The sequence below is a fragment of the Lutjanus erythropterus genome, chromosome 20 (genome assembly GCF_056507025.1).
Source record: "Lutjanus erythropterus isolate fLutEry1 chromosome 20, fLutEry1.hap2, whole genome shotgun sequence".
Taxonomy (NCBI): domain Eukaryota; kingdom Metazoa; phylum Chordata; class Actinopteri; order Lutjaniformes; family Lutjanidae; genus Lutjanus; species Lutjanus erythropterus.
Window position 1 is genome coordinate 5529229 of NC_139336.1, and position 108371 is coordinate 5637599.

The window sequence follows — 108371 nt, forward strand, 5'->3', positions numbered from 1 at the left end:
TTAATTCTCCACATTTCACTTCATTTCCAAGATTTTGACTTTATTTTCGACATTTTGATTTAATTTCCGACGTTGTATTTCAACTTTTTTTCCTGAAAATTTCGATTTAATTCTCGACATTTGGACTTTATTGTCAACATTTGTACTTTATTCGAAAAATACAAATATAAAAATTGTCCCCAGTGCTGAGTCATATACCTAGTAATTTGTAATTATTGATTTCATATTTTCAGTTGTCATTGTTCAAGCTACTCCTCATATTCTAATTTTATGTCATTGTTATTATTATTATTATTATTATTATTATTATTATCATTATTATTATTATTATGTTTATTTTAAGTAATGTCATGAGTAAAAATTTAATTATAAAAAGAGGACTTTTGAAAAAAAAAAATCTAAAAAACAAATTTACAGAAAAAAATATATAACGAAACCCATTTTACATTTCCGTCTTGAATCTATGTGGATCCACAAAGAAAGCGTTCGGAAATGTGCGCACAAAAACACTTACTAAACCAAAATAGCAATTGGTACATATCTAATTAACTAGATAAGTATGCTTTTATTGTTTAGGCAACTGTGCCATATTTCCGGTCTGTAGCGTGCTCCCTCTGGTTCCTTGACGCAGAGCAGTTCTCTGAGCATGGCGTCACGTCTACGTTTGTCTAAATTACAAGTAAACCCCGCCTCCACTCGTGCCGCGGGTCACGCCCACACTAGAGACTGTGTGTGTGTGTGTGTGTGTGTGTGTGTGTGTGTGTGTGTGTGTGTGTGTGTGTGTGTGTGTGTGTGTGTGTGTGTAAAGATACAGTTTATCAGTTCTAACAGTCACTGTTTAACCCTGTGTTTAGTTCAGGACAAAAAGCAAGGAGGGAAAGAGAGAAGAGCGCGAGGGAGGAGGAAGAGTTAACGGCTTGTAAAATGAACAGAATGACAACACTTGTTTTATGTCTTTATGTTTTTCTTATCAAACCCAATACTGAACATTTCAGAAATGACGTCATTTTTCACATTTCCCTTCCTGGTACATTATGTGGCCAAAAGTATATGGACACCACTTTCCACATGCTGTACTTTTCTGGGGCTGTTTATCCACATACTTTTGGCAATGCAGTGTATCTTGTTCCCCTAAAATCTGGCTAATTTTTTTTTTTTTTTAACAAGTATATTCTCTTTTGCTAGAGACAGATGAAGTGAAGACAGGAAAGGTTGGAATTGAAGCCATGGCTGCTGTGGAAGACTTGTAGCCTTGGTGGATGGGACAGATGCTCTACTGCTGACTTCAAATATATTAATGGATGATGAGCAATCCTTGCCCTAAGATATTAGGGCAAGGCATTATGGGACAAAATGAGGGGAGGGGGAATCTTTTAAACCTTTTTCCAATTCGAGAATAAAGTCAAAATGGCAAGAAGAAAATTGAAATGTCAAGATTCATGTTGAAATGTCAAGAATGAAGTTGAAATAATGAGAATAAAGTGTAAGTTTCAAGAATAATGAGACATTGAGAATAAAGTTGAAATGTGTAGTGTTGAGGATAATGTTCGAATACCGGAAATAAATGTGGAGAACAATGTTGAAATGTGGAGAGCAAAGTCAAAATGATGAGAGCAAAGTCAAAATGTTGAGAATACAGCAGAAAGATCAAGACTAATGTTGAAATGTCAAGCATAATGTTAAAATGTTGAGAATAAAGTTGAAATGTAAACACTAACAGGATTTCAGACCGTCCCTGTGACTGTCTGACAGCCGAGGAGAGAAATCAAGAGAAGTCTTCCATGAGCACATTTCCTTGTGCAGGTTTTTTTTTTCCCAACAAAGGATGTTGCTCAGATTCCTTTTAAATGAGAGCAGTTTTTCTGGGACAGAGGTCTGAAGCCATGTTTCCTTCTTCCTTTCAAAATCACTTCGGAAGAATGCAGACAGAAAGCCTACGAGGAACCAAACTGCTGCAGGAAGTCCTCACATCCACAAGCATGTCTCTTTATATTTGTCTGTACCACAAAGACAGTGTTGCTCCAGTGTGTCAGCATGGGTTCTTTTACGTTGCTGGGCAATTTGAGAGTTTTCCTTTTTTCTGTTCTGTCATTTTCTCAGAGCAGCATCTAGTGGCTATTTCAGGAACTGCAGCTTGACTCAGTTCAACACTCAGCTCCTGACTGATCATCTGCTGCTCGTGTGGGATGCTAGTGATGCTAATACAGTCTGTCACTACAGCTAGCTTTGGAACATTGTTTCTACAAGTTAATGCTAATGTGGAAAAATTTAATAAAAAAAATAAAAGAACTTTTATTCATCTCCCTTTTATAACCCAGGTGATTTTTTTTCCATGATAGTTTACTTTTATGGAAGCACACTGCATTCAAGGAAAAAAAAGGATACCTCATCTCATAGTTATGACTTTAGTATCTCACAGTCAGTCCCTCCAGGAACTTGCAATGTTGCGATCACAACAGTTCACTCAAGTTCAACCAATAACTGTGTGGAACATTACAATTTTGTTCAAAATCCTCAATCAGGTTTTGCATCTTTTTTTATTTTGACATGGGTACTAAAAAGAACACATTGTCATTGTTATCAGTGTTCTGTGCACTTTTATCTTTTAGAATTCTGTGCTGAGTTTGAGCTCCAAAGAGATTTTGCTTCTTTGTGAAATACTCCCAAGGTGCACTTCTTCCTTTACAAGCAAAACATATTTGGTTAGAATTTTTGTAATTCTGAGCCTTTATGGTAACGTTAGTTAGAACACTCCGACCAGAGTGTGGTTTTGTTCTCCCTGGGACAAGTTTAATGAATTATACAAAAAAGACGCAACTTTCTTTTGCAGTTTTCCCTTGGTCTGCAATTTCATCGCAAAGAAATGCCTTAAAGCATCGCACCATGCATCAGAATATTTTTTAGAAAAGCTGCCGTGAAATCTGGCATTTTTGGCTGCAGCTATCCCAAAAAAAAAGGCCCACAAAATCCTGGAGGGAATGAATAAGTTTTCAATCTTTTCTCGTCATTATGAGATTAGTCAGAATTAAGAAACTATGCCTCCTATTTTTCTTTGCTGGATCCAGTGCACTTACATTAGGAGCAGAAAGAGCTGGAATGAGTTCACCGCTAACAAAGTAAAAGTGCTGTATATTCACAGTATACTTTTAATGCTACGTCAAAGTGCATTATTCCATAATAATAGACAACATCATTTAAGTCGTATTTTTGGATACTTAAAGTGCGCAATTTTTAAAAAATAATTCTAAGTACCTGTCTTTATGTGTGTACAGTACAAATGCATCAACTAGTCACAGTACACAAAAGTATATTTTAATGTATTTACTGCTTTGGCAGTAACTTTATGGGAAATTTACTTCAACATGCACTTAATTTAAGGTATTCTTCTGTTTACTAATTATATTATTGTATATTGTATAATGTTTCTTAGGTTTGTGGGAATAGATGTATTCTATTACATCCTTCATTAAACAAAAAATTTATTTAATGCTTTTAGCTTAAACTGTACTTTTGTATACTTTTTTTTAACAAGTCCAAAGTTTCTTTTTTCATGTGTATGATGCCGCTACTGGTGTAAAGTGTAACTAATTTATTACTCTGTAAAAGTATCTTTTTCTTTAGTGAATTTTATGTCGTGTGGTTTTATATTTTGTTTTTTACCAGGGTTAGGGTTTTACACTATAACTAGAATTTAATCCATTGTCTCTCCATTTTGTTCCACTTTATTGTTTGACATTGTATTTGAACGCATACATGCTTTATGTCTTTTAGGAAGTACTTTGAATACCTTACTATTACTTAGTTCAGTGTTTCTCAACCCTGGTCTTCAGAGCTTCACTGTCCTGCATGTTTTAGATGTTTCTCTGCTCCAACACACCTGATTCACATGATCAGGTTGTTGTCAGACTTCTGCAGAGGCTTGATGACGAGCTGATCATTTGAATGTGAGTGATATGTTTTGTCACTGCATTAGCCATCACTCAAAGTCAACAGGAACGTCTGGTACATAAGACAAACTCTCATACAAGCATCTGTTTAAATCCCATTTTATTTAAGTGCAGTTATTGAGTTGAGTAGTATTTAAATACGAAGAGGCAGAGCAGACAACATGATGAGACCTGGAGGCGTTTCTAAACCACCAATCACAATCATCTGATGGGCAAACTACTGCCCACGTTCCATTTCTACCCTTGATTTAGCCCTGTTCTTTCAGGCGAGATGTAAAATGTTCCCATGAAACACGTGAAAAGTGCACAAGAGCGGCGCTGTGGTTTCTGCGATTGAGGTTTGAGCCGGTGAGCGACGGTATAACTATCACTCAACTACAACGAGAGAATCAGGACGGTGATCTTCCAGTACATTGATGGGAGAAACAGTGTGTGAGAGTGTGTGTGTGGCAGCGCTGCATTAATCACAACTCGGATGTATTTGACTTTTTTTTTAACATCAAAACTAACCTACAGGAATGACAGCAGGATGTGAGTCCATGGACTGACCCACTGAGGAATTTTATTTCAGGACATCACAGGGATGCAAATGCACTGCTGCAAATTTAAGTAACTTTTCTGCAAGAGTGCACTGCATTCATCAAAGAATAAAAACATGGAGGTCTTCTAATTATGAGAAAGGTATCATAAATATGAGAAAGTGTCTTTGATGAATGTGGTTCCACCGTCAGAAGGAAAGACGCACTGATTCGTCCAGGTTTGTTCCAAGTCACTCTTGTTTTCAGTCCTGTGAATCTGACCTTAAGAGAGTTTGTCAAGTTTGCAGTTTCTGGCCTCAGATAGTTCAGATTTTTATCTGATAGGATTTTGTTTTTACATCTGAGGAAATCAACTTTCAAAGCAAATGTGGCATTAAATTTATTGACAAACTTTTTTTTTTCCTCCCCCAATTACGACAAGGCAGAAAACTGCGTCACTGTTTTGGTGCCACACCAGAAAAAGAGAAAAAAAAAAAACCCAAAAAAAGGATCAATATCACTTTTTAAAATGAAAAGTTTATTATAACAAGATGTTTTTCACATTATTATGACATCTAAACTTATCACGGTATAACCTGAAATGTTTCATGTTATAACGTGATAACTTATCGTTATAAGGTGACATGTTTATGACAAGTTTCTTGTTGTAACAGGATCACTTGTTGTTATAACACAATACATTCCACGTTGTAATGTGATAACTTGTCTTGTTATAACATATTATTCATCTTGTTAAAATGTGAAACGACATGATATAACATGACGTTATAACAAAGTAAATAGTATAATGTGACAAGAAAAGTTTGGTATAACGTGATAAGTTTGTATGTTGTAATAACATGAAAATATCTTGTTATAACGTGATAATGATCAGGTTTTCTTTTACTGGCGTGGCAGCAATACACTGCTCTAGAAAACAGGCAGGGTGGCCATCAGTTCCATCAATTTTTATTTAACACTTTAAAAGCTCTTTTTAATGCTGCTAACAGTGGAAGAAATAACTATTTACTGCTGACGTATCAGCACAGTTTGTAAGGCTGGTGGACAGTGGAAGAGAAATGTTTTAAACTTACTGTTTATTCTTTTGATCATTTGAATTTGCAAATATTGTATGATTATGTGTCAAAAGGTTTCATCCCTGGAACGACATTTGTATGCTTATTTAGCAACATTGAGCTTGAGACATTTTTCCTTTTTTTTTTTCCAGGATTTGCAGACAATCACAGGAATCTACAGTGTTTAATAGTGGTTAAATAATCAGCCAACATGATGAACTGAGGCAGAAATGATCACATTCAGGTTCCATGTCAGAACAAACACAGAGGAAGCAGTGGAGTTGGAGGCGGAGCACAGCAGGAGAGATTTCTAACTGTCTGTGCTGAGACATCATGCAGCTCACTGTGAAGATTTCTGAGGTTGATACAGAAAATAAAACCGCTACAGGGACAAAACACTGAAGTCTTTCTTATTTGATTTACAGTAATATTGAAGGGACGAATTTCATGGCTGGCAGAGCGCTGCCACATGCCAGGTCAGAATGTGTGTGTGCATGTGTGTGTGTGTGTGTGTGTGTGTGTACATGAGTGTAAGTGTTCAGGGTCGGCAGCGCTGGATGAACCGTGGGTACAGGCACACGTCTCGGATGTGATGTCTGTTCAGCAGCCAGGTGAGGAAACGCTCCAGACCCAGACCGTAACCACCGTGAGGGCATGTGCCATACTTTCTCTGAAACACACACACACAGAGCAGTCAATTATACACACCATTACTGAAACACACCTCACCGACAGTGACTCTATTTAGTGTTTTTTTTCCCTTTAAAAAAAAAAAAGAGGCTGCCTGTGTCAGTCTACCAAACTCCATTAACATTTTGCTCAATTAACAGTTAAAAACATCTACTCCTTCTACAAGATTATTAATAATTTCTTGTGATTCATAAACAGACACTTACTCATTCAGCTCTCACTGAGCTCTGATTAATGTGAAACAGACATGCAAAACAGTTATTCCAGGCTGAGGGACACCGCGGCTGCAGCATTTATGTGAAGTGAATGCTGACTATATTTATTACAGTCAATATATTTCAGATTTCTCCTTTAAACGATGAATCATTGATCAAAATCCTTTCCATTCTAATACAGTTGAACAAGAGGTTATTCCTTTCTGGGCCAGGTGGGCAAATTAAAGCCAAACAAACAGGAAAATAAAAAAAGTTTTGTGTTACCTGGTCAGTGTACCAGTAGTAGGGGGTCGGGTCGATTCCCTCCCTCTTGTATCCCTCCAGCAGCTCCTCAGCGTCCCAAATACGCATCGAGCCTCCGACGATCTCGCCCACGTTTGGCATCAACACGTCGACCTATGGCACAGACACACGCACGCCACACAAGTCGTTCAGCGTCAGTCAGAAAATAGCTTCAAGGCTTCCTGCATAGCTTTAATGAGATTCATTTAAAATGACTTCTTATTTAAGGACAGATGAGAATGAGAAAGTTTCTTTCTTCATTTCACCTTGTGTGATAATCATTTGTGTGCATCTTTATGCTTTCATTTATTAATCTGGATTTAACCGCTCGTTATTGTTTCATGGGCAATCATGTGTATATATTTATTATCTTTCAGTTCGTGATATTTCTACTTTTTTGTTGTCATTTCCCTTTTCTATTTAGCTATTTATCTGTGAGTGCCAGTGTTTTGTATGCTTTTGAACCATCCTAGGTCCACATATCGTTCGAAAGGGTTAACGTTCTGTTTAGGTTGGAGTGATATGTACTCCAGGTCCAGGTTTTGTGCCACAGTTAAATCAGATTCAAGTTGGAGCCCTGTGGTTCGTACCGACTCAGTGAGGCGTTTGTCTTCGGGGCAGCGCTGCATGTAGAAGGATTTGATCTCAGCAGGGAAACGACAGAGCAGGATGGTCTCGTTGATGCTGTCTGTCATCAACCTCTCTGGAGCCTCGGGGATGTCCTGAGAGAGACACAGACAGCAGACAAGTCAGAACAGAGACAATAAAAAGGGGGATTAACCAATAAAAAGTCATGACACAGAACCACGTTTATATAAGCTTGAGTAACAATTTATTCAGCCTTGTTTTTTCAAATCTTTATTTACAGCGCTGTTTGATACTTACAAAATATATGTAGGAAAAAAGATAAATTCAACCATGTATTGCTGTAATGGCTGTGGAGACTGTTGAGCTCTCAACACAGGTGCTGATCACATGTTTGTGACAGATATCAGAGAGGTGGCAGAAAGAACTGCCATGCCCCCTACAGGTGAGTCTGAAACTGCAGGGGAGATGAGCCCTCCAGTACTGACTGGGGCCCTGTCCACACCTACACAGGTATTTTTAAAACGTAGCTTTTTCTATGTGTTTGGGCCTTGTCTCCATGGTTACCCCGTTTGTATCCATGAGGGGTGATGAACGGAAGAAGAATGGAGAGAAAACTTTTGAATGGTCGGCCTGATTAACCTCAGTGAAAGACTCAGTCTGGGTGTGTGGGAGAAGAAGGAGCAACAACAAAAATAAGCTCTGTGGACGCCCGCTGTATCATCTCAACAGTTCAAAGCCTGATGGGAAGGATGTTGTTGTCAACTCTAACCAAACAGACGGTATTGTCAGCACAAGGAAGTAAAACAACCCTGAGCTAAATCTCCTGACTATATGGACACAAAGGGGAACTTTCTTTGACTGTGCAAGCACTGTGTGACCACAAGTTCTGTTTCATGGACAGTTTTGTCAGTAATGGATTCATTTTGATGCATCAGAGTTGGCTGATAAGAGAGCGCTTTGGACAGTCTGCTGTTAGTGTGTGCATTCTGCATGTGTTATTTATCAATGAACTCACCAGATAAATTACTGTCCTGTTAGCATTTAGCGATGCAGCTGGATAGAAATGTGTTGTAAATAAAGTACATGGCTATAAGCATGAACACGGAGCATGCGTTATGATTCCCAAGTTATTTGAATCTGTACTTTGGCTGAATGGATGTTATATTGTCTGTGTTGTGTTTGTAGAAAGACACAGACATTGAAAGTACAGTGATGAAAAAGACAAACAAATATTGTTGTACTAAAACTAGCATTGTCCGGGAGGATACTGTGAACAGCAGTCATGTTTCTCTGCCTCATCACTACAGTCTGCTTCTTGTTTAAAACAGCAAGCACACGTAGGTGAATTCACTTATGATTAGGTCGACCGATCAACCGGTCAGAGACCAGAACCAGCCGATTTTCAGCGTGACCGGCCAGTCAGCATCACATATCCAATTCTGTGACTTTCATTTTCACACATATGTAATGCACAATGGTCACGTCATGTGCGCAGCAGGCAAACTGACCATGATATCACACCCACCACAGCACTGATCACAGCTACACACACTCAGACACACACTTGCATGAAGCTGGTGTCCGCGACAGATTCAAAGAACAGGATAAAGAGAAGACAGACAGTCTGCAACGAGACAGAGCAGCTGACAATGTCGCAAAACAACCATAGACTTTGTAGCTCTTCATGCTAATGTTAGCCAGCAGCAGACTGCTGTTCACAGAGGGACAGTTTAAATCTCACCTCCTGTTCTGACTGAAGAATAAACAACCTGTGTTGATGTGTCTCCTCAAACATTTTCTCATCCAGACTCGTTTAACTTCTGCGTGTTTGTTTCACAGCAAAGTTTTACTGCAGCAAACTGTTGCAGTGTGTCTGTCTCTGGTTTGTTTACATCTGCTTCCAAAGAAGATCACGTGAAATTGTGTCCCGTGAAATCTTGTGAGATTCCATGAACTCCCAAGATTGCGTGATGGATAGAATTTGGCTGAAATGGTTCTAAAACGCCATTTTTAAAAACACCTGTGCACATGTTTACTAGGCATGGATTCTATCTATCCATCTATCTATCTGTCCACCTATACACAACATAAACAATAATTAATTTGGAGAGTGATGTGTGTGATAGATATTCTGTGTGTGTTGTGTTCAGTCGTCACCTCTCCAAACTCATAATAAGTGCCGTCGTCCTTCTTGATGTCGTGCTCTCGGAGCCACTCGATGGCATCAGAGTAGTTCATCCTCTTAAAAGGCCTCTTGGGGGGTTTGAAGTTCTGGAAAAGATGCAATCAAAGAAAATATCAACACTGTTTTCAAATTACCATAAAGTGTCAAATATCAACTCTGTCTGCTTATGAAGATCGTGTGACCAAAAACTGAACAGCTACAAACTGAACTCTGAAGTGAGACTGTGTGTCAGCTGCTGTTTCCAAAGTCAGACACGAACTCTGACGCTCAACATTACGACCACTGTTATACTTTTAGTGTTTATGGATCATCTTAAAGTATAATTGATGAACATCCCAGTAATCGTCACTTTGCTTCAGGGGTAAATGACTGTTAATAAGGATGCAATCTGTGTGAAAACACACATATTGAAAGAACAGGACGTACGGGGTTGATGTCGTACAGCAGCTGCCCCGCAGGAGATTTGAGCACTCGGTCCACCACGTCACACACCAGGTCCTCCAGTCTGTTCAGCAGATCCTCAAACGTCATGAAGGGACACTCGGCCTCGATGTGAGTATACCTGAACACAGAAAACACAAGAATCATCAGGATGCAGGAGGGCTTACAGGCTCAGTTTCAGAGGACAGAAAACAATTTCACTAACACAAAGGGATAAGATGGAGATAACATGATGATACCTGCAGTGCTATTTATCCATCTAGATTGTTTTTGTGTGAGTTGCAGAGTTCTGGAGATGTACGTCACCCTGTGCACACGTTTATGTCAACTGCTGTATGTTTCTGTGTAATACTGTATGCGTTTTTATGTTTTCCCATGTGTTTTTATATTTGCTGCAGCACAAATTGTCCTCTGAGACAAATAATAAATTGAACTGAATTGAACATTATTTGAGTACCACAAGCCAAGTGCCATCTAGCTGTATTCGAGAGAGGACAGACATTTCTACAGTCCATGTCGCTGCCTTTAAAATGATGAAAATCGCTCATGTTTTCTTCCAGGTGAGTTTTAATAGTGGTGTACTCAGCCTGTTGTGGCTGAAATGAGTATTACAACGAACACAGAGAAAAATTTTCCTGGAAAAAAAAACACATTTGCCAAAACATTTTTTCAACAGGTCTTAAGATACACACACCCTGAAACACAGTGATCCCCTCCACTCGCTCATTATTTAGTGTGGTATGTGAGTTAAAACCTGTCAGGGGCCTTTTAACATGTTAACTGGTCACTCTGGTTTAACCAGAACACCGCTGTCCTGATCGATAACTAAGCTGTAGATGAGTAGCTTTTCTAAGAGAAAACAAACAAGCTACTGGCATTAGCAAGACGATGACCCAGTGACAGAGGGAAGTAATGATTACAGTCCAGAGGTGCAGCCAGCTGTGACTGTCTTTGACTGACCAAAATTGAGTCAGTGACTGAGACAGTCGCTATCATGAATTTTAAAAATGTAGACGTCACTGTGGACAGGAGTTTGAAAGAATGAGAGTTGAACAATACGGGGGACATGTAATATATACGCTCATCTATGGCTCAAATATGTGATATCGTCCTGCTACATTTTGACAGTGTGTGTTTAAAGCACGCTGTAACAGATCAGAAAAAAAAGATGTTATACAAGATAAAGCTGTTCACATTGTGATCATTTCAGCTCAGACTACAACTGTTTTCTTGTCCCGAATGTCCAGTTTGTCATCACATCAGGGCCATACAGGAACCAGAAAACTGGAATAATTCACGGTTAATTCTTTTTTTCCTTCCATGTTTGTGTGTGTGAACATCACACTCACTCAGACAGGTGCCTGCGGGTGCGGGACTGCTCAGCCCGGTACGACTGGGCGATGCAGAAGGTGTCGCCTAGGGCAGGTATGCAGGTCTCCAGGTAGAGCTGGGAGGACTGCGTCAGGTATGCCTGCTCGCCAAAGTAGTTGAGGTTAAACAGTGTGGAGCCGCCCTCCACCTGAGTCTGCACCAGGGTCGGAGGAGTGATCTACAACCAGACAAAAACACAAACAGCGTACAGGTCAGTCTGAAACAGAAGGTGCGTGTATCTTATGTCAGACTCAACACATGTTCATTATGGTTGGGTTCTGGGGAGACCAACCTCTCATCAAATCTTTTGTCACATAAAAAACATTCATGTAAGAGGCTTCTCATTTTTAGTTGGCTACCGCTTTGTTCACAGACAGTAAAACTTTGTCACGGGATCTTATCAGCTGTCGATAATTAATGTTTTGCAGTATTTTTTTTTGCACAGCTAGAAGACAACAGAAATTCTAGGCTGTTACCTGGTTAACCCAGGTGTCGGCACCCTTCACTCTCAAAAGAGACATTTTTTGCCCAAAAGAGAAGATAAAATCTGTCTGGAGCTGCAACAACTAAAATCTGTTTTCCTCAGAGACTAGCTGCCAGCAGTGGAAAAGGCTATACATGTAAGCTACATTTTGACAAGGGAAAAACTTGCACGCCCATTTTCAAAGACGTCCGTTAGCCTCTCACCTCAAGATATCTGAATGAAAATGGGTTTATGGGTACCCAACTGCCTCCCCTTTACATACATGCCCACTTTATGCTAATTCCGTGCAATTTGGAGTTGAAACCATGCAGTCTTTTTGCATGCATGTTTTATTTTTGCCTATTCTATTTGAATATTCCTGCATACTGGGGCTCCTTTACAGCACTGGAACTGCATAAATTGGGTATGACAGAAAAAAAACCTGTGTGTCCAACTATATTCATGTGTGCTGACGTGCTCATAGTAGCAATTTCATTTTAGTGAGACCGTTTTTGAAACTTGACCTCATTTTAAAATTGTGACACAGCCTCATGAAACTTCCCAAACTAGAGACCTAGGACATTTGGATGGACGCCAAAAAATGTAATTCTTACAGAAAACTCCAAATCTCCAAAAGTTTTTGATACCAAATAGCGGCATGAATTTTTCTATAGTGTTCCCAAAGGTCTTGGTGTCCTAATGTGGTGTTTTTGGAGTGACCAAAAAAGGTTCAGTTGTGCACCAAATTAGTGAAATAAATGGTATCAACCAAAAAAATGGTGCAACGGCTTATCACAGCTGAAATTATCATTAACGGACTTCTTCATCAAGACAATGCGAGTTTGTTTGGCTGCACTGTAAACAGACGTGTCGGCCGCTCCTCTGTAGTATTTAGTGTAGTGTATCTGCTCAAAGAGTTTTTAATGTAGTGTAAAACTGCACTTGCATCTGCAAATCAAACACAACAGAAATCTTGAGGACTATAACATTAAGATAACTATGTAGAAAGTCAATGCAGGATTTGGATTTGATAAGCAGATTTGATACTGCATTCCTATTTGATAAAATGCTACTAAAGCCAAATCCTGCTGTTGACTCATTCACAAGGTATTAGATAAGACAATCAGTTTAAGACTCCAAACGTAGGCTACATGCAGACATTTGCAGATTAAATATGTTGCCAACTCAAACTAAGTAGCTGAACAAGGGAAAAAAAGGATTTAGTCTGCAGCCTGCAAATGGCTTCACTCTGGTATCGACCTGCACAGCTGCAGTAAGATTTTCAGATACATTTAGAATTCAGCAATAACCTCAAAAACTTTTTAAAGATCCAGTGAGTAAGATTAAGGGGAAATTATTGGCAGAGTATGGCAGAAATGGATTATAATATTATATATGTATTAATTAACTTATAACCAAGATAAGAAAATTGAAAATAAGAATCATTGTGTTTTCACTACCATAGAATGAGGCCCAGAACAGACCGACCAAACACTGGCTCTAAAGATGTTTTTTTGCATTCTGTGTGAGGTTTGCGGCCACTGTAGATTCTCCTACATTCTTGGAAGGGGAGAGTGAGTCGAGGTGTTTGCAATCTGCAAGCTCACCGCTAGATGCCACCCAATCCGTCACACCGGTCTTTAGAGATGTGTTTTTTTCAGCTGCACAGAACTCAAAGCAAAATGAAAAGAAAAAGCTGAACACCAAGAGTGTTGTTTGTTTCCAGAGGCAGAGCTTAAGACAACACCCTTGTGCCTTTTCTATTCTAATTTAAGCCCCAGTTGCAGCTGATAAAATCTGCCATCTGTGCAACATTAGTCATTTCAACCTGTGAAAGCAAGACTCGTAAACAGCCCTCTGACAAAATGTTCTGCGCACTGCTCACTGTTAGAAATAAAGAAATCAGAGCCCAACCCTGCCAAAGACTTCTGCTTCCTTTCAAAATTACTGAATGAAAACGACTTGACAGTTCAGTCTGCGTGTTTCACCTCGTAGTATCCGCGGCTGAAGAAGTGGTCCCTGAAGCACTGCGTGACGGTGGATCGGACCCTGAGGATCTTGGAGACGTTCTCTCCTCTGATCAGCATGTGTCGGTTGTTCAGCTGAACGTCCACGTCCGACTCTTCGTTCAGCAGGTTGTCGGCGCCGCCTGCTGGAGCCAGGCCGATCAGCTCCCAGAAGTCACAGTGCAGCTCGTGGCCTCCCGGCGCCTGAAAGAGGAAGACAAGAACGCACTGAAGACCTTCATGTTCTTACACTGCATCAGCTCCGAAGTATTACTGCATGAATGAATATTAGAGATGCAACGATTAACCCATTATTAAGCAATTATTGTATTAAGTGCCAACTTTTTGATTATTCAATTAATCAGTTTGAGTGATATTTTTAAGAAAAAGGTGAAGATTTCAGCTTCTTAAATGTGAATATATTTTTGGTTTCTTTATGCCTCTCTGACTGTAAACTGAATATATTTGGGATGTGAGTAAAACACATTTGAGAACATCATCATGGGTTTTGGGAAACACTGACATTTTCCACCATTTTCTGACATTTTAAAACAAACAACTAATTGATTAATGGTGACAATAATCGACTGATTAATTGACTATGAAAATAACCCTGAGTTGCAGCTCTAATGAATATGAATTTCATTATTTTACCATGCGACAGTGGCAGAAGATCTTTAGTTTAGTTTAGTGGTTTCTTTTCTTCAGTTGTGTTTCAATTTAGTTATTTTCATTATCCATTAATCTGTCTTTTCAATTAAATACTTAATTGTCTTTTTTTGTTTTTGACTTTCTTTGACACAAAATAGAGAAAAATGCCCATCAAAATTTCCAGGAGCACGGTAACATCTTCATTCATCTTCCGTCCAACCATCAGTCCAAATACCAAAGCTACTCAATTCACAATGATATACAACAGAGAAAAGCAGCAATAAAACTGGTAACCATAATCATGCAAGGGGATTGGACAAATCTCATTTTCCAACTAATTTTCTCCTGTACAATGCTGGTCTCTAATCAGCTTTTTGCATGTGAGTGTGTGCAGGACAAAGACTTCACTAAGGGAAAGCGTCTCTATAACAACAGAACATTGGGACGAAAAGAGAAATCAGAGAAATGCATTCTTGGATTCAGTACTTACATTAAAGCTTCTGGAAATTTGGCTTGAAAGAGCAAAAATGTAAATATGATATCAAAGTTGTCTTATTAAGCATCAACAAGAATCTGAGTGAAAATAAGTGCTCAAAAACAACTCATTTTGCTGTTTAGACCAGTTCTCAAGACTGTGTGGGTGTGGCAGATCACATTTGATTGACATCTCCCTCAGGAGCACCGCCACAGAAACTAAGCAATGTCCTGCAGTGGACAGGGTCAGCAGCAAAACCAAATAAGAGTAAAGGTAAAATTGTCAAATTTTTGTCAAAGGAGTCTGAAGCGATGTAACGGCTTGACTTCCCCGTTATTGAGTTGGCTCAGGCTCAAAGAAGAGGCGGATTAAACAGGAGCAGAGAGGTTTTGTTGCAGCCCTTTTGGGTTGAAAATGGATGCAAATGTTTTTATGATTAGTTTGCTGAATTAATCACGTAATATTTGGAATAAATGTCTAAGCATAAGTGCAACAAATCCAAAGCCAGTATGAAAAAAGTGTGCAAAAACGTAATTGAAAATGTTTGAATTTGAATTAAAACTAGTTTCTAGTACTTTTCGACACTATTATGTACATTACATAGTATTTATAGTATAGTATTGTGGACTTGGGTGTCCAGGTGCTTTAATTAATGACAATGTACGTCTAAAACTGCAGCTGCCACTAAGCAGATTCCAGAACCTTTCCAAAGCTGAACATGTAAATATTAATAAAATTCAGTTACATTCATGCTGTCAGGAAAACCTTTGAGCTGTATCACAACTTGTACCACTAAAATAAACTGTTCCCAAATAGGCTGAGGTAAGTACTCACTAAAATCAGATTTGCATGTATATGTGGATCTTACAGTGACCAGGTTACTACAGTACATTTAAATGTCTTGTCTGATTTCCTGCGTGACATGATCTCCCTGTGTAACCTGGTCTGGCTTCGTGTGCGTGAGCAGGCACTGCAGGTTTTGAAGTGTTGTGCAGCAGGTGCATTTACCTGTTTCCCCTCAGGAACTGGAGTGACTGTGCCGTACAGAGCTACAGTACTCTCTGTGGACAAAACCAAGCCGTTGTAGCACTGGCACTGCACACAAGAGCGAGAAAACAAGTCAGTGTTGGTTAGCTTCAGAAAAAATAATACAGTACGGCTGTTAACGTGTAGCTTTAGATCATAATCAACATCTTAGCTTGAAAAAATTAAGTGAAGCTTGTAAGATTATATAAGTGTGACCAGGGGTGGCAGTGACTTCCTATGCATTTATACATATATCCCAGTTTATTCATTTTTGGTTGAATTTTATCCTTTCTCATTTAAAAGTTACTTAAACTAAGTAGCTTTGTTAAGGGTTGATTTTAGTAAATTTTAAAAACTGACATGTTTTTGCCCCTCCACACGTACAAGCCAGAAGATGGAAAAATATGTCTTAGCTTGAATTGTTATAAATCATGAAAAAAGTTAACAAGTTGTACCAGTTTATCAGACAGGACACACTGGAGGAAACCAGTTCCATCCCTCAGCACAATGAACATCAGGTTCTTCCCTGTGAGAAACAAAAAATACTCAGTGATGGAAAATACGCGTCAGACCTTGTGTCAATTAAGTTCAAGGTAAGAGTCATTTGGAATTGCTGAATGTATAAGTGTTGCCTTTTCTCCTCTGAAGCCAGAGACAGAACTAATATCACAAACAAAAATCTTCAACGTCAGCAGGTTGTCTCATTTTTCAGATATTTATGAACAACTACAGGTAAAACACATGGACTTATTTTCAGTTTCATGCGTGGGGCTGCTCACCTTGTCTCCTGAGGCGATGAACCCATCCAAACACTTTGACCCTCTGACCTCTCTTGGCCTCCAGATGACCGATTTTAGCCTGCAAAACATAGTCAACACTTATCTTTAGGTCATTAACACAGTAAGCAGCTTGTGTTTAGAAAACGTTTAACATTAGTAAGATGAACACACCCTCGGTGTGAGCAAAACTCAGAGGGCCAGCTTGTCACTAAAATGAGAATAACTGGTCCACCCCAAAGGTCAGTCCAGCTTAAGTGAACCTGGGCCTAAGCAAACTTTGGTGCAAACACCTTTCATTTTAATCAGCAGGTGGAAAGCAAGATGCACGGACTTAGCTTGGATCTTGAGCAGTTATAGCATTTATTCACCAACAAATAGCCTTAACTGTAAACAAACTGCTGTATAACATTAGTGCTAATTTCACACTGAACGTCACACACATGCTCACTCGACAGCACACCTGTGAATGTTATGCACGCAACCACGCTGAGCTATTCCTTAAAGGAGTTTGCTATTTGCATGACATATTTTAGATTAAAAAAGTTTTTTAAAATGAATACATTTTCAAAAATCCCCAGATACACTGTCAGACTCCCAGCCAGAGGCAGGTTAGCTTAGCACAAAGACTGGAGACACTACTTCCAGCCAAGAAATAGTATGGCATAAAAAAAGCCAGTAAAAAGGCACATTGCTGTGTTTACACATTTTTGTACAGATTAAATTAGATGTATCATGTTAAATAGTGATCTTTAGGGGTGCTAGTACAACTTTTTCACAGCAGTCATTTTGTTATGACATAATAGGTTAAACACAGACAACATATACCAATGATACTAATTAAGGTCCTGTTCCATTCAGGTCAAACAGAGTCAGGGTGCTTTTATTGTGCATGTTATTATGCTCTGCTACACTAAATGGAACAGAACCTTAATGAGTATTAGCCAGGCTTACTGTTTCTGTCGAAACTACTCAGTCCATGATTAACACATTTTGGCACAGATTTTTCATAATGTGCTAAATGATAACATAATATAGTGTAGCCATGATCTTATACAATGATAATGTCTACATGAGTTATGAACACATTTATGAACTGTGAGCTACCACACACTCATTAGCTGTTCATACACCAGTTATAAATGACAAATATGTTAATAAACACTTAAAATGTTGAACAGTGTAATATGAACCATTTAAATATAAATCAAAGTGTTTATATATTGATTAGGAATGCCAAGGTTAAAATTCAGTGTTACCAAAACAAATACTGCATTAAAGGTTTTAGGAGTTATTTGCACCAACATCCAATGAGTGCATTAGGACTAATTTAACAGTAGAAATAATATGAAATATGAAAGACTGACTGTTTCAGGCTCAGGCAGGCTGGGGTCATTTTCAATGATGATTTTCTTGGCTTCTTCCAGGTTCTTCTCTCTCCTCTCGTTGTCCTCTGCCTGCCCAACAAAGATTTTGCAAAAATTTAAAGGCACTGCATCTGCTACTAGGTCATGAATGAATGGTATGAATTAATGCTAAACTACAATTAAACTGCACAGAGAGAAAAAACAGAAAAAAAAATTGAAACCATCCATTTTAAGCTACTCTTGCTGGAGCTGCTGTGAAGAGAAAGGTGGAACACACACCTCCTTCTTGTCTTTGGCATCGTTCTTCATCTGCTCACGGTTGAAGGCCTTCTTTGCGTTCTTCATCTGCGTCTTAGAGATCACTGCCCACCGCTGGGAAAGGGAAAGATGAAGAGATGAAGTCAAATCTGATGGATTTATATTAACCGACAGAAACATATAAAGTCTGTCAATTACAAATGAGAAAAAGAGGATTTTAATCCAACCTCTCCCTCCTTCTGTGATTCTACGTAGATGGTCGGGAACGGCTCCTTCCCAGCAAACAAAAGAGCCTGTGGATTCGTTCATAAACACAATGAGACCCTGACAGGTGTATCAGTGCGACTGGATCAATCAGTGGAGCAAATATCAATAACACCCTTGCTACTCTTTCTAATGCTAAAAATGAATCCTGTAGCATGAAACAATTTAAACAACATAATTATAATTTAAGTAAAACAACATGTCTCTTACCCTGAGAGGAGTTTTGAAGGGTTTTTGCTCCGTGCCGTCCCCATCCTGGTCACTGCCACATTTGTCCGACACATACAGCTCACCTGAGAGACAGAGGCAAAGTGAGACACAGAACTCCCTGCTAGTCACATAAAAAAGACCAGTGGGGAAATTGGATTTTAATCAGTAACTTATTTTTGGGTAATATTTGCTAAAACTAGAGTTTTGTTTTCAGGAATGATCACTGATATGCATGTTAGTTTTGCTCCTTGTGACTACTGTTTTTTAATACCCTTATTATTGGTTTGTTTCTCTTGTGAAGCTACATTCTATTTTATGAAAGGTGTTAATTAAATAAAGGGTATATTTTTCTCTTTTTTGTTATACCATTACATAATACAGTCAAAGTCAAAAAACAAACAGAACAATTACAGTAATGGAAATTTTTAGTTCATATTGCCCACTCTATTATGATTCTTACAAGCATTTTAGTGACCCAGCAATGGTTTTCTATTTTTAAGGAACGGATGCCCATCACACTTTAACGTTCTGCTTTGGACACAGACATTACAGACAGGTATCTCTGGATGGATCCTGACTATTGTCCCTGCATAAGGAGTCAAAAAAGAAACTGAAAGAACACATATTTTTTCTAGTGAATCGCAAATTTCTGAAATATGTTACAGGTCACGACTCTGCTGACTATTTTAAAGCGTCTGCTGATTGAAATACAGTACCATTACAAAGCCAGGTCTGTTTCATGTACTGGGTTATCTGACTGACGCAGCCCCCGAGCTGCTGCAATGCAAACTGACAGCTGTCATGGCTAACATGTATGTATCCCACAGTTCCCTCTGCCTGGCCACCAGTTTTTATCAATGACTGTCATTCATTCGACAGCCACACAGATGATCAGTGACTGTGTAAACCGGCTCCGTATGAATGGATTTCAAACCACACACCAACAGAAGGCGACAGTAGCGTTAGCTGGCTTGCTAACTGACGGCTAACATCACATCAACTGATGCAATCCGCTGGACACACATGTCTCTGGTAGCTAGCTCACCAGCTAGCTAGCTGGCTATGGCTAAGCTAATTTCTTCCTTACCCACTGAGACTTGTTCCACACCTGTAGTTATTTCCGTCGCCATGTCGGCCCAGATGCCACGACAGTCCTATGAGGTCAGGAAACTAAACGATTTTTATTCAGAAAATTGGGAATTAAACCCCAGAAGCGACAGCCGGTGGTGTGCTGCGGAGACGCAACTTTACATCAGCTCAACCGCAGCTCGGTATATTAGAGGAGGAGCAGGAAGTGGCCAGACCGGTTTTTCCTTTCGGTGCAGTCCACTAGCACTGATTGGCCAGCGTGGTAACGTCACTTATATTACAGCAAATCCGATTGGTGATTTTTCTTGTCAGTTAAGTGGTATGTCAATAAATAAAATTTTAAAAAAACGGACCAAGCAACACTTCATTATTATTATTATTATTATTATTATTATTATTATTATTATTATTATTATTATTATTATTATTATTATTGTTGTTGTTGTTGTTATTATTATTGTTGTTGTTGTTGTTGTTATCATTGTTATTATTATTAAAAGAAAGCAGTAGTATTGGTCACTCTTTTAGGATACTACTGCATTATTTATTTTGAGATTTATCTCAAATAATGATGATGATGATGATGATGATGATGATGATGATGATGATAATAATAATCTTGAATGTTGACTGTTGAATATGTAAATGAAGAGATAACAATACAAAAAAGATTGATTAAAAACAGGTTTTGATATTTATTTACTGTTTGATTTATTACAATCTAATATATATAAGCTATATAATGACAGAAAATCTATTTAACAGGTAATTTTTTTCAAAGAATAACACACATTTAAAACAAGAAATATCCAAAAAAAAAATAGTAATGTACATTCCTATTTCTTTTATTATTATCCCTCATGCAATTTTACAGGTTACCTATTTTTATTGTTTTACTTTTGGAGAGATTGTGATTTTTCCTCTCAGGATTTTTTGCAGCTGTTTAATTGGTATACAAATATACAAAAAACATTTTATAAAATAAAAAAAAAGCTGACAAACTCCTTAGTCATCATGAGCAGTAATAACCACCACGGCTGAAAAGAGAAAGAGCACTACATACAGGACCTCTAAATAAGCTGTCAAGTGTGAAGTGTCTCTGTTGGTTTCACTGTTTTGTGTTTAAAGCGTTACAGATTTCACCATGTGAGTAAGAAGAATAAATGCCGAGTCCAGGACAGAGTGGACGGCAAAATTTGGTCTGGACTCTGTGGAGGAGAGTCATGTTTTCTGAGACACTGTAGAAGGACAGAATACCTGCACTGTGATCCAGGTACACTCCTATTATGGGGGAGTGAGGGCCTGAGATGGAGGTCCTGATGTTGTTGTGCCTGAATTCATAACCATTGCAGAAACATTGCAAAGCCCATGACTTGTCATTGTTTCCAAATACACTTTCTCTTCCTTCTCTGCTAATATCCTTGTATGCCACTGCTACAAAAACATCAGATCCACTCCACTTCACCTCCCAGTAGCAACGTCCAGTCAGACTTTCTCTACACAAAACCTGAGACCAACTCACAAACTTGTCTGGGTGATGGCAAATCTCTACACTGTGACATTTTGTTTCCCATAAGTATAGTGTGTTACCATCACCTTCCAGACATTCATGAGCTGTTGTTCGATCCAGTGTGATTTGACAATAATATTGCAAAAATTCACTTCTTGTCTTGGGCTCTGCTTGTGGCACTAAAACATCTATTTCAGTCACTTTTTTGGACCATTCCTCAGTAAGAATGGCCTGTAGTGTATCTCTGACCTCTGACACAGTTGCAGTCAGATCCTCAGTGTACAACAGTGAACTGGTGCCGGGTAAGTCTGTGGCTTCATTAGGATGTGAAAGTGAGGTGTAATTGCGCAGAAACTGGGTGTGATCTTCTGTGTGTGAGAGTTGATCTAACTCTGCATCCCTCTTCCTCAGTTCAGCGATCTCCTGCTCCACCTTCTCCTGAAGCTCTTTGACATGAGTCACTTCAGATTTTTGACGAGATCTGATCTGTTCCTTCATGTCTGTGTAGATCTTTTCACAGTCTTTCACTGCTTTATCAGCAGAGTGATTGATAGCCTCCACCTCCTGCTGAAGCACCTTCACATCTTTCTCTCTGTCTTGGATTCTCTGCTGGATATTTTGCCGACTCACCCCAAGCTCTCTCTGCTTGTCTGCCATTTCTGCTGCAGCTGAAACTGTGTCATGGCCTTTATGTTCATCCATGGAGCAGAGATAACAGATACACTGCTGATCAGTGCGACAGAAAATCTTCATCACCTCATTGTGACGAGTACAGATGTTCTCCTGAAGCTTCTTGGAGGGGTCGACCAGCTTGTGTTTTTCAAAGGCAGGGGATTCATAGTGAGGCTGGAGGTGTTGCTCACAGTAAGAAACCAGACACTGCAGACACGACTTTGTTGCCTTTTGTTTTCTCCCAGTGCAGACATCACAGGACACATCTCCTGGTCCAGCATAGCAGTGATCAGCTGGAGCAGTTTGGAGCCATGTTTTCTTCAGCTCCTCCACTAAATCTGCTAACACTGTATTTCTCACCAGAGCAGGCCTCGGTCTGAAGGTCTGTCTGCACTGAGGACAGCAGTAGATTTCCTTCTGATCCTCTTCATCCCAGTGGCTTTTAATACAATTCATGCAGTAGCTGTGTCCACAGGGAATAGTCACTGGATCATTCAGTAGATCCAGACAGATCGAACAGCAGAGTTTTTCCTTGTCCAGCTCAATCCCTTGCTGTGCCATTTCACTTCAAAGTCCAGTAGTTTCACATGCAGATAACCACTCCCCTCTGAACCAAAAACTCAACTCATATACTGCGTATACAGTACGCTTGCTGGTCTGCAATGATTAGGGCTTGTCAGCTCTTCCCTTGACAACATGCTGGTTACTCCCATCTGGACACTTGCAGATCTGTGGTGGGGGCAGGCAGAAGGGAAACACGTGGGTTGAGGGGACTGGCTTTGTTTGAGAGCAGGAAGAAGAAGGGGTCACAAGAGTTTGATGCATTCCAGGAAGAGGAGTAGTTTCAGCGTGGCGGTGTGTGTTTCAGTGGTAGATAATAACAAAGCACATTTTCTTGAGTAGTGTACTTAAGTGCATTTTTTGAGTTATTATAATTAGAAAAAGAGAAATAATTCCAGATAGGCTTCTAATATTGGATTGTTTTTATCAGGGTGGAAAATACCACATAATTCATGATATACTGTCCCTGAAGACAGAAAGAAATCTCAGTTATTTAACAGACTTGGAGAACTTCTTACAGTCGGCTTCAATCTAATTTCATGCTGTGATTTTAATACAGTTACATCAGAAAATGACAACAGCTGTCCTTTTTGATTTTGATTGTATTTCTATGCTGAAGTTTTTATAGGTGTTTCTATAAGCTTTGTGTAGCAGAGTGGTTCTACATGCAGGTCAGTGCATCATCAGGTGGTTTCAGAGAGTTACAAGGTTCAGTAAATGCATCATGAAAACAACACAGCATGTACTGATATTAGAAAATGTACTTTGTAATTTGTACTTTTGAATACTTAGGTATTTTTAAAAATCAAGTACTCTAGTACTTGTAGTTGAATAATATTTGACCAAGAGTATCTATACTTTGACTCAAGTACTGGGGTTGAGTACTTTGTCCACCACTGGTGTGTTTATAGTCCCTGTTTACAACATACATATTATGCTGTCCTCCAGCAGAGCAAATGTTGACGTGACAGCCATATTGACCTGATGACAGTCTGAGGAAGCAGATGAGGATGAGTGTGAAGATGATAGTTCTGGTGAGGAAGAGGAAAGTGCTTAGTTTTCCCTATCGAACCCACATGTACATGTTGTAAAAGGCCGCTGTGTGGAAGCAGTACAACCCTGTATAACCTCATTGTCAGCACACGTGCTCATCACTCACTACTTTTATATAAGGTCAGTGTGTCCTGACAATGTCAATTAGTTTGTTTGTTTAGTTCGTTTCAGTTAGTTTGTGGTGTCCCTTTTATCATGCAAATGAATCCAAATCCTTATATAATAAAGGTGAATGACAGGTGTGACAATCCCACAGAGGCCAGAGATTCTTAGCTTTGATATAGTTTCTAAAAAGAAATTACAAGAAAAACTTTATTAATTCTCTGAAAATAAAGCTGCTTTATTGATTAATTTGTTCACACATATCAGTAAATCCTGCCAAAAGACCCTCTATTCAGTCTTTGATTCTTACACATTAATTTCATCACCCAGTCTGTAAAGCCATTATGTCAGTACTGTTGAAGAAAACAGTCAAGGCTACTTGTTGATGATTGAAGAAATTATTTGCTATATTTTTCTGAGCACATTTGCAAAGTGACAGGAACAAAATAAACATGATAAACTCTGACAAAAAGAGGATATCATTAAGGCCCATGCAGTGAAACAGAAACAGCAGAAAAGATTTTAGCAACAATAAGAATATACAAGAAGAACTATATAGACCACACCACAGGTTTCAGATTGCATGATAAAAATTAAATTGTCTCACCAATTTTTCTTGCAGAGGACTCTTGTTATTTCCCCACAAATACCCCATAACTCAACAAAATACATTTTGAAATGATGCTCTGTATTAATACTGGTCATCTATGTAAATACATGGGTTCGAGTGTCATGTATTTACAAAAGACACTTCATCAACAGCAATAAAAATCTCAAAAAACTCAATGGAATGTTCAATATTTTCACTTAAATGCCATGAAAGCACATTACGAGCACGCTCTGACTCCGAAACAGCTCATCACAGTCCTTGATAATGGAATGTGCTACAAGTGACGGGCATAAATAAAGTGGTTAACTTCAAAATGAAGCGGTTAAATTCTATGTAATGCTGTTAAATTCCAAATAAATCATTTACATTCAGCCTTTTCTCTCCTGGTGTATGTTAAAAATAGGTAAATACAAATTATCAATAATTATTGTTATCAGCTTTGTGATCAATTTTTCAGCTGTAGTAGCTGTAGTTTCACTTAAATGCATTAAATGCATCATTGATCATTATGTAAAATAGGTAATTAAAAATATCAATGATAATCAATATTGACTAAAATTAAACATATTTATTGTGATAAATATTTCAACAATATTGGTTTCACCTATTGCCTGTTTAATCATTTCTGTCTACTTGACCTCACAAAACTCAGCTGTAGATCTCGAACCAAGCCGAAGTCCAGCATAGAGTGGCTGAGTGAATGTGGTCTGGACTCTGTGGAGGAGAGTCATGGTTTCAGAGACGCTGTAGAAGGACAGAATACCTGCACTGTGATCCAGGTACACTCCTATTCTGGAGGACTGTGAGATAGAGGTTTTTCTTTTGTCATGTTTGAATTCATAACTTTTGTTGACACATTGTAATACCCAAGACTTGTCATTTTGTCCAAATTCACTTTCTTCATATCTTCTGCTAATGTTTTCATATGTGACTGCTATTGAAACTTCTGCTCCGCTCCACTCCACCTCCCAATAACAACGGCCAGTCAGGCTCTCTCTACTCAGGATTTGGTCGTGGTTAATGAATCTGAGTGTTTCCTTTTCAAGGGCATCTACTGCAATTGCAAATACCGTTGAAAATGTCGGTTCAATCACTGTTACTTTTCTGTTTCCTTCAGATACGAGCAACAACTTATTTGCAGTGTTTGGATCCAGAGTGATTTGACATGAATATTGTAAGAATTCAGCTCTGGTCTTTGGCTCTGTTTGTGGAAGTAAAGCGTCCACTTCAGTCGCTGTCTGTGAGATTTTGGTCCACACCTTGCTAAGAAGGTCCTTTAGCTTGTCTCTGATCTCTGACACAGCTGCTGTCAAATCTTGAAAATAGATCCGAGGATAAATATTGATATTAGGTGAGCCTGTAGATCCACTGATTTGAGACAGTGAGGTGTAATGTTGGAGAAACTGGATGTGATCTTCTGTATGTGACAGCTGCACCAGCTCAGCATCTTTCCTACACAGTTCAGTGATCTCCTGCTGCAGTTTCTTCTCAAGGTCTTTGATTCGACCTACATCAGTTTTCTGCTGTGATCTGATCTGCTGCTTCACATCAGAACTTCTCTTCTGAATAAGATGGACCAACTCAGTAAAGATCTTCTCACAGTCTTTCACTGCTTTATCAGCAGAGTGATTGATAGCCTCCACCTCCTGCTGAAGCACCTTCACATCTTTCTCTCTGTCCTGGATTCTCTGCTGGAGTTTTTGCTGACTCACCCCAAGCTCTCTCTGCTTGTCTGCCATTTCTGCTCCAGCTGAAACTGTGTCATGTCCTTTATGTTCATCCATGGAGCAGAGATAACAGATACACTGCTGATCAGTGCGACAGAAAATCTTCATCACCTCATTGTTCTCCTGAAGCTTCTTGGAGGGGTCGACCAGCTTGTGTTTTTCAAAGGCAGGGGATTCATAGTGAGGCTGGAGGTGTTGCTCACAGTAAGAAACCAGACACTGCAGACACGACTTTGTTGCCTTTTGTTTTCTCCCAGTGCAGACATCACAGGACACATCTCCTGGTCCAGCATAGCAGTGATCAGCTGGAGCAGCTTGGAGCCATGTTTTCTTCAGCTCCTCCACTAAATCTGCTAACACTGTATTTCTCACCAGAGCAGGCCTCGGTCTGAAGGTCTGTCTGCACTGAGGACAGCAGTAGATTTCCTTCTGATCCTCTTCATTCCAGTGGGTTTTAATACAATTCACGCAGTAGCTGTGTCCACAGGGAATAGTCACTGGATCATTCAGTAGATCCAAACAGATCGAACAGCAGAGTTTTTCCTGGTCCATCTGAATCCCTTGCTGCGCCATTTCGTCTCTCAGTGATGTCCAGTAGTTTCACATGCGGATAACCACTCCCCTCCAAACCAATAACGCAGTTCCTTTTCTTCAGGAGACTCACAGATCTGCAGTGATAAGGGTTTGTCAGCTCTTCATTTGACAGTATGCTTGTTACTCCCATCTGGACATTTGCAGATCTGTGGAGGGGGCAGGCAGAAGAAAAAACATGGGTTGAAGGGACTGGCTTTGTTTGAGGAAGTAGAAGGGGTCACAAGGGTTTGATTCATTCCAGGAAGAGGAGCAGTTTGATTATGGCAGTGTGTTTATAGCCCCTGTTTACAACATGATGAGAGAAAATGTTGATATGACAGCAGTGGTGGCTGTTGAAACTCAGGCAAACGTCTTGAAGTATTGCAACAGTTTATTTTAATACACGAAAAGGGCCTTTATTTGTATTAGCTGAATTAAATGAACAACATTTTTAGCCTAATGGAACTTGCTTGGTTAAGGTAAGTTAGTGTACTTCAGTAATACAAATGCTTTGTAATAATTATATTTTATTTTACAATTTATGCTGAAAGACAAAAGTAACCAAAAAGTACCTCAATAAGAAATAAATCTGATACATACCTTCAGACAATAGAAGAATTATGAACACATAACATAGCTAATAAAATAACCAAAAAAATAGGGTATTATGTTTGAAATTAAAAAAAAATGCTGTCTTGTGGCTTAAAATTTACTTTTAAGCCACAAGCTTTATACCTACTTTAAGGTGTGTTGCCCACTTTCCTGCACAAAACAGCAACTATTTAAAAGTTTGTAAAAGACCAACACCACACATTCAACTTCTGTGATCTCCAGTGGGGGACTGTAACTCAGTACCTTTACTCAAATACTACAGTAAAGTAATCTAGCAATGTAGCGCACAATGGTTACTGTTACTTTTCACATTGATAATAATACTTTCTTACTCAGGCAAGGTTTTGAGTGCAGGACTTTTACTTGTAGTGGAGTATTTTTACAGTGTGGTGTTAGTGTTTTTTACTGGAGTAAAGGATCTGAACACTTTATCCAGTACAGCTCACTCATCTGAAGATCACCAGGTCCCAGTGTGAGGTTGAGTCCCTCTGTAACCATCCTCTTCACAGAGAGTCTATCATCCCACTCTGATTGTTGGTAGTTTGTGATGTTGGACTGATCAGGTCCAAGTTCTTTAACCCTGAGCTTCTCTTGTAATGCTGTCCCTTCAAAACTGATTTCACTAAAGTTTTATGTCATTCTAGCTACCCAATGCACCTGACTTCTTCAAGTATCAACACTTCTCACTCTGCCTTATTGTCAGATGAAGATTGAACCACTTGCTCTCTGCTGCCACCCAGAGGTTGGCTGCATGTATGCCAACAGTATTCAGATGGCTGCTGAGGGTGCAGGTAATGTGTGCCGCACCCATGGACTTACTATAAAAAGTGATGAGATGGATACAACAAATACATTACAACAATTCACGCACATTATACAACCTGGAATGAAAAATGTTAAAAAATTAAAACACTGGACATCTGTAAAACACTGATTTTTTCCAGCTGCCACTGTTATCAGTTCCATGGTCACCAGGACAGCAGTTCCCACAGAAAGCAGACACGACGCACATGCCTTTGAAAAAGGATTGTGTTTTATTTACAGTGAATTTCATCAGAATTACAATACAAATGATTTATAGATCAACTCTCCACAGATGGAGAATTCATTCAGAGCTTGAGGAGGTCAGCTGGAGGCTGTGTGTGTGTGTGTGTGTGTGTGTGTGTATGTGTGTGTTATGTGTGACAACAGTGTGTGTGGCAGCTTTGGCAGAGGGAAAGTCCTTGGATGTATCTGCAACCTCCTCTTGCTCTTCTTCTCTTGGTTCTCCCGCTCAGTGACTCTCTCCTCTCTTCCCCGCAATCTATATGGCAACAAAAATAAAGTAACCATCTGTGAGTCTGACGCTCTTACAAACTTGAACATAAATGAATCGGCGTTGTTGCGACTGGTTCCGTACCCTTTTGAAGTCGTTCATGTTGGTGGCCTGTACTGGAGTGCCTATGAATGTCAGGTAGTTGATTTTTGTCGTCTCCTCATCTCCCTGGTTTGACTTGACAAACAACTGGTGAGAAAAAAAAACAAAGGAAAAATACCATCAATAAACATGATAAACCAGTTAAGCCTGTGGGTTTTTTTAAGCACAAGATGGCTCTGCTGGCACCATGTTAGCATAACAGACATTTAACATGATCAGTGCACATTTTGTTAAACCTATCAGAATCCCTGATGGGAGTTGACTTTGAAGTTAACCTAGGACCAAAAACACACTCAGATATCCTTTGTAAGCTTAGAAGCTTTAACAACAATTGTTCTTTGTTTTCTTTGCTGCAACCGTGACTGGGAGCTGTGTGACAAGATATTAAATCACATCATTTTACAATGCATCTAATTTGCATACACACACAGCAGCTGTGGACTCATCTCCACTGAAGTCCTGAAACTGATCATCTCTTCCACTGGTTTGTTTAACTACACCTCCACTTTACTAATATATTATTCAATTTTTTCTCTGTATTATACCATGGTCTGGGTGAATACTCAATTCTGATTGGCTGCAGTGTGTCAATGGACTCCTGATAATGGACACCTACTAAATAGCTCCACTGAAAATCTGTTTGCTGTACTAAATTAAGCATAGCAACAGGGACGCAGTCAAAGCCTGTCTTTAGTGTACAATATATTGCAACACATTAAAGGGATAGTTCACCCAAAAATTAAAGTTCAATCATTATCTAGGAAGGATAATCAGAGTATGCAGTCTCTTTTGCATTCTGCACAAGGTCATTTAAAGACCCCCTGCAGTGAAAATCAGGTTCATAACCTTGTTAACAGGAGAGAAATAAGCAATAAAATAAGCATGTCTTGCTTTGAAACTGTACTGAGTAAGGGCAGCCTCGAAAAAACACATTCAGTCAGCCTGGGTTTATGATGTCATAAACCTAATGAACCAATCCTGTTAATCAAGCAGGTGGTACTATACATATCATTAGTGGCGATGACCAGACCACAGGAGAAGCTAGTTAACCTATTTTGCAAAAAAACATATCAAACACAATTTATTATTTCTTGCAGGGCATTTTCTAATGTTTAAAATAATCCTTTGGCTTCAAATACATGAAGTCTGAGGGCAATCTGCTTTATTTTAATTTTTATAAAGTAGAAGTAAAGTCTCAGTTGCATATAATTTTCTGTCTCAAGTCTAACCATTATTATGTTTCAGCAGTAATGTTGGTGTGTGTTGGCGTTCTTACCGTAACACTCTGTACGTTCTGAAACTTGACGTAGCGCAGAGGAATCAAACCGTCGTCTTTGTAGTCTTCCTCTGACAGCTCCAGAGCCTGAGTGGGTTCACTCCGCTCAGCGTCGTCAAAACCCATCGACCGAGGGAGATTGATGAACACTTTCACCACCTTAGGGGCTTGGGCTGAAACGGAGGAGGACAGAAGCAAGGATGGAGCAATGTTATCAGGGAACTTAACATGATGTTCATTGCAATATCTCCGGATGACAAATTCGGATGAATGACTTAAGTGTAAAGAAGCAAAAAAACAAATCTCACCAAAGTCTGAGGACTGTAGCTTCATAGAGAAGAGCTTCACAGGCTGGTTGAAGGCAATAGTTATCAGCAACTGCACAAGATTAAAGGACAACGACATGCAAACAGATTAAAAGACAGCAAACTACCATCAAATTCCACATCTGACAGGTGACCTCATGTTTTTCATCTTCAAAAACGCGTTGATATTCCTCACAGCAGGGTAGCAAAAACTATCGTTTTGGTATCAAGAATACCAAGGTATTGTACTGGCAATTTACCACTTTCTAACCCCCTCCCCAAAACAGTGACTGTCCAATCCTATTGAACGCTTGGCCGCCACAAGCCAGTTATCCCTGTGGTAACTTTTCTGACACCTCCTGCTTAAAACCCAAAAAGTCAGAAGGATCGTGAGGCCCCGCTTTCAGCTTAGCTGCTGTTACTAGGAATGGCACACTTGTCAATCTTTGTGTTTCTCTACTTTGGAGTGTGGTATATTTTTCTAACCTTTTGAAAAACATGAGCAAACACGTAAGGAATTTATTAAACAATGAGGGTAACACTTTATATATAAGTGCCTGTAATAAGCATTAGTTAATAGTAATAAAGCCTTTATAAGATGCTACTTAACAGTAAGATAAGAGTATTTATAAGAAATGTTATGTTTATAGACTGCTTAAGAATGATAATAAAAACCTGACTTTCTTATAACAGCATTACAAACACATTTAATGAGTTTAACTAACTTAAGTATTATGCAATTTGTTGTTGTTTTATTAAGAGTTCTACATACTTTTATGCATTTATTAGCAGGGAACTATGCAATTATTACCAGTTAACTATTAATTTTGGAGGTAACCGGTCTAAGGTGTGGACAGTGCTTACTGAGGTTAATTAATCCTTTATAAAAGCACTTAATGATAAAAATCATGGTTATGAATGTCTTATAATCCAACAATATACATGTTTATTATGCAATTATTAACACTTAATCTTACTAACACATTTATGTCAATAAGCATCTAAGAAGATACATATTACATCATTATTATTATCACTGCTGTCAGTATCACTCTGCTCTTTGCACAGCAGAGTCCTGTGTACCTGCACCTTATTTATTTACAAAGTCACAGAGACCAAGTGACAGCTATCATTTCAGCTGGTAAAAGTCAATGGTCAATTACACAGAAAAAGATGATGTAAGATCACAGATTTCAGCGAGGACACATCAGGATTAACAGCTGGTACCTGTTCATCACAGTCGGACTCCAGGTAGGAGGAGTCTTTGATTAAGCAGTTATCGAAGCCGCAGTCGTCGCTCTCGTTGAGGCACTCGCAGCCGGCTTTGTTGACAAAAGGCATGAGGTCCATCTGAAAACCAAGCAAGCAAGACAAAATCAACTGCTTGGTCTATCACAGCCTTTAGTCAACATTCACATATAAACATGGCAACTCCCTAATTCACATTATCTCCAGTTTTCGCAGACACTGTCCTTCACACATACAACTGAAATCCTGTGACAGAGAAATATCAGGAACATTGTCCACTCACGTATCCCTTTGGAATGTCCGAGTCCTCGCTGTTTCCCGGGTCGTTCTCTGTGTGCTGTTTGATCTTCTCCTCCAGACCTGCAGCGTCCCCTCCTGGATACTGATCCACCCGGACCCGGTTCCTGAAGAACAAGAACGTTGGTGTGGCTGAGATGTTGTTGGCTGCTGCTGTCGCCTGTGAAAAGGAGAAAAATTAGCCTTGCATCGTCAAACTAGGGCAGGGTGATATGGCTTACAAATAATAAGTTGATATTTTGTGGCTAAACCACAATGTACAATTTATATCACAAAATACGTTTTTGAGTATTTATTTTTCTGATAACCTTTTACTTTTAGTCCCAACATTTGAGCACAAATATCTGTACTTCCTGCGCTTTAAATTTTCAAAATAGATGTTACTTTAGTTTTAATGCATTTGAGGGGAATTGTTTCTTTGTTTTACTTTGCAAAACTGAACACCACTTTCCAAACAACAAGACTGATTTTAGCCTAAATGGATGCAACAATAACACATAGCAAAAATGAATTCTCTGTGTATCCATCAGCACATATGACAAAGCAACAAGAAGAAAACGACGTAAAAGACAAAAAAAAAAAGAAGATTCAAATGACATAATAGGGCAAAAAAGATGTAACAAGACTTAAAAGACATAACAAGACAATCAGATATGCACAGATACAGCAGGTAGAAATGTCCTTTACATGACAACTATTTACTTTTATACTTTTCAGAGCTTTAACTTTTTCAACTTTATTTGAGTAAAGAAGTTGAATCAGTACTTCTACTTTTACCTTTTTTATACAAGTATCTGTACTTCTAGTTGAATAAAGAATGTGTATGAATGTGCTTTTGTCATCTCTGTCAAAAAATCTAAGATGATATCTAGACTCATATAGGGCTGGGTATCGTTCAAAAAATGTTGATACTGCTACAGGTACCGAGGCCTTGGCTTTGATTCCGGTTCCTGAAAGATTCATTTTTTTTGATACCAACTAAAAAGCTGTTCAAAGACTGGGAGCAACGAAAGAAATTGTTTTCATTTCTCTCAGTTAGTGATGTTTGCCAGGTACTTTTCTTTAATATCACTTCAACACTAGAGGAAAAAAAACATCATTGGTCTAAATGGGTCAACACAAGGTTTCCAGCCTGACTTTAGCTCTGGTCTGACACTGTTAAAATAATCAGAAAATCATGATAATTTTTGTCCTTGAGTCTCTTCTCCAGCTGTGTCGGGTTGGACTTACCTGACAGACATGGACATCTACTTCGAGGAAGACAACCTGTGGGTACTTGTTACTCAACATGTTGAAAGCTGGGGCTATTCTGACACAGGGCTGACACCTGAGGAGGCAGGAGAGAGAGAAGCAGTTTCAAGAAATAATTAGTCAATTAGTCAATGACTCTCTGAACTTGAGAGAAACCTATTTGTTATTAACCATGGATAGCTAAACTTAAGCTAAAGCTAAACTTAAGCTACTTTCCGCTTCTGAAGTGTGAGGATCTGTTGTAGATCCTGGTAAACTGAATAGTTTGAGGTTTCTGCACTGTTGGTGTGATTTACTGTATATCAGGTAAGAAAAAATGATAAACAAAACTTTAAATTCCAACTTTTAGTATCTAGTCTCCAACACTCTGTATTATTGACATAATGTAGTTATTGCACTATAGCCTGGCTGATACTGGATTTTTAAGGCATGGTTTAAATCCGATAACTCTTCTACACAAAAGATTAACAAAAGTTTTGATAAAGATTTCATGTTTTTTTTTATAACTGGACTGAGATTTGTACTAAGCAGGACATTGTTAAGTTGAAAATAAACTTGACAGTGCTCTCTGGTGGACAGTGTATGTAACTGAGACGTTGTTTCTCAGCCTATGGCGTTTCTGTAGTAACATTTCTTACTACCGTATTTTTCGGACTATAAGGCGCACTTAAAATCCTTTAATTTTCTCAAAAATCGACAGTGCGCCTTATAATCCGGTGCGCCTTATGTATTAATTCTGGTTGTGCTTACTGACCTCGAACCGATTTTATGTGGTACACGGCGCTCAAAAATCTGTCAAAATGTTTTAGTACGACTTTGGTAAACTACGAAGCCGCACCGCTTGATGGATTGTCGGAGCATTACGGCTACCATAGTCAGGAGCCTCGCGGAGTAATACGTACTGTGCTTTAGCATAATATTATGGTGTGTGTATAAGGACCCCAAAATGGCACCTGTTAAGAGACATGCTTACGAAGTGGATTTCAAACTCAAGGTTATCAGTCACGCAGTGGAACATGGGAATAGAGCAGCTGCGAGAGAATTCAACATTAATGAATCAATGGTGCACCTTATAATCCGGTGCGCCTTATAGTCCGAAAAATACGGTACTTATTGGGTGACATATAGCTTAACATATCCACACAAAGCTTATATGCTTGCTTGTTAGTTATGTAATTAATGTCATCAAAGAATTAATAATTAATATTTTAGAAAAGTTAGTGTATTTGCACAATGTGTAAAACCTTTTATTTGGACCAAGTATTAACTCAATCAATAAATAGTTCTACCTACCTACCTGTCTATCTGTCTATCTATCCATCCATCTACAGCACTAATTTAAAAATGATGACATGAAAACAAATCAAACAAACTGATTGCCAAACTCATGAAAATTTAGAATGACAGAATAAAGAACCTGCAAAATATGACAGAAAGTAGAGGCTTACCTCTAGTTAGGGCTGGGCAATATGGCTTATAAATAACATCCTATCAATATTTTGCCTTCTAGGTATCTTGACATAAACATTTTTTCTAAAATACTGTAAATTTGCAATGGGAGCAAACATATGATGATCTTATAATATAATACATTGCTGTTGATTAAATACCCAACAGATAGAGCTGGGCGATATGAACCAAATCAAATGCCACAATATTTCTGACCAAATACCTCGATAATGTTATTGCAACAGCATTGTAGGGATGACTGTTGGTGCTTTCACTAGATATCAACACAGTCAGATTTTTGATAAATAATCATCAGTAATGTGGATATAATGACTAAGTGGGTAAAAGAAAGTAACAGAGCAGCTAGAACAGTCTGGTAAATTCAAAAAATTACATAACCTTACTGTAATGCTGCATTTAAAACAAGGAAAAACACAAAATCCGAGACAATATCTGGTCTCACATCACAGTATGGATATAATATCGATATTTTGCCCAGATCTACCTCTGTGTGTACCCTAGTCAGTTGGATTATGGTTACCTTTTGCTCATACTTACACCAGCTACATATTCTAAGGTTTTTCTAGTATGATATGCGTAAAAATAATATTGTTTTGACAAATGCTTATGACTGCCTACCAGAGTTCACAATCATATTTTGAAATTGTTTAAAGGGACAGTCCCCCCCCCCCCCAAATCAAAAATGCATATTTTCCAACTGGCCCGCAGTGCTTTTTGTACATCTAGATAGTTTTGGTGTGAGATGCAGAGTTTTTGAGATATCGGCATTAGAGATGCCTGCCTTCTCTCCAACATCATGGAACAAAATGACACTTGGCTTGTGGGGCTGTTTTAAATTTCACAACCAGCAACTCCTTCCAAAAATCATGACCCGGTTACTCAAGATAATCCACAGACCTTATTGTGAGGAGTTTCATGAAGTTTTTTCTTCTTTCTATCAGAAAGGAAGTGGTTTTGGTAGATTCTCAAGTAGCTCCAGTAGATTCTACTACAAAGAGAAAGTAGTTTCTACATTAAACTGCCCACAGCAAGTTTAACGGATTATTTTGAGCAACCGGGTTATGATTTCCAGAAAGAAACGGTGCTGTCAAGTTTCCAATTTTGGGGGGTGGGGGGTGGGGGGTGGGGGGCACTTTCAGGACCACAGGACTAGTGCCAAATAGTTCCATGATATTGGCAAGTCAAACATCTCTCCAGCCAATATCTCCATAACAAGGAAACTCACAAAAACAGTTAAGATGTATAAAAAGTGCTACATGCCAAAGGAAAATATGTATTTTTAGTTTTGGGGTGAACTACACCTTTAATTTCTCTTATAGACCCCACATGGTATTAAGTCTATTGATATTCGCTGTCAAAGCTGTCATTGCTAACTCAACAGCCATACTGCAAATTGATCAAAGCCTCATACCAAATACAATCAAGGAGTAAAGACATAACGTTACATTGGCTGGCTGTTGTGGTGATATATATACTACTGTCTGCTTTTTTGTCTATCATTTATTCATAGTTAGCTACATTGGTGGTACTGCTATGGTTTTTGCTGATGCCCCACCCTCCATTTAATTACCCAGCACATCATTAGCTAGAGCTTAACGACACCTCACAGCCAAGTTACTGTAATACTGCTATGTCATTGTAAGCAACACAGCTAGCCTGCTAATGATAGCATGCTAACCTAGCAATGAAACCTATCTACTCCTGTCAAATACCGTAGATATTGAGCCCGTGTCAGCTGCCCAAAACACTTAAACGACGAGCTCTGACAGTTTTCAGTCTTGTGTTCAGAGGAAAGGACAGACTAAACGTGCTATTTACAGCTAGCAGCGCGGCCTCGCAGCCGGTTTAGGAATCTTACCCAGCCATTGTGAACTTCACCACAGCGAGCCTGGAGCCGGCGGCCGCTAGCTCCGGCTGGAAGTCTGGGTCTCTCCCGATCACTTTAACACCGACCATGGTACAGTCTGCGGCGTTGAAGCGAGCTGGTTACCCTGGTGATGTTCAGGACAGGAGACTGGGCAGCTTAACAAATATGAAGTGTTGTGTTTTTAGCTTTCTGTCAGTATGTTAGCTAACAAGTTAGCTGTCCCGTTTCTCTGAGCCGCACTACAGTGAACTGCTGCAGGATGTGACTCCTGATTGGTCAATAGACAACAGGAAAGGCGGGGTTGTTCTTCTTCTTCTGTAACTCGTAATATGTTATACGCTTCTAGGTGTTATGCTGCCCTCCACAGGAAAACAGAAAAAAGAAAAAGTTAAAAACTCTTTTCAAAATCACAATCAGTCAGTCAGTATCAGGGTTTTCAAATACAAGGAATATGCTGTGGTGTGTTGGTAAATAACAGCAAACAGAGTACAAAAAAAATATAAATAAAGATGAAAGCCATGAAGCAAAAAGCATAAACAGAATTATAGAAAACTGACAATAATGTAAAAAAAATATAAAAACTACAGATAGAAGAAATAGAAGAAAATATGTACAAAAAGATGGTCATTTAGATGAAGGAACTGTACAGTTTGTGCAAAGATGCCCAAAATCTGGTCCTGCAAATGTACAAAATATTGTCCAAAATGTGCAAAATATGATCCAGGGATTGTGCAAAATATTATCCAGGGAATGTTCAAAATATCATCCTGGGACAGAGCAAACTATTGTCTAGGGAATGTGCACAATATTGTCCCAGGTCATATCGATACTCCAGCCAGTTGTAGTTGTGAAAGATCTGTTCTTGTGGTGTGAAGTTTTGATTCTGACTAGGGCTGTTTTTTGGCAAGAATCTGGGAATACAATATGTATCACAATGCATTGATTATTATTCAATATACTGGTTATTTATTGAGATACTCTAAGAAAGGTGATACATACTAGTTTCTGGAAAACAGTCATAGTATAAAGAACACACCACCATAGGAGTGAAATCCAAGCAACACAAAATGAACGACACAAATCTTTGGATGTATCACAACATCACAATACAGTGTTTCTGAGAATCAGTACAATACCACAATACATAGGGGGTCTCAAAGACTTTGTGTGTGGAATGGGAAGGTCAGCCACTATCTTACCTGTAATACTCAGGATCATGGAAGCGTACAGGTCCTGCAGGGATGGCAGATTGAAGCTGATAACCCTGTCTGCTGACAGGATGACACTTTGCAGTCTGTCATTGTCCATAGCAGTGGCAACAGCGTGGCTCAGATGGTGATGGAGGAGATGAGGATGGACTCGATGGTGGCGTAGAAGTGCACCATCTTTGAACTTCTTCAGCTGCTACAGGACGCTGGGTTTTGTTGGTGAGGGAGTTCAGCTCCTACTTAACGTCCTGGGTGATGAAGGCGCCCAAGAGGCGGAACAACTCCACAATATTGACAGGTGAGTCACACAGGGTGATGGGGGTGGATGTGGCTGAGTTCTTCCTGAAGTCTGCACTGATTTTCACTGTCTTTTGAGTGTTGAGCTCCAAGTTGTTCGCACCAGATCACCGGAATGTGAATCTACAATCTGCCTCCTTTCAGGAGTTTCACAGTGGGACAGTTGAGCAGGTGTCTCTTTAGGTGGCACTGCTGGTCAACAAATGGAGTAGAGCAGACCTGGGCAAAATGTGGCCCAGGAGCTGGATGCCGGATGTGGCCCACTGAAAGGGCCCACTGAAAAGTCAATAGCATTTTGCTGACTATTAAACTGTTATCAGATCTTTATTTTGAAAGGGATCAGTGCCGTCTACATGGATAATGATTATGAACTGTATCATTTATATAAACTATAACTTTATTCAATAAATGCTGTGAACCATGTTGTCTGCTGCTGCTGTGGTTACAACCTGTGTGCAGCCTGCATGATACACTGTAAAACACCAAGTTTTAAACATTACCAACAAAACACAACTCATCACATGGCAATTCAGAAAGGGTGGCCAACAGTAGAAGTGCCATATGTAGAACACTTCTGACCATTTCATTTTTAGAGATTTGGCCATGATTAGGACCTTAGATCATTTGTGTCCAGCTCACGGCAGCCTGATCAACTTCTCATGTGGCCCCCCATGAAAAACAATTGCCCACCCCTGGAGTAGACTGACTGCGAATGATTTTCTGAAAAGAAAAAGAAAAGAGAGCAGAAAGCTGGAGAGGTTCCATCCAGACTGCATCAAATCAACATTTTCTCTGATAAAAAATAATCCTAACATTAAAGGCCTTAAAAATAATTCCTGTCTGTACCCTTGAACTGTCACATGCTTAACTCCAAATCCGAATTCAAGCCTCTACTAAAGCAACTTTAAGTTTTTATTGTTAATGTCAGAAATACAGAGAATACCTTGGAATGTATAATTCCTTTTTTTAAAAAATAAAGTTGGGACTATTTATCCATATTTCAGTGCACTGCAGCAGCCTACTTTTTCTTCTTTTGCATGTTTTATTCAATTTTAATCAGTTTTAGCTGCCCTTAGGATGACACTGTGGAGCTGCTGCTGAAAAGTTCTACATACCAAATAACTTTGTTAATACATCCTTCAGACTGGAACCATGTGTGTATGTTCTGTCATTTATCATGATGTGTTTTAAAACAAAAGTGTGGAAAATAAAGATTATTTTAATTAAAAACAACAATGATAATGGTATCACTACTACTACTACTAATAATAATAATAATAGAATAAGAATAAGAATAAGAATAATAAGAATAATCATAATCATAATGACTCTTCCATTTCGTTCAAATCATATTTATAAGTGGCTTTTCACAGAATTATGTCTATTTTAGATCTTGTTTCATCAATGAAATTTGCCTTGCAAATAAACTTGTCATGCCTGCTGTAAAAGCCCTGTGGAAGCCTGTTTCTGCCAATGTGATGAAAAAAAGATCTCGTATGAAATTATACTTAGAAATGACATAGTATCTCAAATAATTAGAAATAGAAATCATTATTTCAAGATAGTCCTTCTAACTCATTATTTTCAGAAGGTTTCTCATTATTATGAGATATAAGAGAAAGTTTTTCATTATTTTGAAATAATAAGCCATAATTTGTGAGATGCTATATGACATTATTTTGAGGAAGTTTCTCACTATTTGAGTGTGGTGGAAAATCTGAAAATGAAGACCAAGATTGTCTTTGTGGTGTTTTAATAGAGCTTTGCAAAGGATCAGTACACAGTCACACAGAGTGTAAAAGGAACTGATAATGAGTCAAGAATGTAAATCTGTCTTATAGGGTTAGGAGGAGGAGGTTGGGTCAGGATGGACCTGAAGTGCTTAATGGGAGGGTCAGGATGTGACTGTTATCAGAAGTTGTTGTTCCAAAGGGAGAACAGCTGTGTGTTCAAGGACGAGTAACCAATTAGTGTCTGACAAATCATGAGAACTGACTATGAGGAATAAAATATAGTTCAGCATATATTTTACCACTACCTGAGATATCCTATAATCATTATTATTTTGAGAAAGTGTTTGCTATTTTGAAATACAAAGTCAGAATTTTAAGAAAGTTCTTCTTATTGAGGTATTAATTCATTTTCAAATTCTAAGTCATCATTTTGAGACATTATGTTGAGATTCTTAGTCATAATTTTGGCATAATAAGTCATTATTTTGCTTTAGTATCTCATTATATTGAGATACTAAGTCATTAAGTAATTATTTTGATCACATTTCTCATTATTTTGAGATACTATGTTGTTATTTTGATAAGAATTTCTCATTATTTTGCAATAATAAGTCATTATTTTAATAAAAAATGTATTATTTTGCGATAGTAAATACTTTTAATCGAATTTCTCCTTTTTTTGTAATAATAAGTCATTATTTTGAAAAAAAAAAAAAGTCATTATTTTGTGATAGTAAGTAAATACTTTTGATACAATTTCTCATTATTTTGATAACATCTATTATTCTGGATTATAAGTAATTATATTGATAAAATTCCTCATTATTTTGAGATACTAAGTTACTATAATTAATTTTGAGATACTAAGTCTTTATTTTGACATTAAAATTCTTCTTTATTATTCTGAGATAATAGATCATTATTTGATAAAATTTCTCATTATTTTGAGATACTATACGTCATGATTTTGATAAAAATGTCTTATTACTTTAAGATACTAAGTCTTTATTTTGAGATAAGTATTCAATTATTTTAAGATACAGGCTACTAATTCTGAAATAGGCAGTACGTCATTATTTTGAGGACGTTTCTCGTCATTTTGAGATATTAAGTCATTATTTTAAGAAAGTGTCTCATTGATCCTTTTTCCTTGACTTTGGTGAGAATGAACCTCCCTGCCGTTGAAATGCCTTAAAAAGTACAAATATTGGAATAAAAATGACACTTTGAACTGCAGCAGCAGGCAGGCAGCGCTCACCCTTCAAATGACCACTTAATTAAGAATTCAATTACCACACCTTTACCTGTGCGTCACGTGACCAGATCCCCCACGCGCGCACTTCCGCGAGCTGCAGCTGCGCTTGGATGCCACGCGATGTTTTTTACCGAGCTAGCTTTTGTAGTTGTTAACGTTTGACGTGTCGGACCGGTCCTGCAGGTTTGTGCGGGACGGAGCAGGTGAGGCAGCGGGGGAAGAAGGGCGGGGAGCCGCCGCCGGAGCTCTCTACAAGCAGGAAGAAGAGGAAAACATGGTACGGTGACAAAACGACCCCGGACACCGACTGAGAACAGGATTCATCTATTTTATATCAAACTGCAAAGGGCACTGAGTAAGTCCAGTTTAATGTAGAAATGTACCTGTGTGTGTTTGTGAGTTTTGCTTTGAGTTTTTAAACTTAATGGTGTTTAAAATATTCGGAGAGCAGAGGAGCGTTTCACCTGGGCGGCTGCTGCTCACCTCTCCTCTCCAAAGACACTCCACGGTGTGGAGCTTCTCTGGGGGTAAAATATGAGGTCAAAATGTTCATTTTAGAGCTTGTGTTGTAATTCTAGTTGGCATTTGACCCTCGTTAAACGTGCCCGAACTCTGGCGTTGTTTTTATGGAGGCCCATTTTGTTACTGTAAATCATTACAATGTGAAACTTTCTCGAAATAATGGCTCCAATAAATTAACTCCAAAATTTAGAGATACTAAGTCATTATTTTGAGATAGTATGTCATTACTTTGACAAATCAAGTCATTTTGAGAACGTTTCTAATTGTTTTGAAATACTATTTCATTTATTTGATATAGTATGTCATTACTTTGAGAGTTCCCCATTGTTTTGAAATACTATGTCGTTATTTTGAGAAGTTTCTTATTTCTCTGAAGATACAAAATTACTGTTTTGAGATAGTTTGTCCTTATTTTGATTCAGAGCAATTCTGAGAAACTAAATCATAAGTTTTTAAATACTAAGTCATATTTTTTGTACTAACGAATTTTTTTTGAAAGTTTCTCCTTATTTAGAGACACAAAGTCATTATTTTGAGACAGGATGTCATTACTTTAGAATACAAATTAATTTTGAGCGAGTTGTCTCATTGTTCTGAAATAACATTTTATTAATTTAAGAGCTTCTCTCTGTTTTGAGATATGTCATTATTTTGAGAAAGTTTATCATTTTTTAAAGGTGCTAAGTCACTATTTTGAGACAGTATGTGATATTTTAGCGTACAAAAATTCTGAGAAACATTTCTCATTTATTTTTAGATACTAAGGCATATTGAGAAAGATGCTCATTAGTTTGAGACAGTCATTATTTTGAGATAGCATGTCATTATTTACAGGTTTCTCATTTTTTCTCATTACAAAGTCACTATTTAATGGATGTATGCCATTATTTTTGAATACAAAGTAATTTTGAGAAACATTTCTCATTGTTATTTTTAGATACTAAGTCATTTTGAGAAAGTTTCTCATTATTTTAGAAACTAAGAGATAGTTTACCTTTATTTTAGGATACTAAATAATTTTGCTAAAGTTTTTCATTATAATGACTAAGAGAATCTTATAATCTAAGAGAATATTTCACATCATGTGTGTGGAAGTGGGCGGCATGGTGGTGCAGTGATTAGCACTGCTGCCTCACAGCAAGAACGTCCTGAATTTGACTCCTCCAGCCAGTTTGGGGGTTGGGGAGTTTCTGGCTGTGAGGTGTTTGCATGTTCTCCTTGTGTCTGCGTTGGTTCTCTCTGGGAGCTCTGGCTTCCTCCCACAGTCCAAACACATGCATTAATTGGGTTAACTGATGAGTCTAAATTGTCCCTGATGTGAATGTCTCTGTATGTCAGTCCTGCGATGAATTGGCGACTTGTCCAGGGTGTGCCTCTCGCACAATGCCAGCTGGGATAGGCTCCAGCTCCTCGTGACCTGTCAAGGATAAGTGGCTACAGACAATGAATGAACATGAAATGTGTGGAAGTTTGCATTTTGTACCATTCCCCAGAAATGTTATAAACCACATCCTCCAAAAGGATCATACAGCTGACTCAACAACGATCTAAAACAACAAAGATGTAACATGAAGGCAGGATTCACAGCAGGACTGTTGTAGTTAGTTTGCTGGAGCTAATAACTGAGTGTATAAAAGAATCCATTGAAAATGTTAGTGATAAAACACTGCTAGTGAGTGATGTTTGTCTCCTCTTCCTCCTCTATTTCTCAATGGCCTCCCACTGCCCATGTTTCTTAACACTGTCTGAATCTTTCCATTGCATAATCAAGGATGACATGATGACTAAGGAAAAAAAACATATGTCAGAAATAATACAAAACATCAGCTTTTGTGTTTTGCACTTTGGGGTTATTCTGAAGTGGAGGCTTGGAAGGCTCATGGACTTTTAGATGGCAAGAAAAGAAAAGAAAAGAAAAGAAAAGACCTTTGTTGCTTTTTCTCCCAAACTTTTGCAGCGGTCTTTACTTTTTTTGTGATTTACTATTTACTCTGTGATTTAACATTTCCAGGACTGTAAAGATGACATGAACAAGAGGAAAGAAGTGGTAAAACTTAGGCCTGGGTAGTATATTGGATATTAGGTCAATGTCGTGATGTAAGACTTGATATCGTCTTAGGGTGCTTTCACACCCAAAATCTGGACTAAGGTCTGAGAACCAAGGTATATTTTTTTGAGATGCTGTTACATTTGGTCCAGTTAGTTTGGTCTCACGTTACAAGTGGACTAAAGAACTTAAACATACTTCCTGTCATCATCGCCTACATGTGGGCTGCATCTCCCTATACTTGACATTGATTGGTTTGTAGACTAATAATATTATGGTAACAGTGATGTGGGATCAGTTCATTCATGTCTTATCAACTTTTTCACCATTTTCTTACATTTTATAGACCAGACAACTAATTGAATAATTATATAAATAAACAACAGAAATAAGCATTAGTTGCAGCCTTATCTGTTTTATTTCGAGGAGTGTCCAGTCAAAAAGGATGATTGATACGATTCCTATTTGATTATTAATGCACAAATGTATATTTTCCTCCATCTACCCTCTGGAGCTCCATATATATGTGATTTTTGCTAAGCAGCACAACTTTCTTGAAGTCACCATTTTGCCCATACAATTAAATTAAAGTGACATTTCACCCAAACCCCCCCCCCCCCCCAAAAGTTAACTGATGTGAATCAACTGACCGCTGATTTCTGGCCAGTAGCAAACTGCAAACTTTGCTTGTCAAAAGAGAACTTTTGGGTGCAGTGTAAAATTTTGCAATGTAAAAATGTGACAGAAAACAGAAGGTTGTGAAACACGCCTACATACTCTCAGTTGCTGCTGGTGTTGTGTGTGAACACAGTGGCAGCTCCAGGGCTCATGTGTCCAACCAGCTGGGATGTTTTTCCATAAACAACCAATGAAACTCTTCTACTGCAAACAAAGTGAGTTTCAGTCCTTTTGATTAGGGAAATGCTTGGCTCCTTATGGAAATGGTCGCCCTTGAAAGCCGAGAATTTGAATTGTGACTTGAGAGGCAAATGGATCGAAGGTTAGTCTGAGGTGAAGGCATCATGGCAGCTGTTTGAAATCTTCTGTACGTTTTCCACACACTCAATTTGTCTTCATTCTACTTTATTTTTGTCTTTTTTCTTTTATATGCATGTTGTTAAAGGGGCAGTTCATCTCACAATTCCAAAATGTATATTTTTCTTGTGGTCTGTAGTGCTGTTTATCTTTCTAGTAGAAAAGAAAGTAGTTCTAAAGTAGTTCCGGCAGATTCTACTGCAGAAAGTCAGTTGTTCCTGCATGAAACTGCTCACAACAAGGTCTGTGGATTATCTTCATTGTCACAGTCACGATTTTTGGAAAGAGATGCTGGGTTTTTTCAAATGTATTTTTTGGTGCTTTGAGCACTAAAAGCCGAGTGCCATTTAGTCTCATTATAAGGAAGAGAAGGCAGACATCTTTAAGGCCAATATCTCCAAAACTCTGCAACTCACGCCAAAAAATCCAGATGGATAAATTGCACTAGAGGCCATGAGAAAAATATGTATTTTTGATTTTGGGGTGTAACTGGTAAAACTGGTATGGGTTCTTTCTTGGCCCATGCTACACCAATCCACCAAGTTTCATGAAAATCAGGCCAGTAGTTTTTCTGTAATCCTGCTGACAAACCCACAGACAAACAAATTGCACAGAAAACATAACTTCCTGTCATATGAAATTAATTCAAGTAAAAGGTGGCAGTCTTCTCTAACTGAAATTTAATCACATTTTTTTCTCAGTATCTGTAATAGATTAATTATATTTATTTCATAATTTAATTATTGAAGGAAAAATCTGTAATATATGTATTGTGATAAATCATGACATGACCCTGATGTAGCTTCAGAAATTTAGAAACATGTCACGTTAAGATACTCTAAGACATTGTGTCTCCCTTTTGAAATTTCCATTCTGGACCAGAATAACTCTTTTGTATGTCTGTTTCACATTAATCAGACTTGAAATTCATGCTGAATTTTCACAGAACTAGTTAGCGTCTGTTTGAGTTTTAAGAAATCATTAATAATCTAGTAAAAGGCATAGGTATTTGTAACTGTTAAATTGAGAAAAATGTTAATGCAGTTTGGCAGGCAGTGAGACAGGCAGACACTTAACCCATCATCATCAAGAGTGTGTATTTTCAGAGCAGTGGGCTTTTGTTTTCAGGATAATGGGCTTATCTTTACAGTGACAGACAACAGGACGGTTATAAATGGCTGAACAATTTACAGTGGAGGACTTGTCCTCACTTGTTGTCAGTTTACGAGGTTTTGTACATCCTGCACTCCTGCAGCGCTCCTGCAGCCTGCCTGTCTGTGCCATGTCTGGGGAGGAGTGGATGGGGAAAAAAATTCGCTTCAACCATAGATTGTGCTTAACAGGATTTCAACCTATTTAATATACAGTCTATGGCTCCAACTCTCCATATGGACAGGCACACTCATTTTTACATGTGTGATGGCTATATATTGCTCCTTCAGTTATTATTAATTATCTGGAACTAGTGAAAGTTTTAGGCTGATGGTTCCAGGAATGATCAGCTACAGATGAACTCCAGCCCTGTTAATCACTCACACTCGCACATGACCTATCACATGATCTCCTCCAGGCGTAATATCAAACACTGATCCAGAGCACCACCAGTGGTACCGTTTAATCCAGCCACAAACACTTCTGTCAGAAACGTTTTTTCGCCTGAGGCTTGAGCTCTGCTGAGGTTGCAGTCATCACTCATATGTACTTTAGAATGGTGCAGGCAAATCAGGAGTCAAATACAATTTGTCTACATGGGGAATGGTGTTAGATTGTGCGTGTTTGTTGTTGGAGGAGGACTGCAGGTTTTCACTTTATAAATGAGGTTGTCATTTATCATGATTTGTGAAACAGAGAACATCATCACCCACAGAGGAGTTGAACCTCTAACTGTGGCCTTACTCAGGGACTCTGGCAGCGTGGGTGGGATCATATGTTGCAGTAGCGGCTGGTGTCTCTGTGGACTGACTGACTGACTGACTGTCAGTTCATGGATTCACTCTCTGGACTCCAGCTGTGAGGAAAATACCATAGAATCTCAATTAAGACCCGACTCATTAACCCTCTTTAAGCTCCTTTAACAGCCAACACACAACTGCATGTCCACACAGACATACACACACGCTGTAAAAAAAACCCCCTTATAATTCAAACTCAAACTTGTAAGCTTTGAAACTAAAAAAAGTTCTGCTGAGCCATAATCTTGTGATGAAATAATTTACTTTTCGTCTTTCGTCTTCTTCTTCTTTTCCCTTATTTATAACAAAAAATTGTATTTCAAAAATTGTTGAGTGAGCTCATTAATGTGAAAGTGAATAATGGTATATAAGTTAACATTCAGTTACAGTCCTTTTATTTTTTAGCACCGGAACAATGACAGTCGTGTTGACAGCTAATTGTTTTTGAAATGCAATTTTTTTTTGTTTTTGGTTTCCAAAACTCAAACATTCCAATTCTACTGCCAAAAGTAAATTATCTCAACAAAAGATTATAGATCAGCAAAAATTGGATTATTTCGAAATTTACGAGTTTTACTTAAACGCAAAACTTTAGTGAAGAAATAGTTTTCTAACTTTTTTTTTTTTACAGTGCAGGGCAGCTGACTGCATGTGAAAATGCATTTATATTTACTAGTTCTGAATAGTTAAACACCATCAAGCACAGATCCAACCTCTGCAGTGAGGCTTTACTGCAGTTGCTTGTTTTATTTCTGTTACCAGCGTTGTGAATCAATGTTTCTGGCATTTTATAGACTAAACAATTAGCCTAATCAGTTATCAAAAAATAACCAATGGATTAATTGATGAAAACAGACTGTATTATATTTACAATATGTAGTAAATCAAAAGTAAGGTCAAGCTTAGCTGAAATACTCTCTTTTCAACAACAGTGCTATAGCTGCGGTGCCCTCCTTTGAAATACTGCTCTGTAACTTGTGTAATGGTTTGCCCTTTTAATTGTTACAGTTCAAATCAATGCCGAATGTTCACTGAATGATAAGTGTCATTTTTATGAGTTTTAAGAAATGATTAATAATCTTTCAGAATGAATAGATGTTCAGTGGTACAGGCTTTGACTAGTGATGATGGGATTATAGTTTCTAATACTGCAGGTCTGCTGTGTAATATCTCTCGTGCAGCAGTATTGATACACACACACAGATACCAGCTGTGAACACATAAGCCCCGCCTCTCACTATCATACGTCTCATTTACTCCTCTCAATAAAGATGACGAGTGCAGAGACTCCGTGACTGTTTTGGTTGACGGAGAAAACAGCAGGAGTGCTGTTTAGAAATACTTAACATTTGAGGCAAATGAACTAGGAAAGGCAAAAGATACTAGCAAGCCCATATGCAAGCTATGCTACAGAACGAAGGGTGATAGCACAACAACTCCCACTACTCCCATAGTCATTTTCAGCTGCTGAACATAGTGGAGTATTATGTAGCTTAAGAGCCAGATATTTCCCACATGATGTGGGAAATAAAACTAAATAAGGAGCTAAAAGAGAGTGGCTATTAGAAACACAACTCTATATGTAAACATCAACACCAACTGCAAGATTATTTATTAATTTCTTATAACTCATAAACCCACACTTGGTCATTTGGTGGACATTCAGCATTAATTTAAGCTCTATTTAATGTGAAAGAGGCAAAAAAAAAAAAAAAAAAAAAAAAAAGTTATTCCGGCCCAGAATGAATATTTCAGTGGCTGTAGCATTGATGTTAGAGAAGTGAGTATTCCTACCTAACATGTTTTCTTAATTTCTGACATATCATAGTCATTTTATGATTTATTACGGTAAATATATTACAAGTTTCTCCTTAGAATTTAACCATACTGCAACTGCCAAAATACAAAAAAATAAAACTGCAATATTATTTGAGAACCAGGGTCAACTTTTTCACCTGGACAGACTTGCTTTTACACTTATTTACTCTTACTTAAATATTAAATTATTATTTATTATTTCATGAGAGAAGAAAATCCCAAAGGCAGATAAAAGGGGAAGAATGGTGGATCAGCCTAGTTTGTGCTCTCTGTTTCTTTACATGCAGAGTCATGATTAAAAGGCAATTCAGCAGAGAACAGGCAGCAATTGTTCCTTGTTGGTTTACCAACAGACATCAGCTCAGGCAGATTCCCCTCAGGTGCTGCAGAAACCCGACTCTGCATTAATCTGACTGATAGCATCAGTTCTCGCCTGGCTAGGATGCTTGGTAGTGGACGCAAATGCTTGACATTCCCCTCAGCTGGAGCCCAGACCTCTGGCACACCAGGAACTCAACCCTGAAAAACAATAAATAAGTAAAATATATTTCACTTTCCTTTAATGTACCAACCTCTTGCATGATCACTTCAGGACCACATACATTTGCTTCGTCTGCCTCTGAGGTTTTCTTTTTCTGTTCCATTTCTCAGTTTGTTAGCAAGAGCTCTCTTATCTTTTATTAGATTTTGTTCTTCAGCAAATGTCATCTAGAGTTGTCACAATGCCAGACTTAAAAGATAAAAAGATATATTAAAATATTAAATGTGTGTGTGTGTGTGTATATATATATATATGTATATATATACATATATATATATATATATATATATATATATATATATATATATATATATATATATATATATATATATATATATATATATATATATATATAAATAAAAAATAGGATGTTTTTTCCTTTTTTAAGCAGCCCCATTACTTTCTATATTAGGGATGATAATGATTAATCAATGATCAAGTAATCGGTTGTTAAGAATTTGATTGATCATGTAAAATTTAATTGATTAATTCTCAGATGAAGGTCTAAAATATAACATTATTTTTATGAACATGCTACGCATGTTATCTTATATTTAAATATGTGTTTAATATGTAGGCCTGTGCGTCTTTTTAGGTTTCATAGGCCATGTAATGCTGTCAGAAAATAAGCAATATGATGCTGTCAAAATAAAGATTTGATTGAGAGGAAAAAAACACATTTGGTATTGTATGCTTGTAAAAGCAAAACTTATGTTTTTTAAAAATATAATAATTAATCAATCAATTAATTGTTAATGTTAACAATGATAGATTAAGGAAAGTGCTTAAAGTTTGCAACCATTTTCTTTACTATAATTAATGGACATTGTATAATTTCAAATGTGGTATCAAAATATAGGGATGGACCAATACTCAGCAGTGGTAGCTCGATGAAGAAAAAAGGAAAACAGCAGAGAGCAAGTTATGCAATTTATTTAGATTTCATTTTAAATTTTGTGGACCAATCAAACCGTGCTGCTAAAATTCTCTGTGTGAAAGGCTTTAAAGGAAAAAGAAACGGCAGATTTCCATAACTGATGTGTTTCTACCTTCATGGGAGCAGTATATTTGACTCTATTTTTTTAGATGGCTAGGTTAAGCAACGTATATACAAATGTATTTTTAACAGCTTAGTTGTTAAAGAAAGAGGAAAAGATGGATTGGTATCGGCAGATAGTCACGGTTGCTGTATCGATATCGGGCCAAGTATTGATGCTTTAATATTTTTGACAACTTTAATGTCATCTGATTTTAACCAAATTGGGTATGGAGCATATTTGTAGTTTAAAAAACACCTTCTTTTTCAATAGGTTTCCTGTTTAAAAAGGAATTTTCTTTATTCAGAGTTGAATGTAAGCATATTCTGCCAATAAATCCTTACATAGCGGACCTATAAGACAATACTATGTATTGAAAGAAAGACACGTCCTCCAAATCTCATATCATGCAACTGTGGGTAAATATTAAAAGCATAGTCAATAATTACACAACACAAATCCGAGGATATGATACTATTAAATAATAATTATTCAATGTATTTACATTCAGCAAATACCTCTCAACAGTAATTTTCATTGTTGGTGTTGGAGTCGCACTGAATATCCAGACATGCATGAAATGATGCATTCACTTTCACAAAAATTAGAGTAAATTTCATTTAGAAGTAGCATTAAAACATGATTAATTTAAAAGGCTGTAACTCAGTGGCCATGACTTTTTGTTATTAAACCAATGACTTGTCCTCATTGGTTACTTATGGACCGGAAAACAAATATATTTTCAATGAATTTTGAGTTGAACAGAATTGTGTAACTAGAGAAAAGATTCATTACATTTATATTTTGTGTTAGTAGTATTTTGTGTAGTATTAGCAGATAGGTTTGTACAAGGATGACTCCCTTCATAGACCACAGGAAAGATGAAATGTATTGAGTATGATCACAAATGTAAAATATTATTTAAAGAATTTATAGTCAACAGACTTCCTCTCTGTCTGGGATTCAGAGTGTTGGAACCGGAAACATTAATGGAGGAAAGTAAACCTACAGAGCCACACTGTTTTTTCATTGTTTTGGTCGCAAGCAGAGAAACAAAGTCTCTCTTTACGTTTAGTTTTGTTTTCTGAAGCCGCCTCCTTTCCTCAGTCAGAGCTGAGCCTCCTCCCTCCTCTCAGGTTTCACCATCGTTGCTCAGGTATGCTCTCCTCTGTCCCAGTCCGGGAATCCCTCACCCCCTCCCCCCTCTCTGCTCCTTGTTGCTGCCATAGCGACGGCCTGGGCCAGACACCAAAACCGGTTTTGCGACATGTACCGTCCTCGCAGCAGCCTCTGATTGGTTGTTTTTTTGTGAGGTGGGTGGAGCTGTGAGTGTGGAGCTCTCAGAGGGAAAACATGAATCTGTCTTTATTAATGAGGCTGTTCTCAGGCCTGCTGTCTCAGGCAGTGTTTGTTGTTAAACTAAATAAGACTGAATATTACTTACTGTTTTTCTCCTGAAACTTCCTCTTAGGGTTCTTTTCACTTCACTCAAGGCTGCAGCTTGTTTGTTTTCTTTGTTTCTTCAATGTTGACACTGATAATGACTGACTGGCTCTCAAAGCCAAAGCTGTAAAGAGAGTGAAAACCAGTTTAATTTTTATCATCCACAGTGATAAAGTGTGGGGATCTGTTTAAGGTGCTCCTGCTTCCAAAGTTCCCATTAATTTTCTCTTAGAAAATATGACAAGATATGATTGACATGGTTCTCAGCTGAAGCACTCTTATGGTTTGATTCAGCATGAAATTCTTCTGGTTGAATCCTCAGTATGAAATAGGGCTGCACAATTAATCGCAATATTATCAATCAAAATATGGTCAAGTGCAGTTTTTGAAAGGGGGAAAAAATGTGTAGTTGTAATGAAGTACTGTAGTACTATATGGATGCCTAAAGATCTTGTTCTCCAGATGAAAGAAAAAATGTTGGTTTGATACAGACCCTAACAAATGTCGTAATCATGATTTTACTATTTAAGTTTCTTTCTAGTAAAAATGAAAACTGTAATGCAAAAATGATCTTTCCCTCTAATTTTATCGTAGTTTCAGTCAAAATAATATACCATATTTACCATACTGCATCGTGCAGCTCTAGTACAAATGATTAATAATAATAACTGATGGGTATAATCTGACTCTTTGATAAAAGTTGAAGGTACAAGCCTGCATACATAAAAACTTTAGGGTGGAAGTTAACTGTGACGAACAAGTAAGGCTGAATGATATCCCATAGTTTCTGCTTGGTTTCTGCTGATGTGAGGGATATTCAATAGACAACATTGGACTGGTTCAGACAGCAAAGCCAAAAACAGCAAATCAGAAAATAGTGATGGTTCTCACTTTTACAGGCACAGTACATCCCAGAATAAAACAAAGCCTAAGATGACATCCTCAAATGTCTTGTTATGCCAACAACCCAAAGTTATTCCGTTTACTGTCATAGAGGAGCAAATAAACAAAAAATATTCACATTTAAGAAGCTGAAAAAAGAAAATTTGACTTTTTTCATAAAAATTACTCAAATTGATTAATCAATTTTCAAAATAATTTGTGATTAATTTAATAGTTAACGTTGCAGCTCTAGATTATATCCTGCGCTGTCACAAACACAAGCCTTTGGCAGACGGTAAAAGAGAAAATAGTTCTTACATGAAACTCTTCACAACAATGTCTCTGGATGATCTTGAGTAAGTAGGTCATGATTTCTGGAAATAGATGCTGCTGTAGAGTTTTCGAAATGTATTTTTTGCTGCTTTGAGCACCACAAGCCGAGCGCCGTCTGCTTCCATCATATTTGAATAAAGGCAGACATCTCTACAGCTGATAACTCCAAAACTTGGCAACACACACAGAAACTATCTAGATGGATAAATAGCACTACAGCAAAGAGCCAAAACATGTATTTATGCTTTTTGGGTGAAGTGTTCTTTTAACTGAGGGTCTAAACAGAAATGTCAGACAGGACCTCCCAAACTACTTTTTGTCTCTAGACAACTGTGCTGCCTGACATTGTGAGCCAGTCATGTCTGTGAGCTGACTGAATCATTACACCTGAATTATTTAACACAAGGTATAGAAAACAGACAGGATATAGTGTGTTGCGCAGGTATCTCTCATTTGCACAGTCTAAGACAGTTCACTGCCATTAAAAAGACTAGTCTTGTCTCTTGGTGTTACAATCAAGGATTTTTTATTTTCAATACAGTGCATACCTTCGCTGTTGACAGGTTTCTAAAAGAGTTTGTGGATGAATGCAGGCGTGACACAGGGCTTTAGTTCAGGTTGTGTACTCCTGTGGTGTGGCACGTTGTTTGACAGGATACTGACAACAGTAAAAACACCTACTTTATCTTCACATAGAGATAGGGTGACTAGATTGGAATGGGGTAAATTCTGGATACGGGAATTGTATAGGGGAATTGTATAGTTGTGTGAGTAACATCGGACCATAACTGATCATTTATTAATATTATAAAGATCAGTTACAGACAGTAACAATTTAATGAGTGACAATTTAATGAAAGGGTTCTCTCATTAAGAATTTAGAGTTTTCTTTATTCTAGGGACAGCAGCAATTTGTTGTGCATATCCCCATTATGTTATTACTTATTCATGACTATTTGGCAGTGCTCCGATATGTTCAGTGCAGAATTTTGCAACCTTACTGTGTCACCAAGTTAGGTCTAATTAGCATTTTTGCCTTTAAGTTGAGTCTCAAAGCAACTCTCATTTTAGCTTGTTCATGTCATACATCAGGGTAATTTTCAGGACAGGTTGGATTTGGGACAATTACTCTTAATTTGGAACTGTCCAATTTTTCAGTACGTATGGTCACCATAGTATGTCTTATTTTTAGCTCATTTTTGAAAAGAAGGCCTGTGCTCAATTGCTGTTGGCGCGATCAAAAACTAAAGAGTAATTTCAGTCTGTAAACTGGTATAGAATTGTAATTTGAAGGGATGTTGTAGTACTTTTAATACCTGCTGGGAGTTTAGCTGTCATCGTATTTAGTCACCACTTCAGATTTCCCTCCTCTCATTCCCTCCCTCCTCTCATCGTCTTTACAACTCTTTGTTTTCCTCCCCCTCCTCACTCAGTTTTCATGTGCAGACTTGTGTGACCAGCCAGAAGTTATTCATTCAAACTGCAGTTTCTTTGAATGAGGAGCTTGTTACAGGAGTGTCCTCTGGCCTGGCTTCATTTGTTGGTCTGCTCACATTTGATTTGAACTTTAGGAGACTGTGACTGCAGAGCTCAGTTGGAACAGACAAGGCTGGTTCCTGATTTGTGATGAAATAGCTTGTGTTTTGCCACCCATCTTGTTTCTTGTGTTCTCTTTTCCTCGTTTTAAAAGCTGCATTATAGCAAAGTGATGTAATTTTCTGATCTTACCAGACAGTTGTAGCTTTTCTGATCTGTTCTTTACCCACTTGGTGGACATCATACTCTATAAGATCATCATAAGTTTGCACTATTAGAGTTATTTTATAGGAAATGTATATATCAAGATATGTATTGTATATCATGCAATAGTCCAAAAATATTGAGATATTATTTATAAGCCATGCTGTCCAGCCCTATCTGGACTATAAACCATCCCTTCTTTCCATTTAACTGATCACTAGTTCGAATCCTATCATTGTCCCTGTCTAGCCCCCACTGAGCGCTTTTTAGGTACGCTTGTTCCTGGAAACCGAACTAATGAACCTTATCAGCAGCACTAATGGATTTGTCCACATCATTAAACATTAAGCTGATGGGAAGTGCCAACCCAAACTTGGCACCTACTAACCAGGAACTTGTTAGTAGGATGTTGCTGGGATTTCCAAAAAGACATTGTCTTTCTGGACAGAGACGGGGTCAAAATTGATCATTTATTTATTTAAAGTTTATTTGTAAAGGGACAAGTGTGTAGCATAAATCATTGCCACATACTAACATTTATAGCCTAAGCTAATTTGCAATGTCTGTCTCTAGCTGGGCCATCCTACAGTCTGTCAGCCATTTGTAATTTTAATGGGACATATAACACCTTAATTTACTCTTTCTACCACTTTTGGTTTTTGATACACAGAATATCTGATAGAAATTAGGTGAGAGTGGTCCTCTCTGGGTCGATTTGTCTTGGTCAGTTGAAAAATGATGGTGATTTATTGGCAGTTAGTTTTTTTTGGCACAAACCTTGGCTTGAAGTCTGTTTTTATCATACCGCTAAATGAAACTTTGTATTCTGCACTCACAGCTTTTTTGGTCTGATAATAAGTAAAATACATATAAGATTCCTGCTTTGTATCTCACAGAGTTTTATCCTGCTTCCCTGCCCTGTCTGTTGCACCCAGCCTCAAACCCATTGGTTCCTACTGCAGGTGTAAATCTTTAAAAACAACAAATATACAGTGTAATTTAATTTTGAAGAAAGTCTCAGCAATTTCATTAAACAGCTGGGTGCTGTAGGTTTTATCAAACATTACTCAAACAAGAGAAAATGCAAAGTTTCTTTGTTAGGGACTATTTTAAATGGCAGATTAATACACATTCCAGTGCCCTGTTTCTGGCAGCAGGATGTTGTATGTGGGATTACTCTGTGTGTGTCTGTGTGTCTGCGTGCATGCTTTCATGGTAATGAAGGAACATGTCAGCCAGTACAACAGTTTAGCTCATTGATGTGTTTAATGGTTTTTGGACATAAACCAACAGTGGTTTCTAGATTTGTTGTTGTGTATGTGTCACAGGGCTGGACTTTTCCTTCCAATGAACTTATAAAAGGCCAGAATCTGCATTTGTGGCAGATTGTGTTTTGAGTGATAGGCTCATTGTAAAAAATCTTGATAATCAGCATCACCAGGTTCCTTGACCAGGTTACTGCTAAAAATAGACAGTAAATCAGCTGAATAGATCATGTAAATATACTGAACTGGAATGAGTCCTGACTGAAAGGTGACAATTACCAGGAGGGTGTGGTCACATTCCTGAGACTCACATGTGCATATTCAGCTACTACATAACACAAAAACACACATTGTAACGTCATCACATGCGTATTAAATTACATCAGGAGGTTTGGCAGAAACCCGCCTGTCAAATCTGACAGTAAAACCTGAACTGCACCTTTTCTTTGTGTCTGCTCACTGAATGGAATAACACATTAGATCAGTGTTGATGTTCAACTTTTATGACATGAACTGATCCATCAACTGTAGTCAGACATGCAGATTAACTTTGACTTAAATAAATCATAAATTAAAGAAATAGAAAAAAAAACAAAAACGTATGTCCTGATTGATCTGTATCATTTTCTGCCTCTGTTCTTCTTAGCTGTCTGATCTTTCAGGGTACTTTGTGTTTTACAAAGGCATAGTGTGTCATTTCTGAACATACTGGACATGATGCCACTGTTGTTGCAGCCACCATACTGAGGCAAAAACACTCTAACTCAAACTCTTAAATTTTGAAATAAACTTAAAAAGGTTTTGCCAACATATAGTCTTAAGTTTAGTTTAGTCTTTAGTTCACAGTTCACTGTGAACCTTACTTGTCATTAAGTGGGTACCTCAAATGGTTTAATTGAATATATTAAAATATTAACCATCATTTACTTTCACTTAAATGAGTTTACCCAATCACTTTTGAAATAGTAATTTTTTTTGGAGGGTGGTCTCTAACACTCAAATATTAAAGTTTATCTGAGGAAGAAAAGTAGATTGTCTCAGCAAAATATTAGTAGTAGGTAGAATTATTTAAACACTTAAGTTTTCTCAACATTTTCGTTATTACAGTGAAGCTGACTGTCTTACTCTTTTTCTCTTTTTTATATTATCATTTCTCTTAAATGAAGCAATAAAGCAAGCAAAATATCTGATTACTCGATCATTGCCAGAATAATTGATACTCAGTCACTAAAAGAACTGATAGTTGCAGCCCTGGATAGATTCTCTGATAATCGTTAGTCTGTTTCATATTTTGTGCCAGTCAAAAAAAAAAAAGTTGAGATATTACAGTCTGGACCAAATATCAATTGTTTTATGTTACATTTATTCATCGACTGAAATGCTTTTTCTTTCTCAGAGACACCTGAGGTGCTAAGATGAGTCGGCGGCGTGTAGACTCCCAGGGTTCCCTGGGGCCTGATGATGAGGTCATGCCATACAGTGACGATGAGACGGATGACGAATTGGACGTAAGCTCTGAGGGGGAACAAGAAGAGCCACCGGGAGCCCCACAGCCTCCTGTGGAGGCTAAACCCAGTGGTGAGTCATTGAGGAAATATTAATGACTTTCTTTACATTCATTTTAAATGAATTATTATTATTATTATTATTATTATTATTATTATTATTATTATTATTATTATTATTATTATTATTATTATTATTAATAATTATTTATTTATTTATTTATTTATTTTTATTAAAGATGGATTTTTGTGCACCCAGTAGAGAGATGGCTCCAGAAGGTGTTAAGTCTAGCTTAGTACAAATAGTAGACGTAGACAGGAACTGCTGGTTTAGCAGCATTGAATCCATTATTATATATTCTGTAGTTTACATATTACATTTATGTCAGGGAACCAGTTTTAATGAAAAACGTTCTTCTTTTTCAGAGTTGCCATGGAGGGTGAAAGCCAACGACCGACCTTACCACCACCTGCCAGAGTTTCAGAAAAAAGTCTTCCTGTGCATCAAGAAGAGCAGATACTCTGTAAGTTTAACTGTTTACATGAACATGCTGTTCAGTGACCTTGCGAGAAGGCGCCTGTATCCTCCTTCATTGTTGGTCCTGGTAGAAACTAAGCCTCAGCATATAGAGTGTAGCTGACACACCCTGGACAAAGAGCAGGATGTCTTGTGTGTTTTAAAAGCCAGATGAAATGGTATTTCCAGAGTATCGAGCCTCTGCATTGTGACAGATTTCTGAGAGTAACAGGGTAGACAGGCAGGACATTACATTAGAAGGAATTTGATATGAATATTGAAAAGCTGGTGTGTCATAATAAACGTACCATGCTATTGTTACCTAGCTAACTAATGAATCTTAGGTCTGTGCTGTTAAAAGTTGAAGATTGACTGATGATTTTTGAGTCATTAAACAGTCATTCGATTGTTTTTCTACCTTTACGGCTGTCATTGGTTTCAATCTGCAGAGAATTCAAATGTCAATATTTCCTGGTAGTTTTTGTCCATTTTACCTCGTGATTGTGAGTACTAACGTTTTGTTTGAGCCAGCTCTGAAGTCTGATGATGATGATGATGATAATAATAATAAATAGTGTAAGACTGGAGAGGAGCAACACACTGACAAGTCTTACTGAAACAACTTCAAACCTGCAAGACAGCCACAAAGTAAACAGGCCCACTAAGTCTCTGTTTGACCGTCTAATCCTCAACACTGGGTGCCAGGATTTCCAACAAGCTCTTGGATGTCCCAACAAGGAGTTTGAGAAACAGCTGGCTACATTAGCGCTTGAAGATAATACTGCTTTGATAAAAATGCAGCTTTAATTGAAAAACAGAAGGTTTCCTGTCATTCACTGTGATTGAGTTTGAGTTTCTATCTTCAGAGTTTCAAGATTTTCACAGAAACAAATCAAAACCAATGGCCTGGTGAGAGGGAAATTAACCAAACCTGGTCAGAACCTGACCCAAATTCTGATTTTGTGGGATTCTGTGGCAACAATAAAGGGACAGTTCAGTTCAACTGGTCTGTAATGCAGTTTATCCATTAAGATTGTTTTGGTATGATTTACAGTGTTTTGGAGATGTCGGCCATAAAGATGTCTGCCTTCTTTCTGATTTGATAGCACTAAATGGCCTGTGGTGCTTAAAGAACCAAAAAAATAAATTTGAAAAATTCAGAACCAGTGTCTCTTTCCAAAAATTATGACCCGGTTGCTCAAGTGAAGTTTAATGCAGGAACTACTTAATTTCTGCACTAGAATCTACTGGAACTACTTTTTTAGAAAGAAAGAAGATCCTACATGAAACTTCTCACAATAGGTTCTGTCAATTATCTTGTATGTATCAAACAAAAACATATCTAGATGGATAAATGGCAGGGCAGAGGGAAAATGTGTATTTTTGATTTTGGGATGATCTGTCCCTTTTAAGGTTTGGATAGGACAACAAAACTCTACAATGTTGTCTTTTGTCTTGTTAGATTGATCTAAAATGGAGAAAAATCCACCTGCACCTGAGGTCATTTGTCATTGTTGGTTATGTATGAACCCAACAAACAAAAACAGGGAATTGTTGACAATACACTGTACCTTAACCTTGACACTGTGGTTTTATATCTTCAATCCTAACTCCTAACTGGAAGAACGCTACTAAGCGGACCTTGAGCTGAGTTTTTAGGGACAATAGATGTACATTTAAGGGTCTATGTACCATTTGCTAAACGGCATAAACCATAAGTGTCAATTACAGGACAGTGATATATGCTAGCATGTAGCACAAATAGATAAGTCATAAAGTCAACAACATGACATAAGTATGGTGTTGGTTATATAAGGAGAGGTTAACAGAAATAAACAGAAATACTGTATTTATCTTAAACTGACAAAAATCACATTAGATGGCATTAGTAAGAACTAACTGACCTCTCCCTGTACATGTCTGTGAGGGATTTTAGCCAGGTTTAGTTGCCTACAATATTTGATATAATTCCCCAAAAAGGTAAGTATAAAACATTATCCCAGGTTAATGGTTGAAGGTGAACAACACCAACAAGGATGCCTGCTTTGTTTGATAACTCTCCTCGTCTCTTGTGACTTAGTCCTGATATCACCTGTCTGTTTCTGATGTAGATGTAGATGACGTGGAAGCATGTGAGCAAATGACAGCTTGTTGTTGTACATGATTAGAGGAAAGCTTTCATACCCATGTTACAACATGGCTTTTCTGAATTTGTCCGTGTTGGTTTTATCATTCAGCTCATTTGTTAGTAAAATAAAAACATGATTTAAAGTTCTAGACAATTAAAGCTGTAGCTGATTGGTCAAATGTGAAGACACGCTGATGTGACTTTGTTTTTTTTAGCAGCCAGTGAACAGAGAAGTGCTTTTGTGTCATCGGCTTTTGTCTCCACAAAGGCTGAAACCTGATCATCCAGCTGAGCCAACCTGTAGGTGACTGATTAGACACATTAGACACAGTGAGACTCAGTGAGACTGAAGCCATAACATGTTAGAAAAAACTTAAACAGTGATTGTCTGTACTTTGGAGTCCTAGAACTGACAGAAAGCTGGTGGAGAGAAGTTGGATAAGTTTATGAATGCTTTCATCAACCCTGTTTGAATGATTATAGCCTGATTCGTCTGCGGGACAACATTCAGATAGTTATCTCTAATGAAATGCAGCTCTGTCACATTACTGACACCCCCACAAACTGGGCCACTACCTGCACAGTAAACCAGGACACTGACTGCTAGGTTTGAAACCATTTATTCTCATCAGTCCTTTGGTTATAGACAACAATTCAGTAAAGCGATACTTGAACCCTAACTCCTCTCCACATATACAATCAGCCTAAACAATAAAACCGCCTCAACAAGATCTCTGAAGGTGTCCTGTGGTATCTGGCACCAAGATGTTAGTAGATGATTGCTTGTGTCCTATAAGTTGGATCAGATTCATTGTTCCAGCACATCGCACAAATGCTTGATCAGATTGAGATGTGGGGAGTTTGGAGGCCAAGTCAACAACAGGCCACCTTCTTCAACTGCTTGATGGTCTACTGCTGATACTCAATGTAGGTGCTTTTGATGATAGACAGTGGTCAGTATGAGCACCTTCTGTGGGATCACACCTGATGGGTTTAGCCTTCACTCCCTATGAGCATCAGTGAGCCTTGGACACTCGTTAACCTGTTGTCTGTTCATCAGTTGTCCTTCCATGGACCACTTTTGGAAGGTACTAACCAATGCATACTGGGAAAACCCCACAAGATGTGTCATTTTGGAGACTCTCTGACCCAGACGTCTAGCCATTACATTCTGGCCTTTGTCCAGTTCACTCAGATCTGTACGCTGCCCCTTCTTTTCTTGCTTTCCACACATAAACTTGAAGAACTGACTGTTCACTTGCTGCCTAATATATCACACCTCTTGACAGGTGCCATTGTAACAGATGATCAGTGTCATTCACTCAACTTGTAAGTGGTTGTAATGTTGTGACTAATCAGACCTTTGTTTTGGGGCTGTTTTTCTTGTTTTGGAGGAACTCTCTTAATTCAAAAGAAGGGAAATATTAATTTTATATCATCAAATGAAATTTTGGACAGTAGTGTGCCTCCCATGTTATGGCTACAGTTTGTGTTTGACCCTTTTATGTTTCACCATGACAGTGCCTTCATGCACAAAGCCAGATTCATAAATGATTTTCCCAGTTTGGTGTGGAATAACTTGACTGGCCTGCATGGAGCCTTGACCTCAACCCCATCCACCGTTAGGATCAAGTGGAAGGTGGAATGGCTTCCAGACAGTTAAGGTTATTCAGTGAAATCAAACTCTCAGAACAGACCTGGACTTGGTAGGGCTTCAGTGTCTTGCTCAAGGACTCAGTGGCAGGGAAAGGACTCTCCACTGAGTGGAAACCAGGCTGTAATGGACAGAGTTCAGATGGTTATCCTTTGGTGAAATGCAGCACTGCCTGGCAAGCAGTGACACCATGATGACTGAACTGATAGCTGCAGATTCAGGACAAGCTGCTGCCTCTCAGGCCAGATTGTCTCCTGAAGTTCAGAATCATTTCAACTTTATTTCATTCTGAGATGCTCTGCTTTTTGTTTGTGGGGCTTTACCACTGTCAAACCATGCCATGTTGATTTGTGCCTGCATTACCAGTTATAACGTGCTGAGTTGTGCAAATTTGTTGCTGATGCTAAAATAACATGGATGACATCACTATGACATCAACAGGGTCATTTTTTCAGAAACTCCTCCAGAGCTGGGGGTGATGCATGACCGTTTCCACAGGTTGAGTCCTAATGACCAGTGGAATGCTCTGAAGTTGGAGCAGGACAAAATACTGACTTTGTGTGTCCACCATTGTCTGCTCTGTCTGCCTGCAGGGAAACGCCATCAAGACGTACAAGTACAACGTCCTCACCTTCATCCCCCTGAACCTGTACGAGCAATTTAAAAGAGCTGCCAACCTCTATTTCCTGGCCCTTCTCATCCTACAGGTACCTCTTAAAAACCTGCTTGCCTTTTCATTCCTTTCACATAATATTCTTTACCTTTATTTGTTCAGCTTTGTTGCCTTGTTCTTACCCATTATGTCTGTTCCTGTGTGAGCACATTGAAAGCAGAGAAAATAATGGAGTCAGATTCCTTGTATATGTATGTAATGACCAGCAAGCACCATCAAATGTTTGTTTGTTTGTTAGATTATTCCAGATATTTCCACCCTGCCCTGGTACACCACACTGATCCCTCTGGTCGTGGTACTGGGAATCACTGCCATTAAAGACCTGGTGGACGACCTGGTAAGACACATGCACCCACACACACTGCTTGATTCCACCAAACACAGCACGTCTGGTGCGCAAAATAAAAAAAAATTCTTCCTTTTCTCTCAGTCTTTTTTTTTTTTTTTTTTTTAAGAACAGGTTCTGAAATCAAAAAAGGTCCTTAAATCATTTTGGTTGATGAAAAGAAGGCAGACATTTAAAACAAAGATTAATACATTTATTTGAAGGATTGATTAATAAATAAAATCACATTATCATTTGATCATGTATTATATGATCTGGTTTTCTCTGACCTAATTGTCTTTCTTCCAGGCACGGCACAGGATGGACAAGGAGATCAACAACAGGAAATGTGAAGTGCTGCTGGACGGCAGGTCAGAACAAAGTTCATTAGCTTTAATTCATTAAACAAGATATCCACCATTTTTAAAGAGTGGCACCATTTTTTGTTTTTTTGTTTTTAGAAATGCAGTAGATCAAGTCCTTGGTTGGCAGCATTTTAAGATAAACCAAGATATATTTTTAACATTTTATACAGCATTTTGAACTGTGGCTCAAAGGTTTGTTTCTGTAAAATGTGTGCCAGTAAGTGAGTGCTCCCCAGGTTTTTTGTCCTTGTCCTTTTCCATTATGAAAAAGCAATGACAACATACAGCTCTGGAAAAAATCAGAGACCACTCTCACAAATGTTTCTTTAAATCAGAATCTCTACATGTGTGGCAGCCAGTCCATTCCAGTGTTTGTTGGATTCCAACACAAGCCTCCTCAAACCATTGCTGTGATTAAAGATTGAGATTATCCCACCAATATTGATTTCTAAACCCCTCCTAAGTTAAAATATTAGTGTTGTGTTGTTTAAAAATGAATATGAATGTGTTTTCTTTGGATTATTCAAGGTCTGAAAACACTGCATCTTTTTTGTTATTTTGACCAGTTGTCATTTTCTGCCAATAAATGCACTAAATGGCAATATTTTAATTTCAAATTTGAGAGAAATGTTCTCAGCAGTTTATAGATTAAAACAAAAATGTTCATTTCACTCAAACACATACCTATAAATAGTAAAACCAGAGAAACTGATCATTTTGCAGTGGTCTCTCATTTTTTTCCAGAGCTGTATATGTATTAAAACTCTGATCGGTCCTCTCTGCTTCAGGTTTCAAGAGACAAAGTGGAGGGACATGCAGGTTGGAGATGTGGTTCGTCTGAAGAAGAATGACTTCATTCCGGTGGGTCGATTTAGCCTGTTTGTTAGACTCTGTGATGGTGACTTGGCTGACTGACTGACTGATAAACGCATGTACACAGATTGAAATGTTTAAAAATGCCATTTCAAGCTGACCGAATGGTGCTCAATTTTGATGTGTTAGAATTCCAAGTCAACATATCAATAATGTAAATTTCCAATACTAATTAATTCTATCTACAACCCACTTTTCATGAGTCAAAATGTTAATTAGTGATGTCATAAATATCAACAAATAAATTCTCACCATGAATGATCCAGTTATTCAGAAGCTGGGCAACACCAACATACTTAAAGCAAGACAGAAATACACCAGAATTAGATCTGTGACCAGATTTAAGAGTGAAATCCTTCAGAGTCCTTGATGGATTTCACATTTTTAATGTGTATATATATTTTTTTTTATTGTCTTCAGGCTGACATCCTGCTGTTATCCAGCTCCAACCCAAACAGTTTATGCTATGTGGAAACAGCTGAGCTCGACGGGTAAGACTTTTCACCATTTACATCAACTTTCTGCCACCAAAATAATAATAATAAAAAAACTTGATCTTTATCATAATTTAGTGTCATACTAACTGTAATATCTATACTGGTTGCTGTATTCAAGTTGAGTAATGAACTATATTTTGTATTGTGACTGCTGGATCAATGTTCTTTGCTCCAATAAGTTTTTGTTTGATCTGTCGTTTTCTCAAGAGTTCAGTCAACAAATTAATAACTGATAAGAGCAAAGTCTGTGACCACACATTCTGCCATTAAGTGAGAAACGCCTTTAAATCAAACATACAGGTCTGTGCTGGCGTCTCTAATGGAACTATTTTGCAGCAAATGGCTGCTCAAGTGAAACACCCATCATTGTCACCTTTCTTTGTTTTTCAGAGTTTTGTGGAATAAAACTTGCATCAGGAAATTCATAATAATTTTTTTTTTTTTCATAAATAAACTTTATGTATCCAGGGTGGCCAAGTTATCAGAGAAATCTTAATTTTAAAAAATCTTTTCCATCTTAAACAGATTCAACTTCATGCATTTTGGATTAACAGTGATTCCACTTTCCTCTATGATTGGTTTTCACTCTGTGTATGTTTTGTTTTCCCTGTGCAGAGAAACCAACCTGAAGTTTAAGATGGGTCTACGAGTGACTGATGAGAGGCTGCAGGAGGAACGTCAGCTGGCTGAGTTTGATGGTGAGTGTGGTTCACAGCTACAAGCCAAGTTTATTTGCATGAACCTGAATCACTTTTAATCACTCACTCACCTGAGAATAAAACCTTAGTTGTCATTTTTAAAATGGAACAATAAAATAGAAATATTCCTGATATAACATTAGTACTGCTAATATAATTTTAATATTTGTAGTTTTGGGGGGAATAATAATATTCAAAATTAATTGAAAAACTTCTTGAGATGTATCTACATTTTTTAAATCTATACCAACATGAAGATGTAATCACAGTACATGTTCAGTGCCAGAGAATAAATAAATAATTACTCAATCACTCTGATAATGGCTGTAGCCACAGATAAGAATTAAAATCAAGTGTTTGGGTTTGCATTATGCAATGTGTGAATGATATTATGCAAGAGATTCTCGTAAATATTGGTGTGCTTGTAACCTTCTTGATACTTGTGTTGAAATGTTTAACTTTCAAATTAATGAATTTGTTTTACTTTGATGTATTTGAGATAGCAGTACTTCAGTTAACTTCTAAATTTATCCTGTTTCTTTCCTTTCTGCTGTGCAATTAAACAAATAAAACAATCCTGAAAACTTGTCCACTCGCTGCACACAAAAGGAGGCAAAGACTGAATTCATTTAGTCTGATTGATCACTTCAATTTAGGATTATGTTCTTTTTTTTTTTTAGGATGATAACAACACAAAATGACAACAGACATTAGAAAATTCATTTGAAAATAGTCAGTAGATACAGTAGAACTAATTATTAAGAACTATGTCAGTCTTTACTTTTTGTTTGGAATGAAAGCCCTCATGTCTGTTTGTCTTTGCTGAAGCTCTGATCGAGTGCGAGGAGCCAAACAACCGTCTGGACAAGTTCACAGGGACGATGCTGTGGGAGAGGGAGCGCTACCCTCTGGACCTGGACAACATGCTGCTCCGAGGCTGCAAGATCAGGAACACAGAGGAGTGTCATGGCCTGGTCATCTTCGCAGGTGGGAAACCCTCGACCACGTCACAGCTTCACCCGAGATGACGTCACTCCAAATTTGAGAAAATAAAATATTAATCTTGATGACACGAACCAAAGATGTGGATAAATTACATAACATTTGTTGCACTGATATACAGCTCTAGTTTAGATTATAGCAAAGTAATCACTTTTAGTAAATGGTTACAAGTTGACTTTGTGTAGCCAATCATTTTCAGAGGTTATTTGAAGTTGGTCTGAAAAAAGGGTCTCATTTTTTTTCTTGCATATGGATAAGATGATGTCACCTAATGTAAGACAAGAGACAAATCCACATCAGAGCTGAAATGATTAGACAGTTAATGAATTGTTTATCAACAGAAAATAAAGCAAACAATCTTAACATTTGATAAATTATTTAAAGGGTATAGTTCAGATTGTTTGAAGTGGGGCCGTATGAGGTACTTACCTATAGTTACCTACAGAAGATGGCGGTCAGCACCTCCTCAGTTTAGAGAAGCAGCAGGAAGGCAGCTGTTGGAAACTAAGCAATGTACTGCTGTGGACAGGGTCAGCAGCAAAATTAATATCAGTTCAGTAAGTGTACACTATATTTAAAAATATTTTCACTGGCTTGCCGCGCTGTTAAGCAGCCTTTTCCAATAGGAAACTGCTATTCTGTAAGCCAAATATTGCTCTCTCCAATGCAACCAGTCTCCTTTACCTTACAGAACACTGTTGTTGGTTTATCGCTGTCTCAATCTGTTAGTTAGTGTTATTGTGTGACTTCAGTGTTTCAGAGCGTTAGTTCACATTCAAGAAGTCACAAAATAATACAAAGAAACTAAGTAATCGAGGCAGCGTTGGACCAGAAACTGCTGTATTCTGTGAGGTAAAATTACTGGTTTTGTAAGACTGGAGTTTGGTTGCTTTGGAGAGTAATATTTAGCTTATTTAATAGAAAAAAAAGTGTTTTTTTGGAGGCTAAAATGGTTACTGGTGACCCCTGTTCGCATCTACCATCTATCTACCATCTACTGTGGGTAATACACTGACTATCCCTTAATTTCTCATTGGTACCAAAAAAAAATCATGCCAGTAAATCAAATATATTACTGAAGAGTGTTTCATAATTACTGATAGCAATGTCTGGCATTCACCATTTTGATATATGTTGCTGTAGGAGCTGACACCAAAATCATGAGGAACGGTGGAAAAACGAGGTTCAAGAGGACCAAAATTGACGAGTTGATGAACTACATGGTTTACACAGTAAGTCTGAGTCACATGCATTTTTTCTTTTAAATGCATCTCCTTCCATTGTCTCATTATGAACATATCAGATAATTTTTCTTACTGTTCTGTCATGCAGAGGCCTCTCTGTCCAACTTTTTATTAACTTTTTTAAAATAACTGGTTTCATGATGTAAGTTGTTAACATCAGTGGGTCTTTTATTGGACTAACTGTGTTTCGGCCCCCCCATAGATCTTCGTGCTGTTGATCCTGGTGGCGGCCGGTCTGGCCATCGGTCACACCTTCTGGTACGAGGAGATCGGCGCTAAGGCCTGGTACCTGTACGATGGCAAAAACCAGGACGCCTCCTACAGAGGCTTCCTCAGCTTCTGGGGATACATCATCGTCCTCAACACCATGGTGCCCATTTCACTATATGTCAGGTCAGTAAAACCAAATGCACATATTCTGGGTTCTGTCACACTCAGTAGCCAAAAAGCAACTCTTCCTCTCAGAGGGAATTGTCAAATTGATCTTCTGTTTGTCTGCTTGGTGTTCAGTGTGGAGGTGATTCGTCTGGGCCAGAGTAAGTTCATCAACTGGGACCTGCAGATGTATTATGCAGAGAAAGACACACCAGCCAAGGTACATTGCTACTGCTTTTACTGTAATTCTCTTTGGCTTCCTGGCTTTCTACCAAACACACATCACATCCTGTACAAAGTTTCAGTCATCAAGAATTCTTGGTTGAAGAACAACTAGACAGCAGGTGTTAGATCAGGAAATGATTCATCTTCCTGAAACAGAAATAGGTTAATAGTTGTGCTGTACCACCATTTGTTGACAGGATTGAGCAGATAACTTTGAAATGTAGTCAGCTACTGAATACAAATTACATGGCATTTTTTTGCAGTTAATGAAAAAAAATCTAATCTGAATATTTGTGGATGATTTCAAAATCAAACATTGCAAATTCTGTACTTTACGATTGAAAAATGGATGCAGGTACAATCTGGGATGTTTATAGTTTTATTTTTGTAATCGGACTATGTAATCCTAATTACATATAATCCATTACCTCCCAAGCCTCTTTGTTGACAGTAAAAGCTCAAGACTTTAGAGACACATGCTGAATAGATTCAGCTGGTTATTGCACAGTACATTGAAGATGATTTTTTAAAATAAATTTTTAAATGTTGTAGGTCAGGACATGATAATTTGAAACGCAAAAGGACTTGGTATCTCAGGGGGAGGTGGGGAACCTCAAACAGTTTCAACACCAAGAAATAGGAAGTTGAAATTTTACAATTACAATGTATAGTGCCTAAAAGCTTCACATACATAACATATTATTGCAGATCTTTGATAATTTTATGTTGTATTTTCTTGCAACTGTACTAGTTAAAAAGTCAGAAGTTTGATTCAGAAGAAAAGGCATTTATCAGTTACATTACAAAAAATGCAAAAGAGTAACTTGGGTAATTAATGTTATAATACAACAATACAAGACAATAATATTTTTAATATTAATAATACCATAATATTCTTATATGTTAAAATAATACCATAATATTGCATTTTATAATTAAACAGTTTATTTCTTATGATATCTTCAGAGCTAAAAGAGGATAAAACCTTTTTTCCCTCTTTTGTCAATACAGTCACTTAAGGTTCACTTACTGGCTGCTTCCAGAGCTTTCAACTATATCTCATGGCCTTCAGCTGCTTGTAATTTTTGCAACTGGTGGAGTACTAAGATTATGTTATGACAGCTGAGCATTGTCAACTACATTTGTCATAGTTGAGATTATTTGGTCAAACTACACTCTTAACAGCACAGTTGCAGTAAAAAGTTGACATCTCCTCCCTGTGCATGTTTTTGCACTTTTCATTACATCACTTCTTCCCGTTGTGCAGGCTCGGACCACCACCCTGAACGAGCAGCTCGGTCAGATCGAGTACATCTTTTCGGACAAGACGGGAACTCTGACACAGAACATAATGCAGTTCAAGAAGTGCACCATCGCCGGACGCGTCTACGGTACTGATGTGCTTTATTTCACTAAAACCTGGAACTACTGTTTGATATTTTAGTGGTTTTGTTCATAAAGATCATAAAGGATCTGTGTGAACCTGTGACTCTAGCAGTATCAGTGCCTTAGTGTCTATGGTGTTGCTCAGGGGAATTCTGTCTCAGGCTCGTGAACTAACCTGTGAGGTGAAAGATAGAAGAAAGATACAAGGAGGAAACCAGTAAGAGGTAGCTGTGGAGGTGAAGGGGAAAAAGAAAGCAAGAGAGACACCTGCTGACTTTTTATTGCAATGACAACTGTCTTACTGACACCAAAAACATCTACAGCACACCTGAATCTGCAGGAACTATTGAGTTTGTTTATTATCTCTGCCTGTAGCTGTTGACAGGATTGTGTTATCAGTAAGATGAAAAATGAGCCTTTAATGATCCCTTTGGCGAAACTGGTTCACTGCAGCAGGAACATGGAATTTAGATAAGAGCAAAGCAAACACAAAGACGGATTTAAAGTTTGTAGATGACTTCACTGTATTACAGTCTGGGTAACAGATACAAAGGACTCTACAAAGAAAGAAAAAAATATACTAATGTAGAACCTAACAGGGAACCACTCTGTTTGCTGGGCATGTATGAAAAAACATGACCAACTTCAGCAGGAGACAAAAATAATCCAATAAAGATCCATGACGGCACAATAGACCTACATCAGAAATCACACAGATGTCCAGCATTCAGTTTAATATGGAAGCCCATTTCCACCAGTGAAACAAAAAAACATCCCTACTGTAAATCATAATTGTGAGATTAAAAATATTCCAAATTATGAGATAAAAAGTCATAATTATGAGATTAAAATTCCACATTGAGATTTTTAAAATCAATTTTATGATAAAAAGTCTAAATTATGATAAAGTCATAATTATGAGGTTTAAAAAAATCGTATAACAATAACTTTTTTCTCACAATCATGACTTACCATGGACATATTCTTTTCTAACGCTTCCATAACTTAATGCCAAGTACTCCAAATATTTCTTTGCCATAGTTCGTGTGCGTGTGTGTGTGTGTGTGTGTGTGTGTGTGTGTGTGTGTGCGCGTGTCTGCGCAACAAACAGTAAATGCAGGAATGTAATTGCAACATAACTGTTACATGTGACGTTGTAAGAACCTGCCAAGTGAAATTCCATCCATTGTCATCGCCAGCAAATTATTTTATAGTTCCTTGTTCCAGTGTTCCCATCACTTTTTTGAGATGTTGTGACAATTGATCAGTATTGCAACAACATCATGATATCATGCAGAGGACATTGAGCAGATACTGCAAAAATACCACAGAATATCTGTTACATTGGCATGTTTCAACAACGTAGCAGAAATATAAGTAATGGTAATGTAACTGTAACGTTGCAGTAACATCAATACAACACAATAAATCATACATTACAGTCACAGCATTGCAGGGACATACTGTCTTTTGTAGGGCATTTGCTCCTTTAGATAATGTTCTCATTTTCTCCTTCAAAAACACATTGGGAACCAGTGGTGGTTTGTCTGAAGGACAGGGGCTAAAAAAATAATAGAAAGGGCACCAAATATATATGGTGGGGCAGCAGCACTGCGAAAATAGTTCTGCATTTAAGGTGAAAGGGTTCTAATTCCTGGTTCAGATTCAGATTGCTCTATTGTGTAACAACTACTGCAACTCTGTAATAAAACACACAGGAAACCATTCAACTTTTTAAAGGTATATAGAGGTCAAATAATTTACTAGTATGTGGGGCAGCCAATAAGGCACTGAATTGTGTTTTCTCCATTGAAAGGGCACCCGAGATGCCAATTTACCACATTTTGTCCACCAGTAGGGCGCTCCAGGGGGGATTTTATCATTTTTGTCCAATGTAAGGACACTTGAGGACAGAGAACATGACAAAATGACCTCTAAGGTGCCAGTGGCCAAAATGTGGTTAAATGACCTCTAGAGTGCCCTTCCATTTAATCTCAATAAATAAATTAAATTAAATGGAAGAACACTCAAGATGGCACTTTATCACATTTTATCTACCAAAGGTGCATCTTAGAGGGTGTTTTTGTGGTTTCTCAAACATTGTGGCACCAGAAAGAATTCCGTTTTTTAAATAAGAATCCTTCAGTTGAGTGCATCATTATTTTTATTAACACCATCTTATGTTTTTCTCTCCTTTCTACAGGTGAACCAACCACTGCTGAGGGAGTATCATTGGACCGAGGAAGGGTAAAATATCTGATATACTTATGTCAGAAGAAATTCCAAAAAAGATGATTGAAATGTAAAATGTGATGAACTGTTATCTTAAGATTCATTGAATTCTTTGAAAATATGACACAGCCAGATTATATTTAATTCTAAACATATAGAAAATGACACCTACCTTGAATTATAAGTTGTTCTGTAATTTTTCTGAAGGCCTGCTGATGTGATAGTTTAGATGACAAATTTAGAACATCATCCATCATCTGCTTCAGTATAGTGTGGTTAATATTTTCAATCAATATCTGAAATATACTGATTATTTTCCTGTTTCCCCATTAGCCGGTGGACTGGAGCTGGAACCGGCTCGCTGACAGGAAGTTCCAGTTCATGGATCATTCACTGGTTGCCTGCATCCGATCCGGGAAGGACAAGGATGTCACAGAGTTCTTCAAACTGCTGTCCCTCTGCCACACCGTCATGGTGGAGCACAAAGATGGTAATCCTAAAGTCCTAGTTTTGGCAAAGGAGAAGAAACATGAGTAGAGCTTTGAGTAAATGGCAACCACCAAGGCTGACTGTGATAGGCTGCGGCAGCTGTCATTCAACCTCAGCCCAGTTCGAAGAAGATTTGTCCTTAAAGCTGCATCAGGCAGCATTTGAAGAAGTGTGTATAAGACCAGCCCAACACTGTCATAACTATGACATGACACCTGTCATGAACATGAAAGAGTCTGTATGAATGTTGTCATCAAGTGTCATTCAGTCAATTATTTCATTTAAATGCAAATGTTGAGTGGGCATAACAAAGACATTTAAAGCTTATGTCGTCTTAGTTTTATGTCAAGTTGTCATGACAAAGACTTTGACAGGTTATGTCTTGGTTAATGTCAAAGTGTTGTTGTCATAACAAAGACTCTTGGCATTACAAATTACACTATTGACCGGCTGACACAATGACAACAGTCATAAACATTCATAAAGACATGGAAACATGTTCATGACAGGTGTCATGTCATGGCTATGACAGTGTCAGGTCTTACACGCACCCCTTCAAATAAAGTGTTTATTTTTATATTGTCATTAAAGCAAATGATTCTGTGTGAAGCAATGAAAAATAAAACTGCACATAAAGGTGCCGTACTATAAAGCTACAGGCACTGCACTGGACATAACCTCCTCATGCATGGCTTCATATCGTTCTTTCAGGTGAACTGGTGTACCAGGCAGCGTCTCCTGATGAGGGTGCCCTGGTGACGGCGGCCAGGAACTTCGGCTTCGTGTTTCTGTCTCGAACACAGGACACCATCACTATCAAAGAGATGGCGCAGGAGACGACCTATGAAATGTTGGCGCTGCTCGACTTCAACTCCGACCGCAAGCGCATGTCTATCATCTGTGAGTGCACACGCATATGCACAAACACATGTCATTTCTGGTCATGTTGTTATGTTAACAGTCAATTCACACAAAAACACAAAGGTCAAAATGTTTAATAAAAGTAAATTAAAAAACACAATTGTAACAAAACAAGTGGATACATGATAAGTCTGGCAACACTTCTAATATTTTAAAATACCAAAACCAACGAGAAATTCCATGGTATTAACATCATATCCAAAGCCTTGTTTATTTTCCTCTGTTCCATTGAACTCCATTGTTGTGCAAAAACTATTTAAAGCACATCAGTGGGCCACACTATTGCACTGGATTACACTGAACTCATCCCACGTACAGCTACATGTTTGAGACCTGTTAAATTATACCTGTTATATCTTCAGAGGACGCAAGTGGGCGTGGTGCTGCTGAGAGCCATAGACGAGGGGTAGCAAAGTCAGACAGTATCAAGAGATGGATGAGCACGTGTTTTTTTTTTTTTTTTTTTGCTCTTTTTATGGGATTTGTTGTTAACAGTAAGACAATAAATCCAACCTTACCATTTTCAGTTTTTGAGAATGGTTTACAAATGCTTTTTTAGGAGCTACTCAAAAAACACTTTCCTGACTTTGTTGACCTGTTTAAACAGTCTTAAACATCAATAATTAGGCAATAAAAGATCTAAAGTAAAGCAACTAAAATTACAAACATTTCTAATATGTGCTCAGTTTTATTTTAGTTTTATCTATCTATATTGTCATCTTTAAGATACATCTTTATTTTGAAATTCCTAAGGCATGTCTATCGTAAATATCTGGAAGAGTTCAGTTAAAAAGTTTTCAAGCGTTGACATAAATGTAACTGATTGTGTTAAGCAGACATACATTGTCTAATATTGATTGCAGACCCCTTAAGTGAATCTAATTGAAATCCAATCGTGGCAGACTTTGTGATATCAGCAAATACAGTATTGTTCTCCAAAGAAGTTTCCACCCTCTAATCATCTATCCTGCTGTCTCTTCTCTGTTTCAGTGAAGTTTCCTGATGGTCGTATCCGTCTCTACTGTAAGGGAGCCGACACTGTCATCTATGAACGACTTTCCCCCAACTCCAGACACAAAGACACTACCCAGACAGCTCTAGATGTGAGTTTGTGCAGCTTTATCCTAACTTTCACTGTTGTATTTCACTGCTGTATGTCTTTTCTTGGCACAGCAGACATACTGCATGTAGAAACGATGATGTGTATGTAGCTGTTTCTCTTGTTTCAGTGAAAGGAAATCTAGTCTGTGTTTTGTGCTTCAGGAATTTGCCAATGCGACCCTGCGGACGCTGTGCTTGTGTTACAAAGACATCAGTGCAGACGAATATGCCGCCTGGTCCAGGAAACACAAAGACGCTCAGGTGGCCATGGTTGACAGAGAGGGTGCCCTCGACCGCGTATACGAGCAGATCGAGAACAACCTGTTGGTGAGTGGAAAACAAAAACTTTTTCATGCTTAACAACACTTGAGTTTCCATTGAGAAACGGGCATTTTTAAAATCCTTTTGGAGCTTTTTAAAAACCCTACTGAAACCCAGTTTGAAACCATTTACTCTTGACTGAAAGTCTGGGCTTTTCCACTGAAAATGTGTAAAAGTTAAAACGGTGATCATCATATTTTCATATTTAAGCTGCTGTGTCCCTCTGTCCAGCTTATTGGGGCGACTGCCATCGAGGACAAATTGCAGGACAAGGTGCCAGAGACCATCGCCACACTTGCCAAGGCTGACATCAAGATCTGGGTTCTGACTGGAGATAAGAAAGGTACCGTCAGATTACACAGAGGAGTCATATTATTGTTCAACATGTTCTAATGTATCAATAAACCAATAAAAACACAGATGTTTTGTACTGAACTAAAGTTAACAATCCTATCTTTCTGCTGAGATTAAAAGCTTTCCTTTTGGGTCACATTTAATTAGCTAAATCACCTGATCAGAACATCATCCTGCAGCTGCAACAGACGTAAATTTGTTCTATTTTTTCCCCAGAAACGGCAGAGAACATTGGCTACTCATGTTCACTTTTGACGGACGACATGACAATCCACTACGGAGAGGACGTCAAGTGAGTTGAATAAAATGTCAGACCTAACAGTAACATAATTAAAATTGTCTAAGGTCCAGTGTGCAAGATTTAGGGGATCTATTGGCAGAATATGGCAGGAATGGAATATGACATTCATAAGCATGTTTTCATATGTTTATAATTACCTGAAAAAAAAACAATTGAGGTGCTTCAAGCTAATGACCAGCCAATAAATTAATAAAAACATTAATAAAAGACACAATCATTTACATGTCTTTGTGGATTTTGTAGTGATGGGGAAAGGTGGATGTTGTGGTGGTCATGTCACTGATTTTTTTTTCAGCTGCAGACCTTGCTTTCTATCGTCATTGACAACATAATTCCTTAATCTAAGTTTTATTATTTTTGCACTGTGTTGTATCCCACTGGTCTGCTGTATCCTTTTAGTTTGCCAGGTTTGCACGTATTGCACTACAAATCAGCCAGTCACGTTTCATAAACAAATATAACTTCTATCAATATTTATAAAAATGCAAATATTGAATTTAAAAAAGGTTAGGTAATTTCAAGACGTCTGTCTCAAGTGTAAATCAAGTCTCAAGTCATGAATACCAAGTCAAACTCAAGCTGAGTCTTTGAATCTTGTAAACCAGCCAAGTCTCAAGTCCTCAAATTTGTGACTGAAGACATGTGATATGTGACATTGTCCACCTCTGAAGACAAGAGGTTTGTTGTTTTCTGCTCTGTAAAACAAAACTGAAGATACTTAATCATAAAACACAGTCGTATTCATCACTGGTCATATCAACCTGCACCTCTCTTCCTAACTTGTATGCCAGTCCCTCACGGTTTTGTGTCTGTCAGCATGTTAGTTTCAACATCACACGAGGCTCTGAGTCTGTCACGCTGTATTTTTTTAAGAGTTTGTCTCTTGTTTCTGTGTCTCCAGTGAGAAGCTGAGGATCCGTCAAGCCAACAGGAGAAACGAGCCTATGACTGCCCGTCGCAGAAAGAGACCTGTGCAGCCTTTCTTCCCTGAACCTGGCAAAAACGCTCTCATCATCACCGGAGGATGGCTGGTGGGTTCCATTCAAGTTTAACGCTGTTTTAAAATGATGACAAAATGATTAGTGTTTATAGTATTTAGAAAATTATTCAGGGGAAAAATCTTATCCTAAATTCTCTTCCCATCAGCCAACATCGTGGATTGTGTTGATTTACTTGTTTTTATTTTCTCAGAACGAGATTCTGTACGAAAAGAAGAAGAAACGCCGTCGCCTGCGTCTGCGTCGTCTGGGAAGGCGACCGCCTCCCAGCAACCCTCAGGATGGACAGCCCATGGATGACTGGGAGAAGGAGATGAGACAGGTACAATGAAATAAATTAAACATTTAAGATATAAGTAGGACATGCTTGAATTGACAGTGCACGGCTGGATGGTTTCCATGATAACTAACATGAGGAAATGTCTCCACAGATTGACTTTGTGGACATGGCCTGTGAGTGTGAGGCGGTCATCTGCTGTCGTGTCACACCCAAGCAGAAGGCCAACGTGGTGAGTCTGGTGAAGAAGTACAAGAAAGCTGTGACGCTGTCCATCGGAGACGGAGCCAATGATGTCAACATGATCAAGAGTAAGGACATGAGTGATCTCTGCTCATGTTTCATTTGCGTGACAAACATTCCAGTGGATCTCCTCTAATTTCTAACCCCGTCCTCTGTCCCTCCAGCTGCAGACATCGGTGTTGGTATCAGTGGTCAGGAGGGGATGCAGGCCGTCATGTCCAGCGACTACGCCTTTGCTCAGTTCCGTTACCTGGAGCGCCTCCTGCTGGTGCACGGACGCTGGTCCTACATCCGAATGTGCAAGTTCCTTCGTTTCTTCTTCTTCAAGAACTTCGCCTTCACACTGGTCCACTTCTGGTACTCCTTCTTCAGCGGATACTCCTCACAGGTCAGCACCATTTCACCAATGATTCATGTCACATTATCAAAGGCCAATCTAGTCCCAAATATTTAGATTTTCCTACATAATCCAGGTGTGTCAACAGATAGTGTGTCAAACTTTGTAAAATTATAATTTAAATGAATTCACTGACTGTGGTCAGTATATTTTGTGGCTGTTAAATAATGACTTTTCTTGTGTATAACTAGAATTGTACAGCGCTAAAGGAAAGGCCACAGGGTCATGAAAGTCATAGAATATGTCCTTGAGGAATATGCATATCCACAGCTAATTTCATGGCAATCTGGGCTTCAAGATAACAGAAAATAATTTTAATTCAACATCTACTTGCTTTTTCTGGTGCTTTAGACTGCCTTTCATGGCCTTTTTTTGAGACTTATTCTGCCATGCTGCTATTCATGAAGTCAAATCCTGAAAAAACAGATTTCATTCATACTTGAAACAAAATTAAATGTATGACATAAAAACAATGGAGAAAATGTTCCATGATTATGCTCCAATCATCACTCCTTGACTGCCTTTACATGTGCCATAAAATTCTGGATATGATCAGGTTTGCGCATGTGAACAGCTTATTCCAGTTTCACAAACCTGGATAAGACATTATCCCAGTTTTGAGAAACCTGGATATAATATCTGGACTACTCCAATGGAAACTATGATACTGTGGCATGTAAATACCTTATTCAGGTTTCTGAACCATCTGTCTGGTCAGGCCATTATTGAGCTCATATCATGCAACCTCATGCCATAGTCAATTTACTCACCATCAGACACTGAGTAACTCTTTTCCTGTCTGCAGGTCGCCTATGAGGACTGGTTCATCACTCTCTACAATCTATGTTACAGCAGCTTACCGGTTCTACTCGTTGGACTTCTTGACCAGGTAAATACAGGCTTTGTTTTGGACACAAAGAATGGTGCAGAAAAAGGTCAACAGTCACATTATTGGATTTTCAGTTAGATCTTTTGCATAAATCTCAATCCAAAATATTGATGTTAAGTTTTTTATTTTCTTCTGTCATAAAAATTAAAATTTTATTAGTACAGTTGAAATTGTCCAGGTTGATCTGAAAGTTAATATATAAATGTGACAAAAAGTGACCATTCTTTATATTTTCTAAAACTACAGTGTTGTTGAATAATATTACAGTATTCTCTGGCTATCATTAGGATCCAGCTTTTTCATAGTATGCCATGTATTATTGTGATAAATGCCAAGATCGGTTACAGAATTTCTGTCCTCTTTGTTTTTCTCTTATTGAGCATGGAAAAATGAAATTGATTTTTCATTTCTGAAAAAATATTGTAGCAAACAAACTCTGTTAACTGATCCTCCTCCTCCTTCTTCTCCCCCTGCAGGACGTTAATGACAAACTGAGCCTCAAATTTCCAAAGCTTTACCTGCCTGGCCAGCAGGGGACGCTATTCAACTACAAGAACTTCTTCATCAGCTTGTTCCACGGCATCTTCGTCTCACTTATCATCTTCTTCATCCCTTACGGAGCCTTCCTTCAGACCATGGGACAGGATGGAGAAGCCCCTTCTGACTACCAGTCCTTCGCCGTCGTCACCGCCTCGTCGCTCATTTTTACTGTCAATCTGCAGGTTAGTTAAAGCCACTCAAGGTGAAACAAAAAAGAAAATGTATTTGAAGAGGTTATGAAGATGTGCATGTATTGATTATTATGTGAATGGTCTGCTGATGTGTACTCTACCTCTTGTTGGTCAGATCTCTCTGGATACCTCCTACTGGACCTTCGTCAACTGCTTTGCAGTTTTAGGCAGCATAGCCATCTACTTTGGCATCATGTTTGACATCCACAGTGCTGGGATCCACGTCATCTTCCCCTCAGCGTTCACCTTCACCGGTCAGTCACCAACTTACACTTTAAGTGCTGATTTCATGGTTATGTCACAGAGTTAACTGGAGGCAAAACAAAGGAAAAACTGGAGGCAAGCACAAATCACCTCAGAGTAGTAGATAACATGACCAAGTGAAAATGTCTGGCTCAAAATTTAAGTTTAACTACATACCAGCTGCTTCTGCAAGTAAAAAAAAAATGAAGACAACTATGGTTAAACGCAATATGAAAATGTCAAGAAAGGAAATGTTCTCACCTGGTATTAAGCAGAAAATTACAGCTGATCACCTTCTGAATTCAAACTTCTCTCTTTTAGCAAACTAAGATGAGCTGTATTAACTCCATAAAACACACTTCCTTTAAACTCAACAGACAGAAACTAAATACAAATTAACCAGAGCATCGTGGTCAGTCTTTTCACTGTTATAACAATAACCCACTCTGGTTTGGTTTAAATAAATCCTTAATCCACTGTGTTAGATGTGAGAATAGTCTGGCTCTACAGGTTGTTTCCAGCCGGTGTAGGTACCAGCTGTGCTCAGCCTGTTCGATCTGCTCGGGGTCCCACGTTTACTGATCACAGATGTGGCAGACACATTATGACTTATGTAATTTAAGCCCTGTAGAGTCTATTTTAAAAAATGAGCATCTGCTTTAGTAAAGGACAATAACCATTTTAGTTGGATTAGTTAGCTGGTGAACATTCGCTAATGTTCGCTAACTAACATCTCAGAGAACTCTACTAATTTTGTAAACAACAACAAAAGGCGAAAATAACTGACATTATATCCTCTGGTTAAACATGACCATAGCCATAGCTCCTTTCTGACATCGAGCCAATCACAATGTGTACGTCACCTGTAAGCTTGGGACCCTGAGCAGATGTGGCAAGCTGAGCACATCTAGTACCTACACCAGTCGTCACTGCAGCTATTTCATAGTGTTGTTAATGATAGCAGCTGTCCTGCTCTTGCATGGATTAGGGAAGTTTATAGTACAATAAAGCATAATTCTAACTTCTTTCTTCCTTGTCCAAGTATGTAAGCTAATAATTTAGAAAAGAGTTATGTTAGAACAAAGTCAAACCTTGTCATGAGTCTCATTATTTATATTATATGTTTTCTAGGTGCAGCATCGAATGCGCTGCGTCAGCCCTACCTGTGGTTGACCATCATCCTGACTGTGGGCATCAGCCTGCTGCCTGTCATCTGCATCCAGTTCCTCCATAAAACCATCTGGCCCTCTGTAGGAGACAAGGTGAGACCTCCACAAGTCAACATACAGACCTGCTACTGGGCCTGATCACCAATATCAGGAAAAATGATCAGGAAAATGTAAATGTGGTTTCCAAGGATAGGACTTTACACAGGAGATGGGAACAGAAATCACCCAAAGTACATACTGTATGTCTAGTATTTTATGATGATGTGGTTTTAGCAGCGGACTCTGATAAATTCACATTCATCACAGTGGAAATGAGAGAAAGCGATGTATTGAGAATATATTGTACAACAAAGAGATTTTCTGCAAGGTTAAATATGTTTTATGGAAGCCAATTTTCAAATGCTTGCATGCAAGTTTTGTTGATTTTTTTTCTCCTAACATTATTCAGCTATTTATGTTAAAGAACCTGTGTAGAATTCTGTAGCATCTAGTGACAAGCTTGCACATTGCAGCCAACTCACCTCACCTCACCCTCCCCTTCCAAACAAGTAAGAGAACCTACGATGGCTATAGAACACATGAAAGAGCCTTTTTAGTACCAGTGTTTGTTTATTTTCCAAGATAATAAATGGCTCATGCTAAGGAAAATAATTATTTTCAGGTTATTATACACTAATGAAGACATGCTTATGAAAATTACATGCAATTTCTGCCATATTCTGTCAGTAAATCTCTGTAAATATTTAAATTAAACTATTAAAATTGAACAATCTATATATTTAGAACCTTAAAAAGTTCACATTATTAATATTTGTGGACCATATACATAGAGTAATACAACTTACCATTTTCTATCATCCATCATTAGGTTTAAAGTCCTAAATAAATATATTGTCAAAACCAGACATGGGTGAGAGTTATAAGTTAAACCAAAAGAATTTCTATTTAATATATATATATATATATATATGTATATATATTAAACATTTTATTGAATTAGAATTATGAAATTGAATCATGGACAGAATACAAGTGTAATGGTTTAATCCAACTGCAGTTTGATTAAATTACACAACTTTTAAATGAAATCATCGTGAAATCTAATTGGCACATAAGGTAATAATAATAAGGCAGTATTTCTCTAATGTTACCTGCTTATCTCCCATCATCACCCAGGTACAAAGAAACAGGAAGAAGTACGAGATGGAGATGCAAGAGGAGGAGAAGAAAAAGCCATCAGCCTTCCAGCGTGGACGACGTTCCCGCCGCTCCGCCTATGCCTTCTCTCACTCCCGCGGATACGCCGACCTCATTGCATCCGGGCGGAGCATCCGGCGGCGGCCACCGGCCCGCGGCGGACCCCAGGACAGCATCAGGGAGGTGCCCCAGAGAGAGGCAGAAAACATCTGACAGAGGCTGAGCAGGAGAAGGAGCAGAACTGTAGCCAGCGGGATTGTAAATATTTGGGAAAAGTGCAAAGAGCGCTCAGTTTATCTTCGTTGTCATCTGTGGAGTTGCGGCTGAGATGGTCAACATCAGGAGCTCTGCACAGAAGCAACAGCCTGGTCGGGATTTAAGGGGATCTCTTCCATGGGGAAGTGCCTGAAAAGGTGATTAAAAAAACAGAAGCACTCATTAAGTCACTTTTCTTTTAGAAATGACATGGAGGGCTGGGTTTTTCACCAGCGTTTTAACCTGATTTGCAGAAATGAAGCGCTAATGAATGTGTTTTGGCTCCAGTCTGTGATCCTGACTCTGACGCCTCCAGTTCCTCCTCTATGCACAGACTCTTAAAAAAAAGAAAAAGAAAAAAAAAAGCTCACCGAAGAGGCAACCGCCGTTACCGGGGTTTGAGGTCATACAGCAACTGTGTGACTGACAATGTTGTTTAACTCAGGATTTTTAAAATAAAAGCCTTATTTTTAGTCAGTTTGTTCCCTCTCACCACTACTGTGGCTGGATATGAATGTGTAATGTTCTTTAATATGATGCTTTTTGACATTTACAGTTTTAGCCTAGAGCACTTTATATGTTAAGTGTTTTATTAAAATTAAAAAATATATCTATTCCAGTTAATTTGACGGTTAACTACATGAAATCAGATCAGTTTAGTTTTATTTCCGTCCATTAAAATCCAGACATTTTCCTTCATGTTTAAAAAAGTGGGCTAAAACTACAAATGTCAAGGTATTATCTTTTAATGTTTCATTTTAAATGATGGTGGGATGATACATGCCAGGATATGCAAGGTGGTCGGATGTTAAAAAGTGTCTTAATTTAAAAATAAGTTGTGAATAGTGATCTTCTGTTGTATCAGTGTCTCAAGTGTCCTTACAAATGGGTGTTGCAGTCACTAATTTGTGGGACTACAACTTTGTTTCAGCCTTAAAAGCTTTTAAATGCCGCTTTCAAAGCTGGATCCTGATATTATTTGTTCTATACCTCACCTTTTGTTCTCTTTTATTTTCATAAGGTGCTGTTAACACTCTCTCAGTCTTCCTTTAGCAGCAGTGTCGCAATTTCTTAAGTGCTCTTTACTTGTCATGGGGAAGGAAACACAGCAGTGAGTTCTTGGTTTATCTTTATTTAATATCTTAGTGGTTTGTTCTTTTCTTTAAATTGTTGTAACTTCTCTGAAGTTAAATTGCACATTCCTCAAAGGTGTAATATTTAAGAATTCTATTTTCAAATGTTCAAAAATTAGCTAAAATTACCAACAATGTGAATAAATAACAGTTTTGACCTTATGTCAGAGACTTGTGGATTGTGTTGCAGTGATGTCTACAGAAGTTACCATGCTAACCAGCTAGCTCTGGTCCATCTCGTAATAGCGCTTTGTACCTGAAAAGGTGATAGTCCAATAGTATAGATCAGGTGTTTCTTTTTTTTTTTTTGGTTTGTGTTTTTGTCTAATAAATAAACCTAATAAACTCACAAAATGTGGAAACACACACAGTCCCCCACTGCTCCAAGCCCCAGACCGGGCCAATTAGATAGGACCAGTAGCTGCATGGCTAATTGAGCTAACTAGCTAAGGGCAGCTACAGTTATCAGCATTCATGTGATATGCTGCCCTCTGTGTGAAGTATAAATTTGACAAATTTGACCAATTCTTACATATTGCACCTTGTAGTGATTTTAAAAAATTAGGATTTTCTGTGTGTCACCGGTTGTTTACAGTGAACCCAAAAATTATGTTTGTGTGTTTCCAGTCCTTGAGTCAAATTTAGGATATATCCACTAAACAAAGCTAAGCCAAAACTGACACATTCCTGCTCTGACTGTTACTGTATCCCCTTCATGTTAGTGTTACTGTATGCTGATAATGTCTTTTTATTACTGAATGAATGGAGGCAGTAGATGAGGACTGTTGTTGATTGTAACAGCAGCAGTTTGATCTCTGTCATATGACGGTATTTTATCATGTGGTTGTTAATAAAAGCCAAGGGCACATTTAGCAATCTGAAATGAGTGTTTATTTTATTGTAGAGACTCGTCCATGCCATTTTATGTATGAATGTTGTGATGCTAATTTAACATTATAATACGGAATACTATAAAGCACTTGAATTTCATTTTGTATAGTTTTTTGATGTAATTTCCACATTATCTTTTAAACAAATAACCCAGACCTCTCAGCTATATCAGTATTTCATGTTTTCTGAACAGAAATGGCCAAACAGAATACATCTGTCCATCTACAATATGTGGTAAACAGCAGCAAAGACTTGGAAATGGTTCCTATGTAAACTCTTTTGTGGATTGTAGAGTGTAATGAGTACATTTTCTGGAAAAAGATGTTCACAACTGTAAAGTCTATGAACAGTGTATACACTGTTTTGTCAGTAGGAGACAATGTCCTTTTCGAAGTTAAATTAGTTTCACAAAAAGATTTATTTTTTTTTGTCCATTTAATGAGGCAGCAACCACAATACCTACAAAATGTTTTCATTATCACCATTTTATTATTTTGATATTTGGAAAGGTTGCATTCAGTATATGTGTCTTCTTTTGTGTGCATAGTAATGCCTGTACTGGAAATTGCCAGTAATAACCCCCTTAACATGTTTTTGCAAATCTTTAGAAGAAATGACAGAGCCCACCATGTGTCAGGAATAAAACAAGAGTCTACAGCCACGCTAGTGGATTTGTTAGACTGTACTTAAGAATAGTGTTCCTTTGAGCTAAATGCTAACATCAGCATGCTAACATGCATGTTTACCAGATCCAGCTCATTGTGACACTGGAAAAAAGTCAGATGCTCACCAATGTCAGTAAGATTCATCATCTGTGCTCTTTTAATCTCTGTACAAAATTCGATGGCAACCCATCCAGTAGTTGTTTAGATATTGAAGTCTGGACCAGAGACATTCAGAACAATGTCACTATCGTGGCTAAAATCAATCATTTGTAAATTACTGTATCAGATTAAAAATACTGTTAAAGATGACGTTTGTTTACAGGCCTTGAGTAGCACTACTGCACATGTGAAAAAAGTTGGAAAAAGACTTTTGTGTCTCCACAGGGTACTTTGTGAATTCTGACAAGCTGCCTCGAGTGATGTCACTTGAGTCAGTGTAAGACATCAAGTTTGAAAATTACAAAAATCTTGTGGTGTGGAGCTATAAAGAAATGACTTTACCAGACGTTTGAAGCACATTCCTCATCTCTGTTTAGTCACTGGCATACCACCTGAATCTCTAACTAAACTGTCTGTGGTTGAGTTGCATTGTGGGTAATGAAGGCACCAGGTTTTGACAATTTTATAGTACTGCAATCCTACTTTATAGGACAGCAATTGTGGGGACCTAGTTCACTAAACAATATGAAGTATAGTGCAGCAGCTTTTCCAAGCTGTGTGACCAACCTGCATTGCTGAGATGACTGGATATGGACATTATGGCAATATTCATCATTGCAGTTAAGTTTCAGCTTCAGTAAATGTTTTCTATGTTTTGTTTTCATGGCAAGTTTTATGGCCTTGGCTCTATTTTGTACATGGGGCTTATAAACATAACTCAACTCCAACCCATTTATCTTCCAGGAAATAATCAAAGCCTGATCTGATAAGCCCTCTATTTTATGCCCTTAAATGGACTGAATGCCTTTCAGTACAAATATTTCAGACTAGACATTCACTGTCTCTGAGAGGTGAAATGGCGCAGCAAGGAATTGAGGTGGACCGGGAAAAGCTCGGCTGTTCGATCTGTCTAGATCTTCTGAAGATTCCGGTTACTATTCCCTGTGGACACAACTACTGTGTGAACTGTATTAAAAGGCACTGGAATGAAGAGGGTCAGAGGCGAAACTATTATAGTTTTCCTCAGTGCGGACAGACCTTCATACCAAGGCCTGCTCTGGTGAAAAACACCATGTTAGCAGATTTGGTGGAGGAGCTGAAGAAGACAAGACTCCAAACTGCTCCAGCTGATCACTGCTATGCTGGACCAGGAGATGTGTCCTGTGATTTCTGCACTGGAAGAAAGCTGAAAGCCATCAAGTCGTGTCTGCAGTGTCTGGTTTCTTACTGTGAGCAACACCTCCAGCCTCACTATGAATCCCCTGCCTTTGAAAAACACAAGCTGGTCGACCCCTCCAAGAAGCTTCAGGAGAACATCTGTACTCATCACAATGAGGTACTGAAGATTTTCTGTCACACTGATCAGCAGTGTATCTGTTATCTCTGCTCCATGGATGAACATAAAGGACATGACACAGTTTCAGCTGCAGCAGAACGGACTGAGAGGCAGAGAGAGCTTGAGGTGAGTCAGCAAATAATCCAGCAGAGAATCCAGGACAGAGAGAAAGATGTGAAGGTGCTTCAGCAGGAGGTGGAAGCTATCAATCACTCTGCTGATAACGGAGTGAGGGACAGTGAGGAGATCTTTACTGAGTTGGTCCATCTCACTGAGAAAAGAAGCCCTGATGTGAAGCAGCAGATCAGATCACAGCAGAAAACTGAAGTGAGTCGAGTCAAAGAGCTTCAGGAGAAGCTGCAGCAGGAGATCACTGAACTGAGGAGGAAAGACGCTGAGCTGGTGCAGCTCTCACATACAAATGATCACATTCAGTTTCTTCACAATTACTCCTCTCTGTTATGTCTTGATGAATCTACAGACTCACTCAGCATCAATGTCCGTCCTCTGCAGTACTTTGAGGGTGTGGCAGCAGCTGTGTCAGAGGCCAGAGATAAACTACAGGATGTTCTGAGGGAGGAATGGACCAAGATCTCACTGCCATTGAGATCAGTGGATGTTTTACTGCCAAAACCAGAACCAAAGACCAGAGCTGAGTTCTTAGAATATTCATGTGAAATCACGCTGGATCCAAACACAGCTCACACACAGCTGTTATTATCTGAAGGGAACAGTAAAGCAAAAGTAATAAGAGAACATCAGTCATATCCTCGACATCCAGACAGATTCATGCATAACCAGCAGGTCATGAGTAGAGAGAGTCTGACTGGACGTTGTTACTGGGAGGTGGAGTGTAGTGGATGTCTAGATTCAGTAGCAGTCACATACAAGGATATCAGCAGATCAGGAAGTGAAAGTGAGTTTGGCAACAATGACAGGTCCTGGGCATTAAAGTGTTACAGCAACAGTTATGAATTCATACATAACAACATCAGCACTTCCATCTCAGGCCCTCAGTCCTCCAGAATAGGAGTGTACCTGGATCACAGTGCAGGTATTCTGTCCTTTTACAGCGTCTCTGAAACCATGACTCTCCTCCACAGAGTCCAGACCACATTCACTCAGCCGCTCTATGCTGTATTTAGTGTTTATAGTTTTGATAACCTTGATGGGCTGTGTGAGCCCAGTAAACATCATTAAGTCACAAAGGTCAGTGTCAGTGAAACAGTGAGGACTAATGAATGAACAGATTGTAATCATCACAGGGCTTTTCAAAATCTGTGAAATACGACTGAAGAACTTTAATAAGTTTTCAGGAAATGTTAGTATCGTAAGAAACTTCTTAATTCTAGAAAGAAAAGATTTGATTCATTGGAAGCAAAAATTATTATGTTGAAAATTTACAGACAAATCTTTGATGTTGAAAGTATGAGGACATAGAATCACATTAAAATGTGGGCAGTAAACTGTTGTTGGTAAATCATTTCATTGTGAATGAAAACAAAAATCAACTCAACTGTCAGTTTAATAAAAGAAACAGAACATAAATCTGCATCGTCCACATAAATACTAGTAAGTAAAGAAAGAGGATCAATTTAAAGGAATTTAAAATGGACATCTGGAGTTTGTCAGATTACAGTGTATTTGTAGGGAAATACTCAGAATATTTTATTCCTGATATTGCAACTTTAGATAAACTGTGCATATATATATTTTAAAATATAATTAATATAATCATTTAATTAAATTTAGTTATTTTGTTTGTTTCATGTATGTTTTGTTGCTGTAATATTTTGTGTTCCTTCTGTTCCACTGCATGAGCCTTAATGGAGCAGCAATACAATTTAATCAATACAAATCTTTAATCAATACAAGTCTTTAATTAATACAAGTCTTTAATCAACACAAGTCTTTAATTAATACAAGTCTTTAATCAACACAAGTCTTTTACTTATATCACAGCTGATCGTTGATCATAGCTGATATTTTTTATTTATTTATTTTTATTTTTAATTTTTTTTATTTATTCCTGTCACTCTGTGAATGTTTTCAATAATCTGGTAAAGATGTGTGTTTATTATCACTGTTCTAGTCATTTCAGATTACATTGTTTAATTTCCTCCACAGTGCCGACCTGCTGGTTTAACAGACTGATTGTGGACGAAATGATACAATAAAGTTGATTTTTGTTTCTCAAGAACTAATTATGTATTGCTCTCTTACGTTATGAGAGATGGTCTTCCATTTCATACTGCAAACAGTTTCATGCATACTATGATTTTTTTCACATTTGAGTTACTGTGTAACCTCTTGATCACAAGCAGCATCTACAATAACCAAACCTCTCATGATGATATACAATCGAGAAGTTAAAATGTTAGACAGGAAACCAATAAGATCACATCATTGCCATGTTCTTCAGAAACTAAATATGTTAAGTTCTGATAATTTCTTTAATCTCACTAATCTCAAACTCATCCATGAATGCCTACATAATCAGGCTCTTCAGGTGCTCAGTGACCTTGTGGTTCCACTTAGAGCTTCAGGCTCAGTAACACGTGGAACATCCAGTGGGAATTGTAAGGTTCCCTTGTGTAAATCCTCATTTGGACAAACATCTTTTTCTATCCGTGGAATTAACATGTGGAATTCTTTACCTGTAGAACTCAAACTGGATCCTGATTTAGATCACTTATATTCAAACTGAAACAGTTTTTGAAGAGGAATCAGTCATGTAGTCATGAATAATTTGGTGTTTCTTACTCTATGGTGCTAATTATGTTTTGTAATTTGTATCTTGTAGTGTCCTGTATTTCTCATTGTTTGTACTTTGTACTGTTACTTGTGTTTTGTTGCTGAGTCTTTTGTATCTTAAGGTCTAGCGACGGACAGGCATTGCAAATTAGCTTAGGCTATAAATGCTATGGTGTGTGGCACTAATGCTACATACTTGTCCCTTTACAAATAAACTTGAAATAAATAAATGGGACTGTGGTTAATTTGGTACATTTACACAGTGAAACAGTAAGAGTTGTAGAAGGAGAATTTAAACAGCTATGAGTCTGGCTCGTACCTCCTCACATTACTGGTTAAAGTGAGATGCATGCTGGTAGACTTGTCCACTACCAATTCACACACACTCAGGTTAGTTTCTGAAGGATCCTCGATTATCGGAGATGCAAAGACACTTGGACCATACTTGGCATGAGGAGTTTGAATTGGGATAGGAATTTGACCAGAACTGAAGATGTTTAATAAAATCAAATCTGGACTCAGATTATGGCAACAACAGATTGTTACTGGGACACTTGAATAGTACAGAGCAGTTGTTAATGTCATCAGTCACATCTGTGCTGTTTCTGCTGTGATAAATGCCTCAAACTGTCAGAGAGGGAAAACTAAACCAAGAGAGACACCTGGTGGTGAAGAGATGGTATGAAAAACCGATATAACAAAAAAAAGGTCCTCTCATTTGTTTCCTCCTAATATGACGTTGTGCTCTCTGATCGCTCACAGTACTGTGGAAAGAAACTCACCACAGAATAGTTGGAATGGACCTTTAAGAGTGACTTTTTAAACTCTGAAGAATTATTCAGTGTTTTATTATCTGACTGCACTCAATATGTTGTGCTGTAGGCCCTGTGTCAGACCACTTCTGACTGAAAAAAGACAGATTCTGTGTTTTACTCATAATTTCAGCAGACATTGTTTATAGACACCTTCATCTAAAATGGATTTAGGCCAACTCAAAGATATAGTTTTCTTTTCAAATCTGTAAAATAGTATTAAAGAACTTTCTCAGATAATGTCAGTACCATGCAGTAAGAAACCTCTTAATGCTGAAAGAGAAATGAGACAGGATTTGATTTATTAGAAAGAAAAGTTATCGTGTTCAAAATGTAGATCTATGTTGTTAAGGGTGACAGTATTGAGGACAGAGAATCAAGCAAACTAAAAATGAGGTTTTGTTGGAAAATCTTGTAATAACAAACCAGTTTATTCTGAACAGAATTAATATCTGCATTGTCCACATACTGTACACACAGTGTATCAGTAAATGAAGAAACAGGATAAAATCAATGGAACATTTTAAAATGAACCTCTGGAGTTTGTGAAATTACAGTGTATTTAAGAAATGAGCTGAATATTTTACTACTGATACTGAAACTTAAAATTTGCTTAATATTTTATATCTAATCATTAATAATTATATGATTATGATAATATGCTGATTTAGTTTGGACATGTCTCCAGTCAATAACAAGGCTATGGTTAATTTCTCACCTGAAAAAAATACCCAGTGACACAATAACAATTATGAGCCTGGTTCGTAACCCCTGTCATTGCCACTGGTTGCAGTGAAATGCATGCTGGGATACTTGTCTACCCCAAGTTCAGACACACAAGTCAGCCTCTGAAAAACCTGCAATTAAAAACACTTCCTATCATTTGGACCATACTCAGCCTGAGGACTTTGAATTGGGACAGTATGGAGCGTGACTGATGATGAAGACGTCCATAAGAACACAGACAAGATGTCTCAGCTCAGGTTTCTTAGGTTCTGTTTTTTTTATTTCATTCATTTATGATGTGTTTCCTGTTTTATTTTGAAACTCACATCTCCTTTTGTTTCAGATCACTTAACTTCCTGCCCCTGTGTGATTTCCCTCCCTTTTTGATTGGTTCCACCTGTGTCTGTCTGTCCCGTCCTGATTTACCTCAACTGAGTCTCATTATCCTTCTCCTCACTAGAGTATTTTGTGTCTTGTTTTTCTCTGTGTCACTTTGTCTTGGCTCCTTTTGTGTCCAGTGTTCCAGTCTTCTGTTTCCCTGTGTCCTTTTCCTGTTTTTTTTTTTTGTTTTTGGATTTTGTCTGTTGTTTGATTCTGTCTCTGCCTCTTCTCAGTTGGATTTTTTTCTGTCCTCTGACTGACCTTCTGGGCGGCATGGGGGTGCAGTGGTTAGCACTGCTGCCTCACAGCAAGAAGGTCCTGAGTTCGATCCCCCAGCTCCCCGGCTGGGGCAGGGCCTTTCTGTGTGGAGTTTGCATGTTCTCCCCATATCTGTGTGGGTTCTCTCTGGGCTCTCCAGCTTCCTCCCACAGTCCAAAGACATGCATGCTAAGTTAATTGGTGACTCTAAATTGCCCGTAGGTGTGAATGTGAATGTGAGTGGTTGTCTGTCTCTATGTGTCAGCCCTGCGATGAACTGGCGACTTGTCCAGGGTGAACCCCGCCTTTCACCCAGTGTCAGCTGGGATAGGCTCCAGCAGCCCGTGACCCTTACGGAATAAGCGGTTACAGAAAATGAATGAATGAATGACTGACCTTCTGTGTACTGAACCCACTTTTTGACCAGTAAAGACTCTAATTTAACCTGAACTTTCTCCAGAGTCGTGCATTAGAGTTCACTCTCACCTGGTTCACCAGTTGTAACACAAGGCCTACATTTGTTATACATACTTTCATGTCAAAGCCAATAAAAAAATATATATTATATATCATATTCCTAACTGATGATTTGTAAATCAAGTTACAGAGGAGGCCCAACACATCAGCTTTTGATAGCTGCTAAACAAATAGCAAGATATGGAGAATTATGAGATTTCAGCTCCACTCAACATGTGCTGCTGTTCTCTTATACAGTCAAACTGTAAAAAGGCTTTAACCTACACTTGATTTAAATAAAGATAAATAGCATTTAAAGGGATGAAGATGGTTTTGAAAAGTTTTCTTTCACATGACTTCAAAGTTGTTTTCAATCTATGAAATAAAATGATTCCATTGATTTAATGACATTTATTATCATTATTAATTTATTATTGTTAAAATAAGGTTTTCATAATGCCTGAGTAAAAGTATTTAACATCAACATTGTGTGAAACCTCTTTATTAAATGAAAGCTGTTTAGTTTAATTTGCTTTTGTCTGGAAGTTTAGTTCATATTTGAATTAAATGATATTCAATCAAATTATAGTAATTTAACTCCTAGACCTTTGCTATAATTTCAGAGCGCTGTTCATAATTAATGACACAGGAAAAAGATGTATAGAACAGAATTGTTGAGTTATATCATACAGCTACTCCAAACAGACCAAAGTGTAGTGAAGTGTGAGCATTATGAGCAGCACAGGTCTGAGTTTAGGTTGTGTATTGAGAGCAGGATGTATTTTATGGATATTTCTTTCAGTCAGGTGTCTCAGACTCTTGAACTCATGTTCTGAGGAGAGGCTTGAAAAACACGGTAACTTACTTGAACAAGTTCTCTTCCTGAAATATATCAAAGCCTGATAACTCCTCCTTCCTCCTATTCAGGTCATGTGTTTCCTGGTTTGTGACACATTCACAGATCTGTAAGTTGACAGATGGGTGTAACCAACATGCTGTGAAGTGTAAGTGCTGTTAAACCCCATTCCAGGCCTATCAGTGAGTGAACATGAAATCTTATCATGTGGATGAGTTCTTGTTTTTTTCCTGTATGAGAAAGTGAAACTATTTGACATTCAGTGTCTCTGAGACGTGACATGGCGCAGCAAAGAATTCAGATGGACCAGGAAAAATTCTGCTGTTCAATCTGTTTGGATCTACTGAGGGATCCGGTGACTATTCCCTGTGGACACAGCTACTGTATGAACTGTATTAAACACTACTGGGATGAAGAGGATCAGAAAGAAATCTACAGCTGTCCTCAGTGCAGACAGACCTTCATACCGAGGCCTGCTCTGGTGAAAAACACCATGTTAGCAGATGTAGTGGAGGAGCTGAGGAAGACAGGACTCCCAGCTGCTGCAGCTGATCACTGCTATGCTGGACCAGGAGATGTGGCCTGTGATGTCTGTTCTGGGAGAAAGAAAAAGGCAACAAAGTCATGTCTGCAGTGTCTGGTTTCTTACTGTGAGCAACACCTTCAGCCTCACTATGAATCCCCTGCCTTTGAAAAACACAAGCTGGTCGACCCCTCCAAGAAGCTTCAGGACAACATCTGCTCCAATCATGATGAGGTAATGAAGATTTTCTGTCGCACTGATCAGCAGTGTATCTGTTATCTCTGCTCCATGGATGAACATAAAGGACATGACACAGTTTCAGCTGCAGCAGAACGGACTGAGAGGCAGAGAGAGCTTGGGGTGAGTCAGCAAAAACTCCAGCAGAGAATCCAGGACAGAGAGAAAGATGTGAAGGTGCTTCAACAGGAGGTGGAGGCTATCAATCACTCTGCTGATAAAGCAGTGAGAGACAGTGAGAAGATCTTTACTGAGCTGGTCCATCTCATTCAGAAAAGAAGCTCTGATGTGAAGCAGCAGATCAGATCACAGCAGAAAACTGAAGTGAGTCGAGTCAAAGAGCTTCAGGAGAAGCTGCAGCAGGAGATCACTGAACTGAGGAGGAAAGATGCTGAGCTGAAGAAGCTCTCACACACAAATGATCACATCCAGTTTCTTCACAATTACTCCTCTCTGTTATGTCTTAATGAATCTACAGACTCACTCAGCATCAATGTCCGTCCTCTGCAGTACTTTGAGGGTGTGACAGCAGCTGTGTCAGAGGCCAGAGATAAACTACAGGATGTTCTTAATGATGTGTGGACCAATATCTCTCTGACAGTTACTGAAGTGGATGTTTTACTGTCAGAACCAGAACCAAAGACCAGAGCTGAATTCTTAGAATATTCATGTGAAATCACACTGGATCCAAACACAGCTCACACACAGCTGTTATTATCTGAAGGGAACAGAAAAGTAACAGTCATGGCAGAAAAACAGTCATATCTTCAACATCCAGACAGATTCACTTCTGTTCAGCAGGTCATGAGTAGAGAGAGTCTGACTGGACGTTGTTACTGGGACATGGAGTGGAGCAGATCTAAAGATTCAGTAGCAGTCACATACAAGGATATCAGCAGATCAGGAAGTGAAAGTGACTTTGGCATCAATGACAGGTCCTGGGCATTAAAGTGTTACAGCAACAGTTATGAATTCATACATAACAACATCAGCACTTCCATCTCAGGTCCTCAGTCCTCCAGAATAGGAGTGTACCTGGATCACAGTGCAGGTATTCTGTCCTTTTACAGCGTCTCTGAAACCATGACTCTCCTCCACAGAGTCCAGACCACATTCACTCAGCCGCTCTATGCTGGACTGAGGATATATGGTTATGATCAGTCTATTGAACTTTGTGAGTTGAAGAAGCCAGGTTTGTAAATTGATTCATTTTCCATCTTTGTTGTTCAGATTTCTTTGCTGTGATGTTTCTTTACTGCATCTCCCAAATATCACCTGTCAGTGAAACAGTGTGGGTGGGACTGGAACACTGATCAAGTACTTTGAGTAATTTTTGAGAATAATACCTCTACTTGAGTAGTGTTTTCAGTAGTCTTTCCAGTATTGGTAGTGATCTACAATATGGGTATAAAAAATCAAATAGATGACAAAAAAAATAGAAATAAAAAATAAAAAATCAGTGTGATTTTTTGAATCATCAGAGTGCAAGTTAAGAAAAAAAAAAGTTTTCACTTAAAATAGGTGAAATACTGTTAAAGAACTTTAATACTTTTTCAAATAATATTCATGAGTAACCTCTTAATTCCAGAGAGAAAAGAAACAGAATTTGATTTATTGGAGTGTACAGTAATATAGTATATCTGTAAATATATATATCTACATATATCTGATGGTGAAAAAGAATCAAAGTAAAAATGTGGGTAGTGAGCTATTTTTAGCAAATAAGAAAAGTCAAATCAACTGCTGTTTATTAAGCAAAAAAAATGAAAAAAACCAAAACAAAAAATGATCCACTGTTAAAAATGTAAACAAAAAAACAAACAAACAAACAAAAAACAAAAACTGCATTGTCCACATATATACCCAAAAGTGAATAACATGATAAATTTACTGATATTGCAACTGTAAATATACTGTATATAGTTGAAAAATATATAATTCATATAATCACATAATCATACATGGTATTCATGGTACACTGCATGAGCCTAAATGGAGCAGCAATACAAGTCTTTAATCAATATTCACTATCAAGTCACAGCTGATAGTTGATGTTCATTTTGTTTCTGTCTCTCTGTAAATGTTCTCAAAGAGTCTAGTAAAGATGTATGTGTGTTATTATTATTCATCACTTGCAGTATCATTGTTTAATTTCCTCCACAGTGCTGACAAACTTGTTTAACATGAAATGATACAATAAAGATGATTTTTCCCTCAAGAATGAATGAAGTATTTCTCATGATCTCATTCCAGAAACTGTTACGAACATAATGCACCTGAATCTTACAATGAACAGTCTGAAACAGAGCTGCATTGTGGGCGATACAGGTGCCAGGTTTTGAAAAGGAAGAAGAATACTTGACATAAAAACACAACATCTTTGGTTTCACTGCCCTGACTATAATCCTTTTTGTTTTTTAAACTGCACTGTGAGTCTGACCATGTTATAAAAGTGCAGTGCTAAAGGTTTAGCTTTTTCAGACCTCTAAACAGCTTTGACACTGAGATACAGACAACAGATACACTTGTTATCATCACTGTGATATATATTCACAAGATACAACATCTGATGTTATACATCGGTGTCATCACATGATCTTTACATGTACATGTTAACTTCAGTAACTTCAGACGAGCCGATCACTGCTGATATGGAGTGAGAGAGAGGATACAATCAGGACAGATCACCAGTCATTGACAGGGCTATGGTTCATTTCTTATCTGAATAAAAACCCTTTAAGTAATGACACAGTAATTATCATAGAATGATAATCATAACAGTTATGAGACTGATCATTTCCACTGGCTGAAGTGAAATGCATGCTGGTATAGTTGTCTACCTCAACGTCACACACACAAGTCAGCTTTTAAAGGAAAATTATTTAAATGGGCAATGAAAAAACACGTCCCATTATTTGGACGACATATGATGAGAACTGAACTTAATTGAGACAATAGTTGGACTTTGACTGATGATGTCCACAAGAACACAAGTACAGACAAGAACACAGATGATTAAATCCAGGCCTACAATTGTTACACATATTGTGGTGATGACTGTCATAAAAATAAAATTTAGAATCAAACTCTATCGTTAACATTCAGACTGTTAAGACACCATCAGAATATTACTGGGACACTTGAATGGAACAGAGCCTTTGTTCATGTCATCAGACACATCTGTGCTGTTTCTGCTGTGATGAAGGCCTCAAACTGTCAGAGAGGGAAAACTAAACCAAGAGGGACACCTGGTGGTGAAAAATAATAACATGACAAACTCAACCCAGTTAAACAATAAGGGGGTCAGGAGTCATGACAGATACTGAAAATAGTCCTTTCATTTGCTCCTTCCCCAACATGACAAGTTCATGTCAACTTGGCATGTCGGGGCTTTTGAGACTTGGATTTACACCAGACAAGCAGTATGGAGGCATTTTATGTTTGGATTGTTTCTTTTCTTTCTTTCTTTTTTCTTTTTTTTTTTTTTACATTTGAAAAGTGGTCTCCATTCACTTCAGATTGTGCAACACTGTTTTCCTGTGAAAATCCAGCAGTGTTTTGTGAACTAAAAAACTAAATCCAACCTTCAATCAGCATGAGGGTGAGAAGATAATGATGGAATTTTCTGTTTTGGGTGAACCATTCCTTTAATGACTGGCAGGAACATCTTTCCAGAAAAATTACTTATTACTCTGGATAATCCACAGAACAGTTAACATTTTTCAGAGGAACCACTTCTGACTGAAACAATTAAACAAAAACTCTTTGTTTTACTCATTATCTCATCAGACATTGATCGGCTATATCTGACATGTATTTAGGCCTGCTCAAAGATTTAGTTTGGCCATTTGTGTTTAAAAAAAAAGAAACACTGATACAGTTGAGATGTTTTGCCTATTTTGTGGAATGAAAAATGTTTTGTATAAAAACATATACCTGTATATACTGAAATAAATGAATTTGAAATCTGTCACAATCTGTATTCAGGTCCTCTGCTCTCTCACCTCACCACCTCACTCCACTCACCTGGTCTGACAGCTGCAGCTCCTCAGCAAACAGCCTGATATATCAGCTTCTCACTCACTCTTTCTTATCTCCATGCAAGACTCTCCAGCATTTTCCAGACTGATTCCCTGTTGCCTCTGACTCTCCTGTCACTCTGTAAATTACTTGATTTGTGCTCCCAGATTACAAGTGATTTCAAAGATAACACAATGTTGTTGAAAGGGGCACTCCACAGGTTTTATACATTACAGTTTGTTTACAGGTCTTGAGCAGCACCACTGCATATGTGAAAAAAGTTGTATTAAGCCCTTTGTGGCTCCAGAGGGTTTCATTTCATTTTCATTTATTGAACAGAATAAGATTCTGAAAAGTCATGGTAGTAGAATGTGAAAGTGCAGTGGTGAGTCTAAGAGGGAAGGTTCCTTATCTTATGAGCTCTATTGTATAGTCTCGCTATTGGTTTGGTAAGTTTCTTTGTGGCAAGGGACCAAATTGGGAGACAGAAGGATATTGTTGGAAGAATTACTGCATGCAGATATGTGTCAGAGACAGAATGAGTGAGATATGATCTGATCCTGTTATAAACATACAGTTAAATATAGTGATGTCACTTGAGTCAGTGTCAGTTGGGACTGAAGACCACAAGTTTGAAAATTAAAAGAATAGAAAACAAAAAACAAATCGGGGTGTGAAGCTGGCATCGTCCTGAATGACGCATACAGGGAATTTGGCACCAACAACTTCTGATAAGAACATTTACATCACACAAACAGTAAGGAAAGGAGCCTACATTTTACACACAGCTGTGGGAAACTAGTCCACCAAACAGAATATCAGTTTAATGAAATCATGATCATTAAGAGCACGATCAGTGTCTTGTACGGTAGAGATGACTGAGACTTGATTCACACAGCTTTTCCCAGCAGACTAACCTGCATGTCCTGAGAGGACTGGGTGTGGACATCATGTCAGTAATGATCATTGCAGTGTTTCTGCTTCCGTAAATGTTTGCCAGGTTTCATTTTGATATCAGGTTCTATGTACAATAGATCTTTGCTCTATGTTTAAAAATAAGGCAAAGCCTGATCTGATAAGCCCTCTATCTTACACTCTTAAATGCACTGTGCAAATATTTCAGACCAGGTGCTCATTGTCTCTAGGAGGTGAAACAGCACTGCAAGGAATTCAGATGGAGCGGGAGAAACTCTGTTGTTCGATCTGTCTGGATCTGCTGAAGGTTCCAGTGACAATTTCTTGTGGACACAACTACTGCATGAACTGTATTAAACGCCACTGGAATGAAGAGCGTCATAGGAAAATCTACAGCTGTCCTCAGTGCAGACAGACCTTCAGACCGAGGCCTGCTCTGGTGAAAAACACCATGTTAGCAGATTTGGTGGAGGAGCTGAAGAAGACAAGACTCCAAGCTGCTCCAGCTCATCACTACTATGCTGGACCAGGAGATGTGTCCTGTGATTTCTGCACTGGAAGAAAGCTGAAAGCCACCAAATCCTGTCTGCAGTGTCTGGTTTCTTACTGTGAGCAACACCTTCAGCCTCACTATGAATCCCCTGCCTTTGAAAAACACAAGCTGGTCGACCCCTCCAAGAAGCTTCAGGAGAACATCTGTACTCATCACAATGAGGTAATGAAGATTTTCTGTCGCACTGATCAGCAGTGTATCTGTTATCTCTGCTCCATGGATGAACATAAAGGACATGACACAGTTTCAGCTGCAGCAGAAATGACTGAGAAACAGAGAGAGCTCAGAGTGAGTCAGCAAATAATCCAGCAGAGAATCCAGGACAGAGAGAAAGATGTGAAGGTGCTTCAGCAGGAGGTAGAGTTTATTATTTGTTCTGCTGATAAAGCAGTGAGAGACATTGATAAGATGTCCACTGAGTTGGTCCATCTCATTCAGAAAAGAAGCCCTGATGTGAAGCAGCAGATCAGATCACAACAGAAAACTGAAGTGAGTCGAGTCAAAGAGCTTCAGGAGAAGCTGCAGCAGGAGATCACTGAACTGAGGAGGAAAGATGCTGAGCTGAAGAAGCTCTCACACACAAATGATCACATCCAGTTTCTTCACAATTACTCCTCTCTGTTATGTCTTAATGAATCTACAGACTCACTCAGCATCAATGTCCGTCCTCTGCAGTACTTTGAGGGTGTGGCAGCAGCTGTGTCAGAGGCCAGAGATAAACTACAGGATGTTCTGAGGGAGGAATGGACCAAGATCTCACTGGCATTGAGATCAGTGGATGTTTTACTGCCAAAACCAGAACCAAAGACCAGAGCTGAGTTCTTAGAATATTCATGTGAAATCACACTGGATCCAAACACAGCTCACACACAGCTGTTATTATCTGAAGGGAACAGAAAAGCAGCAGTGATGAGAAAAAATCAGTCATATCCTCAACACCCACACAAATTCACTGAAAGGCAACAGGTCATGGGTAGAGAGAGTCTGACTGGACGTTGTTACTGGGACGTGAAGTGGAGCAGATCTAAAGATTCAGTAGCAGTCACATACAAGGATATCAGCAGATCAGGAAGTGAAAGTGACTTTGGCAACAATGACAGGTCCTGGGCATTAAAGTGTTACAGCAGCTGGTATGAATTCAGACATAACAACATCAGCACTTCCATCTCAGGCCCTCAGTCCTCCAGAATAGGAGTGTACCTGGATCACAGTGCAGGTATTCTGTCCTTTTACAGCGTCTCTGAAACCATGACTCTCCTCCACAGAGTCCAGACCACATTCACTCAGCCGCTCTATGCTGGACTGAGTGTTTTTGGTTTTGGTAACTCTGTTGAGTTGTGTGAGCTTAAGTAAACAGGTTGTTGTCTTTGTTTAGGTCTCTCAGCGATGTCGCTCTAACATAATTTTCTTTAGTCGGTCTCCATTTTCTATGTTGCTGGAGGGCAGTTTACCTACTTGTAACTCCCAGCAGCTCAACGTTTTCCCTCCGGACCTCATCCTTAATGGGGACATTGCCACTGGCTGGTTACCATTCACTTCCATTGTTTGGGAGTTTCTGCAACACTGTTTTCCTGTGAAACTCCAGAAGTATTTTGTGGACAAAAAACTAAACCCAACCTTCAATCAGCACAAGATTGAGAAGATAACGACGAATGAATGAACATTCCCAAAAGTAAACTGCTACAAGCTGTTTTTGCTCATCAAGTTATTGCCATAAGAAAATCATGAATCAAATAGAAGAATAAAAATATATGTATTCTGTATCTCCTGGCATGCAATGTGTCCACTTTGTATTTGCCAGTTTTGACCCTTTGAGGCTGCTGTAGCTGGTCAGTGTGCAGTGTTGAATCCAGAGTAACAGGCTGAGTTTAAGTCAGCAGGTATTAGTTTGTTTCCAGAGAGATGATACAGTATATGGCTGAAAGTATGTGAAGTAAAACAGATTGTTTGTTAAGACAATATAACTGGTAATTCCCATTATGTGTTAACATCAAGCTAAACAATGATACACACTGAAAACAGAAGATGGCGCCAGTAGGATAATGTCAGATTTCATTCCATATTTTAAAGTTTCTTTCCATATATTCTTGACTTTCATTTAATATATTCAAGGTGTTTTTAATATATTCAGACTTTGTTCAATATATTCAAATTTCTGTTCATAGAGTCAGACATTACTTTTTCACATAGTTGATGTTTATTTAATTCCTGTCAGTCTTTGAATGTTTTCAATAATCTAAAGATGTATGTTTCTAAGCACTGCTCTAATAGTCATTTGAGATCACATTGTTGAATTTCATCCACAGTGCTGACCTGCTGGTTTAACAGACTGATTGTGAATAAAGTGATACAATAAAGCTGATATGTCCCTCAAGAACTAATTGTTTCTCTTTGTTGAATTCCAAAAACTCCGTTACGATAGTATAAAGCACCTCAATCTCCATGAAAAACACACTGTTTTTGGTTCTGCTGCATCTATTTGAATCCCTTTGCAAGAAAAAACAAAAACAACTTAATTTTGAGTCTGACAATGTTATAAAAGTGCAGTGCTAAAGAGCCACTTAGCTTTTTCAGAGCTCTAAGCAGCACTGACGCTGGGGTGCAGGCAACAGATACACTTGTTGTCATCACTAATTTGTATTCACAATATATAAAGTCTGATATCATGCAATAGTCCAAAAATGGACAGAGCCAGACATACTGTAACATATTAATTGTCCAGCTGATCCAAGCTGACACTATGGCTAATTTGTTTACTGAACAAAAAAAGCAAAACTTTACGTAGTGACACAGTAACACTTGTATGAGAATTATGACAAATGACAAATGAACCTGGCTCACATCCTCTGTTATAGCTGCTGGCTGAAGTGAAATGCATGCTGGTTTTGCCTACCCCAAGTTTACACACACAGGTCGGCTCGCAAAGGATCCTCCACTAAATGTGCAGTGCAGAGATGCTTCCCTTCATTTGGACCATACATGATTAGAGGACTTTTACTGTGACTGATGATGTCCACAGGAACACAAGTGCAGACAAGCACACAGATGATTAAATATGGGCCTACAGTTGTTACCCTTTGTTTGGTATCGACTCATAAAGGAAATTAATGTAGAATCAAATTATGGCATTAACAGTCAGACTGTCAAAACATGATCAGAATATTACTGGGACACTAACAGCCATTGTTAATGTTCTCAGTCATATCTGTGCTGTGTCTGCTGTGAGAAAGGCCTCAAACTGTCAGGGAGGGAAAACTAAACCAAAAGGGACACCTGGTGGTGAAGTGATGTCATGAAAAACAAGTCCAACCAAGTTAAACAATAAAGGGGCCGGGAGTCGTTCTTTTATTTGCTCTTTCCCTGACAGGCCCTTTTCTTCACGTTTTAAGGAAAATATCTGTGAAGGCTCTCAGTCATCCAAGTCATGGTATTCATAGAAAAAGTTGTCATAGCCAACTGGACTCGGTAGAGTTCAACAAGACATTTTGCCTGTCATCCAAGAGGGTTCTTCAGTTCTGATTGACTAGTTGGGAGTTCCAAGTATTTGACATCTGTGGAGTCATCAACACCTTGAGAGGCATGTGACTCATGTACCCACCATTTCTTAGAGTGATCGGTTAGGGTCACTTGTGTGATGATGTGAATGACAGTTGTTAAGATCACATGTGAATCTCTGACTCACACTGCCATCAGGACCTGTACATTGGGGAGACAAAACGACCACTGCAGAAGCACATGACACAACACAGGAGAGCCAATTTCTCAGGTCAGTACTCAGCAGTCCACCTACACCTTAAAGCCAAGGGACACTCCTTTGCAGACAGCAGTGTTCGTATTTTGTCGAGGGAAGACAGATGGTTTGAGAGACCATCCCTCCACAGAGGAGGAGGTCTACGACATAATCTATCCACCACATACAATGCAGTTATAAGATCACTCCATAGACACCCACCCACACTGATGTGACTCTAATGACTCAAATGATGGCAGTGTGAGTTACCTACAACAACCTTTTTTCTACAAAAAGAAACAGGAAACAAAGTGGGATATTGTCTTCAGTGATTGCTCACAGCACTTTGGAAACAAAACCACCACAGAAAAATTGGAATGGACCTTTAAGAGTAAGTTTATTTTCAAAATCTAAAGAATTATTCTGTTTTATAATCTGACTGCTGATACACTTAAGATAAATATGTTGTGCTGTAGGCACTGTGTATACTTGTTTTTACAGGTGAAAATAACAGCTGCACTTTAAATATCTTATACTAACAAAAAAAAATTAAGTTGGAACTGTATCAACTGACTTTAGCCTAGCATTTGATATTGTAGACCAGATGTTACTTTTTTATGAAGGTAACTGGGTTAAGTCCAAACAGCAAGCAGACTGGATGAATGTGTTTTTAATGGTAGCTTTTCCTCCCCTAAACATTTACACTGAGGTGTGCCCCAGGGGAATTGCCTTGGACCACTACTCTTTTTAATATTTAGCAATGACTTGCCTTATGTTTTGATTAACTAGAATGTGACTCTATTCACAAATGATAAAACAAAAATTGAATTAAGGGAGACTCTTCAGTCTGAACTGAAACTGTTACTTGACTGGATATCTGAGAACAGACTTGTTTTGAATGTAAAACAAAAAACCTCAGTCCTCCAGAATAGGAGTGTACCTGGATCACAGTGCAGGTATTCTGTCCTTTTACAGCGTCTGTGAAACCATGACTCTCCTCCACAGAGTCCAGACCACATTCACTCAGCTGCTCTATGCTGGACTGAGTGTTTTTGGTTTTGGTAACTCTGTTGAGTTGTGTGAGCTGAAGTAAACAAGTTGTTGTCACTGTTAATCTCTCTTAGCTGTTGTTTCTGCACGGCACCTCTGCAATTTCACCTGTCAGTGACACGTTGTACATAAATCATGGATATATTCTTGTTCTACTGCATTACTACACATGCGATCTTGGTGCAATGCATTTAAATCCAGATATAATGCAACTAATGTTGCACTGATTGGCATAGTATTTTTTTTTTTAAAAAAGCAATATGTTGCTTAGCCTGTATGTAAATCAATCAATCTATCTATCTATCTATCTATCTATCTATCTATCTATCTATCTATCTATCTATCTATCTATCTATCTATCTATCTATCTATCTATCTACTATTCAAGACTTTTAATAACTCCTCAGATTATGTTAGTATAGTAAGAAACCTCTTAATTCTATAAAATAAAAGAATTGGGATTTGATTTATTGGAAGCAAAAATTATTGTTAAACATTTACATCTAGATTACAGATTGCAGTGTCTATGTAAGGAAAAAAAAACAATGTTTTACTACTGATATTGCAACTTTAAATATACTTCAAAATGCAGTATATACTCATTTTGTTTGTTGCATGTATGTTTTGTAACTCCAATATTTTGTGTTCCTTCTGTTCCACTGCATCAGCCTTAATGGAGCAGCAATACAAGTCTTTAATCAATACAAGCCTTTTATAAATCACAGCTGAGAGTTGGTCATCACTGACATTTATTTTGTTCCTGTCAGTCTGTGAATGTCTTCAATATGGTAAGGATGTATGTTTATTATCACTATCCTAAGAGTAATTTGAGATAGCATTGTTTAATTACCTTGACAGTGCCAAGCTGCTGGTTCAACAGACTGATTGTAGATGAAATGATACAATTAAGTTGATTTTTCCCTCGAGAACTACGTGTTTCTCTTTATTTCATTCCAGAAACACATATTATAGCACAACGCACCTGAATTTCAGAACTATCTGTGATCGAGTTGCTTTGTGGGTAATGTGGGTACCAGATTTTGACAAGGAAAGATAATACTTGAAATAAGAAACACAGTATTGGTTCTGCTGCATCAAACTGAATCCTAAAAAAAAAAAAAAAAAAAAAAAACTCCACTGAGTCTTACCATGTTGTAAAAGTGCAATGCTAAAGTTCTGATCAGCTTTTTCAGACATGAGATACATTTGTTATAATCACAGTTATGTATATTCATAAATATATGAATATTCATATATGTGTGCATACATATATCATACACCATTATGCCACTTTTGTTTTTCATTCATATACTGTTTCTTCATTAAGTATCTCATAAACTTTACACATAAGAAGACAACATTGTACACGGGCAGCACTACTGTACCATGTTAACTGTCCAATAAAAACTTTAACTTTCATAATTTCAGATGAGCCAATCCCTGCTCACACTGGACAAAAGGCGGGACACAACGAGGACAGGTTACCAGTCATTAACAGAGTTCATTTCTCACCCCCCCAAAAAATAGCAGAACTTTACACAATGACACAGTAACAGTTGTAGAAGTGGAATTAAAACACTCATGAGCCTGTCTTGTGCCTCCTGCTGTTGCTGGGTAGAATAACATGCTGGTATACTTGCCTACAGTGGTGGGCTGTCAGGGCAAAATCATATATTCTTCATACTTAGATAAATGTGTGTCTGAATGTGTTTGAATTCAATGACTTTTTCAGTGAAGTACTATAATATATCCAAAACGAATATGGTTATTATCTTGTGAGGCAGTGCTGGGAGTTCCTATATATCTAAGTGCCATATAAACGCATCACAGCTCTGTGTACAAACACTCATGATATTGCTAGCCTTTCAGTTGATGCCTGAAGCTGCCATTTGATTACAACTTTGACTGACCGCATCATCAGCCAGTCAAATTCTGATGTGTAGTGACAGAATGGCCTCAACGACCCTTCAGTGTGTCGGCACGAGACCGCGGTCTTGTCATCAACGAAGTTTGTGCTTTTAGCGGATTGGGAGTTCAAAAGTTTAGGTTAATAGAAAGAAAGGAGTTCCAACAGGAAACTGCTCACAACAGGGTCTGTGGATTATTTTGAGAAACAGGGTCCTAAATTCAGGAAAGACACATTTCAGTTGAGTGTTTCAAACATGTCGGTGCTTTGTGTCCTGCAGGTACCCGTCTACTACACCTATTATATTTGAGAGAAGGCAGAGACATCTCAATGGCAGATATCTCCAAAATTCAGAAAGTCACAACAAAACAATCTAAGTGGCAAAAAATAGCATTACAAGTAAGAGGAAAAATAGGTATTCTTGGTTTTGGGATGATCTGTTGGTTTAACATTAAGTCAGTGCCTGAAAACTTTGCCCAAAATCCCAGTTGCGTGACATGATCGTCTCATGTGTCTCTCTGTGACACACCTGTCTGTCTCTCTTTAACTTTGTGACCATTACTGGAGCATAAGATGGTTTTCCTTTTAGAGTTCAAAACAGTGACGGATCACTTGCTCACCTTTGCTTTGTCTTGTGCTGTAATGGATAAGTAGTGTAACTTTATGCTTTAAAGAGACAATTCACAATATATTTGATTTTGGGGTGAACTGTTCCTTTACCATTATATCACTGCCTGAAATGAGACAAAAAAAGGTGTCAATACCCTATTTGCATCACATGATCATTGCATGTGTCTTGGATATATTTATATATGTATACACGTATCTTTGTAATATATCCCACATCAAGTGGATTTTTGTTTTATTACATATAATGTAATATACACATGAGACAATACATTAATACATTACAATCAAAGTGTACACAAATATAATATTTCATACAATTATGCTAAAATACAACCAACTAAAATTATGATATCTGTTAATAAGAAGGAAAAACAAAGGCCTGTCCATAATGTATGGGCAAGATTGGATTTATTTAACTCCAATGTTGCAGTCACATCAAATATCACCTTGACGGACAGTGGTTCTAATCAAAATAAAATGAGTGCAACTGAAAATGTATGTATGTATTAAAACATACACATCAATATTATATTTAATTTCTGCCATAAAATTTCCTGTACATCTTACACACTAGACCTTCAAACCTCTGACATTCCATGACAACCGTCTCGCATGCAGTTTCTTTATTATGATTTCATTATTATCTTTTTGTTTTCTTATGATACATATATACATATATATGTATATATGCGTGTTTTGCAATGGGGAAATTCTGATTTACCAGAAGATAAAAGAAGAAATTTAAATAATAAACTTTCATATTTTATTTTGATTTGAATCACTGTCCTTAAAGGTGACATTTGATGTGACGCACCAACAGAGTTAATTGCACATCATTATGGAAATGCTTTTGGTATCACCTCTTACAATCCAATTTAATCTATAGGCCAAAATATATAATATTTTAAATGTTTTATATTGTAGCATATTTGCAATATTATATTTGTCTACAATTTGATTGTGTGTGTCTGTGTGTGTCTGTGTGTGTGTATGTCTGTGTGTGTGTGTGTCTGTGTGTGTGTATGTGTGTGTGTGTGTGTGTGTGTGTGTATGTCTGTGTGTGTGTGTGTGTGTGTGTGTGTGTGTGTGTGTATGTCTGTGTGTGTGTGTGTGTGTGTCTGTGTGTGTGCGTGTGTGTGTGTGTGTGTGTATATCTGTGTGTGTGTGTGTTTGTCTGTGTGTGTGTGTGTGTGTGTCTGTGTGTGTGTATGTCTGTGTGTGTGTGTGTGTGTGTGTGTGTGTGTGTGCATGTGTGTGCGTCTGTGTGTGTCTGTGTGTGTGTATGTCTGTGTATCTGTGTGTGTGTATGCATGTGTGTGTGTGTGTGCGCATGTGTGTGCAGAACTGCATTCCCTTTGATTTTTGATGTGTGTGCGTGTGTGTGTGCGTGTGTGTCCAGGATTCCGTGTGCCTTTGATCTTTTGATGTGTGTTGTTCTATTGACTGTGATGCATCACATTGGAACTTAGAACACATACGGGAAAGGTTGTGATTTAAACACTTGGCAGTCGGACAGTGGACCTGGATGGATTGGAAATACTTTTTCTTGCTGTTGAAGATTTTTCTAAACTTTCTGACACCTGCAGCTAGAGAGAGAGCTATAATGTCCTGTTGCCGAGTGGAGAATGGTGTCAACATTTCAACTTGCAGCAATTTTGCCATTTTCATGCCAGCATTTATCTCCATACGTGCAAATGTTCTGTCAAAACCAGTTCCTCCCGATGCTATTTTGCAGAGGAACCGTTGGTACATTCTTGGCTTTGCGATGTCCAAGATGATCGTGACCAATTTACGAGATAGATAGACGCGCAGCAATTTTTTTTTCGATGTAGCAGAATTGTTATGTATGCAGTCAAACCTTTGTCCAAGTTGGACACAGGACTCAGGAGATCTGCAGGTGAGACCAGGTGAGATGAGATATTTAATTTCATCATTGTTTTTTTCCAAATAATTTATGATTTCATGATTTATGACATGTCAACATTTCACCTTGCAGGAATTTTGCCATTTTCATGCCAGCATTTATCTCCGTACGTGCAACTGTTCCGTCAAAACCAGTTCCCCCCGATGCTATTTTGCAAAGGAACCGTTGGTACATTCTTGGCTTTGCGATGTCCAAGATGATCGTGACCAATTTAAGAAATAGATCCGCAGCAATTTTTTCCATGTAGCACAGGACTCAGGAGATCTGCAGGTGAGACCAGGTGAGATGAGATATTTTATTTCATCATTGTTTATTTCCAAATAATTTATGATTTCATGATTTATGACATGTCAACATTTCACCTTGCAGGAATTTTGCCATTTTTATGCCAGCATTTATCTCCGTACATGCAACTGTTCCGTCAAAACCAGTTCCTTCCGATGCTATTTTGCAGAGGAACCGTTGGTACATTCTTGGCTTTGCGATGTCCAAGATGATCGTGACCAATTTAGGAGATAGATAGACGCACAGCAATTTTTTTTTTCGATGTAGCAGAATTGTTATGTATGCAGTCAAACCTTTGTCCAAGTTGGACACAGGACTCAGGAGATCTGCAGGTGAGACCAGGTGAGATGAGATATTTTATTTCATCATTGTTTTTTTTCCAAATAACTTATGAGTTCATGATTTATGACATGTCAACATTTCATCTTGCAGGAATTTTGCCATTTTCATGCCAGCATTTATCTCTGTACGTGCAAATTTTTCATCAAAACCAGTTCCTCCCGATGCTATTTTGCAGAGGAACCATTGCTACATTCTTGGCTTTGCGATGTCCAAGATGACCGTGACCAAGAAGTAGATCCGCAGCAATTTTTTCCATGTAGCACAGGACTCAGGAGATCTGCAGGTGAGACCAGGTGAGATGAGATATTTTATTTCATCATTGTTTATTTCCAAATAATTTATGATTTCATGATTTATGACATGTCAACATTTCACCTTGCAGGAATTTTGCCATTTTTATGCCAGCATTTATCTCCGTACGTGCAACTGTTCCGTCAAAACCAGTTCCTTCCGATGCTATTTTGCAGAGGAACCGTTGGTACATTCTTGGCTTTGCGATGTCCAAGATGATCGTGACCAATTTAGGAGATAGATAGACGCGCAGCAATTTTTTTTTCGATGTAGCAGAATTGTTATGTATGCAGTCAAACCTTTGTCCAAGTTGGACACAGGACTCAGGAGATCTGCAGGTGAGACCAGGTGAGATGAGATATTTTATTTCATCATTGTTTTTTTTCCAAATAACTT

The 108371-nt window shown here is 38.2% G+C and overlaps 8 protein-coding genes across 10 annotated transcripts; 4 read left to right on the forward strand and 4 right to left on the reverse strand.

The window, feature by feature from the left end:
- Positions 1 to 5671: 5671 nt before the first annotated feature.
- nars1 (asparaginyl-tRNA synthetase 1) lies at positions 5672 to 20089 on the reverse strand. 3 transcript variants are annotated; one of them, XM_084746703.1, is made up of 15 exons: positions 19897 to 20089; positions 18810 to 18892; positions 18563 to 18628; positions 18357 to 18446; positions 18078 to 18167; positions 16714 to 16792; positions 16390 to 16460; positions 15917 to 16003; positions 13765 to 13986; positions 11292 to 11491; positions 9928 to 10063; positions 9474 to 9587; positions 7319 to 7450; positions 6711 to 6842; positions 5672 to 6211 (listed from the first exon to the last, which is right to left on the reverse strand). In XM_084746703.1, the coding sequence occupies exons 1-15, from the start codon at positions 19937 to 19939 to the stop codon at positions 6080 to 6082; spliced, it is 1677 nt and encodes a 558-aa protein (XP_084602829.1). In that variant the 5' UTR covers positions 19940 to 20089; the 3' UTR covers positions 5672 to 6079. The 3 variants fall into 3 exon arrangements, with proteins under 3 accessions (XP_084602829.1, XP_084602830.1, XP_084602827.1); XM_084746704.1 differs by having other exon boundaries at positions 18357 to 18449; positions 19918 to 20088; XM_084746701.1 differs by having other exon boundaries at positions 18357 to 18449; positions 19897 to 20088.
- A 788-nt stretch (positions 20090 to 20877) lies between these two features.
- Positions 20878 to 22641, reverse strand: LOC146308088 (E3 ubiquitin/ISG15 ligase TRIM25-like). The gene has a single exon (XM_084745966.1). It carries the CDS (start codon positions 22639 to 22641, stop codon positions 21007 to 21009), a length of 1635 nt encoding a protein of 544 aa, XP_084602092.1. The 3' UTR covers positions 20878 to 21006.
- A 1372-nt stretch (positions 22642 to 24013) lies between these two features.
- LOC146308089 (tripartite motif-containing protein 16-like) lies at positions 24014 to 26717 on the reverse strand. Its single transcript, XM_084745965.1, has one exon. The coding sequence runs from the start codon at positions 26704 to 26706 to the stop codon at positions 25036 to 25038; it is 1671 nt and encodes a 556-aa protein (XP_084602091.1). The 5' UTR covers positions 26707 to 26717; the 3' UTR covers positions 24014 to 25035.
- A 1612-nt stretch (positions 26718 to 28329) lies between these two features.
- Positions 28330 to 36723, reverse strand: txnl1 (thioredoxin-like 1). Its single transcript, XM_084746366.1, has 8 exons — positions 36441 to 36723; positions 33092 to 33188; positions 31848 to 32021; positions 31544 to 31666; positions 30320 to 30389; positions 30012 to 30184; positions 28718 to 28822; positions 28330 to 28621 (listed from the first exon to the last, which is right to left on the reverse strand). Exons 1-8 carry the CDS (start codon positions 36536 to 36538, stop codon positions 28592 to 28594), a joined length of 870 nt encoding a protein of 289 aa, XP_084602492.1. The 5' UTR covers positions 36539 to 36723; the 3' UTR covers positions 28330 to 28591.
- Positions 36724 to 41024: 4301 nt separating this feature from the next.
- atp8b1 (ATPase phospholipid transporting 8B1) lies at positions 41025 to 83158 on the forward strand. Its single transcript, XM_084746694.1, has 30 exons — positions 41025 to 41297; positions 56954 to 57135; positions 57489 to 57586; positions 61955 to 62068; positions 62273 to 62371; positions 62669 to 62730; positions 63513 to 63585; positions 64018 to 64088; positions 64710 to 64792; positions 65621 to 65779; positions 66938 to 67026; positions 67241 to 67431; positions 67549 to 67633; positions 68906 to 69029; positions 71228 to 71271; positions 71590 to 71746; positions 72457 to 72645; positions 73657 to 73769; positions 73930 to 74094; positions 74320 to 74431; positions 74659 to 74734; positions 75645 to 75774; positions 75935 to 76063; positions 76173 to 76329; positions 76426 to 76649; positions 77464 to 77547; positions 78024 to 78269; positions 78394 to 78532; positions 79653 to 79783; positions 80867 to 83158. Exons 2-30 carry the CDS (start codon positions 56973 to 56975, stop codon positions 81098 to 81100), a joined length of 3741 nt encoding a protein of 1246 aa, XP_084602820.1. The 5' UTR covers positions 41025 to 41297; positions 56954 to 56972; the 3' UTR covers positions 81101 to 83158.
- Positions 83159 to 84708: 1550 nt separating this feature from the next.
- LOC146308092 (tripartite motif-containing protein 16-like) lies at positions 84709 to 86526 on the forward strand. Its single transcript, XM_084746635.1, has one exon. The coding sequence runs from the start codon at positions 84847 to 84849 to the stop codon at positions 86524 to 86526; it is 1680 nt and encodes a 559-aa protein (XP_084602761.1). The 5' UTR covers positions 84709 to 84846.
- A 5305-nt stretch (positions 86527 to 91831) lies between these two features.
- Positions 91832 to 93564, forward strand: LOC146308093 (tripartite motif-containing protein 16-like). Its single transcript, XM_084746298.1, has one exon. The coding sequence runs from the start codon at positions 91850 to 91852 to the stop codon at positions 93527 to 93529; it is 1680 nt and encodes a 559-aa protein (XP_084602424.1). The 5' UTR covers positions 91832 to 91849; the 3' UTR covers positions 93530 to 93564.
- Positions 93565 to 97493: 3929 nt separating this feature from the next.
- Positions 97494 to 99424, forward strand: LOC146308094 (tripartite motif-containing protein 16-like). The gene has a single exon (XM_084746299.1). The coding sequence runs from the start codon at positions 97524 to 97526 to the stop codon at positions 99168 to 99170; it is 1647 nt and encodes a 548-aa protein (XP_084602425.1). The 5' UTR covers positions 97494 to 97523; the 3' UTR covers positions 99171 to 99424.
- The last annotated feature ends 8947 nt before the right edge of the window (positions 99425 to 108371 follow it).

Bases quoted from the DNA above. Each gene is read 5' to 3' on its own strand.
- txnl1 (XM_084746366.1), bottom strand. From the start codon at position 36,538: ATGGTCGGTGTTAAAGTGATCGGGAGAGACCCAGACTTCCAGCCGGAG. The intron at 33,189-36,440 runs GTAAGATTCCTA...CTGCCTCCTCAG, and splicing joins GTGAAGTTCACAATGGCTGG to GTGTCAGCCCTGTGTCAGAA. The intron at 28,622-28,717 runs GTACGGAACCAG...GTTGCCATATAG, and splicing joins ACATGAACGACTTCAAAAGG to ATTGCGGGGAAGAGAGGAGA.
- LOC146308094 (XM_084746299.1), top strand. From the start codon at position 97,524: ATGGAGCGGGAGAAACTCTGTTGTTCGATCTGTCTGGATCTGCTGAAG.
- LOC146308093 (XM_084746298.1), top strand. From the start codon at position 91,850: ATGGCGCAGCAAAGAATTCAGATGGACCAGGAAAAATTCTGCTGTTCA.
- nars1 (XM_084746701.1), bottom strand. From the start codon at position 19,939: ATGGCGACGGAAATAACTACAGGTGTGGAACAAGTCTCAGTGG. The intron at 9,588-9,927 runs GTACGTCCTGTT...CATCTTTTCCAG, and splicing joins TGCTGTACGACATCAACCCC to AACTTCAAACCCCCCAAGAG. The intron at 6,843-7,318 runs GTACGAACCACA...TCTGTGCCATAG, and splicing joins ACAAACGCCTCACTGAGTCG to GTCGACGTGTTGATGCCAAA.
- LOC146308092 (XM_084746635.1), top strand. From the start codon at position 84,847: ATGGCGCAGCAAGGAATTGAGGTGGACCGGGAAAAGCTCGGCTGTTCG.
- LOC146308089 (XM_084745965.1), bottom strand. From the start codon at position 26,706: ATGGCGCAGCAAGGGATTCAGATGGACCAGGAAAAACTCTGCTGTTCG.
- LOC146308088 (XM_084745966.1), bottom strand. From the start codon at position 22,641: ATGGCACAGCAAGGGATTGAGCTGGACAAGGAAAAACTCTGCTGTTCG.
- atp8b1 (XM_084746694.1), top strand. From the start codon at position 56,973: ATGAGTCGGCGGCGTGTAGACTCCCAGGGTTCCCTGGGGCCTGATGAT. The intron at 62,372-62,668 runs GTAAGACACATG...TCTTTCTTCCAG, and splicing joins AAGACCTGGTGGACGACCTG to GCACGGCACAGGATGGACAA. The intron at 64,089-64,709 runs GTAAGACTTTTC...TTCCCTGTGCAG, and splicing joins GAAACAGCTGAGCTCGACGG to AGAAACCAACCTGAAGTTTA.